General features: G+C 39.1%; 1 long non-coding RNA gene across 2 annotated transcripts; it reads left to right on the top strand.

The window, feature by feature from the left end:
* Positions 1-40,628: 40,628 nt before the first annotated feature.
* LOC311605473 lies at positions 40,629-86,372 on the top strand. 2 transcript variants are annotated; one of them, XR_014781973.1, is made up of 4 exons: positions 40,629-40,827; positions 41,678-41,738; positions 82,853-82,967; positions 85,749-86,372. It is a non-coding gene; the product is annotated as an uncharacterized lncRNA (long non-coding RNA). The 2 variants fall into 2 exon arrangements; XR_014781974.1 differs by lacking the exons at positions 40,629-40,827; positions 41,678-41,738 and adding an exon at positions 75,961-76,050.
* The last annotated feature ends 27,489 nt before the right edge of the window (positions 86,373-113,861 follow it).

Genomic DNA, 113,861 nt, shown 5'->3' with positions numbered 1-113,861 from the left:
GCAGGCAGATCTCTGTGAGTTCGAGGCCAACCTCTATTACAAAGTGAGTACAGGGTATCCAAGACTACACAGAGAGAACCTGTCTCAAAAAAACAAATAAATCTAAGTTCTGCATATAAGCATATAATGTGGTTCTCAACTTTCTTAATGCTGTGACTCTTTAATATACTTCATCATGTTGTAGTGATCCCCAGTAATAAAATTTTGTTACATAAAATTACTTCATAACTGTAATTTTGCTACTATTATGAATTGTAATGTAAATGTTTGATAGGCAGGATTTCTGATATGCAAACAAACCCTGTGAATAGGTCATTTGACCCCCCAATGGTAGTATGTCCCACAAGTTGACAACCCTTGATAGTAGAGAAGCATAATATTTATCTTTCTGAGATTTTTTTAATTTCACTTAGTAAGATTCCATTTATTTTCCTGCAAATGACATGTTTCATTTTTCTTATGGGTGAAGAAATCTAAGTCAACATACAAAAGAGAGATGTGGCCATCTGTTTATCATGGTACTATGAATCTATGGTTACACTTTTTCTGGATAAGGACAATGAGGTGTTTACTCTCATTAGAACTATGTATTAAAATTGCTCACAAAGGTTGTGATCTCATCAGTTTTAGTCTTGATACATTCCAGAAACAACAGTTCTGCTAAAAGTGGTTGAGAGGGACTTGAGAAATCACTAAAGGAGTGAAAAGTTTATGGCTTTGCCTTCTGAGGTCACAAGTAGAGAATGAGATGGCACAGATGCATTGATGCTCCCTAACTTGTAGAGGAGAAAGCTGGCCATAAACTATTGAGTAGATATCGTGCAAGTGTCATTGTTCTTGTTTCATCACCGTGGGCTAAAAACTTATGAGGGCTTCAAACTGTAGAAGCCTAAAGAGTGGTAGACTTGTAGTCACTGGGGAAGCAACAGCATGAGTAGGGTCAAATGGCTAACTGAGATGCCTGTTAGCATACCAAAGCCCATGCTGGAGACCAGGGTCTTCAATATCTGTGCCACCACTCAGCTCTTCTCTCACCACACCCCCATCCTAAACCTCTGCAGCCCATCAGCTCAGCCTCCCTTCAGCTTCTCTTTCCTGTAAGAACCTGCCTTGTTGGCGCTGTGTTCTCTTCTGTCCTCTTGGTCCCTTTTCTGGCCCCTTTGTCTTCTTTTTCTCTTTTGCTCTCCCTCTCCCCCTCCTCTCATGGCCAGATTCAATCACTATTTCTGTTCTGTTCACTATTTTCTCTCCCTGCTCTGAATTCTTCCAGACACCTCTGGCTGTACTTCCTCATATCTACAATAAAATCCATTTCATTCAAATACCAATTTGGCCTGAGTTTCAGGACCTAAAAAATAGTGGGATCCCTCAGATTGCTGATTGTGACAGAGTGGAGCTCTTCCCTTTCCATCTTCCCCTTAAGAATTGCATTCCTTTACTTGCAAGCTATGATTAGACCTATGCATTATAATTTCAATGATAGCATTGTTTTAAAATTTGTCTTTTATTCCTTTTTAATTTTTTTTCCATTTTTTGTTATGACTTCTTTATTTTGGCTCTTTGATCAGGTATATCACAAAGGGGCTGATCAAAGGACCGTGTTGCTTGTGTGTGTGTGTGTTGTGTGTTAGTGTGTTGTTGTTTTTGCTGTTGCTGCTGTTCTAGACAAAATCCCAATCATTTGATTTTACCAATAAAGAATCAATTTTACCTATAAAGATGCTAGAGTGGAGACTTGCTAGCTCAGAGAGACAAAGAAAGCACCCAGTGACCTTCCTCCTCAGCCAGTGTCCCAAAAGGAAAGAGCTCTCCCTCTCCACCTTGTTTTAAAGACCCTAAGACTGAATGAGCCTCCTGCCCTTTATTCCTGTTTGTCTTTTTATCCCGTCTCCTTTCTCTTACTCTCTATGTTTTCCCCATGTTCACTCCCTGTCAACTGGATGCTTGTCATGTCTCTTGACCAATGGTTGATTTTATTTAATTCAAGCAGAAATCTCTTGGATGAAAGATGTAGGCTAGGGCTGAACTACACCACAAGAAGCTGATTTTTCCAGTAAACAACACAATCTCAGGGTTCACAATGTGATGAAATATCCTTTAACAGGTGGGTCTATTGTGTTCAGGAAGAACATTATGGCTTTTGTTTTGCTGACCCCGACTTACAGATTTTCACATACTCAAATAGCTATTCCTAAAACTCAGTAATTTATCATTCCGTATTTTCACTTTTGGTTTTGTAGGCAGAGCTATCTGTATCATCCCTCTTTATTTTGTCATACCCTTTCCTTTTGTTGGGATGTCTATTACCTTTTTCTTATTTTCTCTTACTCTCCCATATCATAGTGCCCCCTTACTGTGGTTTTGTTGTTGTTGCTGTTTGTTTGTTTTTAATCGACATCAGAGGTACCTGTCCCTCCTCCAGTTGGTTTCTTTCTGTGACCTAACTCAAGAGTCTGCACACATAATTTTCCCCACAAGATACACAATTATTCTTCCTTTACTTGTTATACAACTTGGCAGGCCTCTATAGTCAAAATAGCTCCTCTTAAAATTTTAGCCTTTTTTTAAAGCTCCAAGACATAGTAGCAACCAGTCTCTGTTCTTTCTATAGTCCTAGTATTTTTGTTGTTGTTGTTGTTGTTGTTGTTAATTCCAAAGATGGGAGGAGAAAAGCCACCAACCCAAAACATCGGGGTCAAATTAACTAAAGCAAGCTTTAAAAAAAAAATGTGTATATGGGTTGCCTTCCTCTCAGGCAGGGTTCAAGATGACAGCATTGGATATGAAGAAGCTTTTGTAGCTCAGGGGTAGAAGGTTCCCAAATGGGGGATTTGGTAGACAAAATAGGCGGGGTTACCAGGGAAGAACATAAGCATTACAAAGACATGACTGAAGGTGGGCATAAGGATGTAGTCAGAACAACAGTTGGCCATATAGCCTTGTGAAAGAGGGACAGGGCTATAAGATGAATCTAAGCAGTTTCTCAAAACAAAGGCATGATTGCCATTCCTGTGACATTCATAGTTAAGGTTACAGGTGGGGCAGAGGCCAATCATTGAAAAACAGAAGTTTAATCATAAACAGACCTGTTTGCCTTTACTCTAAGATGGCTTGTAAGGCCAAGATAGAAGAGGCAGGGTAGTTCTTCAGTTACAATCTCAGGTAGGACATCACTCTTCTGTAAATATCTTTTATTAACTTTGACCTCTTTATGCTGAAATGCCTTTTATTATCTCTTCTCAAACATCTCTTCTCAACTATTTCTGTTGTCTTTTTTCTTCTTCACATTTTGGATGCCTGTTCACAATTATTACCAAGCACTCACTGGTGAAAAGGTACTTCAAAATTATGTTAATGAATAGATGAATTAATGAATAAATTTAGGAGACATTTATAGACTGTTCAGAAGCCAGTTACAACGTATTTAATGTGCCATCTTTAATCTTGCTATTCCTGATGCACTGATGCTTACATCTCTGTCTAGCTTCTTACAGCCACCTGTGCTCTCATTTACCTCTTTATCCATGTTTCCTTCTGTCACAGGCCTTTCCACACACCTCAGTGTCAAACACTGAGTAAAACTGTAGTAAGCACTGGCTAATGGAACAGGTTCATATCATTTGTGTGTAGAAGTCAGGTAGGCCACTCTGTGAGTAGAGAGAAAGTTTTATTGGGGGAGCAAACTATTGGGGCTGTCTCTTAGAGGGTGGCTAGAGAGAACAACAAAATGCAAGGAAAGCTTCATCAATTTTAAGGAGTGAGTTGGGTGGTTGTGACACTGCTTTAATCCTAGAATTTGGGAAGCAGAGGCAGAAGCAGAGGCAGAGGCAGAGGCAGAGGCAGAGGCAGAGGCAGAGGCAGATCTCAGTGAGTTTGAGGCCAGTCTGGTCTATAGAGCAAACAGCCAGGGTTACACAGAGAACCACGTCTAAAGAAAGGAAAAAAGAGATAGAGACAGAGACAGACAGACAGACAGACAGACAGACACACACACACACACAAACACACACACACACACACACACACACACACACACACACACACACACACACACACACGGGGGTGAGGGATGGGATGAGGGCAAGAACAGCCTGAGGGCTAGGGTGGGGATTTTGATCTGTGAAGACTAGTTTGAGTTGCTGGAAACTAGGTGCCATTGCTGGTGGTTGCCTGCTGTTGGGCACATAAGGGAAGTAATGGCTTTTTTTTTTTTTTTTTTTTTTTTTTTTTTACAAACTGAAAACCCACTGCAGAAGATTTCTGAGGAATGCTGAGTTTGGGTTTTCATTTACTTGTTAGCAATCATATTTAGCCACTCAGAGTGCAGTGTGAGCTGAGTCTCCACTGTCAGTTAGGACATTGTCAGTGGCACTACTATTTTGGGGGCCAACTTTGGGCCTGACATTGTGCAAGAAGTAGAGACATGAAATAAACTGAATCCTGAAATATATACTATCGTCCCCAATATATTCAACATTTGTAGGTTCAGCAAGTTAGTAATAGTGGCCATTTTTCTTAGACCCTGAAAACTCCTCATTGGCTAAATGAGCTGGGCTGATTGTGTAATTCCATCAATGGCTACTGTGACATTCATAAAGCTGCATCTGCCATAGAATAACATTCCAAGTTTATGATGCAGAGATATGCTCTGTGCCATATCCTTCTCCACTTGTTGCTTTGGAGGGAAGGGTGACATGGTAAAACAAGCTTCTCCTATGTCATAGGACAGCTCCAGTTACAGATCAAAAGAATACAACTCTAAATGGTGCACACACCTGCAATCTCAGCACGTAGGTAGAGGCTGAAGGTTCAGACATTCAAGATCATTATTCTCTGTGACTTTTGAGTTTGAGGCTGTGCTAGGGTGCACTGGACCTTGTCTAAGAATGAACTGCAAGGCTTCCCTCACTGTATCATTATGACCCTCCTTGTGCTCCTGTATTATATACATGGATTCCTGCTAAATGTCCCATTTAGGTTACTTCCCCACTTTCTCTGTCTCTTTTATGTTGTTTTTATAAATTACACTGACAAGAGCAACTCAAAGAATAAAAGAGTGTATTTCAACTCAGTAGAAGAGTAAAATCAACTACAGCAGGGAAATCCAGGCAAGGGGAGAGTGAAGAAGTTGGTCCCACAACATCCACAGCCAGGAAACAGAGATGAGTACATACTGGGCCCAGCACCTTTTCTGGAACACTTCCTTGTACAGCTAGTGATCTCAGCCAGGGATGCTGCCCAAGGTGGGTGGACCAACGCGCTTCACTTGCAAGTGATCAGGATAATCCCTCACTGGCATCCCTGGAAGTCCACCTGTGAGTACATTGTCATCATTAGTATCTTGACTCATTAATATCTGCAAGTCCAGAATCCAGCCAGAATTATGGCTGATGGATGTTTACTGAGTGGGCAAGCAAGTACATAAACATAGTCATAAAGACGGCCATCCTTTCTAAGCCACTGAGCACCTGTTTCCTGCCCATATTTTTCAGATGGTAGTTGCTAGGTTTCTTTTCTTACTGCATTTACATTTTTTTTTTTTTTACTGATTAACTCCATACTTCATCAAAAAGTAAAGTACATGGACAATTAAAGCTTATGTTGAAAGACCCCCGAAGGGAGACTCTCACTCAAGCCTCGGGATGGCGCACACCCAAAGACACACAAACGACCGTCTTGCTGTAAACACATGAGGCAGTTTATTGGCGGAGCTCCGGGTCGACATGTATCTCACGCAGGAGACAGAGGGGTCGACCCAGAAGCCCAGGGGTTAGGGGTTTATATGGGCAAGGGTTGAGGGTAGTGGGAAGTTTTGGCGTGGCCACACACGATTTGTTGTTTCAAACATTTGAACATCAGCAAATTGCATAGGCAGATCTGGGGTAAGCTCAGACTTAATCACATGGGTACAGTCCTTGGTTCCTGTCTTTTTTGGAACCTGAGGGTAGATGTTTATCTGAGCTAACAACACATCTGGTTAAACTCAAACCTGGAACATTGTGTGCGGGCCTCAAGGGGGGAATTAAGCAGACACCATAAGATCGGATGAGGGGTCTTGGCTCATTACTCACTCGACCATGTCCGGTACCTGTTTCTCTCAGGAATTTGTCTTTGTGTATTTTTCCTATCTTTTATGGCCAGCTGGTCCCTGGAACACTCAGTAGGCCTTTGTTTCCTATCTCCGCATTCTTTGTGACTTATCATCTGGGACCTTGGGCTAGCATACCTGTCGACCTGCACTTATGAGTTAGAGAGCTCTGCTGTTCTGGTTGCTTTAATGCTAATTAAAAATTTTCCCTTTCAATGTCAGTCACTACTTCCCTCCCTTTCTCATTCTGACCTAATCTAAGAACATAGATTTCTGTTTCCCCTCTACCCAACTGTGGGCAGGTACAGACTGAGAATTCACACACTTCTGCGTTATTGCCTTTAAATCTCTCCTCACTATATTTGTAAAGAGAGTGCTTTTGCTCTTTTGACTTTAATGGTCTTTAGAACATGACTGGGTGCCACAAATACTTTTTTTTCAGCTTGGAGATTTTCATATTTTCCTAAAAATGATGCCATTTGCATGACATAGTACAGTTCAGGTAAAACCAGCATTGATGCCTCCTTCTTCTTACAGACTTTTCAGTAGTTAATGAAAATCGTGTCTCTATGTTCTTTTTGCTAGCTAACTCAAGGAATCTTCTCCTGGACTTCCTTAGGAAATTCCTTGCAGGGGAAACTCGACCTTTTATGAAAATAAATAATAATGTACAGACCTAGTATGACATAGGTTCATATATAAAAGCCGATACACTACGATATTAAGAAGGCAGTTCACTTATTTGCCTACATGTCTAAAGGATTTTGTTTTCCAACCATAATGTTGGTTTAAATGTTCTAAACTTACATATCTGTTCAAATAATTTTTACAAATGCAAGAATTTTTTTGAGGCTAAGATTGAAATTTTTCACATTTTAGGATAAAGAATGATGTTTGCGCTCGTAAATATTTTTCCTTCACTGTCCCTCTTAGGGAAATTTTAAGTAATGTTTTTTTAGACAAATTTTATCTCATTTTAAATTATTATTAGTAGTAAGGGTTGGCATTCAGACCCAGGACAAACTGCTGAGGTGCCTATTTAACATACCAAAGGGGACCTGGCCTCCAGGTTCTCCCAGCATCCCTCAGTCCCTACTTGAACTTTCCAGGCCAGGGGCCAGGCTTCCTCTCCCCAAGAGGCTCTTCACTATATAATCCAGATATTTTGGTCTTCTCCCTGCTCTCTCTCTCTCTCTCTCTCTGCCCTGACCCTTCTTTATTCTGCCCCCCTCCCCCCCCTGCACTGCTGCTTCTCTGACCTCCTCCTATGAGATCAGTGAGCCCACCTGAGAGCTGCCCATAGATACTTTTTTTTTTTTTTTTTTTTTTTTTGGTGTTTCAGGACAGAGTTTCTCTGTGTGGCCTTGGCTCTCCTGGACTTGCTTTGTAGACCAAGCATGCCTTGAACTCACAGTGATCCACCTGCCTCTGCCTCCTAAGTACTGGGATTAAAGGCATTCTCTACCACTGCCCAGCCTCCATAGATACTTTTAATTCAGCTTGAATTGGCTTGTTTCATCAGCTGAAAGAAAACCTATGAGTAATCTTATTGCTTAAAATCTTGACTCGTTGTTTCACTAAGTGCCAATCATTTTCCCTAAATCACTTCTTGAAACGCTATTTTATTTTTTATCATCTCTGTTTTATAGAAGAGGAAGTGGAGACTCTGATCTAGACTTTGAACATGGAGCACTGCCAAAACTAAACATCCACCCATTCACTCACAAGTTATCTGAAACCTTACTATGTCAGGAAATCTTAAAAAGTTCTGCCACATATACCTTACATCCTAGTGGATCTCAGCTATGACTGTTTTAAAGCACAGGTGTTTACAGTAATCTCACGCTACCCCTGAGGTGGTTATCAGCCATGATACTTGAAGCCACTGCTTTTCCCATGCGACTTCCAATGCTCCCAAGTCATTGAAACACCAACTGTTTCATTTCACCAGCTGGTTAGACATTTTCAGTCTAGTATGTGTTTATTGTTGGTGCCCAGACTTCAGACAAGAACATTAAATTGGAACCATGGTAAACACTGTAGAATTCTCATTGTAAAAACAATGTTCATTAAGAACAAAGCCATAACAAGTTAACAGGCAGCTTTACAAATCTTTCTAAAAGCCCCACTGAATGTAGAATAGGTAGTAGTGCTGACCAAGGGACAAAGGAGATGCTTCTACTAGTGCTGCTTGGTGGCATCTTTTTATACAAAGAAATGTTGTCTGCAATTCTGCTTGGAAGACTAATTTGGAGTAATTTTTATTTTGTATATTTTTATGAGTTAATGGGATCTAGGAGTATAATAACCTGGTGAGATCTTTTCTGCAAATGGCAACAAAATTAGTCTTATTCATGAAACTCATAAATAAGCTATAATTCAGCATTTTATGTCGAGGGAAAATAAAACCGGGGTCATGCTGTTTAAGAGGATAAGGGAATTAAGCAGAACATTGGGGATCCATAGCAGATTTATGATGAAGATACATTCGAACTGGAAGCTTAATTGTGATTTAAATTACAGGTCAAGCTGTGCAATGTGTTTGCTGTTTAGTGGAAAATCTTTGGGGAGACAGAGCCTGCTTTGTTAAAGAGGAAGCAGGAAGCAAATGAGAAAACAGATTGAGGTTTCTGCTTTTCCTTTGAAATTTCAAGCAGCTCTAAGTCAAATTGCCCCTGAGTTTCTAATGATGGCTCTTGTGAAGTTGTCTTGTTTTTCCAGAGCAGTTATTTTGCCTGACAGCAGCAAAAGTGATGTAGGCAGCGTATCTGCCAGCAAACTAATGTGGGAACCATAGATAAGGTATTCTTAGCCTTTCTAGAGCCGTGACATCCTATCATTTCAGGCTGACTCACATAAAATGAGCAAGTTCTGCAGATGGAAGGGCCTTTGAAGAATTATAGCCACTCATTTTCACAAATGGGGAAATTAACGCTTTTAGTGATTTTTCCCAAATTTGCTTTTTATCTCGAGTAACTTCAGGTCTTAATGAGGCAGTAAAACTTGCGTTAAAATAATTTTTATTGTTAGTGTTAAGAAATTGTTTTCCTGGGAAATAAAACTTAAAACAAATAATCGAAAGTTGACTCTATAGAAAGGGTTTGGACTATGAAAAACAAAACAAGACAAAACATGGCCGCCCAGACTTCCCGCCCAGGGTTGCCTTCTTCCTTGATAAAGGTCTTCAATAATCAAGAGCATGGCCATGCCCCACACAGAGGTCCAGGCTAGGGATGAAGTCAGTGATCGAAGACCAAAGGTCTGAGACAAACTTGAAATGATCTATTCTTCAAAGAACTGAAGTAAAGAATATGACTAAAGAAGGCTTTGTTAAAGCTTTGTGACTAACACTGGAGAAAGAATTTGCAGAAAAAGATGAAAAGAGAGGAGATAGATTAGCTTACAAAACATTGTGTCTGCCTTCAGAATAATCTTGGATGACCAGGATTATGGTTATCTGTGTAAGACCTCAGAAGACACACACAACCTAGACTATTGTTACTACCATGTTCCAGTCGGCTTCTGTTGTGATTTTTTTCTTAAAGCCAGGGAGCAGTTAGCTGTACCACCATCCATTTACAGAGCCTTTTCCTCACACAAATCATCCTTTTAAAATGGGACTAATATAGAGCACAAGAATGTCCACAGGAAGAAATTTCCTAGAAGGACTTTCCTAGGTGATAGCTTAGCTGGATCTTTATAAGAGAGATGCCTTTTCTAGTTGGAGACAGAAATAGCAGTCAATCTTACATAACATGGTAGACAAAAACTGAGCCAAGAGTTCTTATAGGAAATGGCTTGGTGTTGAGTTGTCCATCTATCATATTAATAGGAATTTATGGGGTTGGGGAGGTGACAAATGGCCTGTTGTGTAGGGATGAGTATCCAAGCTAGGTTCTCTAGCACCTGTGTGATGTCAGATGCAGAGGCATGAGCTTGTAACTCTGGATCCAGGGGATGGAGTCAGGTGCATCCCAGGAACCTTATGGTCAGCTGCTAGAGCAGAAACAGAAAGGCATAAGTCAAGTGAGAGAACTTTTCTCCAAGTCTAAGGTATCAGGTGATAGAGGAGAGTACTCAGGGTAAATCTTTGTCACCCATATGTGCATATATGTGTACATGCACCCATACATACATGTGCACACCCATTTAAAAAATGATACAATGGAAAAAGAAATGCATATTGCCCCTATAATAGAGGCTATGTTGCGACATGCAGAAACTCTCTAGGGACTGGCTTCTTCAGGCTGAACATATATTGACACCTGACACCTGAATACTGAGTCCCTCCCCAGGCCTTGTCCTCATTGAGAGATGCTCATCAACTGAGAGTTTTACCTCCTCCTTGGTAGTGATCTCCATCTGAGACTATTTGATGCAGGAATATAAAAGCCCTGCTTCACCCACTGCAGCATGAAAGCATCCTCCAAACAGGCCCCTATCCCCATCAGGTGAGAACTTCGTGCTGACCGCAGCACAGTTCAAATTCTCCCGCTGATCAATTATATCTTCTTCATTTGGGCACACATGTTTTGGATGGCTCTCCCAAACAAACTTTTTCTATAAAAATTTCTCATCAAGTCTTTTCCCTGAGGAAATTATCAAAGACAACTCCATATGCAGTTTGGAATATGATTTTTAACATAATTTAATGTAGACTTTGGAAAGCCTAAAGAGTGCATATGATTTAGTCATTAGAAGCATTATATGGTCTCTATGGTAACAATTTGGCATCCCAACATCTGTGCTGAATTGCTAAAGCAATTTAGATACCACTGATAAAGAATTATAATAGAGAGAAATTGTGCCTGAGCTGTGACTTGTCTGCTATCAAGCTTTGCCAAACCCATCAATCAACTGTGGTCACTAAGTGTATCAGCATGGCTATTTCAGGAAGTTATGCTAAAAGGGGAGAGTGGATGACGGAACACCAAGGGCTTAACAAGCAACCATAATTTGTTTTCTGTTGATGCTACATTTCTGTTTCAGTTAGAAGAGGGGAAGGCATTTCTGGTTCGACACTAAGGAAGCAAGGCTAATGGTTGACCATCCTGTGAGTCTCTGCTGTAGGGAGCAGGAATTCTGGGAGGCTTCTGAACCATAAATTAAATGTTCCACCCAGTGTGACACACACCACTCAACTTATAATTCCCTGCAACTGCTACTCATGTGGAGCGCAGAAATCCAAATGTGCCTGCATGGTCAGAAGGGGCTGACATGTTGTTGGAAAATAGAAAAATTTAAAAACTGAAAAACTGCAGATAAACTAGAGTAAGCAGGAAGTGGAATCCTCTCAGTTAAATAAATGGGATGTTAGTAATAAATAACCACTGGTCCTTCCTTATCAATCAAATCATATTTGTATTTTTTAAAAAAATTATTCCATAAATATATTTCAGGTACCTATTATTTGCAAAATACCATAATACTTTCAGGGTATGACTTAGAAAGAATCCCTACTCTGTCTATTTAAAGAAATTTACACCTAGTTGAAGATACGGGTATCCAAATTATATAGGGTGGAAAATAGAGAGTACAGGGCAGCCGGCAGTGTTCAATAGAATAGCTTGGGTATTGAGTACCAGGTTTCCACTGTTGAAGCTACAGAAGATAAAGTTGTACTTCCCAAAAATACACTTGGAAGTGGTCTTTTAATCTGAGATAAACAAAAGGAGAAGATTTAGAAAGACAAATATTGCATTATTGCTTTTAAATCCACTCGTTTTTCATTTTCTATTTTCCATTATAGAAACTTCTATTTACTTTTTTGTGGTTGGGCTAAGTAATAGTAAACTGAGAGCTAATATCATTCTCCTTGAGGTTAGCAACTTGCTTTTTTGGTATTCTGTGCAATTGGCTCCTAGCTAATGAGGATTTATGGTGATAATTATAATAAATTGTGCCTTTAATGCCTCTTACAGCTTGCAAAACAAGTTTACACATATTATTAATGCTATTTCCTCAAGATGGTTAGATGTAAGATGAGTTCAGGGGGCTTAGGAAGTATTTTCATGTAATAGATCAAGAAACTGAGAATGAGAGGATTAATATTATTAAATTGTTGTTGCAGCTATTTCGTATCTGTAAACAGTGTACCCGTAAAACAATTGTTTAACACAGTAATTCACTCATTCATTTTGCTCACTGAAGGTTTGATGTGGCTCAATCAACCTTTTTTTAAAAACAATATATTTGATCATATTTTTCCCTCCTGCAACTCCTTCCAGGTGTCCTCCCCCTTCGACTTGATATTTTTTTCCTCTCTTAAACAAACAAACAAAAAACTACAATAACACACACACACACACACACACACACACACACACACACACACAAACACACACACACAGCCAACATGAAATCTACTTGTGTTGGCCAGCTACCCGAATCATGAAGCTTCCCCTGCGGTGTGGTTGATACACCCAGTGTCAGTCCATTAGAGAAAACAGATTTTTCTCTCTCTCCCTATATCAATTTCAAATAGCTTCTCGGCTCGGGTTGGGAGTTTGTGCCCACTTGCCTTTCTTCATGTTGCGATTTTGTCTGGCGTGAACTCATGAAGGTCTCTTGCATGCTGTCACAGTTCATATGTGACCCAGTTCTGTCATGTCTAGAAGTTGCTGTTTCCATGGAGTTGGCTACCACCTCTGTCTCTTACAACCTTTCCACCTCCTCTTCTGCCTACTTCCCTGAGCCTTGAGAGAAGGAGTGTGATAAAGACATCCCATTTAGTGCTGGGTGCTCCAAAATTTCTTAGTCTCTGTGGTTCTCTATGTCAATTACTATTTACTGCAGAACAATAACAACAACAACAACAAAAATCTCTGATGATGGTTAAGCAATGCACGGATCTATGGGTATAGTAATGGGTCAATTAGGAATTACTTTACTGTTATCTTCGTTTTGTAGATGTAGATTTTTCCACCTACTGTCCATGGCTTGTCTCGTCTTAGGTTCTTAGCCTCCTTAACAGTATCAGGTATGGATTGCATCTCAGAAAGCTGGCCTTAAATTTAAAAAAAGTGTTTCAATACTTCTGTAACATTTATGCCACTATTGCACCAGTGGGCATATCTTGCAGGCAAATTGTTATTATAATAGCAAAGGGTCTGTAGCTGAAAAAACTCATGATTGCTTTTCTCCTCAGTGGTGACTGAATTTCAGGTTGAAGAAGGTAATCAATGTGATTGACAACAGTCTGTAAACTTTGGGGAGCAGTCTACAGGACCCCTTTGACAAACAATTCAAGAAGATGTAAAGTTGGGCATGGTGGTACATGCCTTTAATGTTAGTATTCAGGAAGTAGAGGCAGGCAGATCTCTAATAGTTCAAGGACAGCCTGATCTACCACGTGAGTTCCAGGACAACCAGGACTGTTACACAGAGAAACCCTGTCTTGAAAAACAAAACAAAATTCTGGGATGGAGAGATGGCTCAGGGGTTAAGAGTACACACTTCTTTTCCAAAGGTCCTGACTTCAATTCCCAGTACCACCACGGAAGTTTACAATATCTGATGCCATCTTCTGATATGCAGATAGATGTACATGCAGAGAAAGGGTATATACATCTTTAATCAAAGATGTAACGCACTTTGTCACTTTGGGTTTTACTCAGTAGCAGAAGATGTCCAGTTCTTCAGGTGTGGTCTCTCACCTAGTTGCATCTTCATGGATGCAACTGGAACTGAGTTTACCTCCAAGACTTTATCCATTTAGTAACTGCCCAAGGACAATGCAAACTCCTGGGCCCTAAGGACAAGAGTTCTTCAGACAGGGGTTTTCCTATGCTCTCACTACTTGTTATGTCTATATGGCAGCTACACCAAAATGAAACTCCTTACATGGTAGAAAAGCTTTTCAGAATAAATATCCCAAGGGTAAACAGAAGCCACATGTCCTCTACCTCCTGGTCCCAACGTCATACCCTACCCTCACTGAAGCCTTTCGTACTGTGCTCCTTTGTTCACTGAAGCAGCCATAAGCTGCATTTACATGTTCAGGAGGAGACTCTGTCAGTTAGTCATAGTTTCAAAAACTTGTAATGGTTTCAAAGCATAAGTGTATTTATGTGGTAAATAATAGAGCTGTAACCAACATGGGTTGGGTACTCTGGAGTGCTGTCTATGGACTGTTTATTAAACTGCCTTTGACATCAGCATCTGTGAAGAGCAGGAGAGGAGCAGGACTGAGCACAGGGAAACGTGGGCTACAGGAAGTCCTAATTATAGGAAACTCCACCAGGACACATTCTGCAGTGTTCTCTACAGCATCATACTGAACTAAGTCTAGATGTTTGCTCTACTTTTATTTGTGATGCTGTGGTAAAAACCCTCTGACCAAAAGCATTTTAGGAGAGGAAAGGTGTATTTGGCTTACACTTCCAGGCAACAATCCACCAGTATGAGAAGTTAGTGATCAAGACAATTCTGTGCAGACATGCTTACAGGTCATTCTGACATAGGCAATATTTGAGGCTTTGTTCTCAGGTGATGCTAGTATGTGTCAAGTTGACAAACCTTAGACAATACTCCAGCATTTATATTCTTTCATAGACCGGTCATAGGATTTGAGCCAATAGAAGGAGTATGGCCTTAAGAAACATGACTACAGGTGCTGGAGATTTCAGCAGTTAAGAGCACTAGTTTGCTGTTGTAGAAGACCAGCGTTTGATTACCAGCACCCACAAGATGCTTCACAACAATCTAACTTTAGTACACATATATACATGTAGATAAAACATTCATATATATAAATATATATATATATATATTTAAAAACCTATGTAAATCTTAAAAAAAAAAAGAATGGTAACTATAGCTGAGCCAGTACTTCAATGTGCAGGCAGGAGAAGGTTGGCTGTCTGACCACGTGAATCATGACTCACATCAATCGACGCTGTATCCTCTTCCTTGAAAGACCATCATGTTCTAGTTGCAAGTCCAGGATGCTCCCATTCTATAACAATGTTTCCACCAGCACAATTTATCTGTAGACATTCCACAAATACTAATTTAGCCTGTTGTCACACAACTGTTGTAAGAAGACTTGGCATATACAGACCATAAGTCAGCCTAAGAAGTCTCTGGGTGCCAGCCTGTTCATTGCAGGATGCTCTATCAGTGTACCCACCCACCTCCATTCCATGCTTATTCTAATGGAGACCTTGCTATAATCCAACTTTCTATCAAACTCCAGGATGCTGTGTCCAACTGCTTTCCACTGTCTTGTCAGTATTCTCATATTTACTTTGACTAAAACCACCGGTCTGCCTTAGGATTTTTTGTGAAACTCTTATGCCTCTACATTACCTGGTAAACCATTTATCTTTGTTTCCTGTCTTGAATTTGATTCTGTAATTTATATTATTTATTAACTATCTTTTAAAAATGTATCCTACTTACTACAAATCTCACAACAATGATAGGTTATATAACCTTTTAAAATTTTATTTTTCTATATTATCTCATCTGAAAATTAAGGGTGTTGAGCCAGTATTGTGGAGGGTTATTTCTGCTCTGAAATTCCTTGCTGTCAAAGTCAATGGGTTGAAAGAATGTTTCTGACTAGGCTACTGCCTACAGTGGATATATACAATGTTAAGGTTAAAGTTCATATTTATATAACATTACTGAGAATGCATTTCAAAATCTAGGGTGTTTAACAAATTTAAAAGAATTTCAGGGGAAACATTGTATCACCTAATGGGAATAATTTTGGATAAATTGTTTAGTAGAAACATTTTGCTAAGAAGCAGAAAGGGTAAGCTGTGTCCCCACCATCACCGCTTTCCAGCTGTTTTGAGGGATTACTTTCATTCTCTTATTCTCGGTTGCCTCATCTATAATAAATTGATCATTTGGGAGCTAAGAGGTTATCATGCCACCCTTGAGACAAATATGATACTGTTGGAAGATCATCGCTAGAGTCACAGACACAAATAGGCCTAGAGTTTTGTGGGGAAATGGGAGATCAGGGTGAAAACAAACAAACAAACAAACAAACAAACAAACAAACTAGGTTTTGAACTGTAATTCAGTCAGGATTAGAGGTGTCTCTTTCCAAACAAGATACAATTTCTAGTAAATAAGCTTTCCAGGAGAAAGTCTATTGCTAATGGGATGGAATACTACCTATCTTTAACAAGGGGCTGGGAGATGACTCCGTTGGTAGTGCTTGCTACACAAAAATGCAGACTTGAGTTTGCACCTCAGAACCGACACACAATGCCATGTGTGGATGGAGAAGATGCATCAGTGGGTACAGTGCTTGGCATGTAAGCCTGGGGACTAAAGTTCTCATTCCAGGATGCACATAAATGCTGCCTGTTATCCTAGAATACAGGAGACAAAGACAAGTAATCCCTGTAGCAAGCTGCCTACATAAACTAGCCAAATGGCTGAGTTCCAGATTCAAGTGAGAGAACACCAATGTCAATATCTGGCTTCCACATGGGTACACTTGCACCCACATATACACCCATACCTCATACACATTCCAAACGCATGGATGAACAAGCAAACAACAAGCGTGTTAGCATGTGCTTGTAGTCAAAGTCCTAGAGAAAGCGGGAGACCAGCAGATCTCTGGGGCAAATGGCCATCCAGTCTAGCTTAATTAGAGTGCTCAGTCGATGCAGACTCCTCCTTGACAAAACCAAGACAGATGACACTCAAGTGCATTCTCCTCCTCCTTCTCTTCCTCCTCCTTCTCTGTCTCTCTGTCTGTCTCTCTCTCTCTGTCTCTCTCTTTCTCTCTCTCTCTCTCTCTCTCTCTCTCTCTCTCTCTCTCTCTCTCTCTCTCTCCCCCCCCCTCTCTCTTCCTCCTTTTCTCCCTCTCCCTCTGCCTCCTCTCTCTCTCTCTCTGTCTCTCTCTCTGTTCTCTCTCTCTGTCTCTGTGTCTGTGTCTCTGTCTCTTTCTTTCTCTCTTACACACACACACACACACACACACACACACACCTTGATCTTATCTACTTATTACCTTGATATAGTCAGCCTTTAATCAGACATTTTCTCCGTATGGGGACACAGAAAAGTGTCACACATTACCTATGTCAGTCTAGCACTAAATAGACTCCTTCTTTGCTGTGAAGCAAGGGGCTGTTGCCGATTAGGCTCCTTCCTGTTGTAGCACCAAGGTTCTCAGTGCTGATGAGCTAGGTGGGCAAGTGTCATAGTGGAGTCCTAGATTGTGTTCCTGGTACAGAAGATGAAAGAATCACAATAGGCCAGAGGTGTCATTCTACCATGACAAAAAGGTGGAAAGAAAATTTGTCAAAACCCACATATTTTTACATACAACTGATGGATTTTAGTAATATATAGTAAAGTTGAAGATGTATTTTTTTTTTAACAGAGAAACATTTCCATACACAGAAAACGTTATGGCCCCATTGCTGAAAAAAGGGAAACACTGGAAGTATTTAGAATGTTCATCAATACAGAGATGACTAGGTTACCCATACAGTATGATGTCATTTATACATGACCAATTCTTAAAGATCAATATACCACACACGTATGTTAAATATTAGAAACAAATATAAACAACAAACATTTAATTAATGAAAGTATTTTATCTTTGAGAAGAAGCAAAGATTGTGAAACTATGAAGGCTTTTAGAAAGGCTGACTATATTATATTAAAATAAGTATGGGAAATACAAAAATAAGAAAACCACAACTGAGCTCATGATTTTTATTATATGATTCTAAAGTCCTGTCTCAGCCTCTTGAACTACTATGTGATTTTGAAGGAGTGACTTGAAAGGCTCCCATGCTCACGCTTAGCTCTTCCTCAGTACATTTAAGCTTGGGTATAGTTTGATGTGACTAAAGACACTCACTCTATCTTCCTTTTGGGGGGAAATCCTTTTGTTCAGGCTGCCCTGGGATCAGTCTTTAACCAGATTGGCCTTGGGCTCACAGTGATCTGCCTGCCTCAGCGTCCAAAGCACTGGGATTGCAAGTATGCATGAGTCCACCTGGCTCAGGTGGCATTTCAGCATTCAATAGGAACATCTCCACTGTGGAAGGCTAGTTAGGAAAGCAGCATGTTCTGTTACTATAGAAGACTATATTCTCTCATTGTCTTAGATTTCAGCCCTGAGTATTATTAGATACAGAAACACAAGTATCTTCAACCTTTTATTTTTTTAAAAATCTACCCACTTCTGAAGTAAACACATTGTTTCTAAATTCTTTGACAAGGAGAAATGGCTTCTAAAATTATAAACAAAGTAGTACTTTTTGTTTTCAGCTGTACAAAGATTAAGTGCTTTACTTCAGCAAGTAGAGCTCATGGGAATGTATTCTTGCCGTGTCTGTTGCCGACACGCTGAGGCGGTGAAGTTTGGATGTGTCATGTTCCTATAGATTTCTATTATGGCAGAAATCCTTGAAGCATGTGAAGTGTGTAGCCACACTGATTCTCTCCCAGCACGCAATGCAGAATTTATATACTCTATTTTCTTCCTATAAAGAAAATCTATTGCCCAAAATAATGGTTCTGCACAAATTACATATTGAGTATGATCAAATATCTCCTCTTCAAATCCCCACTTCTTATGTGTCTGAAAATATAAATTAGGAAACTGAGGAGTTGAAGAAAATAGCTAAGTGGCTATAGATTTTCACACCACTATTTATTTGGCTGGATATTTTATAAGACATGAATTAAATATACCTTTGTAGCAATATTGCATCAAATTAACTATATTTATATCAAAGAATCTTTAAAATCTGTTTTCAGAGAATATCCCCAAATATTTATTATAATCAATTCATGTAGTATTCTTTGTAGACCTACTGAGCTGTCTAGTTTTATGTCAACTTGAGTCATAAGAGAAGAAGGAGCCTCAACTGGGAAAATGCCTCCATAAGATCAGGCTGTAGGCCAGCTTGTAAGGCGTTTTCTTAAGTAGTGATTGATGGGGGGGAGTGCATCCCATTGTGAGTGGTGTCATCCCTGGGCTGGTGGTCCTGGGTTCTATAAGAAAGCATGCTTAATAAGCCACAAGAAGCAAGCCAGTAAGCAGCACCCATCTTTCCATGGCCTCTCCATTAGCTCCTACTTCCAGGATCCTGCCCTGCTTAAGTTCCTGTCCTGACTGTCCTGACTTCCTCCTGTGATGCAGGAGTACAAGCCAATAAACCTTTTCTTTTCCAGCTTGCTTTTTGTCACCATGTTTCATCACAGCAATAGTAACCCTAATTAGACACCTACTACAGGTAGAGTTTTGGTGACAAAATTATACAAAGGATACAAGTTTAGCACACACCCTACAAATCATTGCTAAGGTCTTTGTAGCCAAAATATTCTGCCCAGCATTGTAATAAGCTTGACAAACACACATTCCTTTGTGAGAATTTTGATGCTTCAAGAGATGCAAATTTACTTTTTATTATTAGAATCTGAGCTGCCCATGTGAGATTAGTGTTAGACCAAGAGAATGTATGGTTAAGTTTAAGCCTGTGTATTAGCAACTCTAGAGGAAAATACTCAATGGCGTACACACACACACACACACACACACACACACACACACACACACACACACTTATATGAATTTACTAAGTCAGCTTTAAAATGGCAAAAGGGCATTTTTATCATTTTAAAGCCTAAGCACACCTGAGAGCTAAGTAGTTACTCAGTATTGAGTCTGAGTTCCTCAGTAGTCAGAGTGCCTCACAGTAGTGTTTCTCACTGGGTGTGGGGGTCTAGAGGGCTCAGTCCACACAAGGCTATATGCCTATACAGTCTCAGTCTTGCACCAGAAGCCTGGATCATGATGAATGCTTAGAAATGCTGGATCTGATGTTAGCACAGTAGGAAGAAGAAAATTAAGGAGGAGAAGGAGGAGGAGGAGGAGGAGGAGGAGGAGGAGGAGGAGGAGGAGGAGGAGAAGGAGACAGCAGCAGCAACAGGCAAATTAACTCCACACAAGAGGGAAGGCCAAGTGAGCAAAAGGTATGATGGTGTTCTGTCAATTGTTCCTTTTTACCTGCTGCCACAAGGTGCTGCCCACAGCTGGAATGGGTCTCTTTACTTATTCAAGGCAATCAAGAGACTTCTTCTGATGAGGTTCCTACTTGGGGGATTTGAATTTGTGGCAAGTTGACATTATAACAAACTCCCTTAAAGCCCTAAGAGCCCTTCCACTTACTTATTCTTAGAACATAAATACTTGTTCTGTGAAAACAAAACAAAACAAAAATCTGTGTTGGCCTTTAGCGAATAAGATTCTGCGTGGCAGACAGCCTGGTTCTTTTATCTGAGATCATCATAGATAATTTGACTTCTACCCAACCACCAAGCACATGAACGAGCTGCTTTGTCTTACTTAGGGTTTCTATTTTTGTTATAAAGCACCAGAACCAAAAGCAACGTGGGGGCAATAAAGGGGTTATTTCAGTTTGGAGTTGTACACCCTAGCCTATCTTTGAGGGAGGGCAGGGCAGGAGGGCAGGGTGGGAATATGGAGTCAAGGACTGATCCAGTGTTGCTTAGTAATTTGCTTCTGAGGGTTTGCTCAGCCTGCTTTCTTATAGCATCCAGGACCACCAGCCCAGGGGTGAGATGCCCCACACTCAACTGGATCTTCTCATATCAGCCATCAATCAAAAATGTACCATGGCTTGCCTACAAGCCAGTTGAGTGGGATTTTCTCAAACTGGGGTTCCTTCTTCGAAAACGACTCTATTTTGTATCTTGACCAATCAAAATAAAAGCCCCCCAAACCAAAAACACCATGAACAAAAAATAGCAAGCACACCCTGACTGCCAAGATTTCCCAAGCTTATTTCTTAACAGAAAGCTCTTTATAGTTATTTGAATGACCCCAGACAAAATTAGAAGAACCATATAGCTGACCCATACATTCAGTAAATATACTTATGTTTTAAGACACTGAGTTTTGCCATAATTTTTTTGGTTTTATTTTACTGTATTATTTAAAAAATACTGCTTTTGTTTTATAAGATTGAAATTGCAAAATTTTCCTCTTCCTTATCTTCCTCCAAACCTGCAAGTATACTTACTGTTCCTTGCCTTCCTTCAAATTCATGGCCTCTTTCTTCATTAGTTGTTACACACGGAAATGCATATGTGTATACATACATGAAGGAATTTTTGATGCAACAGTAGTTAATAAACATGCCGATGTTTAGAAAACAAGTATTCTGACATGCCTATTGCTGAAATTCTGTATTAGTTTTAAGAAACAGGGAAAATCATATGTAAAATACTCATTCACTTACATGTACTGCTGAGAAACTGGAATATTAACATTTAGAAACTGGGAAATAGTTTAGTAAATGACAGAATATTAGTTTGTAAACTTTAAATCATTCGTTGAAAATTTTCACTGTGGAAAAGACAACATGGAAAAATGGTAAAAGTCCATAACATAAGGCCTAGGAAAAAACACACTAAAGTTTATGGTGCACTTGCAAATGGATAAACAGGCCTATTTATGAAGAAGTGCAAACAATATGCTTGTTATGAGAATTCCCCCTTTTCTCCCTTTTTCCTCTCTCTCTCTCTCTCTCTCTCTCTCTCTCTCTCTCTGTCTGTCTTTCTGTCTCTGTCTTTTTCTCTCTCCTGTCTTTCTCCCTCTCTCTTTTCTTCATTCTTCGCAGTACTGGGAATTGAACCCAGTGCCTCACCATGCTAAGCCCAGACACTACCATCAGGCAGACTTCTAGCCCCAGCTTGCTCTTTTTAGCTCATTTTATTCCTTGCTGATATAATGCCTCTTGTGCTAAAATAGAGAAAAGAATGATAAATTAATATTTAGAATTATTACCACTGAGTCAGACCTTTTAAAAGGAAATACCCCCCTTTTAAAGTTTCCTAATATCAGTGCAATTACCCATCTACACAAATGCTTTATCTACCTTATTGGAATTCAATTAAATGTTATAGAAACTGTAAACCAAAATCAGCCTGAAATTAATTCTCCAAGAATAATTGGCTTGACTGTAGTCTGCCTTGGGCAGAATTATAATGGGTGATAAAATAATTCTTACCCAGCCCCCCAGTACTTCAGTTTGGACAGGAAAAAGAAACAAATTCTGTAAAAATGATAATTTCAACATCAGCTTTTCTTTTTTTAAAAAAATGAAAATACTTTCTTTTAATAATATTATTTATATGGACTTCATCTAATTATATAATTGATGCATAAAGGTCCATTTAAACATTAAGATAAGTTTCTCCTCATTCCTCATATTTTTTTTTTTCAGTTAACTTCACACAAGGATTTTTGATGCCGAATTGTCATGGCAATTTGTTTGGGTTGAGAGGCACCTAGGGGTTTTGTAAAGCACACGTCTAGGCATGCTGTAAGAGTGCTTTTAGGAGGATTATCTGTTGGGAAGGAAAATCTGCCCCTGGAATATGAGCTGCCTCACCCAGTCTGTTGAGGGATGTGCTAGAGTAATAGGAAAAGAAGACTCCAGCTAGCATAGGCACTGTCTCTCCCCCTGTTTCGCTTCTTAGCCACCATGAGATGAGTGCCCTGCCCTGCTCTGCCTTGGCCTACCTTCACCATCATGAATGGAAGAAACTTCAGCAGCCATGAACACAAATAAGTCTTCTCTTCTCTCAGTGGGCTTACTCAGAGACCAAAGCTAATTCAAAGCTACGTACTGAACACTTGCAAGAATAATCTTTATAAACAGAATGCTTTCATTTATATCTCTTGCCTTACTAACCGGTCAGTTTAACATATAGCATGATTAAAATGATCCAAGAAATATATTCATAGTCTACCCACTGCCGCATAACTAAGCATATCACTTGTAGGTTTTGCTTTTTAAAAATTTTACTATTATTGTGCCACAGATATGAGGATAAGTCATAAAGGCTTTGCTTGACAAAGTTCCAGAGACCTCTGACTGTCCAGCATGAGCTCTAGACATCCAGGACAGCTGTTGAGGCTTTGCTTGACAAAGTTCCAAAGATCTCCAGCTGATCACCACTGCTCCAATATATTATGTATGGTGCAGGTGTAATGTTGTTTAGAAATCTGCTAGTTCTTATTGAAGTGATTTTTTAACTCTTTATTTCTCAGTCCTTAGGAAATTCATACAGGGAAAACATTTTCCTACAGAGAATGTTGAAAGAAGGCATCTGACCAAAGTCTTGAGACAATGATAGAGTTCTTTGCTCTGACTGTGAGCACCCAAGCAGAAACTGCATAAAAGAAAGTTAAGACCTAGACATAACAGTACCTAGCTAGATACTGTTACCTGTAGAAAAGGTTTCTTTAGGATGTGCTTTGAGAGCAATAGAAGGTGGACTTGGAACATCATGCTTTACAGATACTTCACAATAAAGGGCCCCTTGGTAGTGAGCCTAGGCTTGGATAGCACACTTGTTAGTTTGGGACTGGGAGTAAATCAAGTTTTTTTCTTTATTAGAGAACATTTAGCTCAAGCTATATTCCTATGACAATCTTGTAAACACAATGACTTTATCCCAGGAAAATTTATGATTAAACTTCCCTGAGTGTTGTTTAAGAAATAATAATCAAGTTATACTGACCATTGCTTGGAAAGTGATTTTTGCTAAATGCTTTATTGTAAATTATACAGAACTGTTTGTATTTCCTTGTTAGACTTCCATTGATTTGTTAATTCTTGAATTCCCTATTGATTGTAAAAGATGAGAAAAATCATGATGTAATCTGCAATGAAAAAATTTGAACTTTATTTTAATAAAATACTGGGCTTGGCTCAAGGAGAATGGCAAGCAAGTAACAACATGAGAGAGTAAGCTAGAGTGAGATGGGGACAGCAAGAGAGATGGAAAGAAGGGTAACAGCAACCAAGAAGAGAGATAGAAAGATGGGTAACAGCAAACAGGAAGAAAGAAAGAAAGATAGGTGACAATGAGCAAGAAGTCAGACAGACAGCAAGCAAGACAGAGAGACAGCAGATAAAGTTCTCCTGGGCTTTAAGACTTTCAGCTTGTACCACATGTGCCTGAGTCTCCAAGTATTTTTCCTCAGTTCCTCAACCTCTTCTCAACAGCTAGTTCCTCCAGCTAGCTGTTCAACCAACGGTTGGTTTCCCTTAACCAGCTGTCCATTGCCTGCTCAGTTCTTTCTACCACGGATCCACCTCTTTTCTCCTCTTCACTGTTCCCAGAGCTGGTCAGTGGGAGCAGAATTATTACTGTTCTTATACACACAAGTGTGTGTGTGTGCATGAACACAGACACACAGACACACACACACACACAGACACACACACACACACACACACACACACACACAGAGAGAGAGAGAGAGAGAGAGAGAGAGAGAGAGAGAGAGAGAGAGAGAGAGAGAGAGCAGAAAGCAGAAAGCAGAAAGCAGAAAGCAGAAAGCAGAAAGCAGAGCAGTGTGCATGTGAGGCTTCTGGGAATCTGTTCTCTCCTTCCACTGTGGGTTGAGAGATGTTTTAGCTTGTTAAGACATCTTTCTTTCATCTTTAATTGTTGTGGTTGCACCATGAACAGATGATGAGTTTTGAAAAAGCCTGAAACTACATCTAAGAGATAATCATAAGAGTCATACAGCTTTCTCAGTGTAATATAGCCAGTCATTGGGCCATGGCTTATTATCCATCTACGTATATGAATGTATACACATTTATATGTGGGCATTGTTAGACTCTGTTTATAAGTGTTTTATTAATAACTTTTAATTGTATGTTAAGGAATACCAGTTGATAATTTTGTTCTCTTTCAATGTCTTTTTAAATAGTCTTATTATATGCATAATGTTGGCCTCAAAATGAGATTGAAAATGTGTTGTTCTTCCCTACCCACATTCATATAGGGTTTTTTCTATCTTTGAGTGTTAGTTTTTGTTTGCCTTTAGCTTGTGGAAGAACTTAAAGTATGATAAACCTTCCTTCAGAAACACTTGATATGTGCCTTTGTGTGGAACTCAATGCCACTATTCAATGTGTAGCCACTTCTGTTGAGAGGACTGGACATTGCTAAAAGGCCTATGGCTAGAGCCACGTAGCCGCCACAGGCACTGACCAATCCCAGTTAGAGTCACGTAGACATAGATAGAATTCCCCTAGAGTTCTTTAAAGGAGCCTGCAAGTTTCTACTCAGCTTGCTACCATTTTGTATGGGTTGTTGGCCCCTGCATGCAAGCTGTTTCTGTAGAATAAATGCTCTTTGTTGACGTACTATTTCATTATGGGTCTTCCATCAGTCATTTTTGAACCCTTACAGTGTTTTATTTTCAAGTTCTTAGCTTAATGTAATTCTTAATTTTAATGCTTGTACTATATAGCTGGTCTAAAGTAAAGTCTTTGGATAAGATCCTAAATACAGGATCAGTTTGTGGTTTCCTATCATTACTGGGAAAAATTTATTTTAGTGACATGTTGTAGTTTTTAAGCATGATTACTAAACTTCATTGATGTAATTCTAACAAAACCTTAAAAGCATATATGCACATTCAGGATCTATTTAATTTGTACTTAAAGGGCTACATTCATTTTGACTCTGTGGGACTGTAAAGCCAATTTACTATTTGAGTTAGAACTTTCATTCTTCGATATTTTATTTTGATCCAAAAGATGAATGTCAGAACTTTTTGCCTCTAAATTACTGGAGGCTCAGACACAGGCTCTATACCACACCTGGCTTCTGTGGTACTGGGTATGGAACCCAATGCGTTGTGCATGCTAGGCAAGCAGTGCACCAACAGAGCTGCATCCCAGCCCTCCTTGATATACGCTAATATTGAAGCAGTGTTGGAGATAAGGTATGAATCCAGAATGGTCTGTACCAAAGTCCAAGCTGTTCCCTCAAAACCTCATTCCTATTTTCCACAGGGTACTATAAGCATTAATATAAGATGTGATGACATTCTGCATTCTTGTATAGGAGTGTTCATATTAACCTATTTTGAGAAATCCACTTGTTGGTCACATTAAGGATCAGGGCCCTTTACTTGGAGAACACACAGGTTTTTACGTTACCCTTTACATGCTCTTGTGTTAGGCACACTTAGCTCTGCAAGACCAGAAGTTTCTGCCGTGAGCTATGATTTCACGATGGCTATATTATGTCCATGGTCACAGACGAGTTTTGAGTCCTATGACATGTTAGCAAGTAGAGAATTACATTTGCTTTCATCAAGCCAACACTGAAATCACAGCTATTGTTTTCTGTGATTGGAGTACATTCACACTAAACACACGAATTTTAAGGTTTGGTTGAAAGATTTTAAATCTGAATGCTTTTTTTGTCCTTATTACTATTTGGTGTTCCAAACATTTTGAGCATGTTGCATTATTGTGTATTTTTCTTTTTTCTTTTTTTTAGTAATAAAAATACACACCTAATTTGGCATGATTTCTTTGGCAGCTAATAAGTACACATTGTGCAGTTTAATGAATCTGCAAACTAAATAATGGTTGTAGTGGGTGTGAAAATAGGGATATTTAAATGCATAAGCAAATTTAGCACGTATCCCAGTGGCCATGTAAATAGACTACTGATTCTTTTATAAATTGCTAATACTTTTTTGTGCAGAAGCAGAGTGAAAAATAGTCCTGTATCCATACATAGAGCTTATTACCATACCTCGGAATGCTCACTGCATGCCTATTATCCACTTAAAGGCTCCATTAAAACACCCACTGTTTTTTAGATGAAGCTAAACTGGTCAAAAACTAAGCCTCATTTGTCACTATTTATCCCCAGAGATTAAAGACAGCTGTATTAGTGAGGTGAATTTAAAATTACATTTCCAGTTATTTTGATAAAAAGCTTTCAAATATGACCCAGTGTCATACCAAATCAGTATTCAAAAACCCATTATCAGCATAAATTCTAGAATAGACAAACCCAAGAGGAATGTGCATAAAGGGAAATGATTGTGAATAATGAGCATTCAGTGGATTGCACTGTTAACTTGATACAAGAAATGTAAGCCTTTTGGTGTAGTAGTTGTCAGTTGTTTAAAATCTACAGGCAAAGATGTGGAATATGTTCAAAGCTTCACATGAAAGTAAAATCATTAATGAGATAGTGCATTGATAAGAAACATAAAATGAGTCACGCATAGGAGCAAGCAAAGATACTATTATACTGAAACAGAGGTGTTCAGGTATATGTCAAGGATGATGCATGTTAAAATGAAAGGGGTTTTATTACATTATTTATTTACTCTTTGTGTGTGTGTGCGTGTGCGCGTGTGTGTATGTATATACACATGTGTCACTGTGCATGTGTGAAGGTCAGAGGACAAGGTGAGAGAGTTGACTTTCTCTTTCTACTCTGTGGAGTCTCTGGATCAAACTTATGTTTTCAGTTTTGACAGGAGACCCCATTATATACTAATCCATTTTGTTTGCCAAATTTGAGGTATTAAAAAAACATGATAAAAACATAATAAAAAATCAGAAAAACCATGATAACTTTTTTCCCTTTTCATTCATCTTCACCTATCTTTTACACAATACCATTGACTACTGTTTCATAATTTCAGTGTTGCATTAAATTGGCAGGTAGTAACAGAACATTAGCTAAAATGAGCTTTTAAAACAAAGTACACAACTTGTCGTATGCAGATGTAGTAATTACATCTATTGAGATAAAAATGCATTACTATCTGACTCTATTGTGTTACATTTTTGTAAAAATTTGATTGTTAGAATTTCAGTGCATATATTTTAGCATACTTTTCAGAGTGGGTGTTGAGAAAGCATTCCTAAAAATAAAGTGATGCATGTCACAGTTTAACTCTTACATTGAAGAGTTTCTTTCTCGACCTAAGGAAAAAAAAGTAATACCTGGAAGAAAGCTACCATTTTGTCATCTCGTGACTTGTGGCTATAGATGTTAGCTGTCTAATAACTGTGGTTCTTATCCACTCTCTTTGTTCTCTCTATTAAGGAAGACTTTTATTTACATGAGGGTTTCATTTAATGTAGAATGTGGCAGGCTGAGTTGATGACGACAGTTTAAGTTAAACTCTCTTCTACATTAGTGATTGGTGAAGGAGTGAGCCTCAGGGACAGGCAGGTCTTCTTGAGCGTATTCATAGCTGGAGAACAGAAAACAAGGGTGGCGGATCCTGAGTTAGTCAGGATCCTCCAAAGGGATAGAACAGAAAATGAAATGAAAAGAGGATTGATTAGCTTGGCTTACAAGCTCTGTTCCCGATAGTCCAACAATAACAGAAAGGCTCAGACTCCAGTACTTGTTCAGGCTGTGAGGCTGGATGTCTCTATAGTCCCACTCTAGTGCTCTGGAGTATTTCTGAGTGCTGGGATTAAAGGGAGGAATCACATTCCAGGAACATACCCATCTGAAATAGAATGCCCCCCCCCCATAAAAGTGTTCTGACAGGAGGTTTTTCCTCATCTTCGGCCAGAATCTCTCTCTCTCTCTCTCTCTCTCTCTCTCTCTCTCTCTCTCTCTCTCTCTCTCTCTCTCTCTCTCTCTCCTATGGCTGCCTGTCTGATCTTATTACATTCTGCTTCTCTCCTTTTTCCCTTGGCACCAGAGCTACCTGGTCACATTGTTGTTTCTGTAGATGGTGAGGGACTTCCATTAAGAGATTTTGTCCTAACTCAGTCCTGATGCGACTTGATGAGCTCGGGTGGGTAGGTGGATGGGTGGGTGGGTGAGGGCTCCTCTTTTCTAAGGAGTAGGGGAGGGAGATGTAGGAGGGAGGAGGGTACTCGGAGGAAAGGAGGGAAGGGCCTATAACTGGGATGTAAAGTGAATAATAACTAAATCAATTAATTAATAACAAAGAGACTATGTCCTAGCCGGGCACAGTGGTGCACACCTGTAATTCCAGCACTTGGGGAGGCAGAGACAGACAGATCTCTCTGAGTTTGAGGCTAGCCTGGTCCACAAATTGAGTTCAGGCAGTCAAGGCTACACAGAGAAACCCCATCATGGGAAAACAAAACAAAAAAAAAGAAAAGTGAGAGACATGTCCTGGTTATCCATTATAGTAAGTGTCTCTCCTGGGCATTTATTTCCCTCAGCTTCTTGATCAAATGTCTCCTTATTAAAAGGGACTCTTTTGAACAAGTGAATAATTTTATTTTTTCCATAGCCTTCAATGAAATAGTCTAAAAGAATATATTTTTTGTTGCTGTTTAATGTGATTTCTCATATAGTTCCATGAGTGAGGACTTCACCCACTTTGTTCACTTCTGATTCTACAGTTTTTGGATGCCTTTGATTAAGTATTTGCTGATTAGATAGAAAATCTACAAAAAGGATGTTTACTTATTCTTTTGGCAACAAAGTTCCCTGAGAATCTACTGATAAGATTATATAGCTAACTAACTTAACACACAGGCCCCTGATTGAAGCCTTAGCACACTAGTTTGATAACTTTCACAGGAGAAATAAACTTAATATGCCAGGTTGAACTCATCACTGTATTCACTGAACTTTCTCACTTCACATTTCCATTGGTGAATCATCCCCTCAGTCATGACGTTTTAAATATTTAAGCCTCTTTTCACTTTTTATCTTATATTATTGCCATTATTTCAGATCAACAGATGCTCAATTTTGAATTTCTCTTTTTGTAAGAATATTGTCTTTTTCCTCTCCCTATGGTTATGACAGTGCTTCAGTATTTATCAAACCACTTCTAATCATTTTCTCACTAGTCTTCTTCCTCCCTCCCTCCCCACCCCCATGAACCTCCCCTCCCTTTCCCCCCCCCGCCCGTCTCTCTCTGTGTGAGTGAACACGTGAGTGAATATGTGTATGCATGTACACACATGTGAGTGCATACATATAGAAGCAAAAGATAACATGTGGTGCCATCCCTCTCACCTGCTGTCCACCTTGATTATTTGGTGGGGTGTGGTACGTAGTCTCTCACTGGCCTTGAGCTTGCCATTTAAGCTAGGCTGGCCAGGTGGCTAGCCCAAGGGACCTACCTGTATCCACATCTCCAGTACTGGGATTATAAACATGTGCCATATTTATCTATTTATTTTTCACATGGGTTCTAGGGATTGAGCTTAGATCCTCATGCTGGCATGGCAGAGCTCTCTCCCTGAGAGATAGAGCTATTTCCCTGAGTCCATCTCTGGATGTTTTTGACAACACTATTAACTAGTTAATTACTAGAGCATATACTTTATACTCTAATTATTAACGAATATCACTATTTTAATTTTACTAGGCATGTAATTGTCAACGGACAAGCTTTTAGGAATGGAAGAAACACTACTGTTACTTGGAACATCAAATATGAACAAACTAGAAGTTTCCAGACAAACCAGAATCTATTAATTGCCCATTTAACAACTATGCCTCCCATTTATAAAGAAAAGCCTCTTTCTGTCATATATTCCTTCTTTGTATGATTTAGTAGTATAAGTGAATTCTTTTTTTTCCTTTTTAAATCTTTAATTAGTTTTTCCTATCATAATGATCAATACATGAAAATATAATTTTTCTAAATTTTTTCTACTTGATTAATTTTTTTATTATTAATTTATTCATATTACATCTCAGTTGTTAGCCCATCCCTTGTATCCTCCCATTCCTCCCTCCCTCCCGCTTCCCCCCCTACTCCCCTCCCCTATGTCTGTGACTGAGAGGGTGAGTTCACCCAGAAGCAAAAAGAGTTAAATGGTATATACTTACTTATATCGAGACACTAGTCCAAGGGGTACGTCCCCATGAAAAACTTTACCTACCAGAAAAGTGAGTCAGAGGGGAGGGCATCCTATTGAGACTTTAGGTGTGAGAAGCCTGGGAGAATGAGGAAATAGAAGGATCCAGAGGGTCCTGGAAAACTACAGGCGGGTCTGGGCCCTGGGGTCCTCCTCAAAGTATGGTACCAGCCAAGGAAAATATAGGCAGTAAACTTCGATCCCCTACCCAGACTAGCCGATGGATAGGACATCCTCCACCGTTAAGTGGAGAAGGAGATCTGACTTTCACACAAACTCTAGTGCCCCATATTTGACCATGTCCCTTGGATGGGGAGGCCTGGTGGCACTCAGAGAAAGGATAATAGGTCACCAAGAAGAGACTCGATACCCTATGAGCATATACAGGGGGAGGAGGTCCCCCTCAGTATAAGTAAATTCTTTAGACAGTATGGACATCTCATACTTTCGGTCAGCAACTGATTTAGCAAAGAGCATAAAGGAACTTGCCAGCGAAATTGATCAGCTCAGCGCCATCCCAGGGAGCCACATGGTGAGAAGCAAATGCTGCCAAGTGTCCTCTGACCTGCAACCCACACCCACACCCACACCCACACACGAGGTGTGGTGGAGGAGAGAGACAGAGACAGACAGACAGAGACACAGAGACAGGGAGACAGAGAGAGAGGCAGACAGAGACACAGACAGACAGACACAGACAGAGAGAGGCAGACAGAGACAGACAGACAGACAGACACAGACAGAGAGAGGCAGACAGAGACACAGACAGACAGACACAGAGAGACAGAAAGAGGCAGACAGAGACAGACAGACAGACAGACACAGACAGAGAGAGGCAGAGACACAGACAGACAGACACAGACAGAGAGAGGCAAACAGAGACAGACAGACAGACACAGACAGAGAGAGGCAGAGACACAGATAGACAGACACAGAGAGACAGAGAGAGACAGAGACAGACAGACAGACAGACACACAGAGACAGAGAGAAGCAGAGACATAGATAGACAGAGAGACAGAGAGGCAGACAGAGACACAGACAGACAGAGAGACAGAGAGAGGCAGAGACACAGACAGACAGACAGACAGACACAGAAAGAGACAGAGACAAAGACAGAGACCCACAGTGAGAGATAGAGACAATGAATAAATGTTACAAATCTTTTAATTATTCTTTACAAATTCAAAATCTCATTGCTTGTTGAATTAAAGGAAATAAGAAGAGATGAGAACTCTGTTTGCTACTGGATATACTTTCTTTGCTGAATGTCCTGCGCTTTCAGCGGCTGTGTGGCTCAGGGAGGTAAGGCACCATGCAGGGATGTCTGTGGCCTTGTCCCTATGGTGAGTATTAACATTTCCGTCTATTTCTCTCAGATCCCAGTGTATATTTCTCTCAGAAGTCAGGGGGAGAATCATGCCCACTACACCAACATTCAGTGACTGCACCCAGGAACCTCGATAGCTAGGGTGGTTTGACTAGGTATGGCCCCTGTCGACTCATGCGTTTGAATGCTTGGCTCAGAGAGTGGCACTGTTGGGGGTGTGGCCTTGTTGGAGGAAGTGCATCACTGTGCAGGCAGGCTTTGAGGACTCATACATGCTCAAGCTCTGCCCAGTGTAGAACAGAGAGTCCTTCTGCTCCTTCCAGATCAAGATGTAGAACTCTCAGCTCCTTCTCTAGCACCATGTTTGCCACGCTTCCAAGTGCATGTCTTGTGTTTTAGCATGTCATAGGATCATCCCCTTAGGAGAACGCCCACAGGAAGTATAAAATATGCAGTCTATACGGGTGGACTTATGGTGCCATGCCACCATGAGGATAATGGAGTAAACCTCTGTAAGCCAGGCCCAATTAAATGTTTTCCTTTATGAGAGTTGCCTTGGTCATGGTGTCTCTCCACAGCAATAAAACCCAAACTAAGACAATAGCTAAGCTTAGGCTGCCTTTACCAATTACATACGTATCTTACTTTAAATTAAGGGCTTAAAAGTTATTCTTGGCAATTTTGAAATTTTAGGATGCTAATTAGGAAAATAATTAACAGAAGAGATAAACATTTTTGGAATGCTCAAATGAACTCTATCACCGAGCCCTTGAGCTACTTGGTAACCAACTATATATTTAACGAAGTTGAAGAATCTAGAAAGAGAAGAAAATAAGAAAAGGATTAAGGCTTTCAGCTTGGCACCCTGTCGCATTCCAGGTGCATGTGAGTACCACAGACATGATTTAGGATCCCATGAAAGGAGGGACAGGAATCAGCGTTCTGTTGGTGTTCTGTATCTTGGCTGTTGAGCTTGATATTCGGCATCACACATTTGGTACTTTTTCAAGGACCTCTTTCCTCAGGAAATCATCTATATTTATAGTATTAATATACTCTGGCAGCTCAAGTAATCTCACATTTTTCTGGCATCATCTATCCTCAGGGGCCACCTGGCTTTTGTGCTGAGATATGATTTCTCTTATATTTTTGCATTTACCTCGTTGAACTGAGAGTATCCGTCACAGGAGCCGATTCTGCTTTGAGGCTCCCACCTCCGCCACAGCCCAAAACTAGATTCTGAAAGTTGCTCTCCTGGGGACTGCCTTGTGTTTCGGCATAACACAGGTTCCCCCCATGAGAACACGTACAGCAAGTATAAGATATGCAGTCTATACAGGTGGACTCACACTTTTGACATCAGCAGTCTTGAGATGGCTCTGCATTAGTCTTAGAAGTGAGAGTTTTGTTTTTGTTATTACTGTCAATTAATCTAAGACCCTGTGTGATGAGACAGACGTAAGAGAGGTTCGTGTGATAGCTCCCAAGGTCTGTTTCTGACATTTAAACATGCACTTATTTAGCTTTATACAGATTAGATCCCTTTGTTAAAAATTTTTAATTGTGTTGAAGTTTACCTTTGCTCTAAGGATGAAGAAATGCTTTATTAGGTGAATTAATAGAGCGAAATCCACTGTGAGCACAATGCTTAAACTTTATGACTAATTCAGAGCAGAAATTACTTGCAGGCAACCTCAAGTGCTTTAGAAGCATCATTTGCATATAAATTCTTTAGACGATAGGCTAATTACAATTGTTTTTATTTATTCATTTACACCATGTCCCCCAAAGCATTCTTTTAAGCTAGAATTTCATATTCTATCTTCAAGTTTCCTAAAAAGTAAAACAAGGGTTCTTAACAATACTGTATTCAATAATTTAGGTTTATCTCTGACTATCCTCCTACCTAAAGAAAAGGTTTGTGAGTTATGTCATCAGCCGTGAAGCAGCAGGGTCAGATTAAAGTGTTGCAGACCAGTTATTAGTGTCAATCTTAAGCAACGCCAGGCTTATAGAGTTGTTTAAAAAGAAACAGGATGGTGTAACCATGGCAATTAGAGAGCCCACGCGTGGCCTATATCACAATGGCTGTGTTTCTGACTTCAGAAAAAGCAAAGCTTTATAGGGACCCCAGGCTCTTAGGTGGTAGAAAAGGAAGGGCACGCCTTTGGATGGCTTTCAGCAGTGTCTAACCGTCTGCCTTCATATTTTCACTGCTGCTCCACACTGCAAATGCTAGTGTCTTGTCTTCTTTGTAGGAAGTGCTGGACAGTAGCTAACAGCTTTTATTGGTATTGTGGAGCTCTTTCTGCCTTCTATCATTTTCTGCCCCCAATTCAAGCAGAAATCACCTATGTTTATCTGCCTCACATGACATATTGTTTGAAGAAAGAACTTGAATGGGTCTTTACTGTTTATTTTAGGATTAAGAGTGGCCTCCTGGATTTTTTGTTAACTCTATGGTATAACTATGTAACGCACACTTTGGTATATGGATTCAGTGAAAAGTGTCTACTACTTAAGAATAGTAATTTGCACCAATTTTCTATTATCGCAATATTTTTATCCTAAAGGGGAAATTGTTGCAGACTCAGAACAGGCGGGAAATTGAAAGCTATTGTGGACACAATAAAGAACCAAGAGCCTGCTGTGGGACTGGAGGGGAAGGAATTGGTCATGCTAGAACCTAAGTTTAAACAACTGAACAACACAATTCAGGTACATATGTTTGACTTAACCTTGACTTTGTACTGTTTCCTCCACCTCAAGATCTCTAAGTAGCCACACTCTGGTTTTGGTTCTGGTTCTGGTTCTCTAGGTACAAGATATGTTGTCACACACAGGATGTAGGTCCAAATGTTTGGAACAGACAAGATGACACAGACTCTTCATATGTGTTTTTGCTTGTGTAATATCTCATATTTCCATCCCTTAAGCCTTCCCAGCAAGGAATTTATTTAAAAAAAAAAAAACATTACATCTCAGAGTTTGCCTTTCTCCTCTGCAAGCACTTAGACTGAATTTTCAATTTTTTAAAAAATTAGACATTATCCCACCACCATGTTCATGTATTTAGTGTGGAAGTACTTGAATCTGGTTTAGACTGGTATAGACCAGCTTAATCAAGCTTAATCCAGCTTGGACTGGCTAAATTCAATTTGTACAAATTTGGACACACACATACCTGCATATTCTCTCTCTCTCTCTCTCTCTCTCTCTCTCTCTCTCTCTCTCTCTCTCTCTCTCTCTGTGTGTGTGTGTGTGTGTGTGTATAATTATTCATGAACACACATGTACAAAGATAAACACATCTAAAGCCACAGATCTAACGGAAAGACAAACAGACTATATCTAATAGCAGAGAAAAAAAAACCATAAATAAGGAGGGAAGCCAAGCATCCATTCTGAACACTTATTTATTTATATAAAACTGGCTCCCCCTAACCTGATGATCTAAAATCCACCAGGCAGCCCCAGGTCTGTTTCCCCATTTATACATTTAATGTTATTACACATATAAGTTCACTTTAAGTGAAAAGTGGATTCATATAACACCATCCTGAGCCAATGAGAAAACCACAACAAGTTGATGAAGTTGTGTGTGTGTGTGTGTGTGTGTGTGTGTGTGTGTGTGTGTGTGTGTTCCTTGAAATGTCTGTTGAAGTCTCCATGGGGACTGAAGCTGTCTCTGCCTAGTGCTGCCAAAACATCATGTTGTGTGTCATTACCCTCTGTGCTGCTTCAGAGCACAGAAGTCATTTTCTAGTTTGGCTGTGCTGTTACTCATCCTAGAAGCCCTAGAGATACTTAGCCATCTGGTTAAGATTGTACAGCCAGAGGTCAGAATGTTCGGTCTGCTTCCTGGTGACTCTAGGAGCTGTGTGACACAGGGCAAGCTGCTTCTACCCTCTGGGCTTCAGCTCCTCTTTCACCAAATAAAGACGATAATATCACTTGTTGAAAGGGTCATCATGACAACTCATGGAGTTATCCCAAAGGAAATGTTTGGAACAGCATGTGTAAATGCTCAATACATGTGTGCATTTTCATATTTAACGATGGCCAATAGTCAAAAAGCTAGGCAGAGGCAGTGTTTATTTGTGCTTGCATCCTAGCTCCTAGCACCTACCCATATGGGATAGGTATTTATTTGGAATTTATTAATGAGTAAATTAATCAGTGAGTGAGTAAAACAAATAAGAGCCCAAAAAGTTTCATGAACTATAAAGCTGCTGTCTGGGAAAACAATCACATTCTAAAGCCTCCAGGGCATCTGCTGGCCCAGGGAGAGCAGAGGAGTGGATGGTAGTGAGACCAAATCTCTACTCAGCCCACCATCCACAGGCAGGAGCCTCCCTCAACCTGCTCCAGCAGAAACCACCATGTCAAGATAAGCCACCCACATGTGCACTGTGACGGGCTTGTACTCACAAGCAGCTCTGGGTGGGAGGGGTGGAGACGTGTTCTCTATTTGGGAGTAAGAGAGGTGAGGAAGGGTCCAGGGTGGCCAAAGACCTTAGAAAGAGGTGACCTCCATTGTACAGGACTTTGAGCTCCATGTGTAGCCAGTTGTTCACTTTTTAAAACAAAATTCTATAACAATACACACCGTGAAAGATGAATTTCACTGACCCTGAATTGGGTCAATTGAATTCGCACTCCATTCACACATATGTTGGTTTTATCATCCCTGGAGTTCCAGTTCTGCCTTCTAGCAATTAGGTTTTTGGTTGGCAAACCAGAAAATACATATGAAAGTTCATTTGGGCTAATGACTCTGAAAGTGCAAAGTTGAGAGGTCAATGCTGGGGAGAAGTTTTGTGCTGACAGAGTCCCAGGATTATGTAGGGCATCCCAGGACAAGAGACGGGGAGCATGCATGTGCAATCTGTTGTAAACCCATTGTGCTCAGCCATGGGGATCCACCCTAGTAATTTTATCCAGTTCAAATCACCTTTCCCAAACCACCCTGTAAACACCCCAGCTGGTTTAAGTTTCTTTTTATTTTCTCCTTTATTAATTTATTCTTGTTACATCTCAATGGTTATCCTATCCCTTGTATCCTCCCATTCTTCCCTCCTTCCCATTTTTCCCTTATTCCCCTCCCCTGTGACTGTTCCTGAGGGGGATTACCTCCCCCTGTATATGTTCATAGGGTATCAAGTCTCTTCTTGGTAACCTGCTGTCCTTCCTCTGAGTGCCACCAGGCCTCCCCCTCCAGGGGACATGGTCAAAGGTGAGGCACCAGAGTATGTGAGAAAGTAATATCCCACTCTCCACTCTATTGTGGAGAGTGTTCTGTCCATTGGCTAGATCTGGGTAGGGGTTTAAAGTTTACCGCCTGTATTGTCCTTGGCTGGTGCCTTAGTTTGAGCGGGACCCCTGTGCCCAAATCTGCTTATCATAATGTTCTACTTGTAGGCTTCTAGGACCCTCTGGATCCTTCTACTTTGCCATTCTTCCTGCTTCTCTCATCTAGAGTCCCACTAGAATGTCCTCCCCTCTGTCTCAGTTTCCTGGTAAGTGAAGGCTTTCGTGGGACATGCCCCTTGGGCTAATATGCAGATATAAGTGAGTATATACCATTTGAGTCTTTCTGCTTCTGGGTTAACTCACTCATTATGATCATTTCTAGCTCAGTTAAGTTTCTATCCTCCATACTTCACGGTGGGGCTTAAATGTCAGTACTTGAAGCTTGGGAGGACTCAGTTTAAACACTCTAGCCATACTGAAACTAGCACATGCCTTGTAAGCATAGCCAAAACAAAATAATGCAATCTGAGGGGCCATCAATGACTCCTCATGACCCCTCTCTTTAATTCCCCGTCTTTCCTGCACCTTCCAGATAGAGACTAATATTGTTTGCTCCCCATGGGGAGCTAGGGCTGAATCACCAACCTGGAAATGCTGCCCCATGTCTGTGTTCTATGAAGACCAATGGGTGGTCACCAGACCCTCAAGGAAAGCAGGCAGCAGTGATCCTGAGTGTTGACCTTCCTTACTTCCTTGGATAGATACTTCTGTGTCCACAGGCTGCATCATTCATTGTTCTGGCTAGTTTTATGACAACTTGACACAAGCTAGAGTCACCGGTGAGGAGGAAGCCTCAATTGAGAACACGCCTCCAGAAGATTGGGTTGTAGGCAAGCTTGTAGGACATTTTCTTACTTAGTGATGATGGAGTAGGGCTCAGCCCATTGTGGGTGGGGCTACCCCAGGTGAGTGGTCCTGAGTTCTATAATAAAGCATGCTCACTAAGGAATGAGGAGCAAGGCAGTAAGTAGCACCCCTCCATGGCTTCTGTATCAACTCTTACTTTTGGGTTCCTGACCTGTTTAAGTTCCTGTCCAGGCTTCCTTGAATAATGGACTACAGTGTGGAAGTGTAATCCAGATAAACCCTTTCTTCCCCTAGTTGCTTTGGTCAGGGTGTTTCATCACAGCAATAGAAACCTTAATTAAGACATTCATTAAAAAATTAAAACTCATAATCTTCCTCCAGGATGAAGCTACAGACATGTGAGCTCCAGGTATTTAAGGCAACCCTGTGATACTTACTTGGACCATGACCCAAAACAGCATCTTCTGACACTTCATCAATCATGGTATTGCGTACAGACTTTCTGATGCTATACTCCCTTCCCTACACTAAAGTGCCATCTCTGTCCCTGCAAAATGATGCTGCACAGACTGATAGCTGATATTTCACATTCATTCAGTATGCACAAAGGTAAACTGCATTTGTCCAGCAAATTTAAGTTCTAATTAATAAATGAAAGAAAATACTGTACTTTACCAAACACTTATTTACATCTCATCAAAGCATCAAGTACATGTAAAGTAGGTGTAATTATGACTCTGTTTTCAGATGAGAGAGTTTAATCTAAGAAATAAATTGTAGATGTTTTGCACTAATGTAATTCAAGTTCGGTATTTAGTTTTAAGGGATGCCCCTCTAATACTATTTTTGATAAGTACCTGTAGGGGGTTGTTTGAAATACTCAGAGTATCATCTGTGTGAACATCCTATCACCACCACCATTTGGTGGCATCACAGTCACATAGTCTTGGGCATGGAAAGTTGCTGAATATTTGGAAGTTTATATTAAGAAGAAAAGACTGCTTTCAAAATAAATGTCTGCATGCTGTCTGTCCTCATGAGATTCAGGTATGTTCTTCCTTTGGATTCTTACAGATGGGGAGATTCTTACAATGCACAAGCATCAAGACCTGAGTTTGCATCCACAGCACCCAGGACATGACACTGCACACCTGGCATCTCAGAACATGGAAGGCAGAGACAGGAAGAGCCTATGAGCTTTTGTGGCAGCCATTATAACCAATTAGTGAGCTCCAGGTTTAACAAGAGATCCTATCTCAAAAAATTAAGTAGAAGATACTAGTACGTGACACGCAGTGTATACCTCTGATCTCTATAGGGGCATGCTCATGTGTACACATGCATACAACTCCCTATATAGTATTCTTTTATCCTGGAACTAATAAGAGAAAATATATATATGTAGCTTGTAAAGTTACAAGGTAGCCTGCACATTGTGCAGAAAATGCTGAGTAGCTGGCAGTTGTGAGTGTGGTGTTTTTTACACTCAGAACTCTTTGAAGCTAGGGGTTTTCTTTTGTCAGTCTTCCTATCCTTGGAAAAATTCAAGCTCAGTTGAGACCGCAAATCAAGAACATAAAGTAAAATCATTTTTCTATATTATTGTCCTTTGTTTCTGAAAAGCCACTAGCTTCAGTGGGCCGAAGTCATGCCTCGGCAGATTTTTCTAGTCACTTACTGAAACCATAAAGAACACAGTGAGAAGGATGGTTAAATAATTACAAGGTGCTTGTTTATGTTTTTCAGTTATTAATCGCATATATTTGACAAAATTGATTCTGTTTTCACTGGACCACTTGTCTAAGTGACAGGGCTCATAATCATTCTCATTAGAAACCAATTTAGAAAGGTAATTTTCCAATTAGCATGTATACACCAATGTAGTATGGGTTCCTATGATAAAATAATTATCATGGCTGTTGACAACTTTCACAAGAAAACAAAGAATTTTGTTACTGGTAAGACCTAATGAAAAATCTGATGGGTTAAAATAGAAAAAATTGACAAGTACAATTTCACCCACAAGAACAATTTGTTACTGATGATGAAAATGAGAAATAAGCAGAATGAAAGTTGTGAAATTTGTAGTGAAAGCCCGTAGGGTAAAATTAATTTCTTTATAACACAGTTTAAAGGCAAACAAAAGGAAATTGCTTGTGCCAGATGGGATAGGAAAGGCATTGTGAATAAAAATGAGCCTCTCTTTTCTGCTTACAAATATTTGAATTAAGATGATACCAGTGTGTCTGGCTAATGGAAAAACAGTATTGATGGTTACAGCACTTTTAAAGGTTTCTCCTTTTTTTTTTTTAAATGGACTTTGTCAAGACAACAAAATGCTTTAAACAGTATATTAACTCTGGCACTTGCTATCATAGTACATTTTATTTTTGTGTGAATTATTGTTTCAGGCAAAGCAGGAAGAACACAACAACAGGGTGCTGGCCTCAGAGCTCTTCAGGCCCTTTCACTTTGCCCCTGTGCAGAAGGAGCTGGGACAACTTGCACATGCCAATGGGACAGCTTCTTCGCTAGCAAATTGAGACTGGGTCGCCTGGTCTTCCATCAGCCAAATCTGTCCTATCCCTGTACCTGGGATAGGAAGGTAAGGAAGGTGAGCATGTCTTGTAAGCCACAAATCATATGCATGTAAACTTCGATTTTGTGGTTTAATTGTTTTGGAAATGGACTGAAAATTACCTGCAGTTTTGTCCTATATTTTATCTGAACTGTCGTTTCACAGCTGCTGGCTTTCTTCTTGTTAGCTCAGGCATTTTTATGCATAACATTTAGAGGCTAATCATCGAGGCTGTGGCTGGTGGTACTCTTTTCTGCTCTGAGCACCTCTGATGTTATTTAGCACTTACCGTACCACTATTTATCTTTATACACATTTGTCTTTTCCACTTGGCTGTAGTGTTAACTCTTAAATATTAGCACTGATAATAAAAGTATTGCTAGTAATAGCCAATGCTATTGTTTACTCTATGCCCTGCACTGTGTTAAGCATGTTAAATGGACTATCAAATTTAATAAGTAGAAAATTGCATCATATTTTCCAGTAGGCTCACATAATGTATCTGTACTATAATGCATATTAGCACTTCATGTCTACCAGCTCTCATTACCCAAAAATGAGGAGCTAAAGGTATAAATAGGAATTTATATGCTACACGAATTAATCTTACTATTCCATCCAGAAGCTGATGCTTCTGAGTGGGTGTGAGATCTCTCAAAAACAATTCCCAGGCACCTCTCATGGCATGATGAGCAAGCAGTTGGAAAAGATAAATATAGACATTTGTGGTATTATATAGACTGTGAATGCAGACTGTAGTTGCTACTAAACAAAAGAAAGAGGTTTAATGTTGGAGGAAAACTGCTTTCATCAGACTTGTTAAGAGTGGATAGCCATCCCCAGGATGGAAATGTACAAGAAAACATTGGGTGTTGTTTGCCTCTAGGAAACTTCTTCCATACTTACTGAGTTATTAATGAAGTAAGAGATAAATGCATCAGCATAAGGTAAGAAAGAAAGGACTTCGAAAAAGTGAGTAGAGTGGGGACTGTATGAAATAGTTATTGGCATGGTATAATAATAATAAAAAGAGAACACAAATACCACCACTGTGCAAATGCCTCTGCTCAGAGCCATACCAATTGTTACAGCAAGGAAATAAGTCCATGCAGTTTGGTAAATAATTATCACCTTAAGGCTCTTTTGTGTTTACTAGCTCAGCTGGCCAAACATCTTCCTACGGTACACTTTGATCTTTCCCAAGCAGTGAACAAGGCTTCAAAATCTATCCTCAAGAAAGCCTCCAAGACTCAAACCTAACACTTTTGCTTGTGTGTTCTGTCTACCATGGTTGACAGGGTCAGAGCTGCCCACACTCCAGGTAGAAGAGCCATGTCCTTTTTACCCTGTAAGACCTCCCACACAGCTTTGTGTTTATTTACTACCCACCTGCTTCCTCCGTTGTTGCTTCAGTTACTGTTAATTCCTTCTGTTGTGCGGTCAACTATATTAAGGACTTCAAGAGCGGGAGGCGGCAATGTGTACATATTTAACTTCCTTTCAGTTTTACTGTCATATTTGAAACAAGAATCTCTACCTAAAATTTAGACCTTGTCTAGTTACAATTCTTCAGAAATCTTGTTGCTTTCTACTATTTTGTCCCCTGCAGAATGTAACACACTTTAGTTCTGCATATCAAAATGGAGACATCCTCTTCCAAATGAAGACATCAAAATTGTGGATATCTTCAATAGGTTGTCTCATTTTGCCTTATATTTATGTGTTCCTGATATACTCAAGTCAGTTACATTATATAGCTTAAAATATTTACATTTGGCTATATGATATAGTTAAATATCAGGTTTGATTTTTTTCCATGAGATTTACATATAGCATGGGCTGTATCTGCTTTTGTTAGCTCTTATAATCTCTAGCGCATCTCACATGTGTTGTTGATTATATATATTTAGTAATAACTTGTGAGTAAATCAATTGCTATGCTCAGCAATAGCAATGTGATGATACCTAAAATGTACCAGATCATAGAAGTGAATGTAGACTTCAAGTACCTAGTTTTTCAAGTGTTTAGAAAGGGAGGATTTTTTTTTGCCATAGCTATTAGTGATTAAAATTTGAAGCATAGTATAAGATGCTTCAATTTTAATTAACTTACTTAAATTTCTTTTTAAAAGTGTGTGTGCATATGAGTGTGTGTGTATGTGTATGTATACGCATGCATTTAGGTGTGTGTGTGTGTGTGTGTGTGTGTGTGTGTGTGTGTGTGTGTGTGTTCAGGTATGTGTGTTTGAGAGTACCCAAAGAGGGCAGAAGAGGAAGGCTGATGACTTGGATCTGGAGTTGTGATCTACCTGACAAGAGTTCTGGGAACCAATCTGGAGTCCTTTGGAAAACCAGTAAGCTTGCTTAACCCTTGAGCCATCTTTAGCTCCTCACAAGTCTTTTCTTTAATGCTAGATTTCAGATGTTTAAACTGAAGTTATGATAATCACAAATGAATCATTAAGTGGAGGTTTGTTTCAGTGATATCATTTTCATTACTTATTCAATGATTTACTCAGCAATTTTTAATGTGTTTCCCGAAGCTATACAAAGTTCTGTAGAGAAAAGACAATTAAGTATAATAGACAATTCATGTTCTTATGGCCTTTGTTATCTGTTTGAAAAAGCCAGTGAGTCATATGTTATTTTGAAATGGAAGATGATAACAGATGATTAGGTTGGCAGCATCCTGATCAATGAATTATTCTTATTTAGCATTTACTGAAAATACTGGTAATTGTACATTATTTTTTTTGAAAAAAGGTCAGTATGACAAATCTTATGTTCCCTGTATTATGTCTTCAGTAACTAATGTGTGCATGACAATCAAGTTTGGTAAAATAATAGGGTGACAATGATTGGGAGGTAAGCCCAGTCCAAATCATGTAAGCCTTTATAGTTTCTTAATCCTAGAATATATTGGAAGCCATAGAATAATCTTCCTGTCAGTAAGTCATCCTGGAGATAATACCAACTACAGAGAAGAAGAGTCATGGGGAATTGGCTGACAGAAGGCAAATAGATGAGGTATGAGCATTCATATAACATTACTATGGACTGTCACAACACAGAAGCTATATTTTTGGTTATTTAATGAGTATAGTCAGATGGAATGGAGTGAGTATGTTATAGAAATATAGCACAACTTCTGAGATTCTTGTTTCAGAGGCTTGAAAAAAAGATGGCATCATTTATGAGACCAAGAAACATCTATCAAGCATGGAAATTTATGGCAGAGGATCCATCATTCTGCTTATACCTACTAAATTAAAGTGTCAGTGGAGAAGCCAATAGTAGACATATATAAGACAGTTATAATTTTTAAAAAACCTCACAAAAACACAGAAATAGGGGCTGCAAGGAAAAAGATTGCCATCAACTGGAACAGGGAAAATACACATGTGAAAGTTAGCACAGGGGAAGTATTTAGTAACCGAAATTTAGATTATATCACCCAGTGTCAGAACACATTTTGAGAAAAGAAAAATGAAGACAGTCATGGGTAGCTCCAATAGTTGATCCTGGGGCCTATGAGATGGCTCTGGGGGTAAGGATGCTCACTGCCAGGCCTGATGACCTGATTTGGGTCTCCTGGACACACATGATATAAGGAGAGACCCAACTCTCAGAGACAGGCATAAACAAACAAAAACAAAACAAATAATTAATACCTGAAATAATCAACCTATAATTTAAGTTTTATATGTGGGCTGGCTCACAATATATATTAAAAGTTCAAGTCCAGAACTAATTGGCCATGTGACTTGAGTGAGGCAGCTTACTGCAGTATGTATGTACAGTGGCACAAAAAACACCCTATGGTTAGGAAATAAAAGAAAGAGGAAGGATCCAGCGTCTCACAAAACTCTTTAAAGGCACACACCCATTAAAGACATTCCACTGATACTGATTGCTAATGTGTTATAGCCCAATAATATACCTTCTGGACCAAGCCTGTAACTCGCAGGCCTGAGGAACATTCAAGGTCAAACTGTAGTGCTATTCTTTCTTACATGACACAGGTTTCCAGACAAAAATAATGGTTATGTCAACCCACCTCACTCTTGCTATAGACTGCAACTACAGACTATTGGACGTCTCATTTTGTCTCTAGTCTTCTCTTCTGGCCACCAGAGAATGATGGTATAGCTATCTGGACTTCTTAAAATAGCAACTCAGGGCTCCAAAGAGTCATTCCACAGTCTAGACGGAAAACCAGATAGAAAGACTAGCAGGCAGCCTTGTAGCGTAGCTGTCTTAGTTAGGCTTACTGTTGCTGTGATAACACACCATGACCAAAGCAACCTGGGGAGGAAAGGGTTAATGTGGCTTACACTTCCACATTGAAATCCTTCATTAAAGGAAGCCAGGCCAGAAACTCAAACATTGCAGGAACCTGGAGGCAGGAACTGATGGAGGCCATGGTGGGTTTACTACCTCCTGGCTTACTCACTTGGCTTGCTCAGCCTGCTTTTTTATTGAACTCAGGACCACTAGCCCCCAGCTGGCCACACCCACAATAGGCTGAGCCTTCCTCCATTAATCACTAATTAAGAAAATGTCTTACAGGCTTACCCACTGTCCATTTTATGGCAGTATTTTCTTAATTGAGGCTTCCTCCTTTCTGATGACTCTGGCTGGGTGAAGTTGACATAAAACTAGCTAGGGCATCAGCTTTGGTATCACAAATCATTTCATTTTTCGGAAGTTAACCATGTATTTCATACTATATAAATGCAAATCAAATAATTTTACAGCTTTCTTCAATAGATATAATAGCTTCTGTCTTTGTTAGTTTAAATTGTCAAATTGAAACAGCCTAGACTCACCTAAAAGGAAAGACTATATTGTAGGATTGCCTAGATCAGAATGGCAATTCTGTGGGAGCTTGTCTTTATCACTGATTGGTACAGGAGGGCCCATCTCACTGTGGTCAGCATCATCCCTAGACAGGTTGCCTAGGCTTGTGGAAGAGAGCTGAGAAAGCATAAGCCTGTGGGGACGCAAAGCAAGCAGTGGGTTGCCATGGTTTTTGCTTATAGCTCCTGCCTTGAGCTTCCACCCTGACTTCCCTCAATGGAGGACCATGGCCTGCAAGTACAAACCAAATAAGCTCTTTATTCTCAAAGCTCCTTTTGGCCAAAAGGTTTGATCCCAGCAATAGAAATCAAATTACAACAACCTTATTTCCTAAATGTTTAATATTAAAAAGGATTTTTAACTAAAACAGTATTTTAAAATAATTTTATATATAGTACCTTTAAATGTTACATGCAGCACTTTTTATTTACTAAAACAATATATGAAATTTGGGTGCCGTACCTTATCACATTAACAAATTTCCAGTCTGGATTAGAATTGTAGAAAGAATAAACTGCTAAGGATCTGGAGAGGCATAGTCAATTTGAAAATGACTACTGTTCACAGATAATGATGAGCATATTTTATTTGAAGATCTTAAGAGAAATGCCAGACTAACTTGGAATAAAATTTACATTCCCTGGACTCACTTACATTTATGTTTTGGTATGTAATAACTAAATAGGGAGTGTTCCTGCGGTGTAGCTTTTTCTCTGGAAGCAGGAATGAACTTTTGTTCACCCACCATAGCCTAAGGAGTCATTCTACCCTAGTCTGTTTATTGAATGAGTATATTGAAATTATTTGTAGGATAGGTGTCTGAAAGGCAACTGTTCATGCTACTTCAGTATGGATGTCAACATCATGAAAGATACTTCTCTGGAGTTGTACCTTGCAGGCATCCTCCCTAGGAGAGTCTTCTTCAACAATTGTTTACCTCTTACATAATGTTGAGGTGGGCCTTGTGAGTTTTGTAACTTTCATGAGCTTCCTGAGTCTCATGTGTTTCTTTGGACTTTGGGTCTCTTTCTCCTTCCAGAACAGAATGTCTCAGTGCGGAAGACATAGCTGTACTAAATCAATTTGAGGGAATTTTCACAAATAAAAGAAGGCAGGATTTCCCCATCCTTTACTTTGAATATGGTCTTGATAAAAGAGAGGTAGATAAAAATAAATAACAATGTTCTCTCTCTCTCTTTTTCTCCCTTCTTATTTCCCCCTTTCCTTAAAAATAAATAATAACAATTTTCATTTATCTTGAATTATTCTATCACAATGAGAGTTTAAAAATAGAGGTTTTGTGTTTCTGCTCTTATTTTTAAAGCCGGGAAAAATTATTATTTGTGTTTATGCTTTTAAGGTCAAACAAAAAAATGTCTCACCCTGTGTTTTTCTTGGCTCTGATATTCTAATGACAGCTTTTGCCCTCCAGTGAATCTGTGTTCCATGATTGATCAGTGTCTCCATGCTGGCTAAGGTCACATGAAGGCTATATTTATGCCTTTAGATGTTTCAACAAATCAATTGTTTCTTAAGTTTGATATTTAATGCCTTAAAAGTCTGCTTTGGAGCAGCAAACCCCAAATGTGAGTCATGGCATGGGGGAATCTGTTAAAAACAAATGTAAAGTTTTCATGGCCGGGAGTTTTAGAAAGTCATTCTTGTTTCTGTAAGGGTAATAAAGAGTTAGCCTCTGGTCTCCTGCTCTCTGGTCACATCTTACCAGCTTTCATTAAAAAGTAGCTGGAAGAAAATATGCTCCTTATAATTTCAACTATGTTACGTTGCCATTTTAAGATATTCAAAATGTAATAAGCTAGAGTACTTAATGTCCATCCCCACTGAACACTTAGACATTATTCTAAAACCAGCCTATATTTCTACTTTTGCATTTTTATTAAGGGATGCCTTTAACCGCGCAGTCAGGTGATGCACTGAATGTAATTGTACTGGGGCCTCTTTACACAACCAGGCTTTATACTCTGTCTAAGTGGAAGAATTTTCTTCAATAATAAATTTGGTATGAGTTCTCATTTATAATGTCTTGAAGATGTAAATGAAACGCTTGATATCTTTAGGAAAGATTAAAAACACTTTGCGCTTCAACCTTCTGGGCTCATTTTAAAATGCTTATGGATTTTATTTTGTAATGACTCTCATTAAAGCCAAGAAATCTGTTTAGTTGTACAGAAATAAGATTTCACTCTATAAAATAGCTTCAGATTCTGCCACGTGTGCTCCTGCGTGTGTGGATGTGCCACTTATCATTCAATCATTAAGACCAGTTATTACATTTTTTTTTTTTGCTTTTGTTCTATATTTCAGGACACATTAAACTTACTTACTCTGTAAAATGGATATGTAAGAGAAAAAAGAGCCTACACCTCACAGTTATGTGCTATTCCAAAAGTTCACAGTGCACAGAACATGATGAAATACAGGGTAAGCTTTTAGAGGACTTATCCTATCCAGTCGATACGGTTCCAAGGATATTGTTGGCTCTGGTATCCAGAACTGTATTAAGTACCTCCACCTGAATATTTGCTGTAGAAAAAAGCATATGGGAACATGCTCATACATATTTAGAGCCTACATAAATTTGTTTTCTTTCAGTACCCTTTGTATAGTTAGGACTCATTTAATCTAACTCTTGACTCCATGGATTTCATTCATCTGTATGAATGAAAAATTACAATGAAAATTACAATGGCAACAATAATGGGACATTCAGGAAGATTTTTGGTATTTTCCATGTTCAAATGAAAAGGAAATAGAATGCAAAAACAAAACCACAATACAACATAAAAAAAAAAAAGCCTTTTTTGAGATAATATTGTTAGACTCTGGTTGTCAAATTCTCCTTTAAGCAAACAAAATTAGCATAATTGACAGCTGTGTGGTGAGGAATTAACATCTACTTAATGAAAATTACAGATCTGACTCATGTTTCTTTTTCATTTTCATTTTTTGAGACAGGGCTTCTCTGTGTAGCCCTGGCTATCCTGGAACTCTCTCTGTAGACCATGCTGGATGTAAACACAGAGATCCTTCTGTCTTTGCCTTCTAGGTGCTGAGATTAAAGGTATGTACGGTCAGCACCAGGCAGGACTCACATTTCTTTACATGGTTTTCTTTGGTCTATACCTGGGAGTGAAGATGCAAAGATATAGAAAGATGAAAAGACACAGATATAATAATAATAATAATAATAATAATAATAATAATAATAATAATAATGTTGATAATAATAATTCTCTTTATATTTAAAGCCAGCAGCTTGGTCTACATGGTGAGTTTCATGCCAGCTAGAGGTATTTTATATAATATATATATATATATATATATATATATATATATATATATAATCTCACATACACAATTTTTTCTATACATGGAAGCTAAATTTCATATTAAAAATGCAGACTCATATTGGGCAATATTTTTAAGCCTTAAGCATTTTAAGCCTAAGCATTTACCTCTTCTGGTTTGGATATGAAATATCCTTTCAAAGACTCATATACTAAATGTGTAATCATCAATGCAGCAGTGTTCAGAGATGGAGGACTGATATATAACTAGAGCATGAGGCGTTATCAGTGATCTGATACATATACGTATGTATACATACACACATTACTGGTGAATTATTGAAAGTCAGGGAAGGCTGTGGAAGGATATCACATGCCTCTTCGTTCTCTTCTCCTCCCCATCCTTGTCTCTCTTTCTCTCTGCTTCCTAGCTGCTGTGTAGTAACCAGCTCTGTTTCTCCACACACTTCTCCCCATGGTTCAGAACAGCTCACAAGCAAAGGAGTCAGCCAACCATAGCTGAAAAGCTCCAAATTGAGCCAAACCTAATCTTTACTCTCTTATTTTGTCAGTTATTTCATTGCTCAGATGGACAGCCAACACACTTTTATTTTTTTCATAATACTTTGGCCCTCTTTGTATGCTCTCTCATTCAAATCATTGAAGTTCTTCCCTCTCTTGAGATTCTACCACTGTTTTTTCTCTTCCTAACCATTCTCTTCACCAGATGATTTTTTACTCATTATTTTTAATTTTTAAAGAGAAGGTTGCTGCATGTGACTCTGGCTGTCCTGGAACTAACTCTGTAGACCAGGCTGTCTTCAAACGCAGAGATCTGTCTGCCTCTGTCTGCCTTCTGAGTGCTGCAATTAAAATTTTTCATATATCAGTATTGAATTCAAATTTAAGATTATTCTTCACATGTATTATATATATTTTTACTCTAATATGAGGTATTGTACCCATACAACTCAAGTAGAATGCAAGGTTTACTTTCAGCACCTTGAAATTTCTAGTAATAGAAAGTATCTAGTATAGGATAAGTAAATTATACAAGTTAATTGTTAGCTGAGCAAATCATGGTCATGTCAACTACTAGTCTATTTATATTGGAAGAATATACACCCTATGTTTTAAAGATAGATATGATTCTATAGATAGATAAGGTAAAATAGTTAGATAAGGTCTTCAAAAACCTCAGAAACATAGAGAATATGGCATTTAAAGATGTTTTTATTATTTTAAAGATTCATTGACAATAAGACAGGTTAACTCCTGGCAATAACTAGCCTACCTCAGAGAAGGTGAAGAGCATCAAAGAACCTCCTTATGAAAATGGTTTCAAAGGTGGTAAACAAGCCATTGGGCAAAATATCCTTGTTTCTACTACAGACAGAATTCTGCCTAAAAATGGGCAAGCTTGGATGCAGGCAGAGGTGAAGGCCAAACTCTGCCAAGACAGAGTAATCAAGTACTCAGTAGTTCTTGCCTCACAGATATATCACAAATATATCTGGGCCAGAAGGCTGAAAATGATGCTCCAATGTTATAGAGCATTTTGAGTGATTGTTCAGGCAGCAAACTGTCTCTCTCATTTTTTTCACTTTGGAAGCTGCTAATCTGCACTTGCTGTTTATTCAAGTAATTAATTTTATTCCTTCTCAAGTCTCTGATGAGGTTGAAGACCAGATAGATTAGTTTTACAATTATGCTTACTTGTTTAGGGGTTAAGATGTTTTTTAGATCTAGATGTTTTAAGTTGATAGAAATGAGATATGATAGATACTGATTTACATTCAGAATTTTAGACTCACCAAGATAGGAAGGAAGTTTTCTTCAAGGCTGTCACATACAAACAGCCAAAACACTATGAATGTAACATTGAAGACAAGATAGTATAGTTTTACAACCAAGATTAGTTGGTTAGGGGATAAAATCATTTTAAATCAAGATAAATAAGTTAAGCTCTTATTAGAATTGAGATAGGATAGATATTGAATTTCATTTGGAAATTTAGACCCAACAAGACAGAAAGACACTTAGTTCAAATGGGACGAATGCAGATGGCCAAGTCACTATGAATGTAACATGTATAGAACTCATTATTCTCCTGATTGTCACATGGTTCTCCCTGCTATATGTAGTTTGTTTTATACATGTGTAATAAAATAAATGTACACCAAAAAAGGGATGTAGTTTTTTCATTGTTTACATTGTAAACACGATTAAAAGGAATCTTATTTATAAGACACTGTGAAAAAAGAAAATATAGAATGGTGTATTCATTACATTTCTCATTATTTTGATCAAGTATTTGATAAGAAGCAACTTACGTGACAATTTGGTTTGACCCTGCTTGGCAAGGATAGACTTCATCATAGCAAGGAAGATATTGAAGTTACAGTGGCCCTTGTTCCCATCTGGACAGATAAGAACATAGAGAATGAGAAAGCCAGAGCTCACCTTGTTTTGTCCTCTTTCTCATTTATTTCATCAAAGCACCCAGATCTTTGGTTAATGCTCCCCAAATCTTAATCAATCTTCCATTAAAACCTTTTATAGACAACAAAAGAGAACCTTGATTTCCGACATGATTCTGATTTCTCAAAACGACAAGAGAGACTAACCATCATACACAGGAAGGAAAACGGAGATATGTTTATATCAAGAGCACATAGTTGGGCATGGTTACACATTTCTTTAATCCCAACACTTGAGAGGCAGAGGCAGAGGAATCTCTGTGAGTTTGAGGCCAACCTGGTTCACATAGTAAGATCCAGGACAGCCAGAGATACATAGTGAGACTCATCTTAAACAAACAAAAAGCCCCCACATATTCTTTATACTTATATTTTAAAGTGACTTAGGGATTCCTGGGAAAGAAAGATAGAAACAGAAAGAAAGAAGGAAACACATAGTTTCTGTGATTAGAGAACAAAACCAAACAAAGCAAACTATCTTGAGATTCCAGAGAATAATTAAAGTTTTTTAATGTATTAATTTCTTATTGCTCTTTCTTACAATGATCTTATTGTTGAGTGACATAAAAAAAAAACAGAAGCAAAATCTATAATCATAAAACTACAACAACAATAATAATAGCAATAAAACCAATGTAGCAGGATTGAATCTGTAGACAGCTATGGTAGTAACTTTGAAATATAGATGCTGGTGGGAGTGATTCCTTTTTCCAGGTCACACACAGTAAGACATAGTCAATTACTGTGTCTTGTGGTTGAAAACTTTTGATAAGTTTCCATCAGTTTCTGATGTGAGCAATGGGAGTGCTTAACAAATGCTGAGGCAAGCTTCCAGTGCGCCCATGCCCTTCCTGGGTTGTAAGTATCATACTTTTAGAGGCTTCGGTCTAATAATCTGGTACTTCATTGTACTAGTCTGATTCAGTATTGATTACACTCTCAACTTTCCTGTGCTCACCACTCTTTTCTGTCAGTTGGAGATGATTACCTCTATTTCTGTACCATTCCTTGGGAAATGTGTCTCTTTCAAATGCTGCCTGAACCAATTTCTTAGCATGTGAAGGCAGGGGAAAGGTATGCCATCATGAAAAGAGATCATCTACAGCACAATTTCTTTGGTCCAAACAAGAGCCTCTGGATTTATAGATTTTAAGTGGAAAAAACCAATGCATGAAATTTTCTACAGAAAAATATTTGAAGCCGTGAAGGAAATTCACTTGCTATTATAATCCAGCCAGAAATAACATAACTCTCTTCTTGCTTCTTACCTTTTACACCAAAACAAGAAAAAAATAATTATAATAGTTTTATTCTAGATGAAGTTCACTGATATGGAAAATGCTGAACTCCAATTTTAGAAGACTTAATGTCTCTAATTTTTTTCTCCAGAAAATAATTTCCCTAACCCCTTTTATTTCTACAAACCTCTACTCAGAATTGGCTGAGGCAATTTGGCTAGATCAGTGGACTCAAGATTACCATGGCAGGTATATCCTTTATAACAAATATTTTCCTTATTTATTCTTTTTAAAAGATATATTTAATTGTGTTTATATGTTTGTGTATGACTATATGTGCACAGGTATGTGTGGATGAGTGTACTTGTGCATATGGGTACCAGAAGAGGGTATCAGGTGGCCTTCCTATATTGCCCTCTATCTATCCATTTGAAAGACGGTCTCTTCCTGAACCTGAGACTCAAATTTTTCTCAGCTAAGCTGGAAGCCAGCACATCCCAACAAGCTTTCTATACCCATGCCACTTGTAACTTGCTATATGGATGTTGGGATCTAAACTCCCCTCCTCATGACTGCACAGCAAGTAGTCTTACCTACTGAACAATCATGAAGACTGTGTGATCCAGCTTGAATACAAACATGCCTTTAATCCAGGAGACAGGCAAAAAGATTTGCATTCAAGGCCAGCCTGGTATAGAGCAAGTATCAGGTAAAGAAAAGCTTAGATCCAGGCATGGTGATATATGCCTTTAATCCCAAACAAAAATAAAGTTATTTGTAAAAAGAAGCATCCACTTTTGGAAGTGATGTCTAATTGAGTGGCAGAAAAGGTGATGAATCAGAGAAGTTTTGACAGAATATGACATGCCCAATGCTCACAAGAAGAGAGAGGACAGGGAAGCTACTTAAGAGACAGTTTTACAGAAGGAGGAGGCAGTTTCTACTAGCACAGTAATAGAGATATGGGTTGCAGAGAGAGAACTCGGGTGGACATGGAACAGGCTAGAAAATGAGGAGAAGCCACGATTGCTGAGTTAGTTTGAGGCCAGCAGAGCAATTTTGGGCCAAGGGAGAAGCCAGAGTAAATAAGTCAGCTGGGAGAAGAGTTTGAGCCAGAACAGTTGACTTGAACCAGCCAGTTCAGAGTTCAGAAATAACCAGTAAGTATGATCTTATTAAGCAGTCTCAGAGGCTAAAATATTCTAAGCTTAGGTTAGATTGTACGGAGGCTAGAAGCTTCCAGGAGTAGGCCTAGGTTAGCAGAAGGAGGCAGTTAGCCTCAGAGGTAACAGTTGAGCCAGGAGGATAAAATTACTTTTACATCGTGTGACCAACGGGTGGGGACTATCCATTGGAGGCTAATAGGGTTACTAGTGGGTACAGAATGGACAGCAATGACTCCTCTCCTTGAATTATTCAGTAGCAACCAGTTCAGCAGTGAGGTGCAGGACCTCTTGATCTTCTCCTTCATGCATGCATGAGTGTTGGAGATGAATTTGCTTGCTAACCCAGTTCAGGCATTCACAGCTACTGTGGGCTCATGATTAAAATGGTTGTGACTTGCATAGAAAGTGGTATTTTGCAACCTTCCTTTGTATCTTCTGGCTTTTACATCTCCCCTTTCCCCACTTTCTATTGTTTTTCCTGAGCCATAGAGGGTAAGGTATAAATATCTTGCTCAGTGATGAGTGCTCTCCATCACTTATTCTCAGCATCTGTGCACCCTGAATCTTTTCATTCACCCATAGTCACTGAGAGGGGTGACTCTCAGATTAATGCTGAGAGTAACATTTAAAAATGTAGTCTGAGATAGGAAAGGGTAATAATAGAAAATGATGCTTTATCTTGAATCCTATGGATCTCTGTCTCAGTTTGGATTACTGTTGCTGTGATGGAACACCATGACCAAAAGCAAGTTGAGGAGGAAAGAGTTTATTTGGCTTATGCGTCCCTGTCCATAGTCCCTCACTGAAGGAAGTCAGGACAGGAATTCAATCGCTCAGGAACTTGGAAGCAGGAGCTGATGCAAAGACCATAGAGGGGTGATTCTTTTTTGAGGGGCGATTCTTACTGACTTGAGCCCCATGGCATGCTCAGCCTGCTTTCTTATAGAACCCAGGGCCAGCAGCCCAGAGATGAGCCCACCCACCATAGGATGAGTCCTCCCACATCAATCATGAGTTTAGAAAATGCCCTGAAGTCTTGCCTACAGCTCAATCTTAGGGAGACATTTTTTTTTCAATTGGGGTTCACTCTTCTCAGATGACTCTAGTCATCTAGTCAAGTTAACATGAAGTTAGCCACACAGTCTCTCATACCTAAAGGAAATTATAAAGCATATCCCCTGCTAGGGAACGGTATATAACAGTAAACAGTAGTGGGCAGGATGTAATAGATCTTAGAGAATACCAGATTGAGCCTGAACACCAACTGCTCTACTCAAGACAAGTCGATATTGTCAATGAGTACTTTATGCCTGTGCTGCAATAGGACAATAAAGGCATTAATATTTTTGCAATAACTAACATTAATGAAATGTAGAGATCATTTTTGATTTTCACGTTTCATTATTCGCTCAATGTTTACGTTTATAAAAGGAGTTTTAACCTTGGAGGTTATATAACTTGGAGGTTATAAACCTAAGCAGATAGCAGTGTGTGTTACTGGTGCTTACAGTGTCACTGGGGATGACTTTTCGCTGGTAATGCAATTTTTTTATGAAATATTTAAAAATTTTCATTAGAATTTAAATGCAAGACAGTGGAAGTCTCTTAAATTATATGGTTGCTAGTTACAATACTACAGTATTAAAACATTACTCAGTTACACTAAAACATGCTCACAGAATGGGATTCATTTAGTGTTTAAAGAAGAAGAAATAGATTTCGCACTTCTGTGCTTCTCTAGAGTTTAAGTTCCTAATGCACGGTCCTGGGGTCAGTAGTGTCAGCATCACTGGAAGCTTCTTAGACGCACATCATTTGCCCTTATGCCAAGAGCACGGAATGACAAGCTGGGCACGGACACCAGCAGTATGTATTTCTGGTCTAAGTAAAGACTAGGACCTGTGGTCTCTCAGGTAGACTTGGCAGCTACTCAGGTTTGAGACAAAGTTCATTCTGGGCAGCTGCTCCGTGAACTGTAGACACACAGCACATGTGTTTGCTATTCACTAAATGCCCATTGTATGCTTCATAGTTAAAACAACCAAGCGTATTAGACAAAACAGGACTGACGCATGTGAGTTCACAGACTGTGGCAGCACGCACAGGGCCTGCACAGGTCTAAGCCAGATGCGGTCTCAGTGCTGAGAGGGGAAGTGGACACAAGTCCCATCCCTAACACAGAAGTGATCTCCAATCGATAAGTGCTCACAGAAGAAAAATTAGTTTTCTCTAGTGACATCTCACTGAGCATACAAATAATTCTTCAAGGCAGACCCCTGGCCTGATATCAGATGGCCAACAAAAACAAACTCAATGGTATTTTGTGAAAGTTTCTTTGTGTTCTAAAGCTTTGTCTGGGATTTTTCCCTTATAGGTCTTTTGCTTATATATCATGGTTTCCAGTTTTGTGTTGTCTTGGGGTTTTTCTCTGTGGGTACATGTGTATCTCTCCGTGCTTCTTGTGCTTTGTCTTTTGCTCTGTTTTTCTGTTTTGTCCTATTCAGATTTGTTTGTTTTTAGCTTACTTGTTATATTTTATTTCTTTTTTCATTTTCTTTTTCAGGTCTCTGTATTCTAAGGAGAGAGAGAGAGAGAGAGAGAGAGAGAGAGAGAGAGAGAGAGAGAGAGAGAGAGAGAGAGAGAGAGAGAAAGAGAATGGATCTTGGTGGAAAGAGAGGTGAAGAGATGCTGGGAGAAGCTAGAAGAGAGGAAACCATAATTAGTATATAGCGTTCAAAAAAAATCTATTTTCAAAAAAATTATCCCCCAAAATGCCTCCCCCCCCATGTCATGAGGAGAATCCTCTCAATTCTTATGCCTCTGTCAAGAAAAAGAAATATAAATTAGAACAATATATTAAGGTGAAGGGAGATACACTAACATAGATATAGGGGTCCATTCTACAGGAAGATACACCCATGAGGTCTGCTGCCCAACCTGGTGTCTTTTCTGCATATATTCCTCTACGGCCTGCTCTGCTTTTCAATTGGTGAGCATCTCTCTCAAACTCTGCAAAGCCTATCTAAAGAATGAAGTTTGAATCAGAAGTTCTTTGCTTCTTTTTAGAGTTACTCAAGGCCCTCCAGGTGATCCCACAAATCCATGATTCCTGACTGTCTTCTCCCTAACATGTACACGATGCTGTTATTGTGGCTGAGAAATGTTGGGTTGGATAATGACTGCAGTCACAGTTGATGCTTTTGTTATGTTCATGCAGGCAGCAGGAGCTTCAGAGCCAACAGAATCCACAGATAGTTAATAACTCAGGTGTTAAGTGATAATACAACAGTGTTTTCTCAAGTACATATTTAGTCACACCTTGTTTCAGATATGGTTTTAAAGCATAACTGAGCCAACAGAAGTGGACAGGTAGAGGAAAACACGGATGAACTGTGGCTGTAAATGTCCCAGACTATTGCTCCTTCCACTCCAGACTCTTCTAAAGTTCCTAGACGACTGGTTTCCATTAGTAGCTCGATATAATGGTGCACGGCAGGCATTTCTATGATATTTTTGTAAAGCAAAGAAACATTGAACTTTATTGCTTTCTCGGCGCACCTCCGAGCTGCCTGATACAGGAGCTTTAGAGGGTTCTTGAGTGAGATTCATAACATAAGCCGAAAGACCCAAGTTAGGTTTGGCAAACACAGTTCTTTTATCAGCAGGAATTTAAGATAACAGGTAAAAATGGATTTTTAAAAATAGCTAATGGATATAGAGAATCCAAACAGACTACTAGGCAGCATTCATCGCGACCAGAATAGAGACTTACTTTCAGACCTTTGAGGTGAGATGTTAATGAACATCCAAACGGATACAGCTGACAAAATGGGAAGGAATAGCATTGTGAGTAAAATGATTGGCTGGGAATTTATTTTTACACCCCCTTCCCCACTTCAGTTAATTCCCTCTCCTTTAAAACTGACAGAAGAAAAAAATAATTCAAGTAAAATATGGTCTGCGTCTTTTGTATTTTACGCTAATAAAAATGGCTGGTAAGTATACAGTCTAGTTTTCATATAATTGTTGGTGCGACATGTCTCTAATCAATCAATTTGACCCCTTGATAGGATCTGAAAGAGAAACCTAACTGCCTGTAATCATGTTCTGAACGTCTATGGCATTTTTCTAAAACTTTCATTTTATGACTGTTCAGTAAATGTGTGTATGTGATTGGTGAAATCAGTGTCAATTTTTCTTTTTCATTATCTCTTTCTTCTTTTTTTAGAGTTTGTCAGACTTGACAGTTCTTAATAAGGTGTAAGCCCTCCAATTAACCAAGAAATTTGTTTTGAGAACGCTGTCTAGAATCAAGGCTTTTAAAAAAATTTCTTATTCATTCAGCAAACAGAGTTTGAGTAGCTAATTCGTGATTGTAGTAGAAGTGGTTAGTGATACAAACCCAGACTCGGAGACATAAGAAATAGAGTGGTACCCTGAGGGCCAAGGAAATCCATGCAGTGTAGTGGCGAAGCATAAAGACTACGATGTTGATCCATTCTGACTGGTGAAAAGAGAAGCTTTCTCATCTGATAAGAACTGTTATACACAGGAGATGAACAAACGTACTAGACCCACACAATAAAAGTATAACTATCCTCAAACTGAGAAGCAGTAGCTGATGGCTTTACAGGGTGTATTCTCTTTATACATTATAACATCCCAGGATCAATAGATCCTGGGTTTTGTTTTTCACTCCATAAATGATTTTATTTGAAATTCTTATTTAATAATCGATAACAATTCTCAATATATTATTTTACCTGACTATTCTCTGTTGAAATGTTTAGGGCACTTCAGTCTTCAAAAACATCTATTGTGTAACATCTTTTTAAAGTTCTATTTGCAATTATCACACCTTTGAAAGTGAGGAAAAGAAAGCAAGTATGAGTCTCTGCAAGAAAAATTGCTTACTGAATGTTGTGGGCTATTATTACACATTGGAGAAGAAAACTCTATAGAATATGTGCTGCTAGGGAATTCACAGCAACTCAGTTAATTTCTACTCACCACGTGATTTCAGAGCTGAGCAAGCCCTTGTATAGTAAATCTAAACATATTTGTTTTTCTACAACTAATTAATTTTCACACTGTATACATCTTGTAAATGATTAAGAAGTTCATACAGTTTGGATAACAAATGGGGATTTTATGTTAAATTTGCAACTAAATTTTGTCTCTGTCTTAAACTACAGTTTTACCTAATTGTAAAAAAAGGATTATTTAGGACAAATCTAGGTTAAAAAATCAGTAGATTTTGTTTTGTTTTCAGCCAATTAGAGTTGTCCTCATAGCTGATGCTTTTTCTTTTTTCTTTTTTCTCCTCAATTGTTGCTATAACTCTGCCTCAGTGTTGTAGAATTCTGGGGATAGGGATAGTACAACACCTTTCAAGAGAAGGATATTGGACGCACTAGCTGGTGCTCACTGGGAGTCAGTGGCCTGCGAGATCTCTTTATCTAGTATCTGCTGAGGGTCCTTGTGTCTGTCAGTCTTACTCTTGGGTGTTTTTTGTTTTGTTTTTTGGTTTTTGAGACAGGGCTTCTCTGTGTAGCCTTGGCTTTCCTGGACTTGGACTCGCTTTGTAGACCAAGCTGGCCTAGAACTCACAGTGATTCGCCTGCCTCTGCATCCCAAGTGCTGGGTTTAAAGGTGTGCGCCACCACGCCCGGCAGTTTAAGATGCCTTTGAGAGACATCTTTAAGGACTGTGGCTCTCTTTCCTCAGTTAACCTCCTTGTTTGTCAGCTGTAAGTAGTTTCCCTTTTGAGAGGGTGTAAATGCAGGAACTCTGAGAGGCCCTCAGTGCCTCCTGCTCTCCAGGACGCTGCCATGCTGCTGAGGCTGCTCCTGCTGCCGCCTTTGCTAATTGCTGATTGCTTTCTGCATTACTGGTTGCTTGTTGTAGATATACCATTGAGTAAGACTGGACTTGACCCCAGGAACTCAAAGCCCCTTATCAGCAGGAAGTAGTCTAAAGAGATAAGACATCTCTGTCCACCTCTATCCTTCTCTCTGTCTGCCTAGCGTTGGTGGGTTGGAAGGGATTAGGGTAGAAAAGGGTGATAGGAAAAAAGAACCCAATAAAGTAGCAGAAAAGCCTGGCTACACTAGTCACCTCAACCCTTCTATTTTTGATGTTTGTTATTTTTTGTGGATTATCATAAGTGGTCAACATTTTACCCAGTGAGAGGCCTAATTTCTATAAAACAAACAAATTTAAGAACATAACCTTGCCTTTGGATAAAGTAATCCTTTTCTACTGTAGGACCACACTCTTTTTTAAAATATATTTTATTAATTTATTCATATTACATCTCAATTGTTATCCCATCCCTTGTATCCTCCCATTCCTCCCTCCCTCCCATTTCCCCCTTACTCTCCTCTCCTATGACTGTGACTGAGGGGGACCTCCTCCCCCTGTATATGCTCATAGGGTATCAAGTCTTTTCTTGGTAGCCTGCTATCCTTCCTCTGAGTGCCACCAGGCCTCCCCATCCAGGGGACGTAGGACCACACTCTAAAATGTTTTAGGGGAGCTATGTTTTTGCTCCAACATTACACATGCCATTTTAATCTCTGTTTCCAGAAAATGTCTTTGCATTTTTCCCTACAAATTGTCTCTAACAAAGACAATGCCACTAAATTTAGGGTCACTTGAATTGAGCATATACCTAATTCAACTCTAATTGGTAATGACTGTGAAGAATCTATTTTCCAAATAATGTTGCTTTCTCAGGTTCTATGTGGGCATCATTATCTGAAAGACACTATTCAACCCACTGAAGTTTATGGTTACAGAAAAAATTACAATTCATAGGGAAAGGTGGGAATTTAAATATTGTATACTTCAACGTGTGTGTGTGTGTGTGTGTGTGTGTGTGTGTGTGTGTATGTGTGTGTCAACTTGCCACTATGTAGAGGTATCTGAAAAGGAGCTACAATTGAGAAAATGCCCCCATAAGAACAGGCTGTGGCCAAGCCTGTGGGGACATTTCTTTATTTAGCAGTTGGTATGGGAAGATCCAGCCCACTGTGCATGGTGTTATCCCTGGACAGGTGGTCCTGAAAAATACAAGAAAACTGGCTTAATATGCCATAAGGAACAAGTTAGAAAGCAGCTCTCCTCCATAGCTTCTTCTTCAGTTTATGCCTTGCTTCCTACTCTGATTTCCCTTTCATTGATGCATTGTGATCTGATAGTTTGAAGTTGTAACAACCCTTTTCCTCCCTATGTTGTCTTTGATCATTGTGTTTACCACAGTGATGGCAATCTTGATTAGGATATAAAGAATTCAAACTGTAGAAGGATAGCAGGCTACCAAGAAAAGACTTTATACCCTATGATCATATACAGGGGGAAGAGGTCCCTCAGGCACAGTCATAGGGGAGGGGAATAGGGTGAAAGTGGGAGGGAGGGAGGAACGGGAGGATAGAAGGGATGGGCTAACAATTGAGATGTAATATGAATGAATTAATAAATAAGAAAAAATCAAACTGTATATTTATGTACATTACAAGTAAAATAGCTTTCCCCCAGATATCTTTAGATTCAATACAGATACAATTTTAACCTCTTAAGCATTGTAAAAAATAACTACATGAAAAGGGAATAAATGGAGCAAATTAGGATCATGGCTCATATGCTTATAAGATGTACTTTGCCTCTGCTTTATGTGGTATTAGTGAATGATTTTGTTTCCATTCAGTTTTGTATGCTCCTCTATGGAAAAGGCTATGTCTCATTAATTGTTGTCCAGTACAAAATTTTGCATGCTTCATATGCTTAAAATTTTTGACTTTGAGTTTCTTTCTTTTTTTTTCTCCTTTATTAATTTATTCTTGTTACATCTCAATGGTTATCCCATCCCTTGTATCCTCCCATTCTTCCCTCCCTCCCATTTTCCCCTTATTCCCCTCCCCTATGACTGTTCCTGAGGGGGATTACCTCCCCCTGTGTATGTTCATAGGGTATCAAGTCTCTTCTTAGTAACCTGCTGTCCTTCCTCTGAGTGCCACCAGGTCTCCCCCTCCAGGGGACATGGTCAAAGGTGAGGCACCAGAGTATGTGAGAAAGTAATATCCTACTCTCCACTCTACTGTGGAGAGTGTTCTGTCCATTGGCTAGATCTGGGTAGGGATTTAAGGTTTACTGCCTGTATTGTCCTTGGCTGGTGCCTTAATTTGAGTGGGACCCCTGAGCCCAAATCTGCCTATCATAATGTTCTACTTGTTAACTTCTAGGACCCTCTGGATCCTTCTACTTTGCCATTCTCTCATGCTTCTCTCATCTAGAGTCCCACTAGAATGTCCTCCCCTCTGTCTCAGTTTCCTGGTAAGTGAAGGCTTTCGTGGGACATGCCCCTTGGGCTAATATGCAGATATAAGTGAGTATATACCATTTGAGTCTTTCTGCTTCTGGGTTAACTCACTCATTATGATCATTTCTAGCTCAATCCATTTATCCACAAATTTCAGGAATTCCTTGTTTTTAATAGCTGAATAGTATTCCATAGTGTATATGTACCACAGTTTCTTTATCCATTAGTAAGTAAAGGATGCATTAGAACACTATAATGGAAGTTTTGGTTTTTTTTAAAGATTCAGTTATGTTATGGAATCATGCTTTTGTTTTAATCCCCAGAGTGGCATATGGGGCTGCATTAGTTTATCCACAGCTGATAACAACCTCCCATGGCTCAAGCAGGGGCATGGTCTTTGCCAACTGAAGTTGCAGTTAGTAGAATTCTGAGACAGTATAAATATCAGAGCCCAGAGAGAGGAAATGATGCTGAGAGAGAGAGAGAGAGAGAGAGAGAGAGAGAGAGAGAGAGAGAGAGAGAGAGAGAGGAGAGAGGGAGGGAGAGAGAGTGCTTTAGAGGATGCTCCAAAAGAAAACTCTTCAAAGTACAAGAAACACTTCAGGGAGTTGGATGGAGGAGGATGAAGACTGCTGGCTCATTGGATTAGTGGGCTCCTGATGACTAAGATTGGTATTGCCCCAAAGAGCCCGACCACTCTAAGTGTAAACCACCAGAACCTATGTCCCCTTTCCCTTCTAACCTATTTTCTTTCCTACCTAGTGTTCAGGAGTTGGTGAGAGGGTGGTAGAGGCATTAAAGAATGTTTCAAAACTAGCACCTACAGAAATCATACCATATGACCGAAAACCCATTTTACAAATAAAAGGAAGATATCTGAAAGATTTCAACTACAGATAGAGAAATTTACCTCAAATAATTATAATTAAAATGACATTATTACTGTTTTGAAGTCCTTACTATCTAAAGCAGAGAGATAGAATAAGCTTCGTAACTTGTTGATGCTAGTTTTGAAACTAATTTATTTGGTGCTATTTACTGCCTCAATCTCCCTTCTCCACTGTAATCCCTTCTGACACCTCAGCACAAGGCATGAGATAAGGAAGGTTAGTGGAGAGCGGGGGTGGAGATCTCCTTATTTCTCCTGGCTATTTGGGGTCAGTTTAAGGCCCCTCTTTCTCTCTTGGAGCACCATCCTCCAAGCATTCCTAGAAGCCTTCTCTCCATCTGTCTCCTCCAAGCCACCATCTTTTCTCTTTCTCGTTGTCCTCTCCAAACTGCCACACTTTATCTCTGAGCTCTCATATACCCTCATATTTATATCCTTAGAATTCACTAACTTCAGCTGGCAAACACCACACCTCACAAGAGGCAATTATCATCTGTGGACAAAGCAAAGCCCAAACTAAAATCCCATACTTGGGATTAAAACAAAAACATGTTTACATAACATGGCTGAGAAGTCCAAAGTTCCATTACAGAACCTGGTGGAAACTGTTATCAGAAAGCTTGTGCTTTCTTCCTTCTATTCTTTTATCTACAGGGAACTTACATCTTGAGGCTGATTTCCCCTGTGATTTGCAGATAATCCTTGGGAATAATTGATAGAGTCATAGGATAAACTGCTTATCCAAATATAAGTAAGGTGAAATAGAGAATCAGAATTCAATTCAATTCAATAGAACAAACAAGAATACAAACAAAGATCCTCCTTGGCTGCTTTTATTAGCTAGTTTATTATTCCAAATATTTTTGTAATGCCACCATATATAAGATATAGCTCTGAGTGTTGAGTATGGGATGAATGGTAAAGTCAAGTAATGAACTGTTGTCTTTATGTATACTATATTTTAGATGATGAAGAAAATTCTCTACATTGACCAAATTTATGGTTTGTAGTAAATATCAGCAATGATGTTTTAATACATTTTGTATGAAAAATGTCCCATATATATCTCATGAAAATTATTGGAAAATATTTTCATTCATATAAACATTGGTTTATTTCAAATGAATTTTGATCTTTAAGACTATATAAAAACTCACCTAAATTATAATTATTCCTTTATAATTAATCTTGATCTGCATACATAAATATGATAATACATGTATAAAATTCTTAAAGAATTACTACCAAATATTATACTTAATAAAAAACTCTGACCAACAAAGTGAAAGACCTCTATGCAAAAAACTTCAGAAGTCTCTGAAGAAAGAAATTGAAGATATCAGAAGATGGAAAGATCTCCCATGCTCATGGATCAATAGGCTTAACATAGTAAAAATGTCCATCTTACCAAAGTCAATTGACAGATTCAATGTAATTCCCAACAAAATGACAACACAATTCTTCACAGACCTTGAAAGAACAATTCTCAACTTCATTTGGAAAATCAAAAAACCCAGAATAGCTAAGTCAATTCTGTACAGTAAGAGAACTTCTGGAGGTAGCTCTAGCACTGCTTTTAAGCTGTACTATAGAGCAACAGTCATAAAAATGGCACGAGACTGCCATAGAAACATGTAGGTGGATCAATGGAATTGAATTAAACCCACAGACAATAAAACCCCAGAAATAAACCCACACACATATGGACACTTCATTTTTGACAAAGAAAGCAAAACCATATGATGGAAAAAAGATAGCATTTTCAGCAAATGGTGCTGGTCTAACTGCATGTCTACTTGAAAAAAAATGCAAATAGATCCTTGTTTATTACCTGCACAAAACTAAAGTCCAAGTGGATTAAAGACTTCAACAAAACCAGACGCACTAAATCTGTTAGAAGAAAAAGTGGGGAAGAGCCTTGAGCTCGTTGGCACAGGAGACAACTTCCTGAACAAAACACCAATAGCTCAGGACCTAAGATCATCAATTAATAAATGGGTCCTCATGAAACTGAAAAGCTTCTGTAAGGTAAAGGACACTGTCAACAGAACAAGATGACAGCCTACAGATGTGGAAAGATCTTTACCAACCCTACATCTGACAAAGGGCTAATATCCAAAATATATAAAGAACTCAAGAAATTAAACACCACCAAACCAAATAACCTAATTGAGAAATGGGGCTCAGAACTAAATAGAGAATTCTCAACAGAGGATTATCAAATGGCTGAGAAACACTTAAAGAAATGCTTAATGTCCTTAGTCATCAGGGAAATGCGAATCAAAATATTTCTGAGATTCCATCTTACACCTATCAGAATTGCTAAGATTAAAAAAAAAAAAACTCAAGTGACAGCACGTGCTGGTAAGGATATGTTGAAAGGAGAGCACTCCTCCATTGCTTGTCTGAGGGCCAACTTGTATAATCACTTTGGAAATCAATCTGGTGCTTTCTCAGAAAATTGGGAATAGTTCTACATCAGCCATACCACTCCTGAGCATATACTCAAAAGATGCTCCACCATGCAACAAGGACATTTGTTCAACCATGTTCATAGCAGCTTTATTCGTAATAGCCAGAATCTGGAAACAACCTAGATGGTCCTCAACTGAAGAGTGGGTAAAGAAACTGTGGTACATTTACATAACGGAATACTATTCAGCTATTGAAAACAGGGATATCTTGGAATTTGCAGGCAAATGGATGGAACTAGAAAAGATCATCCTGAGTAAGGTAACCCAGAAAGACACGCATGTATATATTCACTTATAAGCAGACATTAGCCAAACAATACAGGATAACCAGACCACAATACATAGACCTTAGAAACTAAATAACAAGCAGGTCCCTAGAGGTCCTCTGAAAGACTCCACCCAGCAGGGGATCTAAGCAGATGCTGAGATACACAGCCAAACTTCTAGATGGAGCACAGGAAGTCTTATGAAAAAGTTGGGGAGTAAAGGAACCTAGAGGGGGTCAGGAGCTCCACAGGGAGACCAGTGGAGCCAACAGTTCTGGACAGAGGAGGGGAATGCTGAAGAAACTGTATGTATGGTGAGGACCTAGACCCTCTGGTCAGACATAGCTGATAAGCAGCACAGCCTCCTTATGAGTCCCATAATATGGGGAGTAGGGACTACTTCTGATACGGACTCTGGCTCCCACTCGTTGATCACTTCCTCCTGGTGAGGCAGTCTTGCCAGGCCATAAATGAAGAAGATACAAGCAGTCCAGATGAGACTTGATAGGCTGAGGTCAGATGTTATGGGAGGAGGGCTCCCCTTTCTGAGCACTAGGGTTGGGAGGGAGAAGGGATAAGAGAGAGAGGGCGGGATTGGGAGGTGATGAGGGAGGGGGCTACTATTGCGATGTAAAGTGAACAAATTAAAAAAAAAGATTCACTATTTCACAAAGTTAATCCAATACAGTAATAAATTATTGCAGCGCAGCCGTGGGTTCTTTCTAAGTAACAGTGAAGGTTAGGTAATCACTCAATTTATGATGATGATGTACCATATTGCAAGTACTTGAGATGGGACCACTAGCCATTTAGGCTGCCATTAAACTCATGATAACTACCCTGACAAGGAGAGCATGCTGCTCTCCAATGCACCATGACCTAGCTAATGTTAGTCTTACTCCAACCTGAATTAAGCAAAATCAGTGTCAATGACCATGTTTGCAGTAGCTCATATAAAGGAATCATGAGTCTTTTAGTTGTTTCCACAGAAGCATCTGTTCACCCATATATATATATATATATATATATATATATATATATATATATATACATATATATATATCATGTCATTAGTACCTCGTGTTCTTAATGACAAAGGAAACACTGTAGAGAAGCATTATTCAGCCAACTGTGGCACATTCATGTTTTTCCAGATGGTTCAAAAGATGATGTCATGTGGAACAATGAGGATTGGCTCGGGTTAGAGGCTACTCTTTCCAATTTGTAACTCCAGTATTTTCCATGTCGATGGCTGTAGGGAAGGTGTTTATATTTCTAGAACCTTAATCTCCGGATTTAGAAAGTGAGAATTTAGTGCGGATGAAACTTAGCTATAAATAATATATCAGAAAAGCAAGAAGATTGAAGCTTGGAACATAGGAGGCACTCAGTATAACTAAATGTTTTAATATAACAAATATAAACAATAGATGCAGCCAAAAGTTGGAAGTTATAACTTACTATTCCACTTTGTGTTTTGAATAATGTCTTCAGAAACCATAACTTCAAAACAAGGCCGTAACAAAAGGCTCCATGATGGTCTAGTGGAAACACTAGTGGAATAGATATCAATAAGTGACTTCTAGTGCCCGCAATGTTTTTTTATTACATAGCAGTCAGGCAGATTTAAATGTGACCTTTTAAAACATCTACTATTTTCCAGTATGTGTTCACTTCATGTCAGACTTGCCTTAGTTGACTTTTAAAGCAGTTCAAAGAAACAAGCAGGCAAGCAGGCATGTAGGCAGTAAACAAACATCAAGCAAGCAAGCAAGCAAAACAAAGCAAGTAAGCAAGAAAGCAAAGCAAAGTGAAGCGAAGCGAAGCAAAGCAAGCAAGCAAGCAAGCAAGCAAGCAAGAAAGCAAAGCAAAGTGAAGCGAAGCGAAGCAAAGCAAGCAAGCAAGCAGTTCACATGTCTTCCGTCCATTCCTGGAGTTACCCTCTTATTGTTTTAAAAATTATCTGTATTACATGTTTTATCAGTAGGCCTGCTTGTCATCAATCAAGACACAGACACTTGTTATATTTTAAAATAGCCTTAGTTAACCTGGGGCAGGGCAGATATCAATCCTCTAAACTACCTCCCATAGTGGGGCAGGTATGGGATCCCTGTCTCAATCCCATGCCATCTGCTTACAATAACTTCTATCAAGCTACCTCCCATCCATAATCCCAAATACTTGCTAATGTTCTTCATCTGGGCTGGATTCTCCATCCATGCCGCAGTGTACTTGTCCTCCATCTAACCCAGGCTGCCTTCCTTGCTTCATTTCAGGTCTCTCTCCTTTGTTCTCATGGCGGTAGTCTCTCTTTTCTTCTTCCCAGGATTCCTGTCTCTCCTAGCCCCACCTATCTCCTTTGCCTTGCCCAGGTGGGATGGCTGTTTATTAAACAAAAGGTGGGTCACACAGACAACAAACAGTAATTAGCACTACATCAGGCTATCACCCAATACCCTCTTTTCCACTGGAAGATATCCTAAAGGACTTCCTAGCCCCATTCTCCTCTCTACAGTGTCCCCAATTTTCTCACAATTACTTTTTGCTTTAGCTTAAAGTCTCTTCTTTGGAGAAAACATTTCTTTCTGCCATTCTAACATGGATTGTAGTGATAACCTCTGGTCATAGCCTTTGTTTCTTCATAGCGTTTGTCATAGTTAACAATATATTTAATTTCATCTTGTCTGCTAGATGTAGTCCTCATGAGGGCAGAAGCCATATGTGTTCTGCCTTTTCTGTATCCTTGAGGCCTTTCTTACACAGAACCTGGGTAATTTTCAATAAGAATCAGTAAGTGAAGCCCATCATGGTATCCTGGTCTGTAAACCATCACTCTAGCCTCTAAAGTAGTCAACTGAGTCAGAGGGCCATGTAGAAGGCATAGTGAAACTCTGTCTTAAAAAATAAAGATAAACAAAACTCCAAAGATAGTCACTTATTCTTTTGTAAATAATAGATAATTTATCAAGAATTATTCCAACATATGTAAATAAGTACATATTATACAAATAATAATCTAATATAGCTTATTAAACAAAACTAGTTCTTATTAGTAATAAACTAGTCTGCCTCAATATACAATTTCAAAGAATATATTTTATAAATGCACTTCTATACGATTATGTTTTAAAATTATATAAAATATAGACAATTTGTGCTATGTAAAAGCTTTAGATGTGAGGTATACCTGAAAGAATATGTGGATTTTGGGTGGAAATGTTGTCAGTCTTCCAACTATGGGCTTGACTGTGTTACAACTGAGAGAAGTGATTCCTCTAATTAAAAAAAAAAAAAAAGGAGTTGAAGTGGGGACGACGGCTGTACCTAGTGTGGCAGTACTAAGGATATTTGCATCTAGGAAACAGATGGCATTGTAGTGTGACAACACAAAGCCATCAGCTGCTTATAAAAGAAATGAATTCTGGAGATTAGAGAGTCAGACCATTTACTTTTGAAGGGAAATTATTGGCAGAGTTTTCACTAATTTGGCTTGTCATTCCCAACATCTGTTGACTTTGGTGTTCTACCACTTAGCTCTTGATGACAAATTGGCCAAGGCCAAAAGATAGGGCATAATAAGTAATAGATATCTTCACAAGAAAAATCAGCTCCTATCAAGTGCAGGGCAGTGACATGTAGTGTCCTTGTAATTGTCTCTCCATCTTTTCTATTCTTCTATTCTACTTTTGAAGGATTCTTAACCTCGTCTTCCCGACAACATTTCAATTATAATAATACACTGTTTATAAAAATCAATCTAAAATTATGAAACTTATGTTATATAATTATAAGACTGCCTGATGTATTTTTTCTGATGTAGGATTATCTATCTCAGTCATATCTGTAATGAAACTGATAAAAAAAAAACTACAATGAAAAAGAATACAAAACAATTTGGCTCTGCCTTCTGCTTGGTCCATCTGCTGTTATTTTATTTATTTATTTATTTTGCTACTGGCAAAATGTTAGACAATATTTCAACTTAACATCTCATAGTCAGTTACACACATATAAGATACATTATGTCAATGTCCTATTTATTTATTTATTTTCACCCTGCTTTCTGTCTTATAGGTTTTTTTCCTTCAGTTAACAGCAAGGCTAAGCTGATCATAATGTTTCCATGCCTTAATAAAAGCTTCCTTACATATCTGTCATTCATGCTTATAGTGAATAGACTGGAAATCCTACTCTGTAGACAAAGAAACTGATGTATACGTGTGTGTGTGTGTGTGTGTGTGTGTGTGTGTGTGTGTGTGTGTGTTTTAGGAGGAATAATAAGTTTAGAGAGCCATTGAGGACATATGCCAGCAACTGAATTAAGATTTTAAAATAACTCTATCTAGACCAGATCTCAAGTGAGGTGAGTCTACAGCTTTCTATTTAAGAAAAACAGCACTGAAAATAAAATGTACCTTCTAGAAAAGAAAAAAGAAACCATTGCTCTTTATTGCTTCATGCATTTTTTATTTGTTCATTCATTAAATATTTTATTAAACATGGATGACTTCGCACTTACCCAGCCTTTGGTAAAAAATGAGGTTACATGCACTTTAATAAGTAGTTTTTCAAGACTCTTATCTGTAATCTGCATGATGTGATCACGGAATATCATCCTGTTCTGTGCTTTTGGCACAAATATTGATTTATGGAACCTACGAAGGAGGAGTTCGTAGGAGGACACAATTAGTTCCTTCATGTCCTCTGCTTTGATAATATCTACAGGTGTGGTGCCCACAGCTACAGGAAGGAGAATCACAGAACATGGCATGACCACTGAGGAAGAATGTCTGTAAGATTATAACTCCGCTGGGTGACAAAGCTCTGGCCCCTGGCCAGCCATTCTCTTCTCTGTGAAGTGTCATTTCACATACTATACTGGGATGAACGCTTTGCAAGGATCCCAGTGAATTATGCTGTGAGGACCTTTTGAATTTCTACTGTGCTCCCCAAGACCCTGAGATTTCTTCACATGCTGACTCTTTTGGCTTCTTCGAGATGTTGCTGTATATATGTCATGTCTGGTTCTTAAACTGAATTATAATGCTCACATCTTGCCTTTTACTTCCTCAGTTTATTTCTCCAAATATCAGTGCACTAAAAAAGAAAGAAAAAGAAAGATAAAAAGCTAAAAAAAAACTCCCTCTTTTTATCCATCACAAGCAAAATTTGAAGTGCGTATCAGTACTAATGCATTCCCCAGCCTGTTGCTCATCCACTGTTCTGTAAAGAACCAGACAGAGTCCCAGCTTTACTCAGCGCAGCAACTACAGAAATATAAGGCACTTAGAATGATCCAGAATCATATAAAATGTTGGGTCAGTTTTGAAAACCAACAGAGATTTAGCCCCTGTTTTTTAATGTGCCCTTATTTGAGAATTTATACACAACCACAAAAGCATCAAGTAATAATGAGACTTGTGGAATTTAAATAGTAAGAGAACTAGGGAGTTTTTGTTGACATTGATGAGAATGACTGTTTCCATGGAATACAGCACCTGGCGAGAGATGCCTAGAGACATTAACAGATGTGGTTAGTACCTTGGTGGGCTTACAGATAGTTTGGCTTGAATATCAAGGTATAGGAGGAAACAGGTCCAGAAATACAATGAGTAAAAACCAAAGCACTTCTGGGTTTTCAGGGGCATCCTTAGGAGGATTTGGGTATCTACGTGGGCAGAATACTGGGACATAAAAAAGGATTAGAGAGAGAAATAGATTGGGATAGGTAGGTGAAAAGATTTTGATTGCCAAACCGAGGTAATTGGATTTTCACCTTGTTAAATAATAACCATTAAACAAGGTTCTGCCACACTTTTATGATTTATCTTTCTCTGTACCCAGCCTTGCCACTGTAGTCAGAAAAAGAGGACAGGCTCGTTGTTCACGCTTGCTGGACTATAGCCCACACCCTCCTTTCAGCTTGCTGCTTCCTGATTTATGCATTATGCTTTATTCAAATAAACTCCTTTAAGTGGTATTGTTAAGACGTAACTCTGGAAGTATTTTGGAAATGAAAGAGGAAGAAAATGATGATAGGAGGATAAGTTTCCATGGCCTTGAAATAATGGAGGGAACATGTTGGAAAGGCATGAACTAACAAGGAAATAGAACACAGAAGGAGACTATTTTAGGGATCTTAGAATATGAGTGAGATAAAGAATGAGAGAGAGATCGTTGCGATTTTGTCATTTCCACCATTTCCAGGGTCAAAGAGACCCTGAGGGAAAGTATAGATGAGTTAGGTTTTAAAACTTCAAATAAACAATTTTAGAGGTTTGGGGGAGAGACCTTTCAAATACAGCCATGTTCTAATTGCTGGGAGCTGTGAATATATTAATATGAACGGTAAAGGAATCACAACTGACTGGCTAGGGGTCATTTGGCTCCTTTTGGGTGAAAATAATGAACAAGCAAGGCACAGCTTCCTTTGTGTTGGCAGTGGTCAATACTGGGGTGCCAGATGCATGTGGGTTGGACACACAAGCCCAGAGGCTTATTGCTCTAGGATGTGAGAACTGCAGGCTTGAGGATCTGTCCCCAGGCTTCAAGAGCCAGAGGCTTATAGATCTCTTGAGATTACGGGCAGAGACTTTTTGCTGTGCACTTTTATTGCCAGCAGCCACTAGCTAGCAGCTACTGGCATAATTTCCAATCATTGTGCGCTGAGACTCTTAGCTTGTAACCCTTGCTAGTTCTTAGGAACTCTTCCAGCACCTGGAGCCTGGAGTTCCCATCTTTGGTTGGTTATAGTCTTTCACCATCTGTCCTCTCAGCTCTCTGCAGTTTCCGTTCCCCGCTTCTCTATGAAACTCTTCAGCTACCTCCCTGCTGCTTCTAGGTGGGTCTGGCGTTAGAAGTCCCAGGGTTTCTTTTGTTTTTTGAGCAGCCACATCAGCCTATCCTACCCATATTAAGTCCCATAAGTATATAAAACGACCTTGAGAAGTCTTTTTTTGGAGGTATATGTTTCAAAACAAGGGGTGAGTAGGAAAAAAAAATCTACCGGGCTGATTCACCAAGACCAGGAAACCAGCAGCTTATATGGTTAGAACTGAGTTGGACAAGTTTGTGCTCAGCTTATTTTCCATCCATCACTGGGCGATAGTGAAAGTTCTATCAGTCCCAAGCTTCCCATTGCCACTAAGCATAGTTTTGGGTTTTTTGTTTGTTGTGTTTTTGTGAGTTAATAGGAGTCTCTCTCTCTTTCTCTCTCTCTCTCTCTCTCTCTCTCTCTCTCTCTCTCTCTCTCTCTCTCTCTCCCTCCCTCCCTCCCTCCCTCCCTCTCTCTCTCTCTCTCCAGTCCTCAGTGAGGAAAACTGCAGGCTGAGCAATGCTACCTAGAATCCACTGAAGCTTGCCTTGCTTCTTTTCATTTTTTTAGTTTTTTAGTTTTTTTTCATAGCACCCTCGGCCTGTGTCATTGTCTTACTGAAGTGCCTGAAGAATGTCAGTTATTTGCAAGTATTGGTGAAAGTATGTTTTAAAAAATATTTTATTAATTTATTCAGACTACATCTCAATGGTTATCCCATCCCTTGTATCCTCCCATTCCTCCCCCCCCCCTCCCATTTTCCCCTTACTCCCCTCCCCTTTGACTGTGACTGAGGGGGATTACCTCCCCCTACTTAAGACCCTTGTATTACCCAGCAAGGAGCCTCTCAACGGCAAGGCAACTTACTTGGACTGGTCACAAGTGGTGCAAGGCCCCTTGAAGACAACATTACTTTCAGCAGCAGAAATGACCGCAGAGGTGTTTGCTTCTGAGTGATTCCTCAAAGTTACTATGGATTGTCCAAGAAGACAAAGAAGGAGCCTTGTGGCAGCCACTTTTCTATTCAAGGCATTGCACAATAAGGGAGGGTCTTCCAGCTGTCATTTAGAGGGTTAAATGTCCTGTTTCCGAGTTTGGTTCATCTACAGGAAGAGTGCTTACAATAAATACGTACTCAGTAAATTATCCTTACTCATATTTGACAATGCCTGACCAGTAACTGCATGTCCTTAGGAGTGCCTCTACGAGGATTTCATAGTTAGGATGACATTAAGGACTCTATGATGGAGCAATTATCCTGAATTACCCAAGTGGGTTCAATAAAATCATAAAGATCAATATAAGGGAGGCAGGAAAAAATCCAACAACGAGTGATAATAACACAATTGTTACTATCACTTCTGTTGTTATCAGCATTTGTGTTATTGTCACTGGTGTAATAGTAAGTGGAAAACCAGGTGTTTACATTTTCTTTTAGCTTTGTAATTAAGTAGCTGTATGGTAAGAAGAAAATCACCGAACCTATCTAGGCTTTCCTTTTGTTTGATTTTCTTTTTTTCTGTATAAAAATGAGAGGACTGTGCAAGGTTTGTTTCTTTTAGGTCTATGGTTGTATTTTATTAAAGGTTTCAATTTCAATAATTACAGTTCCACCCTGGTAGCTAATAGGCCAAGTCTAACAGTGCCCTAATACAGACTCAATTTTCTTCCAACAATGAAATACTATGCTGGCAAGCCTGGGCTTCAGCCAGATATATTTACAGCACGTCCTTTAGCTTGAAATAGAAATTTATTGCTTAGCCATCTGTTACAATTAAGAAAAGGGTTGAAAATGTTTCTGTGTGTTTGACTAATCATGTTTTAGGGCCCTGTGGGTGCTTTACAAATTACATGCATTCCCTTCTTGGCATCACTAAAAATCTGGACGCTGTTTCCAAAATAAGTACCTCCCCTCTCAGAACTCTCCGTGTTTTCATAGAAACTTGCTTATAATCTCACAGGGAGGCGCCCATGCAACAATGCTTTAACCATGTTGCAAGACAGTGATTGACCTCTGGGGAATGGCTACTTTGGACTCAAGCAACTGCTTAGATACTGTAGTATAATTACCCATAATTCACTGGAGTATGACTTGGTGTCAGCCATAAGTGATTAAGTCATAAAGATATAGCTCCTGGACATGGCCTCTGGTTTCTCACCTAAGAATACCAAGTTGGAATATGATGTTGTTTGTTTCTGTACATGTGTCCCACATGTGAACTGTGCACAGTAGGGAAGGGTGACAAGGGGACGCTATGAAACTGTCTCACCCCTTTATTCCTCTTCACATCTTTTTACTTTTTTTTTTTTTTTTTTTTTTTTTTTTTTTTTTGCCTCTATGCTCCATCCCATCCTGGACTCAAGAAGGTGAGAGTTAAGCTTTTTAAATCTATTTTCCCCCATAAAATTGTATCCCTTGCATTCAAGATTCTTCTAGTTTTGTTCATGGGAAGAAAATACTCCAGTAGGCTGCTTCCTGTATCATGTTTTCACAGCATTCAAGATGATGCCATTTCTATTTTTTGAAGTGGTTGTTTTGAAGGTAATTTTCTTGAAAATTATTTTTTGGAAGCAATTTTTTGAAGTACTTCTTAAAATCAAAACTGTATTGACAACTTTTCTGTGCTTAGCTAAAGATTTCTACATGGAAAGGAAGGTCTTATGCTTTTTGCTCAAAGTTTTACAAGGCTATCCTTTCAAGCAACATTTTAAAGCAATCTTTGCTTTTGCTTATTTATAAATCTAATTATTTTTGTACCATCAGGCAGGTAATGAGTCACTTCCTCATAAGCTTCCTGTGGAGAGAGCAGGAGTGGAAGTGGAGGACATATTAGTGTGATCTAAAATAATTAACATGGCTCTAATCATTGATGGGGTAGGGGTGGGCTAGATGCCAGGCCTAGAAAGCCTCCTCCCCTCTAGGTAGAAGCAACAATACTATTGCTTTTCAGGTGAAAAAGATGTGATAGCATAACATTTATTGGCAACATCTGTTTAGTAATTGATCTAGGAAACAGATTCTTGCTTTTTAAGATATCACACAAAGCCTCTTCAGTAATAAGTGACATTGTCTCATTGCTAATTAAATTATTTATTTTAAGAATGGGACTTTTACAGTTTCTCCAACTATATCTTATTTTATTCACTAGATGGGGTGTTACTAGTGAATCTAGTAATTCACTAGATCCCTTTAAAAAATCCACCAACACTATAACTTTTTTTTTCTTTAAGGCGGTGTGCTTTGTTATTTGGTACCTCAAACTTGAAACTTTTGAAAGAGTATGATTTAAAAAAAAAATCTCTCGGCTGTTTCAAATTCTAATAGCTGTTTTTTTAAAATCACTTTTCCTTGTCAGATGGATGTGATTTGTAATTAAGTGTCTCTTCAAGAATTCTGAAGATATTGCAACATTGCGCTTGTCTGCTACATGGAAGAACCCTTGTGTAAGGATTTTTACTTGTAATAAAAATTTCCCCCTCTTTCTTGATGTACCAGCACAGTGAAATTACCAAGAAGATTTCAATTCCTCATCACTAACCATATGTAAGTTATTCATAAGCCTAAATCTAAACTCTTTTTCACAGTACATCCTGTCTTCAAAGATTGCACTTGGATCATCCTACTTGACTATGAAATACAAACATAAATAAAACATAAAAGAGGGAAATATAAATAATCAAATAAGAACATTACAAGTAAACAGTTTATATTTATGATGTAATTTAATTCAACCTATACAATCGATTACTTTTTGCAATTGAAATTAAAATTTATTTGTAGCTTCAAATCAGTAAGCGTTCTGCTAAGTTACAGCACCAAAGGTTTTCTTTTCTCTGATTGTGTATTCCATTAGAGAAGTTATTTTTCCTCTCCCAGGAAGACATTTAGAGGGATACAGGGCCGAGAATGTAAGAAAAAAAAAAATGACTGAGGACATAGTAGAGTAGATCCATTGTTGAAGGCAGAAAACTTGGCAGGTGAAAGTAGGACGCACCATTCACCAAAGCCTGCAGGATTGCACTGGAAGAATGAGGGGGATCTTCTGCCTCTGCAGGTGACAGTGCTGATGGTCAGAGATGAACACGATTTTGCCTCATTAACAGTAATAGACATGATAAGGTCCTAAAGGCACAGCGGAAGATTGCAGTGGCTCCACTGATTGGCAAGATCAGAGGAGCATTTAAAGAAGCCTGGGAAAGACTGATAGAACACAATAGTCCTAATGATGACACAGAGAGTGAGCAACAATGTTGCCTAATGCACAAGACACTGGATGAACCACTGTGATTCAAAGTCACAATTTTTAGTCAAAGTTCTCAACTTACATTTTTCAATGCCAGAATGCTTGGCAGGACTGGTCAAGTTGCAATATTATGACTAACTTTTAGCTATTTTTCCGTAATATTTATTCAAAAACATTTCTCCAGTGTTTGAGGGAGTGAACAATGCCCATTTGGAAGATTACCAGGTGTACGTTTTGAGTTGAATGTGATGCCTTGCATCTCCATGACTGGGTAGCACAGATGGATGCCTATAGGACCAAGGTGAAACGTGGAGTCTTACCCAAGGTTGGGCTTATGGCAAGAATCTGAACGCTGTGAGTTTACCCACAGATCCCCAGTTTATAGCTGGGATTGATGAATTTGTGTATGGGGATGGTTAGTGTGGACTGTTTTCTCTGCACATAGGTAGAGGGACTGCCACTATGACTGTGAAGGGGCAGAATCAGACTTAAGAATTGTCAGTGTGAACAGTTAGTTCAGACCTTTAGTTTCTACCTGCACTTTGGAGAAGGGCAAGGGAAGCTCAGGCTAGCTTGCAGATAGAGCAAACTTGATTTAAGGGTCAGACCCCAAATGGGTCTATTGGCCCTATGAAAGGAGAGTCTTGAAATATGGTTGTGAGGAAAATATTCCCAATGAGGAAAGGGCCAAGTGGTCACCTGTGTCACCTGTATGAAGGAAGAGAGAGTGCCTTTAATTTAAGTGAGAATCTATGCAGAAGTGTGAGCAATAACAAACAGAGGAGGGCTGGATGGGCCCCGAGTGCAAAACTGAAGTTGCTGATTCGGAGAGAAATCCAGACACTGGGCTTGAGTGCTCTTTAGAGCTCTCCTGCCTTGCTGTGTCTGTGAATAGACACACCCAGCAACTGTGGCTTCGTTAGGTTACTTCCGAAAGATGGCTTTAGGTCACCCTACTGTTTCAGCTATTGAATGAGACAAGCAGAGAATGGATGTGTACTTATGGGGAGGTGGATTAACCTCAGTGGGAGGTGTGGGATGAGCCAGGCCTGGGAATGAGCCCACCAGGTCTCCCTGCAGAGATCCCAGGCTGCTGATCATCTAGATCCACATTGTGCCGTAGCATTTGACCAGAGCACAGGCCTCTTCTTGAGAAATCTTTAAGAGTGAGTGTGTCAAGGTCATAGGGTCTAGAGAGTTATGTCAGCAAGACCCTCCTTTGGAAGCTATATTTGTGACAAAACATTGACAGCTGACTTGAAGTTTCCTCTATAGGTTAATCAGTCTGTCATCTTTAACCTTAACCTCACACAGTCTCAAGATGTGAGCATAACATAGACTAATCCATCACTTAAATACCACATGAGTGGTGTCTAGCCCAGTTCCCTATAGTGTCCTTTTTTCCATCTACAAGTCTCACAAACTCAGTCTTTACTACTGCTGTACGCATTAGCATTCTGGCCTAGGGTCTGAGCTAGGGTCAAAATAATCCATGGAAATCTGTTTCTCATATACTAAACTTTTTCTAAATACCATCTCCAGTCCCAAAATTTCTCTCACAAGCTTATTCCAAACACATCTGACCAACATAGTGGAGAAATTAGCAACAACGACCCTACCTACCAGGGCGGCAATTTCCCTTAACCCATCTTTTGTCACTGTGATAGAGTCCTTGAAAACAACAGCTTAAAAACCAAAGGATTCATTTCAGCTTATGGTTTCAGAGATTTCAGTCCGGGATCGACTGGGTTATTGTCTGAGGTCGATGGCGAGGTAGAATGCCACATCCTGGAGCATAAAGCACAGATGGAAGGGTTCTCATCTCATGGCAGACAAGAAGGAAAAAGACAAAGAGGAACCAGCTCTAGTATTTCAAGGAGGGCTATGTAACGATCTGTTCCTCCAGCTATGCTTTGCCTCTTCATAGCTCCCTTAGCTATTAATTCACCAATGAAGTAACATATTAATGAAGTTAGCATCTTCATAATTCAATTACATGTCACTAACTTCACTAGATAGGGGGAACAGTTTCTATAGCTGATACTTTTAAGAGGTACTTTATATTCAAACCACAGTGGGGATGGTGACATCAACCTGTCATCTTCTTCCTGATAGAATCACACATCCAGCATCCTTTGTTTGCCTGTCCAATCATGTGACAAACTAGCATGCAGCTATCCCAAGTGAAGGCCGTCCTCTGGACACTGCAGTTTCTGATGAAATTGTGGACTAGCTGTTAACTTGTTTTCTACTGTAACCGCTGCCATTCCAGGAATCATATAGGTTTACCTCCATGTTTTATTGATATGTTAGAGGCAATATTAAGAAGCCTTTCATGATACTTTGTAGAGCCATAGATTTCCAGAGAACCCTGCTGGAGACACTCTATTATGCAAGATCCTTTCTATTCTAATTCTCGGTGTTCTGCCCTTGAATCTTTCTCTGTAACATACTCTTTTCTTTCCTGTCTTGCCTCTTTCATACTTAACATTAAATGGTTCCTGGCAGAGCATAAAAATTCACCCTTTAAGTAACAGTCTGTAGCATTTGGTGCTTTAGATGAGAAAATGACACATACTAGCTTTTTAAAAAAGGTTGATGGAAAAAATAAACTGACATAAAATTAATATTATGGGATATGGGTCCTTAATATTCATTTTAATAATGAACTTGAGGTGATAAAAACATTCATACAGCACCAAAGTGAAACGTTAAAATTTAAAGTAAACTTTTCTTTATAACTCCAGCAAACCCCTATTAGCTTTTTTTGCCTTCTTGGCATTAATGTGATGTAGGCTTTACTCTTGACTTTATCCCTCTGGCTTTCCCCTCCTGATAGTAAAGTGTTATTTTATCCTATGAGAAAAAGATCCTGGTTATTTAGTTGCCTGATTCTTTCACAGCCCCTTTCTCATCTTTAATTGCAGATTTAATACAAAAGATGGCTCTGATTTAAGTGAGATGTGTGTGTGTGTGTGTGTGTGTGTGTGTGTGTGTGTGTGTGTAAGCCAGATTAAGATGTCTGGTGTTCTGTTCTATTGTTATTCATCTAATTCCTTTAGACAGATGTTTCTGTCTCCCTCACCCCAACAGTCCCCATGTTTCGGGCATGAAAGCTGAGGATAAAACTCAAATCCTCATGTTTGTAAGATGGACAGCTTACTCTTCACTTTGCAGGGGGGAGCGGAGGGGGTATAGGCACTGCTGCTGAACAAAGCTCTGACTTGCACTCTGATGCCCATGATTTGATCATTGCCCCTGGGAAGGATGGCCTTGCAGCACACAGAGGAAGGGGATGCAGGCTATTCTGAAGAGACCTGATAGGCTGTGCCCCACCCCCACCCGTCAGAGGTCTAGAGGAGGGGAATAGGGAAGAAGAGTGAGGGAAGATAAGAGTGTGGGGATAACAACCAGGATGTAATGTGAATAAATGATGATGATGATGATGATGATAAAAGAAGTGTTCCTACTCACCGACTTTTCTCTCCAACTTGAGAATTTCATTTTTGCATCACTTTAAATTTTTACCACTTTTCTTGTAATAACATCAAATATCTTTATCAGTAGATTGAAAGAAAACAAGCAACTCACACTTGCAAGTAAGATATTGTAGATAGGGTGATAGCTGCAGATTCCAGAAGGAAGTCTTATAATTAGATTAGGTTGTTCACAATTATTTTTAACACGTTTGTGCTTCTCAAGTACTTCAGCATACTTAGGTGTCAGAATGATGATCTTACCATCAAAGACTCAAGATAGAGAATATTATGGGAAATTACCCATCATTCTTACATCCATTGATCCAGTACGTCAGATGATTAGAGCTGTTTCACAAAAGTGCATTGTCCATTAAATATAATGATCCTTTTCAAGTGTCAGTTAAATTTTTTTTTTACTCATTTTTGGTGAAATTAGATCAAAACAACGTTATATATTTTATTGATTTTTTTTTCTGAACTGTTCATGTTTGAATTTCTAAAATTGCATAAGATAATGTGGAGGTTGTTTTCATCTGTGGGAAAGTCTTTCTATAAAGTATTATTTTACTATGCTCAAGCTCTGATAAGCAACGAGGCGAGTAGAGTGACACAAAGCATGTGTGTGTGTGTGTGTGTGTGTGTGTGTGTGTGTGTATGTGTGTGTGAGTGTTGCATGCATAGTGTATGAATGTAACTCCTGCTGTAAGTTCCTGCTTCTTTTGAACCTTTACAGGCTAGTATAAGCCACAGAGAGACCTCCCTGAACAGCTACTTTGAGTCAAATCCTGAGGGCAACAAAAAACGTCAAGCCTTCTTGAGCTTAACATTTATTGGAACTTTCTCCTCTGAGGGTGTGGTTCCCTAGGAAGTGCTTGGTCTCCTAGTGGATGCTCAGTTATTAGGAAACTAGACATTTTCGCCTTTTTATTCCAAGTTGCTCATATAAACCATTTAAACCCCAACCTTTAGATCCTATGAGCAGACCAGACCTTGTCTGTGTTCCACCTTGAAAGAACTAGGTTATAATAGGATTCTTGACATTTAAAAAATGTCTAAGTATAGTATCTCAAGAGCAGTTTGTTTTTGTTTACATCCTCCTGTGTTCTGTGCTATGCACCAGAAAGTTGCCAAAACAGATGTGACAGCCGAGTATCCTCAGGATTCGGGGAAAGTATCCACATGTGCTTGAGGCTGGCCACAGGGGCAGAAGCAGACACTGACAACATCATTTCTAACATATTTAGGCCTTGTGCTGGACTAGTTGGTAGCTGCTCATGCCCAGACATTTGAAGCATGCTCTGTGGCTCCTTGCTTAGTTGAAAACAACACTGTTTTACATATTGAAAACTTTGTCTTATAGGTTTGCTGCTCTTTAACATTATGACCATGGATACTTACTTTTATTAGTTTCTAATCTGTTAATAGAAACATTGATGTTTAACAACATTGTGTAATATATCTGAAACGTTGACTACTATAAGTTGTTATAAAGTGTAAGTATTTATAAAGATCTTTAAGGCAGCCAGCAAATCAATGTTTTGTCCCTTGGGAAGGTGCTAGAAAGAGTTGGAAATAATGGCATATGGACCGCACTCTCTACACATCCTTGCCAGTATGTGGTGTTGCTTGAGTTTTTTATCTTAGCCATTCTGATGGGTATAAGATGGAATCTCAGAGTTGTTTAAGTGGGTGTCAAAGTGTAAAAAATGCAATTAGACCCATATTTGTCACCATGTACAAAACTCAAGTCCAAATGGATCAAAGACCTCTACATAAAACCAGAGACACTAAACTAGTTAGAAGAAAAAGTGGGGAAGAGCCTGGAACACATTGGCACAGGAAACAACTTCCTGAATAGAACACCAACAGCCCAGGCCTTAAAGTCAACAATTAATAAATGGGACCTCATCAGGTTGAGAAGCTTCTATAAGGCAGGAGACACTGTCATCAGAACAAAGCAACAGCCTACAGACTGGGAAAAGATCTTCACCAACCCTACATCTGACGAAGGTCTAATATCTAAAATATATAAAGAACTCAAGAAATTAAACATCACCAAACCAAATAACCTAATTGAGAAATGGGGCTCAGAACTAAACAGAGAATTCTCAACAGAGGAATAATGAATGGCTGAGAAACACTTAAAGAAATGCTCAAACTCCTTAATCATCAGGGAAATGCAAATTAGTCTGGCTAGTCTTACATTAGAAGCTCAGTAAGGTCACATCTCATTAGATGGAAGATCTGTTTTGAAAATACTCCTGACAAAGCTTCCATCAATTCACCCAACCGTGCTCCATATTCTGTCAGTGACTACATTTGAAAAGAGAACCCCTTTCTCATTTACAGTGGTGGCCATTATCACATAGAAAGGAATAGATTAAGGAGTGGTCCCAAGCTTTTCAAGGCCTATGATTGCACACCAGGAGTACTTGTCAGGAAATCCCACATTCAGAATAATAAAAGTTATGTACTTATTAATAAAACCTACCCGTTGCTTTTCAGTGTATTTATCTTTTCTAGAGAATACCTGAAGGGAGAACGAGTGTCAGTATTTCAGCATCAGCACCACATGCCAAACTCTGGCAGAAGGAGAGAAAGGAAACAATCAGTCGCTCCTGTGCTCCTGGAAAGCACGGTAGGGTGATAAACATTTAAATAAACAGCTACACTGTCATGTGCAAACTGTTCTGCTGCAAGCAGGTCTAAAAGGGTCAGGAAAGATTGCAGAATGCAACAGTGCCTAAGTTGAATCTTAAAGGACACAGAAGAGCTCGATCGTGGAAAATCATAAAAGTTGTTCCGGGAAAGGGGCAGGACAAGCAAGTGCACAGGGCTGACTGAGAAGAAAATTCTTCATGGATGGAATTGTTGGAGCATAAAGAACAACTGTATTTGGAAAATTTGAGGATAATGTGCCTGGAAACCATGCACAAGGCTCCTGCTGCAGGAATTTAGAGGAGACATACAATCCGGCAACAGCATTAAATATGACTTTAAAGCAAAGACTCACTCTCCCCCAGTTTACATATATACTTAACATATATGCAGATGCTCCAAACTTCCAGGCTGCGTTCTTTGGGCACTGACTCAGGAAAGCTGGATGTGTTCTAGACAGGCAGTAGCAACTCCTATAAATGTGCAAACACTGCAGAAAAGTATTTCGAACATATTTAGTCATCACATCACTCAATAGAAAAATCACTTATGTCTATGCATTTGGAGTATTTTCAGAGGCAAATTGCTAGGTTGGGAAATATCATGGCATTTTAGACCAAAATTCTGTCTCATTGTTATCTACATTTTACAATGTATTTAAGTTTTTATTGTGGTGATAAATAATAGTTTAACTTTTTTTTCTGTTTGAGAAAATAATTTAAAATCTTCAGGAGAGTGCTAGTACCAGCTCTGTTTATTAGTTTGTTAGAAGTGACTTCTCCAATTAAATAATTGATAGGTGTGATCACCTAAAGAAACATTGTGCTTGGGTACACTTTTGCCACAATGTATCGAATCATGACTTGTGACTAGGCCTTTCTTCTCACTAAAACAATTTATAATGTTTACTGGGGTGTATTCTGGGATGTAGGAAAAGTCACAGAAGTCTCAAGGCAGATGAAAAAGTCAAGCTTCTGCTGTCTTCCAAGTGTCTGTCTGGGGCTACCTCAAGTTTCTCAATGCTCAAGATGTAGCATTTCCTATTTGCTAGTAAGCAGTAACTTCATTATGCCTTGGGACTGTTCTGTGTGTGATTGCTAAATTATATTAGTTAAAAAATTGAGTTTGATTTTACAAAGGAAAGCACAAATGTTATAGCTTCAGAAACAATTAGCATCAAGCACCAGTTTAAAGAACAGTTTAATAGGGACACAGGATTGGTAGTCTACAATTTCTGGTAGATTCACTCATAGCTCCAATAGATTTTTAAATGTTAGCATTATCCCCTGAGTAGGTTAATGCCAATTACACACACACACACACACACACACACACACACAGCTACTGGATACTTTGATTCCAGTCTAAAATACATGCTTGGTACTGTAAATAGTGCCAAGAATTCATAGTTGGAGAGTGTCTTAGTCACTATTCTATTGATGCACAGAGACACCATGATTATGCCAACTCTTATAAGAGAGAGCATTTAACTGGGGGATTGCTTACAGCTTCAGAGGCTTAGTCCATTACCAGCATAGCAGGAAACATGGCAGCAGGCATGGCAGGCATGGCCCTGGAGAAGTAGTTGAGAACTACATCATGATCTGTTAGCAGAGAGAGGGGAGGGGAACGGAGGGAGGGAGAAAGGGTCAGACAGATGGAAGGACAGACAGACAGAGAGACAGACAGACAAAGAGACAGAGACTGGGACCTGGCATGAGCTTCTGAAATTTCAAATCACATCCCCAGTGACACACTTCAACAAGGCCACACCTGCTGATCTTTTTACTTCCATCAAAGAGTTACACTTTTGGTTGACTAAACATTCACCTATATAACCCTATGTGGACCATTCATTTTTTTCAGAGTATCAGTTTATTGGCTAAACAGACAGAAGGCTTCATTTTAAGAAAAATGTTCTTAATGTCAAGTCCATAGCACAGTAAACTTGGTGTTCTGTGCTCTTCCCCACTAAAATCATCTCAGATTGCCAGTGGATTTTTAAAAAAACTTAAAAAAATTTTTTTCAATTTTTTATTAAATATTTTTACATATACACATTTATATTATTGTACATATATACAATAAACTACCTAAGACAAGAAGAACCACAAAACAATCAGGAATTATATAATGTTACTTTCATAGTGTTAGCTATTTGTATTTGGCAGCCTTGAAGAGAACATCTTTCCTATCTTGGTGCATGTAAAATTGTGAATGTAACTCAATATCTATCATATCTCACCATTATCAACTTAAAACATCTATCTAGACTGAGAAACTTCTTAACCTCTAAACGACTAAGCTTAATTGTAAAACTAAACTATCTAGTCTTTAATCCTATCAGAGACTCGAGAAGAAATAAACTTGGTTACCTGAGTATACAGGGAGTGCAGGTTAGCAGCTTCCTAAATGAGAAGATGACAGAGACAGTTTGATGCCTGAACCAAAACTCTATATCATTGGAGCATCATCTTCAGCCTTCTGGCCCAATATATCTGATAGATATATTTGTGAGGCAGGAACTATTGAGGACTGGCTTACCCTCTCTTGGCAGAGTTTGGTTGTCTACTCTGCCTGCATCCAAGCTTGCCCAGTTTTAGTCAGTTTTTTTGTCTGTGGTAGAAATGAGGACATTTTTCCCAGTGGCTGACCATTCTTATTCAAACCACCATAAGGAGCTTATAGGTCTCAGAGATAAATATTGTACTAAAAGAACACAGCATCAATCTTCCTTCTAAACTTCTCTATCTCTCTGCAGAGATGATTGCAGCTCTTAGGCCTCATCAGAGAAGTTTCTTTATACAGTGGATTGGTTAACTCAGAAAATCACAGCAGGTCACAATGCAGGGAATGAATGTCAGTGGAATGTAGTTCCAAGTGGACTATCTGTACCACACATCCTTTGATGCTCTGGGACCTCTGTGGAAGAGAATGCAGAAAGAATAAAGGAGCCAGAGGTCAAGGAGGACTGTTGGGAAACATCATTTGGACATGCCATGCCATTACTGCTACAATAATGAACTCACAACAGCTGTGGTTACCTATCCTAGATTCTGCCAATCAATGATCTAGTGTGAAGTGAGAGGGCAACCACCAATTCCATCTGTAGCTAAGGAGCTATTGGCAGTTGATGGCTTCTGGAGGAGTGAGAGTCAGATTTCTTAAGAATATGGCCCTTGGTGGATCAACCATATTCCAGTTGTTGGTCCCATACCCACGAGCACAAGGTGGACTGACCCCTAGTGGGTCAACTATACTCCAATAGATGGTCTCATACTCAGGAGCACAACTTGGACAAGGAGGACTTTGGAAGAAAAAAGCAGATGAAGTTGGGAGGGGCTGAGAAGGTTGGGATAGTTCTGGGAGAATTTGTGGGAAGAATAGGTGGTAGATATGATCAAAATTCATTGTATCAAATACTGAAATTATAAATAAAATATTATATTCAAATAAAAGTTTCTTTCTCTGTGTCCGTGTGTGTGTGTGTGTGTCTTTCATTATGTATTTTTTAGTTCTGAAAGCAGAGTTTCATGTAGCCAAATGTACCCTTAAAGTCATTCTGTAACCGAGGCTAGCCTTGAACTGCTATTCCTTTTGCTTCCACCTCTCAAGTTCTGGAGTTACACGCACACACACACACACACACACACACACACACACACACACACACACAACCATTCATAGATTAAACATTTAAGTAAATATATGAAATAATAGTTTTGCTATATTTTCATACACATAAATCACTATACTTTGCTTACTCACCACTCATTGGCACATACTTCCCTCCTGCTCATTCTCTTCTTTCTTCTTGTTTTTATGGAACACACATGTATATGCGCATACAAAGATGCACAGACACACATACACCCTAGATCTGTATTTTCATTTCTAGAAGACATATATTTGTCTTCTCCTTATTACTTTCTTGTTCTTCTTAGCCTACCTTTAGTCTTCATCTACTAAAATAATGGTCATCCTACTTACATATCCTATATATTCCTTTCTATCTGTCTATCTATCTATCTATCTATCTATCTATCATCCATCTAGCTATCATCTATATCATCTGTCTGTCTGTCCTTTCTCAATATCCCATATGTGAGAAAACATTCTATTTCCTCTTTGATTTTGACTTTTTGCCAAATATAATGTCCAGTTTCATCCATTTCCCCATAACACTACAATTTTGCTCATAGGTATGGTTGAATAAAACTTCATTGCACATGTACACCACATTTTACACGTTCATTCCTCTATTGATGAGTATCTGGGCTTATTTCAGAAGGGTTATTTCCGTACTTAGGTAAGATAAAGTCCTCAAACTGTCTTGCTTGGCAAATAGTGAGCATTCTGTAGTTACTACCTTTTGTTGTGTTTTTCTATCACATTCTAATAATTGATTTTATTTTCTTCATCACAGCATGATTCTTTCTCCAAAATTTGTTTGTTATCTTTTTATTGGCATACAAGGATATACAAGAATATAACAAAGTATGACATGGAATTCTCTGCAGGGTAGTTTTAGGTCAACTTGACACAAACTAAAGTTATCTAAGAGGAAGGGGATCTCAATACTCTGTCCATTGATTGATGGAGGAGGCCCCAGCCCATTGCAGGTGGTGCCATGATATGGAACTGTAAGCCAGATAAGCCCTTCCCCCTCAAGTTGATTTGGCCATGGTGTTTCATCATCGCAATGGGTACCCTAACTAAGACAGATACTTTTAGTTTTCTCTCCACAGTGCTAGATGCTTCTATTTAATTCCAGTATTGTTCTTGTTAACTTTAAGACTTGCCAATCTAAATGTCTAGGAATGGCGTCCTCGGCAACTCCATATCTGTTCGTCCATTTGTCCATTTAAAATGATTTTTTTATGTGCAGTAGGTCTTTTATTCATTAAGTCAGTGTTTATTTGGTAGCTATTGTTATTGTATATATTAAAGATGTATGCATGGGAAAACCAGAGAATTTTTTCTTTACAGGTTTATGTTCTGAAAACAGATTCATGAAATAGGCTTGACATATAATAAAAATTAATGAACTATTAACTGTGGTGCTGAGAGCCATGAAAAAACATGTGGAATAGGTGTTTACTGTTGCACGATAAATTAACCTGAAACTTAGTATAGAATTTTGGAACAACATAGCTTACATATATGGTTTCTCAGTGTTCATGAGGAAGGAGACAGTTTCTATTTTCACAGGTGGTTTCAACACAGGCTATACAATGCAAATTAATATCAGTTCCTATTTCTCATGCACCGAGTGTTGGGAAAGATGCAGTGAGACCGTCATTTTCATAATAAGGTGATACATTAAGAGTTGTAAATCTTAGAAAAAAATCTTAGGCATTATGTGTCAAAAAGTTTAAAGTTGTTTACACAATGTAGTAAGGTGTTCTGGTTCCAATAAAAGTTTTCTGCGGTTACATTTCATTAAAATATGTTTAAGCATTATAAATAAAAAATAAATTATCTCTTAAATATAGTAATTGAATTTATTTTGACATATTGAATTAATCTATAGACTTTAAAATAATGCTTAGAAAAAAATTGTAATGGCTGAAGATTTTAATGGTAGATGAAAAAGAATCTTGTGAAACTATATTTACTGCATTAATATGTTTACATAAGGTCCTAATGTATTTTTAAAGAATATAATGGAATATTTTAAAATCCTCTCCCTGATTGTATCCAAATAGGAAAGAATAATTTTCTGTTTTTTTTCCCCCCTGCTTCTCTATAACATCATCCCTCTGGGACTTGCTTTAATATGACTTTGCAAACAGCCATGCCATTTTCATGTATTCTGATGGTACCCCTGAAGTAACTGAAAGTAGTATGCTAATGTATGCTCTCAAGAAAGAGAAGGTAGGAGGAGCAGGGGACAGAATGGCCTGAGGATGAGCTTCAGGACTCTTAGAGGGGTCATTTTCCATGTCCTATTGTGCCCATCTCTGTAGAAAAACTGAAGTGAGTATGCCACCCCCACCCCCCACCCACCTTGATGTCTATCTGGTCTCCATTATTCTCCCTACAGGTAGCTGAAGATCTGAGAGCGAAATGCCCTATTTTTAAATTTTTATTTATTTATTCACTTTACATCCCTAATGCAGCCTTCATCCTCCTCTCCTCTTCTTGTTTGAATTTTGGAGAACAAGTTGGTAATTTCTAGATCAGGCACCCTATCTTTTCTTTCCTTGGTGAGTGGGTTATTTATATGAAATGCCTGTTAGTTTCTTCTCTTTGCTATGTTAGTTACCCAGAAGTGAGGTTTTCCTCATCTACTGTTTGCTGGGAGTGGGTGGTCTAGTCTTTTCCATTCAGGAATTAGGCATAAAGAATCTGAGTGTATCAGGAAGCAAGCTACCTTATTAAATTATAGTTGTGTTAGTAATAATACAAGTAATTTGATATTCTTTGGCTGACTTCTCGTCTCAGTTTTGATTGATTTTAAATACTAAGTATGAAGAACCATTACTTCCATTCTCCGTGTTCTAAGGTAGGATGGCCATGCTAGACTATCTTAATTAGTCTATTTCCAATTCTAGATTGCCCGAATCTAGAACTGTGAATAGCATTATGGCTATTCCTGGGGCTTAGATGCTTAAAATGATTCCATCATCCTTTTATGTTTTTTCTTTTTCTTTTTCTTTTCTGAGACAGGGTCTCTCTGTGTTAGCCTTGGCTGTCATGGACTCGCTTTGTAGACCAGGCTGGCCTCGAACTCACAGCGATCCGCCTGCCTCTGCCTCCCAAGTGCTGGGATCAAAGGCGTGAGCCACCACTTCTGACCCCTTTTATGATTTTTCAAGTAGGACCACAGTCAGTGGACACAATTCAGAAGCAGGTTGCTCTAGATTTCAGATCAACAAGTTCAAATAAGGAAAACAAATCCACGGATGTGTACACGGGAAAATAATATAGGGAGTGAGGATGATTGCAGGGAATGGAGGACGCCTAACATGAGTGAAGCCCTAAGTGATTGTACGTTGTTTGACATGAGAACAACCATCTCAAAACCTAAATAATGCCTTGGACTTATGGGAAATTGTCAAAGCCATTACCCATATGGGCCAGGCTCAAGAAGCACGGCAATGCTTTCCTCAGGAGCCTGAGCCTGAGTGTTTACGGATGATTGAATAGTGTGTGTAAAGACTGGAAACCGCAGCTTCTTCCTTCAGGATGTTTACAGCCTGAAATGCTCACTTACAGAGATCTCCTACGAAGATTAGAGGACCCCTCCTTCTGTTCTGTACCTAATAAAATGTGTTGAGGTTCTGGGTTACAGAGATAAGATAACAAACTCACACCTGATTTCTATTCCACTGTATGTATTTATCTGTGTGTATCCATTTTTATCAGCTTCTTGTCAAGGTTCCAGGATCCATGAGATGATACTACAGAGACAGAAGCTTTTCTATCAACTCATAATGTCTTGCTGATGTGCTTTTTTTTTCCTTAAGCAGAATAAGATTAATACACATGTGTTTTCAGTGCAATGAGCCAAAGGTGAATATTAACTGCTATGCAAGTATAGAACAGTATAAAGAGAACATATACCACGTAATAAAAACTGTAATAGACCAATTAAATAATTATTGTTTGTAATAAAATGGTATTAAAAGTAATATTTGTAAGTACTCTATGAATTCGTAGCTATTACTGGTAGCTGGTAAAAACACTGATGATGCCTAGAATTAGGGTGAGGAATGAAGAATTACAGAAAAACAAAACAAAACAAAAAAAAAGGGCTCATATCTGTCACTTTCCATATAACTATTTTCTACACTTCATTTTTTTAGCTGCTTAACTATTTCAAGTCTGTTTAGCTGCATAAAGAATGTATGGCCACAGGGCCAATAAAGACTCTCTCTTTAAAGGTGGATATGTGATGCTGGTCTTTACCACACAGCGATCTGTAGTGAGCAAAGATAAATTAAGGAGTCTTTCTAAAGCTGTGAAATGAAGAAGTGCCTATGGTCTCTGTGCTTCAATTAGATGTTCATGTTTTAGTCTACATTCCAATTGAAGAAAGGTGTAGCCAGTGTAGGGTGCACACGAAGAACTGTCGCAGGACCTCACGAGGCACTCTGCCAGAGTGAGGGCATAACTGTCACTGTTCATGTTTCAGAGACATATATATATATATTCTTGTGATACAAATGAAAGCACAGTAACTAAAATGGATGTATTATTTTTAAATGAAAATAAATGTTAAATGTAAACTTTACTTATTTTAGATTTAAGACATTATTCCTTTCATTTTCATACAAAAGACTTTCTTATGGGCTTTTCACAATGCTTGGTTTCGGCTAATGCTCGCCACAGCCATTTTTCTTCCCTATCTCTCTTCCTGCCCTGCTTGAACCATTCTCCTCCCAAGCTCCACCCTTTCAACCTTCTTGTCACTTGTGTCCTATTACCCTCCATATCCCTTCCTCCAAGCCTCTCCCCATCTCATGAGACCCTTTCTAGTGTCACAACATCTGTCTACATGAAACCCCACCTACACCCATGTATAACAGTTAAAACTCGGACTTGCGTACCAGGAAGAGCATAGTGTTTGCCCTTTTGAGCCCAAGTCGCCTGTGATGAAATATTTTCAGTTCCATCAGTGTTCCTGAGTGTTCGATTTTGTCTGGATGAAATTTTATTATGTAAATGTGCCACATTTTATTCTAAACAGTTGATGGACATCTAAGCTGGTTCTATTTCCTGGCTGTTGTACATAGTGTAGCAGTGCATATGGATGAGCGCGTTATGTCTGTGGTGGGATATAGGGTCTTTTGGGTATAGCTGTATCCGATATAGTTGTGTTTTTTATTTTGATGCTTATAGTGTGTGCTACTCCTGCAAGTAGAAAACTCAAAAATCTGAGGAATGCTTGATAAGGGAAGAAGAAGCAAATGACCTCGACCTCTCCTCTCCCATTATCCATCATTTCCACTTCTTGAATAAACTCCTTTCCTTCTTGATCTATTTTTAGAGTGAAGCAAGAGTGATCTTATTTATAACACGAAAAAATTGTATAGTTTTGCTGCCATATAAAACTGTAATAACCTGCCATTGGGGGCAGAAAACCTAACCCTTTGTGCTGTTTCTGAAGAAATCTCTGCATATTATGACCTGAATTTATCCTGAGAGAATATTTTATCCTAGATACCTAAGTGTTACACCCTCGCTTTTGGATATAAAAACACTACTATTGAAGTTCCTGGTGAAACATATTTTTATTGTGATTGTGCATGTGTCCAGCTGACATTCACTCTTCATCACAGAAAGTGTTGTTTGTTTTTTTTAACTATACAGTTTTATTGTGATAGCAGAACAAACACCTTACCCTCCAAAACAACTACAAAACAGGAAGCACTTAGTTTACATATGGGAAATTATCTGTAGCTTATAGTGGGCATGTATAATTTACATGTGAAATACAGCAAAAAGGAAGGGTTTCATTTATCTAAATGTTGATATGTTATATTGGAGAAGGGAGGATTCAGTTATTTGTTGCCTGATAGGTCCTCAGGCATCTAGGTTCTGGTGCATTAGAGTGACATCAAGCTGGTTTAGAATGGTACGCACGTTTTTATGGAACGTTTAAACATTCTTGAGACCTCTACATAATGCTTGAACTTGGTGCCAAGGTACCAACTTCTGGCTATTAAATTCGGTAGGGATCTGATTAGTGTCTTAGCAAACAGTTTTGCCACTCTGAGTCAGCTACCTCAGCAGATAAACTGTGAGCATTCCTAGAGGGCTGGGGGTGAGGCGTGTGTTTCTAAAGGTATATAGCTAATGACGTCTCTTTTATGAAGATACATTAAAGCTTGTACTATTTTAAAGCTTGGCTAGGAAATGCCAAGGTACCTTAGCTGACGAACTAAAGCGTTCAGTGCAAATCATCTCAGTTTCAGTTTTGTTAGAAACTAGGTTTGGGGAAGGAAGGTAGGAGGCACCCGAAGCCAGTGTGATGATTGCTTCATGGAAAATGAACTATGCTAGTGTGTGTTGACCATGACAAATGTTGTTGAGCAGCTCTGCTCTCCAGCCTGGAGTCCCAGAAAATCTCTCTGCAATGGTTTTATTTTATCTCCTAAAGCAGTTAGGCCTGAAACCAAGGGGGCAAACACTGTGTGAAAGATATGAGAAAGAAGCCTGCCTTTGTAACTTTAGTCCATAATCAGATTTACCCCAATGGTTCAATTTGGAAATTTACATAATTATGTAAGCCAATAAAAATAGAAATAACAAGTGCTGATAGTGCTTACATACTTCAATTTTAATTTTTGAGGTGGAATCGTTTTTAATAGTTTGGGATGAGAAATGTGGACAGGGCCACACTTATTCCTTTTCTCTGTGTTTACCAGCTGTAAACACACTGCTAGTGTTGAGTGTCGGGGTTGAGATCCCAACACTCTCAGTGACAGCAGTGTTTCAAGGCAAAATGTTTTACTATGGCCAGGACAACTTGTTCTCTACAGGAATAGGAGAAAACTACAGCAGGAGAATTCTTTTTTTTATAATTGATTTTTCAAGAAATGGTTTCTCTGTGCAGCCTGAAAGAAAAGCTTTTCTGGACTCACTCTGTAGACCAGGCTGGCCTCAAACTCACATTAATCCCCCTGGCTCTGCCTCATGAGTGCTGGGATTAAAGGCGTGCGCCACCATGGCCTTCATGACCTTTGCCAGCAAGCAAAGCTTAACAAAAGTGGCAACTTTGCAGCAGTGTGTTTATGCTAAGTGCTAATCACAGTGTGGTTTTAGTGTCATTGAGCTCAGCCAGTTTTGGAAAGCCTCATTTCTCAAGGTGAGTCCACCTGGGTTTCAGAAGGTATTTGTGGTCTGTTGGTTTGAAACACAGTCTGCACAATAGGAGCATAAGTCTCATTTTACCTAATAAACACAAGTACAAATATCAAGACTCTGGAAGCTGAAAAATAGGAAGAATGGAGACCCTGTTACTATTTAACCCATATTAAAATTAATAGTGAAAGCAGAAATAGGGGAGTCAGCTTCTAACAGCAAATTATTTCCTTTTAATACATGCACGTGCACATTCACAATTCCTTACTTACTATATAGTATCTTGGAAATTTACTGTGTGCTATCTTCTATTCATAACAATAAGCTTACAATATAGATACTAATAGTACTCATTCTTTGTAGATGAGGAAACTGAACTTACAGCTGTTCCATACCTTCTCTGAGAGAATCAAATGACCAGAATTTCAAATTAAGTTTGTCTGATTAAAAAACAACCACAGCAAACAATCTGAATTTCTAATCTCATGTGTTACATACCGGAAGTCTAAACATAAGCGTAACTGGCGCTACTCCTGGGATAATGGCAAACATATGTAAAAACTCACATATAAACATGGTAGCTACAGTCTTCATATGCAAATCCAGTTGTGTAAGAAAATATTGTTTTCCTTTTGGTTTAAGTGACAAGAAACTTAAATTCTTATCCTGCCTTGTCAGTTAGGAATTTGTCTTGGTTCCCTGTGTGAGCTCAGGCACTCTGGATCCTACGCTGTTTCATGGCACCGGAGCGCTCCATTCAGGCTGCCAGACTCTTCCCACTAGTTGTTACTGAGAAGCTCATGTTAGTGTCAGGAGCATTGCTTCATGTCCAGTAGCTAAAATAGACTGGAGGCACAGAAATCTGTTCTGGAAGGATTCGACATCCCGTATTCACTCATTTCCCCTGTGTTAAGTACCCTTAACATCCAGAGTAACTTCCTAGGTGTTGAGAAAAAGGCAGTCACTAGACGAATTTTCTGCTCTCTACTGGAGTCTATGCCATTCTGTTGTGCATGAGGTGGATGTAATGAGTCATAATACGTAAATCTTCTTCTTATTTTAAAAGATTTAAATGTTTTTATCTAAATGGTTATTATCTTTGTTCTTTGACATTCAAGAGGACTGGGTCTAGATCACACAAAGGATTCCAAAATTGACGGATAATGCTCAAGATATCAAATGGCATCTTATTTGGATTCGATCTGTGTTTAGAGTTACATCCCCTGTAATGCTTTAGCCTTTATATTATTTCACTACCTTCTACATGACTGATGTGTAAATAGTTGTACCGTGTATACAATAGCAACATGAAAACATTGTTTATGTTTGGCACACAGGTTTTCAGGCACAGTCTTGACCTGAAGCTGCTCAATATGCAGATGTGAAATGCCTGAATGTGGGAGAATGGTTATATTTTGTAGCCTACACATCTCTCCAATGACTCTAAGCGTATATCTCTGTTTTTCTTTTAAAGGCTCTACGTTGTAATTTTAACATAATCCAGGTGCTTTGCTTTCTATATTTTGGAAGCTGAAAGAACATGCATGAATTTGTGTTACCCACTAAACGGCAGCAGTCTCTTCAGAGGCTTTGTGGGTACAATGGACCATTATCTATCTTCCAGAGGTGGCCGTGTTTCTTGATATTTCATTCTCCCCCACTGTGAATACAGGGAGACCTACAAATGTCTCCTTCAGTAAGTCTCAATTTGATGAAATAGCTCAGAATTTTTCTGAAATTCTTTGATGTTGTGTTTAAGCCATTACTCAGGTCATTAAATTATTACTTAACTAAGCACATTGATGGCTTTGAAGATGCAAAAATTGTATTTATCCTCAGCTCAACAGTGCACTATGGGGTAAGTAGTAAAGAAGCTCCGGTGTCCTGGTGACAGAGAAATGACACCCAGATGACTAAGCTAATGGCCACAGAGGAGCACAGTCCCAAAAGGCATGTTTCATGAGTGGTATTGCATTAATTAGTAAGTGGGTGAATTTGTTTGTTGTTTGTTGCTTTTGTTTTTGCTTTTGTAAAGGTATTTTTCTCCCAACATAATATTTTCATTAATTATTTGGGGATGTCATACAGTGCACCCCAACCACACTGGCTTTGCATTCCTGCCAGGTCCACCTACCCACTCTTGTGCCCTCCATCATCTCCCCCAGTGAAAATTACGAAGAACTGGACAATGAGAACTTGACCATTCTCCAGTGAATATTTGGGCAACACAACTGGACTGGGTGTCTTTAAAATATGTTATAAGTTAAGCCTAGATTTCTTTTTAAAGGACTTTTCTTCCAATGATAAAAAGGAAACTGATCCTATTTTGCCAAAATGTTTCAACACCTTTTAATATTTACTAAAGTGGCTGCTTTTTTTAATTTACTGAAAAAGTCATTCAATTTAATACTTAACTTCTGGATTTACTGAGACGGTACTTAATATTAGAAAAAACTGTTTTGGTTCATTACATTTTTTAAGAGGGTCTAAACTTTAATCAGTGAGAATTCACTCAAGCTTCTAACTGCAGAAACAGGCTATTTTTAAGTAATGTGACAACTTGAAAGTTTTAAAGCTCTTCTTCACACAGTTTTTCATGAGTGCCTGTGAAGTTTTGCATTTTTCTAATGAGATAATGCTTATAAATAGAAGCCCATAAGCTCTATAAGATATATTCCATAGAACTAAATTTCTAAGTCTTAAGTTTGGGGTTTTTTTTTTTTTTTTATACTTTAGAGATTATTTTGAAAAGTCACAGCAAAGCTTATTTTTGTTAAAAATTTTAGGGTTGGTTAGTCTTTTTGTGCTATTTTGTAATAATTTCTAAGTCACTATCTTAAACAAAGAAAGGATGAGAAAGTCTAATATCATGCTAACATGGCTGTATCAGTGGATTTCAACCTTCCTAATGCTGTGACCATTAGAGTTTCTCATGTTGTGGTGACCCCAAACATAAAATTACTTTTGTTTCTACCTCATAACAGTAATTTTGCTGTTTCTATGAATTGTAATCTAAATATTTTTGGAGATAGAGGTTAGCCAAAGGGGTCACAATCAACAAGTTGAGAACCACTGTTATATTTATATATAATATATATTATATAACATAATAATAATATAATATTGTATAATATATAATATTATATAATATATTACATATTACATTATATATTACATATAATGTGGTATTACATGATTGATAAGAGATTCTTGAAACTATGCAAAAGTGATAAAAAAGGAGGAAGAAATATAGAAACAAAAGTAGTGTCCAGTTGACATTACATAGCTAAGCCTGACAATGACCGTACAACCAAAATGCAACACTACAAAGCAATTATCACTAAATAGGACATCAAAGAGTTAAAAAATCCATTTAGAAGTAGCTATCCTCATGTTGGTGAGAGTAAAACATGCATTCTTTTATCAAATTTGATAGTTGGTATAATGTTTCTGGAAAAGAGAGAAGCAAATGTGTTCCCCAAACTGCATTATCATTCATTGTCTCTGATTCACCAGTGCTGCTTTGAGTGTGGGTGCATCTAGATGCAGATTAACTCAGTGCTTAAGCACAGAGACTTTCAGTAGCCATTGTTAGAATCTGAGGATGTAAATGCTCATTTGTGCCCATATTTCAGGTGAGAAAGTAAAAATCCTGAGAAGTTAAGTACTTTCACCAAAGTCTACGAGTTATTTTTGCAAAAGTCTATCAGTGATGTTTCTATATCAGACCTTTTGGATTTCAACAGAATACTTGTGGCTTATCTTGAAAAGTCACTTTTGTCTGAATGATATATTATTTTAGGCTCTGGATTTACAAAGACAATAAAACCTAATATTTCCTGGGCATTTACCAAGCACAACCTTTTTCATTTGGGGATTATGTGATCTGATATGAAGAACTCTTTGGTGCCCAGTGTTTTTCAACAAAGAGACTGAGAAGTTCTCCAGATGTTAAGAACCTGAACAGTCTTTTTCTCCAACTGCAGTTCTTAGCTTCTCAATTGGGTCCTTCATATGTGAGATCTAGTCCTCTAGAAGCTCACAGAACAGTTACAAGGAGTCAGAGCTGTTATGGTTCAGGTACGTGAACAGCGTACCACGGGCACACAGAGGAGGACACCGTCATGAACCTTACAGGGATTGTTCCTCCTAGTATTGACAGGGTTGACAAGAGGCTTCTCAATACTAGCACCATCTCTAAGATTCTTTTCTCTCCGTGTTTTTAGCTTTCAATAATCACAGGATCTGGGAAGAAGGTTCAGTGGGAGAGTGTTTATGGTGCAAACATGAAGATGTGAGTTAAAAGGCTAACTGTACTCTCAATGACAAAATATTTTTCATTTTTATAGTGCTCTAAAGTTTTGCCATTGTAACTGAAAAGGTGTGTAATAATATATTCTCAAATATACAATCACTTGAATATTAATGAAAAACAACCCTTTTTGGGTTAGTGCATACCCATGCAATATTTTACATGCGTATTTGGGACAAAGGGCAGAGGCCACCATGTGTACTTTTAAAGTTTCTCTAAGTTCTTTCACTGGGGAAGACGTAGGAGCTTCCTTGTAGGTCTCTTTCAGAAAAAGTCAGTCAGAACTGAAGAGAGCAGTGGCCTTGGAACCAGAAGTGCAGCATTTGCTTGTCACACCTTTGAAGTATATGCCATTGTGATATGACACATGGTGTGTGTAGAAAGCCTGAAACATATGAAAAAGAATCTCATTGTTGGAAAATAATTGAAGAAGTGCCATTCAGAGCATTCCCACTCTCGTCATGGTCACAGTATGGTACTGACAACTTGTACACAGATAGAATCTTAAAAGCAAAGTTGAAGTAATTTCCATTCTCCCATACAAAGATCAAACATCATTTGAACAAGTCCTCATGTTAAGTGCTTTAAGACATTCTTCCCTTAACAGTCAGAATGGATTTGTGTTGTCTTCCCTGACACAGGAATGGAAACTGAGAAAGGGATGTAGCTTGATGAGGGTCTGATTCTTGCTTCTTTTTTTTTTTTTTTTTCTGAGACAGGGTTTCTATGTGTTAGCCTTGGCGTCCCTGGAGCTGCTTTCTAGACCAGGCTGGAAGGGTCTGATTCTTGTGAACTGAAAAGCCAAGAATTAAACTGAAGCATCAAATGGACTGACTTATTTACTAGATGGTCCTTTATATTTTAAAACTAAAGAATAGGCATTTAGAATTTGATAACGATTTCTCCCATATCTTCTGTTTCTACTATCATCCACCTTGACCCTAAGAGCCCTCCTGATGCCATATATGATGTATTTTAAATTTGATAATTAGTATATTTTGTAGTCATCATTTAAATACTGTGAGACATTTGGGAAGAGTTAAATAAACCCAGTGTCGCAGGGAGAAAAGAATCAAGATTCCCTGGTGTAGACAAAACAGGTAAACCCACAGTTAATATATCCTTTTATCCTTCTTCTGTTATGTAGTGCTACAAACATACACATATGATTATGTAGCTCATTTTCCATAAAAATGCACCAATCTGGATGTGGCTACTTTAAGTTTAAATAAAATAGTCTTGTTTTATTTTTAGGGAATATCTTCTACTTGTTAGTAATGAAAATCAACTTTGAGAATGAACTGGTTATACCCAGCTGTGCACCTTTAATGTGCCACGTTATTGACTTTCTAGACATGATAGGCTCCCTGGTGCAACAGCATTGAGATTGTTCTGAAGATAATCAGCTGACTTCTGATTGAATTTGAGATCCACCCCACTGGAAGGGAATATGTCTTTGGTACAATAAACCTGGCCAAAACCTATGGCTGTGGAATTCAGGCTTTAGTAGGGGGAATATTCCTATTAATTCTTTGTAAATAGATGTGAAACTAAACTCTAACACCAGAGGGCCAGCATCATTCTCAGCCTGGGCCAGAGAAGGTTCTTTTTGCAGTGGGTGATTATTATCAAAACACTCATAACTGGTCAAAATTCTTATAATAACGGACTACTGAATGGCCATCCCTAAATGAGACATCTCTGCCATCTCCATGGCCCAAGGAGTATAGAAAAGGCATTGAAAGCTTGTCAGAGGCAAAGGGCAAAGACCAATGCTATCTTTTGGGTGTGATTATGGCTTTTGCAATCATGGCCAGCCAGCACCTGTGGTCACTGGCATTTAATAATCCATGGAAGATAGAGGAGGAGGAGTTGAGAAGAAGAAGAAAAAAAAGGAGGAGGAGATGGAAGGGGAGGAAGAGAGAAGGGGAGGGGAAAGGAGGGAAGAAGAGGGGAAGGGAAGGGAAGAGAAGGAAGGACAGAAGAAGAAGGTCAGTAAGAGTGGGGAGAGGACAGTGAGAAGGGTAAGGAGAAGTTGACCATGATCACAATATATTATACACATTGTCAAGCATTCAAGGTGAGTAATTAAAACCATTCTCATGACCAAAAAGAGAAATGACTGATGGAAAAATAGAAACAACACAATTTAGAAAGAAATTGAGAGTAAATATCAGAAAACCATATTACTTTCAGAAGTTGAATAGAAACTGCCTTCAAGGCTGATAAAACTGAATTTCACAGTTCTGCATTTTGATTGGCTGTAGTCTTCATCTATTGCAAAGAGATGTGTCCTTGATGAGGGGTGAAAACTACTCTTATCTGTGGGTGTAAGGATCAATGTTTACAGATTGTTCTTAGGGATTATGTTTCTGTTGTAAATTAGATTTTGAAGTCCAGTCTCAATGGGTACATTTAGAAAACACTCCAGCACCTAAGGCACAGAAAGACTCTAAGAGCCGCAGGAACAGAGAATTTTCTATGACATTGTGTCCTAGTAGCCTCAGAAGCTACAGCCACAAAGTCTCAGCAACATTACTGTCCAAATCTGAGCTGCACATTGGTGACACCAACGAATATGCCCATGATGCCTAAGCCCAACACCAAGAACTATAGGTAAGCGAGGAAAGTGGGAAGCGGGTGAAGTGGTTTTCCCAAGAGAAGAACGTACCAACTGATTGTTCTGTGCCAAATGTTCAGCTCTGACGCACACATTGAGGTGACATTGTGCAGATGGAAAAGGTTAGATTTAGGACTATACATGTGTGTACATATGTGCATACATTAACAATTAGTGAAAAAGAGGTCATGAATTTGAATGAAAATGGGAAGGGTATATGGCAGGGTTTGGAGGGAGAATTTCTAATTACTTTAAAACAACAACAACAACAACAACAACATCCTAATCCCATATTTTGAGGCTGTACAGAGGCTTGTAGAAACTTAGGAAGCAGTAAACTTCACATAGTCAAGAGCTTTTAGATCCATTGTATAGTATTCATGTGAGGCCAGTGGCTTTTACCTTTAAGGACGATCACAAGAAACAGATATATTTGGATGCTCATTGAGTTCACCTCTGTGAACCCTTCAGGATTTTGGATTGATGTTGATGGAACTCGCCACTCTATACAGCCAAAGCTCTTGAATGGGTGCAAGGAGAGTTCACCACTGTGCTCTACCCGGCTCTTAGATGAATGCAGGTTTTAAAGTTTACCTCCCTTACAGCTGAGGCTCTTGGACACAGGCAGTGAGAGGTCACTTTTCTGGACTATTCAGTATCTTGGTTTTTCTGTTAACTGTTTTAGAAAACTTAAGTCGCTAATAAAACCCACTTTTATAATTTATGCATTCCCTATCCTATCAGTGTGTTTTCCACACATTCTGTAATTGAGAACTCTTATTTCCAGAGAGTAATCAAATCTCGCAATAAGTACTCTTTGAGGTGAAGCCAGGGAAGAAAGTGCTAACTATGGGAATTTGGCCACAAGGGGGAAGTAGAGGAACTTTCTCAGGAAACAGCAGAGGGTTTCTTATTTCTCCTTTTAATCCCTCCCTTACTTCTGCATTTTATTCAGAATCTCAAGCCTGTCTTGCAGGCTTCCTAATTCTAAAAATACCCACAGAGGCCCTATACATGGAAATTTTATTGATGTTAATCACCTTTAATATCAGACTGAAGATGTCTGCAGGGTGAGGTAAGAGCTTGGATCCCAGGTCTACTCTTCAGGATTTTAAAGCAATAGCTATGCACCTCTGCAGTGTCGGAAGGTATTTATCACCAAGTAGGACTTATTAGTGTTGACAGGAAGGTGTGTGGGTACAAGAGTTAGCACAGCACCTATTAGTTAAAGAGGTCCACCCAGGTCTGGCTTTTTCAGAGAACTACTTATCTAGATTATATGTAAGCTTATAGGATGCCCTTGGAATCTCCTGGTGTTTTTTTTTTCTGCTTACCATCACTGCAATTCTCATAGCCAGGGGCTCTTCCAGAACACACTTCTTTTTTATTAGGATTGATTAAAGTTCATCTTTAAGTTACACAGTGGTGGCACTCAGAGGAAGGACAGCAGGTTACCAAGAAGAGACTTGATACCCTATGAACATATACAGGAGGAGGAAGTCCTCCTCAGGAACAGTCATAGGGGAGGGGAATAAGGGGAAAATGGGAGGGAGGGAAGAATGGGAGGATACAAGGGATGGGATAACCATTGAGATGTAACAAGAATAAATTAATAAAGGAGAAAAAAAAGTTACACAGTCATGTGTATGTGTGTGTATGTGTGTGTGTGTTTATGTATGTGCAGTGTACATGTTTGTATGTCCATATGGAGGACAGAGGGCAACTTCTAGTGGTGGTGCTCCTCATGAGGTCTTTCATCTTTTTTGTTTGAGACAGGGTCTCTAATTTGTCTCAGCTTGATGGCTAGCAAGTTCCTAGAATCCAACTGTTCCTGCCACATAAGTGCTGTGACTACAAGTGCACACTACTTGCCTGGCTTTTTTTGTAGTCGCTGGAGGTTGACGTGAAGTCCTCCCCCTTGCACAACAGGACCTTTCTTTAAACTCTGGGCCGGACATTTGTAATAGAATTTTTTCAAGGCTACTTATTACTTAGCAAATATGTAAAGGGCTGAGGAGATGATTCAGCGGGTAAAAAAGTGGCAGCTGCATAAACTGCACTTGACAAAGACTTGGATTCGAATCCTCAGACACAGCTGGATGCAGTAGCACCTGTGTGTAGAACCAGCGCTGCTATAGCATGATGGGAAATGGAAGCAAGAGAACCTCCAGAGGAGTGTGCGGGCAGCTAGCCTGCTGTACACAGCGGCAAAACAGTAAGAGAGCCTGTGCCCAGCAAGATGGAGGAGCATGACAACCAACACTCTAGGCTGCCCTCTTATCTCCATAAGCATGTCCTTGCATGTACATTGTGTACCTCACAACACATGCTTCTACACACACACACACACACACACACACACACACACACACACAGACATAGGCACACAGACACACACAGACACACAGACACACAGGGGGGGGGGAGAGGGAGAGGGAGAGGGAGAGGGAGAGAACAACAAAAGTACATGTTTTACATTATGAATGTTATATCTTCTGTGCCTTCTTCGAGGAACTGGTGATGGCACCAGATGAGGCAAGGATCCTCAGGAACTTCTGGCATAACAGGTTGTTTACTAGTAATATATTGATTTAAATATTTATTGATATTCAAAAAGCTTTTGCTTTCTATTTACAACTGAACTAAGTCCAAGCTCACAAAAACATGAGACTGTAGGATTAAGCTTCTGTGCAGTGATAAAACTCACAAGACAACTTATATACAAAGGTGCAAGGGAGAAGGATGAAGAGAAATGAATGGGTAATAGCAGAGGGTGGCTTCTATGAGCCAGGTGAGAGCGGGAGCTCATGGAGCGCCCTCTACATTACATTTGTGTTAGGAAGCTGTGGCTGAGTGGAAAGTCGAAGTGAATGCAATCAATGTCACAGCTAGTTTCTCTTACAGCCTCGCTCTGATGCAATCATTGTCAGGACCAAATAGAAGTCAAAGGAACAGGGAACATGGTGCATACCCATCTCTTTTTAAAGTTAGGTCTCTGTTCCTGTGAAAAACAGTAAATTCAGCATCTACAAATTCTTTTACAAGAACGTTTTCACCATAATATTGGTGATTCTCTGCTTATCCTACATCCCATGTGTATTTCTAAGCAGTTGAGAAATGCCTTCACCTTTCCGTAATTTAGTACCTTTTAGTGAGTGAGTGATATTTTTACGGACAGAGTACCATACAACACTTGAATAGCACACACTTGATTAGGGGCATTCTAAAAGATTTTTTTCCTGGCTATAATAATAACTAAGCTTGTATGTGGAAAGTGATAAAACAAGGGGGGAAAGTGGTGTAAGGGAAATGAGAATTTTAGGGACAGCCTAAATATAAGAAAGGAGGTTGGCCTCTTTGTGGACTGCAGACCCTCATTATGGCACTGTGTGGGTGAAGGAACTGAGGTGACAATTGAGGGAAGAGAGGTGACAGAGGCAGAGCAAAGGGCCTCAGAGGTCACAGTGGGGAGCACGGCCTTTGGGTAATTGGGAAGCACAGACCTCACTCTCCTTCTGAAAAATTCCTGTCAGAAATGTTTGAGTTTCCCAAGAAAAAAAGGCCGCTGAAGGGAAAGCCAGAATTGCTGCAGTATGCCCATGAGCCTGAGTTCTGAGAGGTGTGGTTGCCCTCTGTGTGGTTCCATAAAATGTCACCAGGACTGAAATGACTAATGTTAAAGACCACTGAAATGTTGCCTTGGTGCTTTTTGTCATCTTTGGGGGGGGTGTATTTAACTCCCAGTCCCTGGGACAAAGGAGGCCTCCTCAGCCTGACGCCCTAGCTTAGCCAGGGGGTGTGAGAACACGGCACATACAGAAGAACGACCTTTGCCTGCATCTTCAACTTCATACATCTCCAGCCTCAGAGCTAGAATCAAACTGCCTACAATGAAGCTCAAGGTCTAATCTAGACTTGTTTCTGAGATAGACGCGCTCCTTGTAATTTCTCTGAAGCTTGCCTCCCTCATCTGTGATGTCTGGAGAATTATAATCTCCCTTCTGAAGATTCACTATAGGTTCTTTGAGGAGGATGCATGGCAATTAATTTAATCATAGTCTGTCATGGTCTGTCAGTCATGGTCTGTCTCTAGGAGGAAAGTTGAAAGTCTCCCCCTGGGCTGAAGTTCAGTGTCTCAAAAGCCATACAGTTCAAGGCGGTAGTAACACAGTACGGGCAAAGCGACATAGCAAATCTGCTTGTCATGTTACCCAGTGATCCCGCCCTGTGCCCGACCCGGTACACATTTTACTATTGAGTTTTGCTGTTTGTTGTTGGGAACTGAGAACCAGCAGTTAATCAATGACCATCCTGGTTGCCTTAATTACTTTTCTGTTGCCGTGGAGGACATGATCAAGGCAGCTTATAAAAGAAAGCTTCTCACTGGGGACTTGCTTACAGTTTGAGAGGGTGGGTCCGTGACTATTATGGTGGAAGCATGGTGGCAGGTGGGCAGGCATGGCAAGGGAACACTTAACCGAGAGCGCACATGTGATGGAGAAGCAGGTGGTGCAGGAGGCTAGGCTTGACGTGGGCTTCCCCTCACCACTGCCCCCGCCCACCAACCCATAACACACTTCCTCCAACAAGGCCACACCTACTAAATCCTTCCCTAAACCTTTCTACCAACCAGGAACCAAGTGCTCCAATACCTGAGCCTATGAGGGCTATTCTCATTTAAAGCAGCGGAACAAGAGAACAAGAGATCAGCAACTCCATTGCTTGTTTCCCTGCCAGGCCCCAGTCCAATGTTCATATTTCTGTAGAGTGAAGCCGAGGAGCATCATCCCATTCCCACATCCTCTGACAAAGGTTGGTTCGAACACAGGCTTCCTTGTTTCTACTCAGCTGCCTAAGGTGATGGCTCAATGCCAGGAGCACCGTGCAACCTAAACTCTAGAGTGAAAATGGCCGAGGTGTACTCTGTCCTGATGTCATTCTGAGATGTCGGCCCATGAGGAAACTGATTCCTGTCGGAAACTGCAATATGCAAGATGAGAAATACACCATTGAAGGCCTGTGGTTGAAGCCGGGAGAGGCACAGCAAAGGCAGAGAACTAGGCAAGCTCCAACAAAAGAAACCAAGGTTCTAGTAACGAGTCTGACTGGAAAGCCGTAGAGAAATAAGCAGAGTGAGGAAGCAGGAAGGAAGAAAGCCCCTCCCAGGTTTCATTAGTTCCCTGGAAATCGACAGAGAAGCAAGCTGACTCTTACTGTGTGACTGGAGGCAGGATAGGTTCTTGAGTTAGCTCCGTGTGGCTGAGCAACTAATGTAATTGTTTTTATGCTCATTTTTTTTTGCCATAAAATACAAGAATAATGGCTTTTTTTGTGTGTGTAGGGTCATATGTGTGTTTGTGGGAGCATAAGTATATGTGTGTGCATATATAGGACAAAGGACAACTTTGGCTGCTGTTTGTCAAGTACTCTTCGCCTTGATTTTAAAGTCAGGGTCCCAGTATGGCCTGAAGCTCAAAAAAACTGACTAGGCTTGTCAGCAAGCCCTGTGAATATACCTGTTTCTGTCCGCATACCAGCCCGGGGATTGCATGTATACAGTACTTGAATTCAAGAGATTGTATTCAGGTCTTCACAATTAAGAGATAAGTATTTAATGATTACCCTCTCCTCAATCCAAAGAAAAGTATGACTATTCTTTATATATTAGCATCCTAAAATAGTTTTATGAAATTCAAATGACTTCTAGGAGTCATGCTGTTAATGTATATGATATAGAAATCACATATACAAACATATACACATGTGGAATCATTATATATGCATCACATATATTTTTAAAATATTTGCATTTAAAAGATGAAATATTAACTAATTAAATATGCTGTATAATTGTCAAACTTGCTTTAGTTACCTTTTACTTAAAATCCATTTTATGGTTAGTCAAAACTTGTATTCATAATTTCAGATTAGGTGGCCCAAGTTTTCCCTCCTCATTTATGATTTCATATAGCAGAAATATGATCTACTTTGAGGTTATCCTGTAAATATTGAGATTTCTTTCACTTGGTTGAGATGGCTTATGTCTTTAATCTTGACACTTGAGACTTAAGGCAGGACAATCAGGAGTTTAAAGTTTTCCTCAGCTACATAAATACACCAAGGCCAGCCTGGGCTACATAAGACCCTATATCAAAAAGCCACCACCACCACCAGAAAGGCAAAACAACAAAGCAATACATTTCTTCCACCTTGATGAGATTTGAATACCAGAAGAAATGAGACTGTTGAGGTGCAGGCCCATGAGGAGTAGAAGCAATCTCTAAAATTGTGATAATAGAGTCTGGTTTTCCATCCTCCCTCTCTTCCACTCCCTTCCTCTAGGTATTACATATGAGCAATGAAGAATGAAGCCTTGTCTGCGTATTCCCCCTCCCTGCTTAGAGGTAACCCACAAATAAGTTAATTACATTTTTGTCGTGGTCTTTAGTGACAGGATATTTAACAACTTTTTATGACCTGGGACTGCCCAACAGCTGGTGTGATACCTTTTCTGTTGCTTTCTTAGTCACAAAAATATTCTTCCCAAATTAAACTGTTTAAATCATGACATGGCACATCTAGTATCTAGTTTCATGGTGTGGCTTTGTAGTTGAGAAAAGAATGACATGTAGCAAATGGCCAAAATGTCACCAAGTATGCAAGGTGAAGCTGTTCAGGAGTCTCATGACACACCAGTCTAAGAGAGGAAAATAGGCTGACATTGAAAATAGAGAAATGTCATGTTTTCCCTGTTCAAAGAGGCATTACTTCCACTCCATAGAAAGTATCTCTGGGCTGCATTAGTACTGAGGTGCTTCAACTTTGCTCAGAATCTTTAATGTACTTCCCTGTGGTATAGGTAAAAAATGAGAGAAGCCCTTTGCAGTTATTATCTGTCTTGTGTTGTGAGCAAGTACGTGGAAACAGTCAACTTAAGAGAGGAAGGGTTTACTTAGTTTATGGTTGGAGGAGACATAGCTCATCAAGTTAAAAAGGCTTTGGGGGTAGAAGCTCAAGGTGGCTGGCTGGTCACATTGCACGCATAATCACTCAGCAGAGCAGAGTGGACCAGGGCTATAAAATCTCAAGCCCTAATCCCATTGACTCACATCCACTAATAGATTCCTAAAGGTTCCACAACCTTACAAAGCATTTTCACCAGCTGGGGACCAATTGTTCAAACACATTTGCCTATTATGGGTCCCACTATGAGTCCAAATCATGAATGTCTTTTTATGTACACCAAAATGTCACTGTCTATGCTCCTTTCTAATTATAACTTCTTCTAGAATTGCCTTCTTATCCTAAAACAGTGCCTGCTAGGCTGTGGTTGGCTTTTATCAAGACTTTGCTTTGTTTGCTTTATTGTAATACTCATTTTAAAATGGATTTTAGGAGCATCATTATATGAGTGCAAAGAAATGGAAACCCTGAAGTTTATGTTTAAGTGTCATGAAATAATTTGGGCTTATAAACATTTGCTTGTTTCTGTTCTGAATTAAATGCTCAAGGCATTTAAAAAAATGCATTATTAACTGATGCATAAATCATAATAATTATCTTAGTAATGGTACCATAAATGTTTTGATGCATTTGATGTGTATGATACATTGTATAATATTTAAATAAGGACAAATATATTCATTTACTCATACATGTATCATTTCTTTATGGCAAAACATTTAAATTTTTCTTTTAAATATAATTTTATATGTATGAATGTTTGTCTACATGTGGGTATGTGTACCACCTATGCGTCTATAGTCATTGGAGGCCAGAGGAGAGTGACAGATCCCCATGAGACTGGAGTTATAAACTTTAGTTTGAGCCACTATATTGGAAATTGAACCCAAGTTCTCTCCAAGAGCAGCAAGTACTTCTAGCAATTGACTCGTCTCTCCAATCCTCTCAAAATTAATTAATTAACACACACACACGTGTGTGTTCAGAATACATATAGTGTCTGTGTATTGGTATATGTGTATACATTAAACACACATATGCAATACATATATAGTACACTATTTATGTGTCTATGTATGAACACACATATTCTGTATCCATACATACATGTGTATAAACATATATATAGCTAATTATTATGATATAGGTTTTTAAACATTTGCAAACAGTAATTGGGTTTGCCTCAAAAAAAAAATCAACCCTATATTCCAAATGTATTAAAATGTATAAGTTAGTGAACTCTCCAAGGTGACTCCTTCTAAACCACTCCCTGCTATTTGAATAGATTTGGCCTTAGTCGCACAGTGGATTCCTAAATGCACTTTTAAATATGAAGAGTCTCCTTCAGAACAGGTTTGAAGCTGACCTAGAAGGCAGTATCAAACAATTTTTCATTTGCTTGTTTGGTTGTTTGGTTTGCTTGCTTGGTTTTTATTGTTTTGCCCCTTGTCAAGATATCTTTCCTTTTAGCTCTAAAATGTCTGATCATTTTCCTCAAAATTTGCATGAATAGCTGTTATTGTGGCTTAAAGTGGAAGTTTCAAGCAGTAATTGTTTATTTCTTTTCTTCCACACAACAGATACTGAAATGTAGGAAAAATTTGCATCTCTCCAATAATAAAGCCAGCACTTTAAATAAACATTTAAATACACACCGTGCTTTTTATGCCGACGGCTGATGCTTAGTGCTGCCACTAATTGTGAGAGAACCTAGCAATAGTCTTTGCTTTGCTTCCTGGTTTTGTGTGCAGAGCCTCAGGAACTAGACAGAAGTGCCAAGGCTTCTAATCTGCTACAGATAAAATGTTTTTCCTCTCTGAGTCTTCCTGGTAAAATCGTGAGAATGGCTGCTGGCTTTGTTTGCGCAGGTATGTGGTAAAACATTTTAACAATACAAACTTTGTTTTTATTCCAAATTCTTTGTAATATGTTCACCCTCCAAATCACTACACACATAGCCTTGCCTTCCTTCCGGATGGGCACAGGATTCCCCAGTGGGGAGTGTGCCCTGCTGAGAAGTCTAGCTTACCTCCCAGCTCCATCTGCTTCTCCCCGCAATGAGTTTTTCAATTGCAACCAAAGTGACTGTTTTATCCTTTCATGCAACTCTTATGCCTTTGTATTTGAAAGTATTCTGAGCCTCCTGCTCACTCCCCCTGTAAGCCAAACTCCAAAGCACAGTCTGCCACACACTGGTCCTCGACCACAGAGTCAGTACTTATTTTTCATTTGTTTGCTCATTTCGTTCAGCAGTTTTCTCAGACCCCAAACATCTTTCCTTTCTTTTGGTTAGCCTATGCTAAACCTCTTCCTTGTTTCTCAGCCTCTTTTCTTGGATACTTCCTTCTGACTTCTCAGTTTACCAAGCTCAAGTCAGCTTATTATTATTTTTATCTCAATTTTGATTTCTCTATTATAGCACTTGCAACATAATTTGAATTGTGTGTGTGTGTGTCTGTGCAACACTTACATATACTGGCTCTCTAAAAATAAGTACCCCTCCCTTTTTGTCTCTTCTGTCCACCACCCCTGTCTTTAATGTAATGTTTTACGTATGATTGGGGTGAATTGTGCATTTAGTATAGTGGAGAACCTCCACTCAACCTTCCACCAAAAGCCAACATTCTGAAGGCAATACCATACCTTGACCAAGACTTTAATTATCACGATTTCTTTTCCACTTTATAACTTACTCCATATCTTCCCAGCCGCCCAGGTGGGACCGCATGATTTGTGATTCACTAGAGCTTTACAATAGCTCTCCCTTGTAAGGCTGATGTCTGGAGTGATAATCCTTCCTGATACACAGATGATCTTTCCAGAAGCTTTCTCGCTCTTCTCACACTTCATTGTCACAGTCCTTCTCTCCCACGCACTGTGGTCATCCGAATGTCGTCTGAAGGGCAGAGAGTTTGTCTGGTTTCTGGGCATTATCCTAGTTTAGGATGTTGTACAGGCAATGCATTAAGTATCTATTTTGCTTTATAGAACTCTAGGTATCAAGAACTTAGAATTATAGATTTTAAGGTTCTAAGTAGGGGGTAAGCCAGATTGGAAATCAGAATTTCTGAATCAGATTTAAAAGAAATTCTTTCCAATTACTTAACAGCAATCTCACTCCCCGTTTTAAAAGATGTACTAGAACATCAATAACTACTTGAGGAGTCCTATTATTCCACTTAATAGAAGGACCATTAAATGTCCTGTGTGACAGAGAAGCTTAGATCTATCTTCCTCTAAACAAGAACCTATTAGAGGCTTGTTTTCTGTTTGTACTGTGGTGGATCTCCTATGGCAGATACTTTTATTGTTTCTTCAAAAAGTTTCATAGTATAAATGACCAATTTAATTACTAACCATAAATACATCTTTGTAACTGCTATGTAGGTCATGAAACAATATTGCCAGCAACCTACCTACTCTTAGTATTACAGCCCCAATGCATCTATTTCTTCCATTTTATTTTTCAGTGCTTTTCCAAAAGCTGTGGAATTAGATCAGCAATGTGAAGAATGTGCCATCATCCTCAAACACACGGCTCTTTCAGTCTAGCAGAGTGAGAGACCTTCATGCTGATGCAAGACAGTACATTCAGAGGTTAGGGATGTAGGTAGCTTATTATGGAAACCCGAGAGAGAGAAGCTTACACCTTTGTGCTGAAGTGGAACAAATAGAGGTCATCACCGACAGAAAATGAGAGTTTTAAGAAATATTTTCTTGAGTTAGAAAAGGGAGAAAAGTTAAGTATTCTAGTCAAAGAAAGGTAGGAATCAGCAGTATGATAGAGAAGAGAAAAGGTGGAGCTTGAGAAAAGCCTGGCTGTCAAATGTAACATGACTGTGGAAGACTTCCTCTTCAGGTGTATGTCTGCCAGGGTCACTTATTAGTCTGTTCATAGAACGCACTTTGATTTCCAGATTCTTGCTCTGCAGGGATCCAAGAAGAATGCAATCCATGTGGGTGGGTTATTCACAGACCTTCGCAGTTAATTTTGGTGTATAGGCAGGATGGTAAATGAGCAAAATAAGGGGTACAGCACCTTAGATAACATGATGAAGTACAGACATACTCTTGGGTCACAGCACACCACGGAGGATTTTGAACGCCAACACTATGCCTTTTGGGGGTGTAATCTTTTGTATTCTGTAGTTTGGTGCTTTCTGAACTTGCCTTATCCTAGGAAGCCTGATGAAAATCAGGTTTCTTGGACTTTTTGTTTAAAATCTACAAGATAATGGAAGGGCACTAGAGAAGTCCCTTCCTTCTTTTCTTTATTCTCCCTCATTTTTCCCTTCTTTTTTGCTCTGCAGTGAATTGAAAGCCTGCTTTCCTGCTTAGGTCCCTTTGTCTTGCTTTCTATTTTCCCCTCCCTTCCATACTTTCTTCCTCCCTCTTTTCCTCTGCCCCCTTTCTACCTCCCTCCCACCACTCCTTTTTTCCCTCCCCTCTCTCCTTTTTTCCTTACTTCTCTATCTTTGGCTCTATATCCTCCTTTCTTTAGCCTTCACTCAAAGAATTCACATGGTTTTATTATTACTCGCTTAGGGGATTATTGTTAGATTTAGCTCGTTGGGGCACAGTTCAACTCTATTATAGAGTCTGGCTGCTCTATAGGTCATCGTGGTAGAAATTAGCTCCTTGAGAAAAAGGAAAATGTATGAATGAGAGAGAGGAGATGGATGCTTGTTCTGTAATTTGGGAGCTATGTGATCAGAAGAGATGCTTGTTCACTTATTAAAGCATGTGAGAGACTATCCAACGTAATTATTGTTCAGAAATGTGTTATATTTAAGGAAGAATTATTATTTCATCAATTTACAAGGAATGCATAGAAAGCGTACTTTTAAAAGTAAAATAGGAAGAAATTGATGAAAACTTAGGAGTTGAGATTCAGGAAGGAAGCTGAGCACTAATCAGAGGTTTCCACTATGACTGGGAGTGAAGCTGCACAAATGGTGGATATGGCATCAGTCAATTGGTCCTAGATTTAAGGTCCAGGTATTAGACTGGCAAAGATGATTTTAACTTCTAACGGATTCTTTCCCCTTTGCTTCTCTCTCCAACTGTACTCAGAGCCATGTTTTCTCCTTCCTGGCATCGTTAATATAGAAAAAGAGATCGCAAGGCTAGATGAAATGATGGCTGCCTGAAGGTTTTATGCTATCTACCGAACAATCCTGATTGTATGTGCAACTTTGTACTTGAGTTTGGAATAGAAGGGTGAAACTATAATTGAATCTCATCTTCAAACAACCAGAGTAATAAAAAAGAAATGAGAGGAATTTCACAGCAGTTCAATTTGAGAACCCTTGTAGATGCTCAATTTGAGAGTTCCACATAACAATTACCTGTGTATTAACAGATCATAGGTGAGTCTCGATTTTTCACCTCAGTGAACATTTTTTCCCTAGCAATAAAACAAGCAGTACTTTCTCTCCTTATTATGGTAAAACTGCCACTAGGCTTCATTTAATAAGAATTAACTGTGAATAAATTACAGCATCAAATTATGCACCATGACATGACTTGGTGTGAAAATCTAGGCAGCTGCAAGACTCCTTGAAGTTAATTCAGGCTGAGCTCAGTAGAAAAATCCTTAATTACTTCCTCAAACCTGTGGTCCTGTTTTCAGTTCTTCGTGTCTTTGAGATCACAGTTTATTTGAACAAATGCTCTTGAAAGGCATTATTTGTAGGGATAGGTAAAAAATGAGGTCATGCTTTTTATAAGTGGATTGGCTTCTGGCTTTTACTAGTAAAGGCATGCTTGCAAAGTGGTTTGAAAAAAAATTACAGCTGGATTTAGAAGAATCTACGTTTTATATTCGGAAGGGAACAGAATCACTGGATTCTACTTCCCACAGAGAACAAACTTCCTTCCTTTGTCATTTCTGACAGATGGTCAGCATCTACTTATAATAGCCTCATGATTAGGCTTCATAATCTCTCAAACCACCATATTCATTCATCACATAAACTTGTAGCATAAAGGTGATTTAATGTTCTGTCTTGATTGAAGTGTGTCAAGCCTACCTGATTTGTATCCTCTGGAATTCTGAGCATGAACCTGAGACTCTGCATCTTGGCTCCTACAGCTGGCAGTTACCACTTCCACGCTTGGAAACACTGCAACAGGAACTTCCCAGACACAAACAAATGTGCAGGTGA

Source organism: Acomys minous (assembly GCF_964271855.1).
Source record: "Acomys minous genome assembly, chromosome: 1".
In the NCBI taxonomy this organism is placed as follows: Eukaryota; Metazoa; Chordata; class Mammalia; order Rodentia; family Muridae; genus Acomys; species Acomys minous.
The sequence above is the reverse complement of the archived record's forward strand: the minus strand, read 5'-3'. Positions and strand labels throughout refer to the sequence as shown.